The sequence below is a fragment of the Ambystoma mexicanum genome, chromosome 5p (genome assembly GCF_040938575.1).
Source record: "Ambystoma mexicanum isolate Mex_15411 chromosome 5p, UKY_AmexF1_1, whole genome shotgun sequence".
In the NCBI taxonomy this organism is placed as follows: Eukaryota; Metazoa; Chordata; class Amphibia; order Caudata; family Ambystomatidae; genus Ambystoma; species Ambystoma mexicanum.
In genome coordinates this window covers 900,861,383-901,005,561 of record NC_090930.1, presented here as the reverse complement: position 1 = coordinate 901,005,561, position 144,179 = coordinate 900,861,383, and the positions used below count along the sequence as shown (strand labels likewise).

The 144,179-nt window shown below is 44.2% G+C and overlaps 1 long non-coding RNA gene across 1 annotated transcript; it reads left to right on the top strand.

Moving 5' to 3' along the window:
* Window positions 1-38,581: 38,581 nt before the first annotated feature.
* Window positions 38,582-140,082, top strand: LOC138481721 (uncharacterized). The gene is made up of 3 exons (XR_011274356.1): window positions 38,582-38,701; window positions 128,426-128,809; window positions 138,546-140,082. It is a non-coding gene; the product is annotated as an uncharacterized lncRNA (long non-coding RNA).
* Window positions 140,083-144,179: the final 4,097 nt, after the last annotated feature.

Below are 144,179 nucleotides of genomic sequence, written 5' to 3'. Positions count from 1 at the left end.
ATAAATAGTTCAGGGCCCTGTGCATTTTTTAGAAGTCTGCGGACATCTAAAATCTATGCAGTGCTGCCCTGCTACAACCATTGCACTTTTCTCTGGGAGGAAGTGGTGGCTCTGAAAAACTTCAAATTGTCAACACCTACTGCAAAATGGATTGCTCTAATTCCAAAAAAGGTTTCAATGCATTTTGTATATTTCGCAGAAAAATCAAATTGCCGGCATAAGTAAGATGTACTACATCTCTGCGAAAAACGTGCCTGCCACAAAACATAATGTTTTCATTCTGAAAAGAGGATATACCAACATCTCTCAAAAAGGCACAAACAGCCTTGTTAACATTGCCCCTTGCTTTCTCCATTTGTGGACCAAATGAAAAAGAACCCAGCCACATTTGTCTCTGCGCAATACGGGAAAAAATTACTATGGAGTTCGGATACATGTCCATAACATTCCCAAGTCCTTCTTTCATTGCAAATTGCAAAGAGATTCCAGACACATGTCCCAAACTGTTGCCTCCACAATGAATAATAATAATATCTGGATGATGCTGTGTCACCAAAGAAGCACAGAGAGGTACCAAATCAACCCACCTCATTCCATGCACTCCATGCCAGTGCACTGCCACATCATGCATGCAAGATGTGCAGCCACTCCACAGCAATCTGCATGCACCTCCAACAAATGTATCCATGAATCTCCCAAAATCCAAACAATCTGCTTTCTGAAACACACAGCCATAGCTATTTGCTCTTCTATCAGGAAAAAGACCTACTGACAAACTATCTCCTTACACAACACACCCAGTAAACCTTATTGACAAATCACTTGATCTGCTCAGTTTCATGTGCATGCCACTCAACCCCAAAAGCCCCATATATAATACGCGCCGTCCGCGGACAACCTTGCTGTCCGCGAGCACATCGAAAAATCTGAGCGTGAGGGATGAAAAATTAAATAGTGTGCCCCATTTCCCCTTTGAGGTTGGCTCTGAAAAGAGCCTTTTTTGTTTTTTTTTTGCAGATGCTTCACAAGCACCTTTTATTTTCTATTTTTTTAGTTTTTTTTCCTTATTTTCCACCAAAAATCTTCACATTAGCTTCTCCAAAGCAACCCTTACGTTCCAAAACAGCAGAGCATTTCCCATAAAAGATCAAGAATTGTCATCTTCCTTAATGTAATCAACATTACCAGACTCAATGTTGTCATTGTTTCAAAACAACATGCCCAATATAGTCATAAAACCAAACATGCCTCGGTTGACTAAGCACCCAGCAACATTTTGCTGAGGACAAAAAACAGAACTATTGTCCCAAATTGCCCTAGGTGTCAACCCAGAAAAAATAACCTTGGCATTTGGAAGGACTTGTATGATTGCCTGAACCATATTTTGCAGATCTTGCAACAAAGTAGGACCACTAACATAGCCAAAATGCACAGCACTACAGTGTAGGACAACTACACGTGGACTATGAAACCTAGCCACATCCTGACAAACTACTAGAAATGTCTGCACATTCTAATCAGGCACAGTGCTCTACATCACATCCACTACTTTTGTGTCAAAATGGTTAGCCACATTTCTAGATTTTGCATACTGCTCCAAACCATTCACAAACATATCTCCAACCACCAGCACCCTGACTTTCGGCACCTCAGCGATCTTCACTACACACACCCTCTCTCAATACGAAGCAGAACCTCAACACCTGATTGGCTAATCCTCAAAATACACTCCCACTTTATGCTCTGAAACCCTGGATATAGCATGTCCTGTCTGCGAACAGCCACGCTGTCCACGGAGCGCGTAAGTAACACTGAAGGCAGCCCTTCTTTTTTTCCCACTGCACTCTCTGCACCATGTCCTCATTGGCTACTGTTAAGCAGTCACACAATCATCCACCAATCACATCCAAGAACTCTACATCTAACTTTGTCATCACAAATCAGCACTTTAGATGTACTATTAATCACTCTCAGTACAATTTGGCTCTCACTGCAAAGGACCTACAGCAACAACTACTATAAAAGTTCCCAAGATTTTGACTTGCAGATTCAAGCACATCCACATGCAAGATCACAGACTACAGGCATGAATATTTCCTACAAAGTACATGTACATCTCTCCTAGAAATACAATACATCCGGGAAGCAAAGCTCAGCGGCAACGTGCGTGCCTTCAAAGCAAGATGACATGAAGCAACACAGATTCGACAGAATAATTACATAACTAAAAAACAAACGATTCCTGTATCAGCGCTTCGATGCCCACGGGCTGTGTAAGCGCTTTAAAAATGTAAAACAAAATAAATAAAAATATGAACAGAGTAAATGCCACTGACCGTGTATAAACTGTAAAATGAACTTACTGTCATTTCTCCCATCTGCTATGATGAAGTGTCACTTCCGAAGCTTTCAGCTCTCCAGATGTTTGTTTACACACACACCTATCTATAAAAATATTGTTTCTAGCAGTCAGCCACTTCCGACAGTCAATGATCAGTCACTGAGTTTCACTTACGTCACTGCAGCATTGAGTAGAGAAACGTGTTTCGTATTATAAGATGTGAAAAATAACACTATAATTATAAAAAAAAGACTCTCCAGTGTGTTATCAAATTACACGCAGCCAGGATGAGTACCTACATCTTTATTCAAGCACACACACAGACAATATCATTAGAAAGGCTCCCAGATCAAAGAACATCACTGCCTCTATGTCAAATCTTTCTGCTGTATTACCCACATCTTCACATAGGCATACATGGAATGCTTTTATGTACAATATCTGCCATTTACCCTGTAAAAATAGCACAAAATGCATATGAATATTTCTTCTATTTCGTAACATCCATTAACATAACATTAAAAAAACAAGTGTGCTCTATACGTTTACTAATATACTCATTTGTAAAACATATTCAACTGACAGATTCTAAATATAATATACAGGATGCACATAGGCAAAGAAAAGTGCAAAACAATGTCTACATTAACAAAAGTGCTATAAACACACATATGTACTAACTTCTTTCTTTTACACTTTCAGTGAACACCAGTCTCCTGAAAAGCAGCAGCGTCTGAAGTACAAACAAGGACTCAGAAGAAACCTACTCTTTCCATATAAAAAAGTAAGTACACAACTAACATAATGTTCTAACTGTTACTCAAACACACTAGCATTTTAGTGTTGTAGAAGAAACAAATATATTAACCCTTTACCATTAGATGTAGTAGTAGTGCTTCCCCTTGCCAGCTACGTACTTTATATTGTCATCTGGAGCCCAGTATAGCAACACACAAATACAAGAATAGCCTTCAAATTTGATGGACCTGCCCATTGCACAATCACACACCTCCACAATCATACTTACCATCATACTCAGACACTCATCCACAAGCACGCATACACTGCACAACAGCCCAACCCATACTTTCTTTTTTTCCTCCAACAGACCCCAAAGAATGCCTACCAAAAAGCAACTCCGTAGAAAGCAACGCAGAATCAAATCAAAATAAAAGAGTCCAAAATAAGCATCCATATCTGGCAGATTTTCTACAAAAAATTCAAACAAAACAGCTAATACAGTCATTAAGTGAAACAAAACAAGCTTCCAATACAGAAACTTTCCCTCCTCTATCAAAATGTAAAACCAAACAGAAAGTGATTAACACGACTTCAACTACCGCTACTGCTAACACTGAACCTATACATCTTGATGTAGTGGCAAGTAAGCATACCAAAAATGAGTTTTACAAAAAATGTTCCATTACAGAGTCCTTCACATACTTTTAAAAACAGAAAAGAAATCATGCACAACCCTTAAAACCTACCTAGAAAATTAATCCTAGAAGCTCTCGTAGACAGAGCAATCCTTCTCAAAAGGAAGTTATTTATTTTAGTTTTAAACATGATGAAACCACTGACAAAACTAACTACTAAACTACAAAAAAGACTTCTCAACAAACAGAATGTCACCAAAAATAGTTTCTTAAACATGTGTGGAGGTGAATGGGGTCACACCACAACCACAGAACCATATTTTAATGAAGAAGCATATAAACAAAAGCAAATAAAAACAATTGCCATACATAGCAGTGAACTTAATAACACCATTATGCAACAAGAAACTCTGCTCATAAAAATATCCCCAGAAAAATTAGGATCACCTCCCCAATCAATGAACCAAAACATCCAGTCTACAAATGGCCGTGCACATCAATGTGTAACATTGCCAAAAAATCTTTCAAATCTTTATGCCAATCCTCAATCAGTATGTAAAGAGCAAAGACAAATTCAAACTGAAACTACTACAAAATATGGATGCCTTTTCAGTGAGCAAATACACAGGACTACAAGGACATTCATTAGCCTGCATTTCAGGACCTATTTGCAAAAGCACCTTCCATCATATCAAAATGATATCAACACATCAGTCAACTAAAAGAAATCTAGTCCAAAAACTCTACTATGCTAAAAGTCCTGCTTTAGCACTAGCCAACTTAAACAACAATCTTCTACATGGTACAGCCAAACAACTACTCGAAGAAATAGACCATATCCAGAGAAAATATTTTGGTATTGAAAGCCACTTACAAAATGAAATAGATGTACAACAAACTAGCAACTACTGTACAAACAGCAACCTTCTATTCAACACATACAAAAAAGAAATACTAAAGTTTAAAAGTACCTCCGCTGAAGTACCAAACCATGTATGCATGTGTTGCCGCAGGACTTTCTATAAAAGTACCACAGAAACTATAGACATAACATACAAAATATGAAGATTCCAAATGGTTCCAATGAGCTCTCTACCTTATAGCAGAAAACAAATATGACATTACTGACACCTTGATACTTTGCAATTACTGCACTGCAAAACTTGACAACAACCAAATACCTTCACGTGCTATCACAAATAACTTGGAATTATTCACACTACCAAAACCCTTGCAACAACTAAATTTATATGAGAGCATCATAATTCAAACAGTGCATCCATTTCAAGCAATAATACGCCTCCAACCAAAAACAGCAGAATGACCTCCCTATGAATTAGTCAAAGGCATTGTGGTACAGTCGTTTATTTACCATTAGATCTCACAGAAAATGTACACCCTCTAGGAGTGTAAGGACCAATAGATCCATCTTTAATTGTCTTAGTAAATGGCGTACCTAGAAAAGACAAAAAAAATTGGCAACAACTTGTGGACTTACATAAAGTAAGACAAGCTCTGCAATATCTCAAAAACAACAATGAATACTACCAAGAAATTATTATTGAAGAAAACTTGAGAGAAACTATTGAAATAATTCAAGAGTCACCAGAAACTGGTCAATTTGAACTTCTAAATCCTGCTACAGAATCCAATATTTTAGACCATTATACAATTCATCCTCTCTCAAACACTCTAAAGACGCTATAGATGATGCACTTGAAACGTACCAAATGCGACAAGCCAAAGGATCTCCAATCAGGATATGGGAAAAAAGTATAGAAGAACGGGCCTTTCCGCTACTCTTTCCTACTGGAAAAGGAGGAAGGTACGATGATAGACCCACACAGATAACAGCATCAGAATATCGCTCTCTACGAATGTATTCTGATGGCCCCAGATTCAGACTAAACGTGGAATACATATGAAAGTGAACTAGCAACTATATTTATACGGAGATGCAAACACATTAAAATCAGGTACCCATTTTCAAAATATGTCAGCTATGCAATTATTACAAAAAGTGCAAGAAAAAGTCAAGTATTACGAATCTTTTAGCAAACATGCGTGGTACAAAAGAATACTGGTTCTGACCTCATGGAGATGTACGTTGTATGATAAGAAACCTTGGCACACCCACTTTGTTTGTATCATTAAGTTGTGCAGAATATGCATGGGAAGATTTACACAATTTCCTACGTATAGCAAACAAAAATAAAACAAACATAGATATATAAACACCAGGAGAACTCTGCTCTCTAGGTCCTGTAAATGTATCAAGATATTTCCATCATTGCTTCATTGCTATGCTACACTTTATTTGTAATAAGACTGTTCCTCCCCTCTGAGAAGTTCAACACTTCTTTTGGACGAAAGCATACCAAGCCAGAGGAGCACCACACATCCACATGCTATTGTGGATTAAAGATGCTCCAAAATTTGGTCAGGACAGTGATGCCACTGTTTTGCAGTTCATCCTAAATTATGTCACTTGTGAAATCCCTTCACAAACAACACATAGTGACCTTCATGCACAACTTTTACAATTTCAAAGACACAAATGTGGGAAATATTGCCATTGCAATAAAAAAAATGCAAATATAAAAAAAAGGGAAATACTACACCAAATGGTGCTTTGGTTTCCCTAAACCAGTTTCAGCCACATGTCAAGTAAACAACTTCATGTCTTCAGTCAGACATAGGGCCTCATCAGAAGGTTGGTGCTAAAAATCTTGCCTAACCGGCATGGCGGTAATAACATGTCCGGCATGGCACCAACCCGCACATAGTAGACGATCAAGAGTGGGTGGGCGCGCGCATCCCTGCATGCCGGTTACGGCCATACCGGCATGCCGGTAACGACCCCCAAACCCCCACACAGCGGCATCGACCAATACGCACAGAACGGCTCTGCCCTCGGCTACCCCTAAATACCGTTACCGTTATTAACATAGTGCAAATAACGAGTGCGTCAATACCGGACCCGGAAGTAACGTCATCGCGCCGGAACGGGAAATGCCATGGCGGCCATCTTTAAAAACACAATCCATTGCCATCCTCCACCTACAGGACCCTCTACACCCCAATTCCCAGGCCACCATTGACAACATGTCGAAGACCACCCAGAGAGGCACGGCCCGCCTGTGCAAACCACGTTTTACAGATGATGAGCTGATCATGTTGGCCGTCACCCTTGTGGCAAATGCAGAAGTGGTGTTCTGCCACGACCTCAGGCGTCCAGCCCAGCCCAGGAAAAAGGCCATCTGGGAAGAAGTTGCCCAGAAAGTAAGTGCAGTCGGCACCACCGCACGCACAGTGCGTGATTGCAAAAAACGTTAGGACGACCTCAGGCTGAGAGCCCGGCACATATTGTCAGCTAATCGGAGCCAGGGGCTGGCAACAGGAGGAGGACCACACTCCCCACTGAAATTGGCCAGATGGGAGGAGACCTGCAGCTCCATAATAGACGTGGAGTCCATCGAAGGAGTCGGTGAAGCAGAGTTTGGCATGCCAACATCGGCAGATGAAGGTGAGTGTCCCTACTGAAACAGTAAAAATAATCATAATCACCCTCCCCCAATTGTGGCTGTTACACCAGCCAACAAATGGGCCATCATGCACACCTACACATATCAATGTACGCATTCTGGGTCTACCACCATCCCATCCCAATGCATGTTGCGGTCATACACGAATACACCCACAAGACACATATCATGGGCATGCGCCACCCAGGACGACCCTCCCAAAACACATCAATGTGCAACTGCGCCCAACAATGTGTACATGTGGACACGACTACGCTATCAGAATCCACTCTTCAACATTGCATGTACACAGTCCCCTACAAATGCATGAATGCAACTGATCAGATGGCGCCACATGTCCAATGACTAATGCATACACAATGCAAGCGGAAAAATCACTGATATCCTGCCACTCTCTGTCCCCAACAGGTACGGATAATGACAGTGATGAAGCGCAAGGGAGTGCACAATGCACAACACCAGCCAAAATGCCTAGGAGGCTATCTGATGGCACAGGTCCATCAACCTCAAGTGGACCAAGGATGGGCCATGCGGGAAGCGGGCCAAGAACCGGTGCAAAAAAAGCACCACAGACAAGTACCCAGGAAGAGCTGACACCTGCACCTGCATCCGTGGTCACACCATCCACACTGGCTGAGGACACAGCAGGCATGGAGGATGGCACACATTCTGCTGCTGCCAGCACAATTGGGGAGATGGCTGCATCGGCTGATCATAGGGTTTATTGAGGTAGCTGGGCCGAACAATGAGGGCGATGCAGGACTTGTCCAGTCAGAGCCTGTAGTGCACACACCAAGCCCGCAGGCCACCCCACAGGACACACCTCAGCGGGACACATCCGACCAGGGCAGCCATGGACAGTGGTCTCTGGCCGTGCACAGCCCCATGATCCATGCTGTGCCACCACATCACCCACCAACCACACCACACACTGCCATACGGGACCGTGAGGGACGTCTCTCCAGGATGGAGGCCCGGCAGGAGGTGATGCAAGGCTATGTGCAGCAGTACCTTGCTGAAGGGGAGACAACACGCCGTATTATCCAGGACAGCACTGCGTCCGTTATCCAGGCCATTAACTCAAATGCACAGCAAGTTCGTGATGGCTTCAATGCCTTGGCTCAGATCCTCACCAGGATTGCTGACCACATGGACCAATGGCAAACCCAGCCCCTTGGATCACAACCATCTGGGTCATCCGCATCGTCCACGCCATCGGGCTTGAGGCAGACCAGCCCTGTGCGCATGTCCCTGCGGAGTTCGCGCCGCACAGAGATCCAACCCCCAACTCCCAATGGGGCTCAACAGTAGCAGGGCCACCCTGCATAATCCCTTTGGGCATACATGCAGACACATGTCATGCCATAGTTGACTTTGGGTGTTAGGGGGTGGGTGGAGGGGTGGTGGTGGGTGTAGTGTGTAGTACTGGGGTGTTTGGGGGAATGGGAGTAGGTTGAGGGTGGGTGGAGGGGTGGTGGTGGGTGTAGTGTGTAGAACTGGGGTGTTTGGGGGAATGGGAGTAGGTTGGGGGTGTGTGGAGGGGTGGTGTGGGCGTGGATTGTTGTATCATGTTGTACTTAATTCCTCACAAATACACCAGTTGTGTAACAAACATCACATGTGTGGACATTGCTGATTTATTGCATGTCAATTTATTGCTTCATGGTGATTCGCGCACATGTGCCCACACATCCAGTGCCCACAGTTCACAACACATGGTACCCTCTGCATCAAAGTACATCAGAATGATTGGTCTATGACCATTTGGCGAACTGCGCGACCCTCACGAGTTTCACGTCCTGGCCTATGTCCTACTTCTACTCCTTCCTCTCCTTCTACTTCACCAGGTGGTGGCAGCTCCACGTCAGGTGGCAGGGGTATGTTCCGCCAGATGCACATGTTATGTAGCATTACACATGCCGTGATGATCTTGCCCACCTTCTCAGGCCCGTATATGAGTGCCCCTCCCGACCTGCTAATGCAGCGAAACGGTGCCTTCAAAAGGCCAAACGTCTGCTCAATGACCACACGTGTACGTGTATGTGCACGATTGAAGTCCACCTCGTGCCCGTTCTGCGGGTTTCTGACAGGGGTGAGTAGCCACGGCTTCAGGGGATATCCAGCATCACCTACATGGGAGCAGAAGGAGGTATGTGTGAGGATGAGGCTCAGTTGACAGGTGTGCTCAGCCTGTACATCATTCAAGGTCATATGCATCTCGTCATTGGCAGCCACATCCACATGACTGTCAGCCCTGTACAGTGAATGCCAATCCATAGAGGGAGCCTTGTGTGACATATATGACCTAGGGTCCTAGGATTTTAAAGCACCAGGGAATGTATGTCTTGGCTAGGGGCATTTTGCATGCATATGTGAGGGCTGTGTGTCGGCGGATGACTTAAGAAACACCATTCCCCCACTCCATCTGCCCCCATGGCCCAGAGGGCATTCCCCTAGCATATGCATGTACCTCCCCCCCAATCCATCTGCCCCCATGGCCCAGAGGGCATTCCCCTAGCATATGCATGTACCTCCCCCCATCCATCTGCCCCCACGGCCCAGAGGGCAGACTCACCCAAAAGCCAGCCACTTCGTACAACGTCTCCTTCCATGTAGCGGGGTAGTGAGGAGTTCCGCAGCACCATGGCATCATGCGTGGATCCTGGGTATCTGGCACAGCAGTGTGTTATTATCTGGCTGGCATCACACACCATCTGCACATTGATGGAATGGTATAGCTTCCGATTGCGATAGACCGCCTCCACGGCATGTGGGACTACCAACTCTACATGGGTACAGTCGAGGGCACCAATTACATAGGGCATGCCTGCCAGTGCATGGAATGCTATTTTGGTGGCATTTGCCTCCTGTGGTGTCCTTGGTAAGGATATGTAGGCATTTGCGTGCTTCAGTAGTGCATCCAGCACTTGGTTTAACACAACAGAGAAGCATGATTGGGACATGCCATGCGTTTGGCCCACTGTGTGTTGATAAGTGCCTGTGGCCAGGAAGTAGAGCACAGATGCCACCTTCAGCAAAGGGGGGATGGCTGTGCGGATGTTGATCAGGCTGACTAAGTCATCCTGTATTAATTCCACTATGCTGGTGATGGTGTCTCTGTCCAGGCGGTACAGGGTGTGGATCTGTGCTGGGGTTAAGTCAAATGGATTGGACCTTATACGTTGGATTGTTGGCTGTCTGCGGGGAGCGACTGCCTGCAGTGCTGGTATTTGCTGGGCATGTCTCACCCTCCTTCTCCTCTGGCGTCTCCTCTGTGTTTCCTGTTGTACTGCCTGCTCAAGGAGTAGCAGTGCAGGCATGTCCTCCAAGCCCAGTATGGCAAGTACAAGTGGTAGCATTTTGTCTTGGAGGGGGGTGTGGTGTGTGGGTGTGCTCCTTTTGTTCTGACCCTGACTCCATTGCCTCCACCTGTGCTGATTGAGTGCACTTGTGGCACTTGGTTACACAGCAGTTTGCTGTTTACGGGTGGTCTGCGATGCCAGTATTGCCAGCATCATGGTGGCCCTTCTTACAGGCATCTCGATGCCGGTATGTACTTGTACGTGTGACTCATGGTCTCCCCTTCTTTGCAGCATGCCGGTATTAAGGCCTCCCCATATGCGCGCGTGCCCGCGTGTCGGTACGGTGGTGCACGGCCACAGCGGGTCCTTGGCAATGCCAGTAGCAACGGCATCTAGAGTCATGATACACCGGCCCGGTAATGGACACAGAGTTCTCAAACAAATGAAAATTCTGCTAATAGTTGAGGTGAGCATGGACTCCAACCTAATGTTGGCTTTGATTCACCTCAGATTACAAGAGGTCCTCAAAACAGACTACCACCAGCTCTTTGGAGGAAAACACAGTATTGTTTTCGGAGTTCTTCTTCAATTGGAGAACCATCTCCGGTTCCGGAAGCACCTCCAAACCTTCCTCTTTGCCTCAGCTTTCTCTCCCCCTCTCCCCTGCTAATATTACTGAAACTGCACTGAATCTGCAATCTGCAACTGGGCCACTCACCGTTCTCGGTCCTTCGCCCAGCAACTCTCCCCTGCACTACCTCCCCGGCAATCCCTGCACTGCGGGACTGTGTCTGTATCCCTACAGCCCCCCTTCTCAGCACTTGTCTGCACTTACCTTGCACTTGCCACCAGCTGGCCCTTGTTATTTATTCTGTATGCTGTATGCTAATAACCCTGTACTGCACTTTCCCCGCTCCCTTTCCTCCATTCACTTTCCCCTTCCCCTCAATCCTTGCACTGGCACGATCTGAATGACACCTGGCCTAGTAGGATCATTGTCTGTCTCCCCTTGTTCCCCCCGCCTCTTCGCGCCTTGAAACACTTGTGTATAGGCGCGTTACAAATGCCATATCATATCATATCAATTGACACCAGTGGAAGCTGAACCTATTTTTAAAACCTTAGGGCACAAACTGTGCCGTCAAACTCTTGGCAGCATCGGAAATGTCAACCTTTGGCAACATTTCCAATACTGAGAATTAACTGAAACCATGCACCAGTCTGCAGACCTCACATATGCCAACATTTTAAAAAGTATTAGAGTTGGTGTACTAGCTCAAGAAGCACAATCAATATTAAAAACCAGGCACATCCATGCACTCTATGGCCATAACTCATGTGCTACTGATGTCATGCAACAATTATCACACAAAAATATCAATTGTCTGTCCTTGATGCCAACTCTTGCAAGCTTTTCCAAATTCAATGAAACAATGTTGAAAAATGAAATGCAGCCAATAATTGAAATTCGCTCCACAGATAAACTGGACATACATGGTATGACACTACCCATGTGTCAACAAGCCACAACAAGACAAAATACCCTAGAAAACTCTATCTCCAACACAGCTGGTTTGGAGAAAATATTAAAATTATCTTTAAACTGTAGAGTAATGCTTAAACGTAACCTTGACGTGGAGCAAGGACTAGTTAATGGATCACTTGGTTCAGTTGTTGGCTTTCAAACATACCCACATGACAACATTCTATTTGTCAATATTCTCTTTGACAAACTATCAGAAGTTAAAAGGATAGGACGCTCAACAGCCCGCTTCCTTCTTTTCAAAGACATGTATGTACGCAGAGAACAATTTTCAGTAACTCTAGCATACGCAGTGACCATTCACAAATCACAAGGTTTTACCCTAGATAAACCATTAATAGATATTGGTAGCACAGTCTTTAAAGAAGGTATAAACTATGTAGCACTATCACGCTTACGTACACTTGACAGGCTATTTATAATCATCTTTGATGCAAGTAAAGTAAAAGCTGATATTCCTTGCATCCTAGAAGACAATAGGCTGTGTTCACTCCACACCCCATCTGAAAACCTATCCTTTTCCACAACAAGCAAAACGTTGTAAAAGAAAACTACTTCAAACTGAAACAACACAGGATATCACTACAATTCCTCCAAAGGAAAAAAATAAACTAATACTTCATAAAGTACCACAATCAAACAAGAATCTAGTGGTCAAAGTTACTCAACTACTTCTTCAAAGAAGCAACACACACTCCAAACAAAACAGAACTATCAGGTCCATTCACATTTTCAAATTTAACAGCTGTAAATTGCTATGCAAATGTAGCAATAAATATTCTATTCCAATTGCCATCAATTATTGACAACATTTACTTACACAGTACAGACCAATTGTGTTTACAAATGTTAGTCCTTCATAGAAATGCAACCAACAATCCTGACAACACTTCAGTGTTCATGGAATAAGACAAGAATTGGACTACTGTGCTGGAATTGTCAAATTCACTATAAACTCACAAGAAGGTCCACAAGACTTTCTAATGTACTCACTACAAGTACTGGAAAACAACAACATACCTATAAATGTAATCTTTCAGATTTCATACATGTGGAAACATACATGCACTCTCTGCAACCATGTGGCACAGGAAGAAGTCCCTAATGGAGGCTTTGTGTATGTATCCATACCTAACTGTGAATGCAGCAACCTGTAAAAAATGCAAACCATGGCAGATTATGTACTACCTGCAAATCAGATGATCGCTCCACCTTACAAATACAGACTCATAGTAAATACATAATAGCAATGATTTTACATTACAATGCAGATGGTACCAAAAACAACTGTATGCTGACTGGATTCACACATGGTCAAGTATCACTTGGTAAGAAAACCTTCACAACAATAGGTATAATCCACCACGCAGAAGCCACAACCAATGCAGTTCACTACACTGTATATATAAAAAAGAATTGTGGATGGTTCGAATGTAATGATAGTACCATTACTCTAAAGCAGAGATTGACAGCAAATCTTGTAAAGGCTTACTTAATATTCTTAAAACCAAAATTTAATACATAATCTGTGTATGAACATAGGCAAAACTTCAACTTCAAGACTGTGCACAGAGTACACCAACATGTATCTAACTGCCCCAAAAATCTGCAACAAGCAAACAGATAAATAAATACTACTAAAATCAAACAAGAAATATACAGTTAGAATACGCCAACAGGTATCTAATTGCCCCAAAACTCTGCAACAAGCCAACAGATAGAAGATTAGCAAGAAACAAGAAATAAACAGTAAAACAATGAAAAAAATATATTGTACCACAACATAGAAGTTTTTTTTTTAATCCAGCATGGATTTTTTTTCCCACAGACCCAATGATTTAGAAAATAAACACAGAAACTGAGCAAATTGCGCAGTACACTGGTTTGAACTACAGTATTGTAAAGTAGTAAGGGGGTAATTCATAGAATTCAGCGCACAAGTGCGCACGCGGCTGGCACACAGTGTGCCATGCGAATCTCTGCGCCAGTCGCGTGCGCTAAAATCCATTTCCGCGCACAGTGTATTCATGGGTTTTAGCTACCAAAACCAGCCGTGGCGCACAGTGGTGTAGTGACCCTGCAGCAGTGCCAGTTACGTCCCCAAGAATGCCCCTTGCCAAGGAAAAGCCATCAAAATCCCCAATCCAGCGCAAAGGGCTGCGCTAACCCTGTACCGCCACACAGCACACGGCAAGCGGGAAACGTGTATTACTGGAGTTCGCAGGAAGTCTCACACGCGATCGGCCCGGTGCGAGTGGGGTACGTGTATTCCTGGGGTGCGCTGGAGGTTTCACATGTGTAAATCGGGGGTGCGCGGGAAGGTCCACACGCGATTGACCCAGTGCGAGTGGGGTACGTGTATTCTGGGGGTGCGTGGGAGGTTTCACACGCGATTGGAGTGGGGTACGTGTAAATCGGGGGTGCGCGGAAGTTCCACACGCGATTGGCCCTGTGCGAGTGGGGTACGTGTATTCCTGGGGTGCGCGGGAGGCTTCACACGAGATAGGCCCTGTGCGAGTGGGGTATGTGTATTCCTGGGATGCATGGGATGTTTCACACGCGATAGGCCATGTGCGAGTGGGGTACGTGTAATTCAGGGTGTGCGGGAAGTTTCACACGCGATTTTGCAGTCAAAGCGGGGTGCGTGAATTTCGGGGGTGCGTGGGGAGTCCACCCGTGAATTGGCAGTGTGGGTCCTCCCAGGTGTTCTCTCTACACCCTCCACGGCCCCTGCAGCCCACACCACAGGGGACTACCCTGCACCCCTGGTCATGTCCCGCAGGCAGCCCATCCACCATGGGCATGACCCCCAGCCAAGCCACATGTCACCTTGCACTACTGATCACCAACTCATGTCCCCCAGCACCCCTATCCCCCAGCAGTCAGGGTCACCTGCCAGCAGGCCCCCACTCATGTACCACACATGTCCCCCAGCACCCCCACCCCCCAGCAGTCAGGGGCACCTGCCAGCAGGCTCCCACACAGGTCCCCCAGCGCCCCCACCCCCCAGAAGTCAGGGGCACCTGCCCGCAGGCCCCACTCATGTCCCACAAATGTCCCCCAGCACCCACACCCCCCAGTAGTCAGGGTCACATGCCAGAAGGCCCCCACTCATGTCCCCCAGCACCCACCCTCCCCAGCAGTCAGGGTCACCTGCCAGCAGGCCCCCACTCATGTCCCCCAGCACCCCCACCCCCCAGCAGTCAGGGTCACCTGCCAGCAGGCCCCCACTCATGTCCCACACATGTCCCCCAGCACCCCCACCCCCCAGCAGTCAGGGTCACCTGCCAGCAGGCCCCCACTCATGTCCTACTCATGTCCCCCAGCACCCCCACCCCCTAGCAGTCAGGGTCACCTGCCAGCAGGCCCCCACTCATGGCCCACACAAGTCCCCCAGCACCCCCACCGCCCAGCAGTCAGGGTCACCTGCCAGCAGGCCCCCACTCATGTCCCACACATGTCCCCCAGCACCCCACCCCCAGCAGTCAGGGTCACCTGCCAGCAGACCCCCACTCATGTCCCACTCATTTCCCCCAGCACCCCCGCCCCCCAGCAGTCAGGGTCACCTGCCAGCAGGCCCCACTCATGTCCCACACATGTCCCCCAGCACCCTCACCCCCCAGCAGTCAGGGTCACCTGCCAGCAGGCCCTCACTCATGTCCCACACATGTCCCCCAGCACCCCCACCCCCCAGCAGTCAGGGGCACCTGCCAGAAAGCCCCCACTCATGTCCCACTGCCCCCACGTCATGACGATCCTCAATCATGGGCCTAATGGCCAGCCACATCACACCCCATGCCACCCCAGCCCAAAGACCCAACCAAGTATTGCATCCACCCATATAGAAATGCCCATTACATGATACAACCCGAAAGGCAAGTATGTAAATGAACACATGTCCGTCACACACACACAATGGGTGCAAGTGAATGTGAAAACCCACATCATGACATGCATGAAATCAATGAGAGAATACCACACACGGAAGTATGAAACAAAAATGTATTGAATCCAAAATGAATGTAATGAAAAGAAAACACACAATAATGTGAAGAAGAAATAAAACGCAGCATGTCCAGTAAATAATCAAAAATATGAAATCAGAATCCAAAGAAATCAAATAGAAAATGTGTCCAAAGTCTCAGTCCAACAAAGCAAATCCAAGGGAAAAAAATAAGTGAAATCCATTGCTCCATGGTGAAATGAAAAGAAAAAAAAGAAAATCCACTGTTCAACTATATACAAATCACCAATCCAGGGTCCATGAGCCCAACAAATGAAATGATACCTACAAAATAGACTACCTAATAAAGAACTATATACAAAAATGTGGTGCATTGTCCAATCGCCGCAAAATAAACAAAAACAGAAAGGAAACTTAACACTATCTAACTATTTACAATAGCAGCGGGCTAGTCCGACAGCTCACTTATTGAAATCCCGGGCCAGGGCATCATCGAACTCCCGCTCAATGTCCTGGAGGCGGTCCTCTTCCATGGACCCGAGGGTTCGCAGGGATGACATGTTCACCTCCTACTCCCTGTGAATTGCTTCGAGGCACTCGGCCCGCCTCAGGGCCCTCCGCATGGAATTCTCCGCCGTGACCATTGTGAGCCATGCCTCTTCCGGCCGCTCCTGCAGCGCATCTACGGCCTGGCCCAAACGCCGCCACGCGGAAGACACTTGAAATCCGGGGTCCTTTTGCCCTATAGCCGATGCCTCCCCTCCGATGTTGAAGGCCCCGAGCCATCATTGCTCCCACCATGTTGCTGCTGCTGTGCCTGTGCCTGTGCCCTGGCTCTTGCTGCCTGCACGTCCTCCTCCGGCTAGGGTGCAGTTGTCGTGGTAGCCACCCCTGCTGGACGTCCGGCTCCCGACTGTGGCAGGGATGTGTCCTCCATCAGCCTGACCGCTGGGTCAGGGGCAGCTCCACAGGGTGCCCAGGTGACACATGGGTGGGAAGATGGCTTGGAGGACGACTGGCGCGTAGGGGGTAGAGGTGAGGAGGGGGTCGCAAGAAGGTCCAGCACATGGAGGAAACCAGAATCTGTGACCCGTCCCAGTAGGTCAACGTGGTCAAAGAGGCATGCGAGACGACGTGCAGTCTCTCCACGAAAAGACTGCAGGTCACCTTGCATGCCCTGTTGACGCAACGCTATCCCACTCAGGATAGGCTCAACAAGGTCCCGTATAGCCACGTCTGCAGGGAGAGGAAGGCCAGTTGTTGTGCGCTCATCCCCTCCCTGAAAACGGGTCTGGACATAGGCATTCCTGCTGGTGCCAGATGATGCAGTGACAGGATCAGGGACAGGATTACACACAGGCACCTCCGAGGTGGCCTGTGCTGCCTCCTGTCCCTGCCCCTGCCCTGCACCACGAGCACCAGTGGAATCCCCACCTCCAGACCCCGTGTGTGTCTCTTCCGCGATACTCCTCCTCCACCAAACCCCCCACCAACCTGGATGACTCCGTGCCATCTTCCTCCGTTGGACCCTGTGGGGTCTCAGCTGCCCCTTCTGCTGCCGAGGAGTCCACAGCATGAACAGCCGAAGGTGAGCCTGACATCACATGAAACATAGGGAGTGCACTAGACACGCACACACGCCACCACACTTACATGCATGTTTACATTTCCTCCAACTGTCGCAGTGATGCAATCGCCATACATGTCACAGCTGGCATTCAGCCTTCTACATATCAGTGTCACGTGCATCCATGTTGCATCACAGTTGCACACTTGTCAAATACACACATGTATACAGTGCCGATACATGCAGCAGGAACCACCATCCATGTGTGACACCACAACCATGCCAACGTACATACATAGAAATTCAAACATATGTGCTACCACACCTGCATTTGCACAGCATGCTTACCAACACATACACCATCGATGTGTCTCACACCTAAGAGGACTCACATGTGGGAGCCTTACGCCCCTGTTCATACACAGCTCCTACATGGCCCTACGAAAACACATGTGCAACCTTCACACTACTGGCACACCACCACATGCACAGCGTCCAATCAGTATGCATGTACACTTACCGCTCGACTCCAGATGGGTCTGCCTCTCAAGGGCCTGGACAAGGAGCGCTGGGCATATGTGTTCCAGGACCCTTATCTGGTGGTCAGACAGGTGACCCCGGCGCCCCTTGGCATCTGCTGCCTTCAAGAGGCGCCGGGCTTTGTTGAGGGTCCTGGACCTGAAGTCCTCCAGCGCTTCTTGACATGGTGTAAATCACGGACTGCCACCCCCTCCGCGTTGATGGCAGTCACAATGTCCATCCAGATCCTGGTCCGTCCTTCATTGTCGGCGCGCAAACTTCCAAAGAGGGCATCATACTGCCCCAGGACTTGCTCCACCAGGACACCAACTTCCCTGGCACTGAAGCTGGTGGCCTTCTGCCTCTCTGGCTGGGGGTTGCCAGTGGTGCCAGATGTTGTGGTGCCCGACATGGCAACCACAGAGGCAGGAGTGGGTGGGCAACTGGGCCCTGGGGCTGGGCTGTGGAGCGATGGTATCCCAGTCGGGAGTCTTCGGTTCCAGCAGGGGTGGTCACAGCAACTGCACCCCTGGCTGACGTGCAGGCAGCAAATAGCAGGGCACGCGGGCAGCAGGCAGTCAGGCAGCAGCAGATGGCAGGTGGGAGCATGCTCAGGGTACTGGGGGGCAGTAATTCAGCCTTCTGGGCAGGAGCGTGGTCTTCCGTGTGTTGTTGCGTGGCCAGCTTGATACGGAGTGATTTGGCACGTGAAAATCTTGGATGTCAGTGTGTAATTTGAGGAAAGGCCCTTCGCGCGTAAGCGCGTCAGCACACGTACATGGTTTCATTGGACCAAAGGCCCTTAGCGCGTAAGCGCTTCTGTGACGAGACTCACATGGGCGTTTCCCTCGTGACGTGGCAGCGCGTGTGGAAAAACTGCACGTCCGCGTGTGGATGCGTGTAATCTGAGGAAAGGGCCTACGCGCGTAAGTGATGTGATGCGCGCAGGCGTTTCCATCAACACGGGTGCATGTGCATCGTACACGTCCAAAAACTGCACGTCCGAGTGTCAGCTCGTGTAATTGGAGGAAAGGGCCTTAGCTCGTACATGCGTAAGTGACGCTGTACATGTGGGCCGCTTTAAAAGGTACGTTTAGGACCCCATTCCCTTGTACGTGCTTTTCGTGGAGAGCGAGTGGGTGAATTCTGTACTTCTTGTCGGTTCACACGCGATTGCTTCGCAGCGTTTCAAGTTCGTACTCCCTGTTACCTCTGACAGCGTTCTTTATTCTTTTTGGGCCTGTTTCCTCAAACAACGTTCACTTCTTCTTTTGTCCTGTCTCCTTAGATAGCGTACAATTTTTCTTTTGGCGGGGGTGTTAACAACGCGCACACGCGTGTCTTTTTCACGTTCTTTTTCCAGGCAGACGGTGAGTCGCACACGTATTTACCAACTGTGCTTGCCCCGTGTGTCGCATACCCCTTCAGAGGTCATTGTAGGCTGCGTGTATTACGCGTACGCTTATTTTTGTGTTTCTGGGTGCCACAGCGTAGTGCGGGTTCATGCACGTGGTCTACGAGGTGTTGCGTGCACGTTATTTTTTGATTTTGGGCTGCCTGCGCGTTGCGTGACCCGTCATCTTCCCCCAGGGGTCACAGACAGCCTTGTTAGAGCACTAGGGTACGAATTCCATCTAGTACCCTACCCCTTTCACCCCCAATTGCCCAGGACAATAGTTTACTGCTACTCCCATACGCACAACAACATCAGTGCCATGGTTGGGAGGCGACCAAGCGGTAAGAAAGGCAAAGATGGCCGACCTTCAAAAGATGGGCGTGGTGGGTGCGGTAGGGGACATGGGCAGGATTTGCAGGGTGCCCCTAGACCCCCATGTGTGGAGGACCAATCAGGGACACCCATGCCCCCCCCCATGGTTGAGGGAAACGTGGATGACACCATCCCAGCTCAGCTGTTGTTGGACCAGCCCATTGTGGCACCTGACCTGGCACAGGATGACTCCCAGGCTAACTTCCAGGTCAGCAAGTCTAGGCCATGTGTGGCGGTGCAAGTTGGTGTCACCAAGCCACATGGATCTGCGGCAGCTATGTCACCTGCTGCCCCAAGTAAGCAAGGTGGGGAGGCTGCAGAGGCAGCTGCAGCTCCATCCACCCCAGCTCTGAGTCTCCCAGCCAGGACAGTGTCGGTCCAGGTCCATCAAACTGACGTTCCCCCTGACAAAATCACACTTCTGTCAATGCCTTTACCAAGGCCTACGGTCATAGTGCATTCGCACACTCCTACTTCCCAGTCCACCGGTGCTTCTGCCCCTACTGACCAGAGCGGCATAAGCCACTCAGGCTCCACTCCACTTTTGAAAAGAGGAAGAAGGGTGCTCTGGCACAACAGGCTGAGACCCCAGACACGGCTACACACTCCGGTACGTCAAGGAAGCCTTGCTTTAATGACCCGGAACTTGATGCACTTGTGACCTATGTGTCGGCACATAGCCACGAAATGTTGGTGACTGCAGGGTGCAAGACCACACCTGGTCAACATAGGGCACACTGGCAGACCATCGTGGACCACATAAGTGCCCTTGGATTTGTGAGGCCCACAGCTGATGATTGCTACAAGCGGTGGAATGACCTGAAACGCAGAGCAAAGAACAAAATGGCCTCATATCATGCCGCTACTCTGGTGACTGGCGGTGGGTCTTCACAAGAGGACAACAAACTCACTGAACATGAGTCTGTTGCTGGGACCTTGGTCACAGAGGAACAGATCCAATGTGTGGGAGAACTACCTGATTACGAGGCATTGTCCGGTGAGTGCCCATGCGTGTGTGTGTAATCCATGTGTATGTTGTTTGGGTGACGGGTTCTGATTGAGTTCCAGGTGAGGGTGTGTACTCCTCAGTGTTATGGATCACCCATTTGCGTCCTCCCATACATTCACGTGCCTTGGATTTGGGAATGACTGTATCCCTTCTGCCCACAGTTGCCAATTACACCCAGATTAGTGCACTTTACCTTGAACTGTCATCTTGCAACTACATTGGTCAGATTTTGTAAGTGTTCATTCAGGCTGATTGTTTCCACTTCCCATTTTTAGTACACATTATTCTGCCCTATTGCAACATATGTGATATGCTTTGGTCATTGTTTACAGCCCACACTGGGCCACTACTTTTACCTGGTTATGTTAATGATTACACCATTCAGGCCGATGGAGTATTGGGCTGCAGACATTTTTTATTACGGCCTGTTTGCATGTGGAAGATGACAGGTGTTTCCTGTAATGTTAAAGTGACCAACCATTGATCAGCCCACAATGACTATGTTATTGGACACTGGATGTGTTTCAGTGTGTGGCACATGCATATTTTGCAACACTATTCAGCATCAATCTTCGCATCATGTCGATGTGACATGGATGTGTGACAGTACTCATTTACTGACATATTGCTGTAGTTTTGTAATTTACCGTGGCTATGCTACATGACATCTGTGTGGTGGCATGTGTCATGTATATGTATTTGACATGCCACTCACAGCATGATGTGTGATGCCAGTGCTACCCAACATGCTGCAAATGTGTTGCATATCCATCTTGCTCTCCCCAGTGTCTGCCTTTTTGACTCCACTTCCAAATCTTTGAGAATGCATGCATGGCAGGCTTATAGTCATGTGGGACATGTGTAATTCATGTACTGGATCTCTGGCTTGTCACGGCCTATGTGTGTGCTATGGTGCTCATGCCTGTTTCCATTTGTTGTCGTTCATGTTTTTTCAGGTGATGACGCACTTGGTGCTGTTGAGGTTGAGGAGATTGTGCAGATCCAGGAGGAATCTCAGGCACGACCGGGTACCAGTGGGGGACGTGGAGTGGTGGTGGGTGAAAACCCAATCTTACTGCAGACCATACTGTCCAGGGGTGCCTCTGGGTGCACCTCCCCCGACCTCTATTCAGGTGCTGAGTCGGATGATGAGACTTATGTGCAGTCGCAGATAAGTGTTTCTGGCAGGGATTCTGTTCTGTCGAACCCACCTGGACCAGGGGCAGAACCCTCTATGGGGATGTCAGTGTTGGTAGGTCCGCCTTTGGTGGTTAAAGAAGCAGGGTCACACTCCACAGCATCTGATCCTGTTCCTGGGCCAGCAGATCAGGGGGGGAATGCAGTCCTGCAGCCCCAGGCAGTGCCAGCACAGCAAGGTGCAGATCGCCTTGCCGCAAACAGGTGTGGTGCCCGTCGATGCGGTGGCCGTGCGCCACCTGGCAATACTGTATGGGAAAACTCCCTTTACAGTATGGTAACCCAACAGGCAGAATCAGTAGAAATGATGGCTCAGGCAATGGAGAGTCTGGCCACTTCCATTATCCCCCCTGAAAGGCAATAGAGCAACAACAGCAGGCAACAGACTCCATTTGCCAATCACACAGGGAAGACATGTTGGCGTCCAACAGGGACCGCCGGGCGGCACTGGAGACTCTGCGCGAATCCAGATCAATAGAGTCCCAGGGCCACAGGGAAGCCCTGAGGGTAGAACCTCAGGCAGAGTCTGCTTGAACTTGAGGCTTCCTGAAATGTTAGGGCAGAACAGCAGCTGGAGCAGCTCACACATTCGCTCTCAGCTGAGCTGCATACAACACGTGAGGAGATCCGGGCATCACGCGAGGCCATGCGTGCAGAAATGCAGGCAACCCATGATGTGCTGCATGGGGATCTCCGCACTTTAATCCTCCAGAATCAGACCTTCATGCATGTGCAGTGGCATTTATACTCACCAAGCAGCCATGTATCGCCATGCCGCCCAGCTTCTATGTCCCGGTTTAGGGTTGACTTTCTGTAAATGAAACTGTCATGGGTGGACCCTGGATAGTTGGCATATACTGAGGTGATGATTCCCTTGGCATCACATACTACCTGCACATTGATGGAATGCCAGTGCTTGCGGTTTCTATAGATGTGCTCAGATGCCCTGAGGGGACGTAGAGCCACATGGGTGCAGTCAATGGCACCTAGCACTTTGGGGGATTGTGCCACCCCATAGAAATCCTTGACGGCAGCCTGCCTTTCTGCAGGTGTTCTGGGTAGGTATATGTGCCTGTGGACTGATGGGCGTGCAATCATGATGGCCAACACCTGTTGTAGGCAGCGTAACTGCGTGGCCTGTGACACACCCCCCCACTATAGCACTTGTCCGCTGAAATGATCCAGTAGTCAAGAAGTGCAGTACATTGAGGACCTTCTCCAGGGGGCTGAGTTCTTGGGAGCACAGGGTGGGTGATGTGAGGTCATCCTCCCACTCACTCACCAGGTCGAGTATAATGTGAGGTGGAAACCTGTACCTCCCATACACCTGGTCATCAGGCATCCCAAAAAGGCTGGTTCTGGGTGTAAAAATTCTGGGCCTGACTATCCTCCTCCTCCTCCTGTGGTATCCCACGACCACTGCTGCTAGGAATGGTATATTCATCTTGGCGTCTGTGCTTTTTTGTTGTTTGCGCTCACTTTTATGCTTCGCGGGTCCACGTTTGCCTGCTTCCTGCTGGCATACGTGTTTCCAAATTAGCGCGTCTTTTTTGGCGCACGCATTAGCCCCGTTCGATTCCATGAATGCGTGTTGTAGACGCACATGTGGGCGTTCCGCGCATTTCCCTCCTGTACTTCCCCGTGACGCCCACATTTTCATGCGTTGACCCCATTCCGCGTGTTACGCCCCCTGTTCCGCCTACTTTTGTTGTGTGCGCTGCGCTATGTGCGCTTTCGCTGTGCGCTTAGCGCATGCTGTTTGGAGACGTGTGCGCCAGCGTGCGCCACGCAGAAATTTAGCGCACATCCAGGGATTTACACGCACACAGACTTCCATGAATCGCTGTGCGCGGGTTTCACTGCGATTTTCGCACTTGCACTGCGATTCGCACGCTTTCGCATGCCTGCACCGAAAATTTCAGCGCACATTAATTCCATGAATCGGCCTGTAATTATGAGGGTAAAAAAATACAGAAATGTCTATTATGCAATGCAATAACTCATTATGAACTACCTGCTCTAACATATGACCTTTTCTTTTATCACAGAGATCGAAAAAGTATATCTGGTCCAGTTACCCATGTCATAAAAAAACTGCATACAACCACAACAAACTCAACCAGTAAGTATCCAATAAATAAACTAAGAAACACTGCACTCCTTGTTACAAACTCTACAATCTTAACTGCATAACCTATGCCAAAACCTCACATACAAACTCTTCAAATGAAACAGTACACAAACTTTTGGGTTGTGCATATTTGATGGGTGTTTGATTCTATGGGTGTGTTATGCTGCAGTGGTTGTGGCCAGGGCCTAGAGTCTTGGGTGCATGGCCTACGGCCTTCGGCCATGCACCCAAGACTCTAGACCCTGGCCACAACCACCGCAGCATAACAAACCTATACTGCCAAACATGTTGACTGTGGTATGATGGCTACTTATATATCATATTAATAATAATCAATGCTGTACTAACAACCCAAAACCAATATCATACTAAAGCAAAATAGCTAGTAGTGCATTCATTATGTCTGCGGACAGCCGCTATGACCACAGGCATGGCGAACACATCAAGCGCACCTGCCACCTAAGCAAATACAGTATTTGACCCATCTCTTACACCTCAACCCTCCCCAAGCACTCCTGCACACTAACAAACTCCCCAAAATTGCATTGTGCCTCTGTTCAACGCCGTGCTGTCGGCAGATCCAAGATGGTAGGCACATCGAAACAATGTGACGCACAGCCCGCCTCACCCCACCCAATCGGTGAACACGTTGCATGTCCGCGGACACGATGCAAGCCAATTAGCCAATTGGTGTCCTGTCCACTGAGCAAACAGGGAAGTGTGTCCGCAGAGCGGACATGGATATCACTAATTTGTTGCCTTAAGTTTTGGCTATTTAACAAAAAAACTACTGGATGGATCTACACCAAATTAACAAAAGCACGCTTTCGGGACTAAGCCGCTGCTCCTGCTGCAAATTTGGTGGCAATCCGTCCAGCGGTTTGAGCTGTAGGCATACGCAAAGTTTTTCCCCATTATGTCTAAGGGAAAAAAATAAATTTTGGGAGCCCCCTATAACTTTGGCCACCCTGAACCAAACCTCACTAAAATGTACTAATATACATTATTTGCAAAGTTTGGTGAGGATTCGTCCAGGGGGAGCAAAGTTATAAGCCGCCCAAAAAGCATATGTATATTTCTGTTTACATAATTATTTATAGCCACAGATAGAGCACACAGATAGAGCACCACCCAATAAGATGCAGGTGTACACAGGAACGGCTAAGGTGAGCAACGACTTTAGTGATTATATCCAGAGCTACAAGTTCATCCTGCAACATTATAACCACAGTTATTTTAGTCACTCAAACTGCATAAAATATATTCCTAAAGATATTGTAATATATTTTTGCAGTATGTGCTCAATTTCATCTATTTTTGTTACTTTGAGGGAGCCCAAAAAGGGCAGTTTTAGGGGAAGAATTGAGGGGGGATGGAACAGGAAAGGAAAACACATGAGGATGAAACATATATAACAAAGGGAATTCAAATTAAAAAGGAACATAGATTGTTTGGTATTTTTTGTTTTTAATTTTTGAAAGTTATTTCTCAAAAAAAGGTGGGAAGAAATTGCCACTTAAAATAAACATAAGAATTACAGTTAATCTGGTGTTGAGATAGTTGTGGCACCTCCCACGGCTATGCTTTGGTGGCATAGTTCACACATCATTCTCATAACTGATAAGTTGGGAGCTGGTAAATTGGAACAGGTGGAGTTGAGTCTGTTGCATAAATTGAGGGTTCATTTGTCTTTTATGTCCCACTGGTAGATGCAGGTGCTGGAGGTGGTGCTGATTTTCATGCAAGTAATTTATGAGCCTCATGCATTTTAAGTTTGTTTTGTTCATGCGATTGCCGATATGTGTCGTCCACATCATCCCAATGCACTCTCACCAGATGATTGATCATCACAGATGTTCCAAGGCTTTGCGGTTGCACATTTAATGGTCCATGTCTTAGAGACTTCATGCAAAATGTGCATTGTACATCCTCCGACTACTTTTTAGAGAACTGTTCTTTGACATTGAAATATCTCCAACTGGCTCCAAGGGTTTTTATTCAAGTGGCTTTCTTCCTAGGTGGCAATGGATTGGGAACAAAGATCAGATGACATTTTCATTGCTGCTGCTGTTGTAATGGTTCGACATGTTGAAATGTCCAGCTGGGGAGGAACATGTAAAATCACAAAAATGACAGCACAAAAAAGACAATGCCACAAAAATGAAAACATTTTTAACAAAAGAAGAAAAAATGTTTTTATAAAATAGACAAACTGAACAAATGACAAGACAAGGGAAAAGATGATTAGGTTAAAAATGGCTAAAAGGATAAACAATTAAAGGGTTAAAGTGCTAAAAGTTCTTGCAGTTACTAGATAAACCTTTCACTAACAAGCACTAGTAGCAATGATCAATATAAAATATTTGTTTTGTGGGTGGGATGATTATTCACAGCTACGCTCTGCCGCGTGCAATGATTTCATCATACAGCATGGGCGTAGCTGCGTCAATACAACACAAAGTATGATTGGACCGTTGACATGGATAGGAATCACATGTAGATGCACAGCCGCAGCGCGTGATATGATTGGCTGGTGCATCAGGTGCAAAAATGCGTAGCCATGATGATGACGCATGACATCCGATTTGGTGATTTTGCATGCACGGATTTTCTTACACGGCATGGGCGTAGCCGTGTAAATACATCACAGCGTGTGATTGTTCTGTTTGCTGACACAGCCAGGAGTCATGTGTAGGTGTGCTATTATTGTTGTGCATCATATGAATTGCTGGCACCACAGGCTCGATCACAGCTAGCTGCAATGATGAAGCTGAACGTCCCATTGGGTAATTTTTCATGTGCGGATTTCGCCGTACGGCATGCGTGTATCCACGTCAATGTACTGCAGTATGTGATTGGGAAATCGGTGCAATGCCACATAGTTGTGTGAACACAGATTTTAAAGGAATTTGGCCTTCTCTTGACACAGCTATGCCCACATGCAGGCTCGTCTCCTCGTTCACTCAGGCGATTGGTCAATAATTTTGGCCCAAACACATTATTGCGCTTGGGCGTACCCACACGTATGCAAAACACATTCTGGTTCACTATATGGTATAACCACAGCTATACCCTATCCTAAGCAACTCTTTCCTGTTTTCTGTCATTGCTTTTCGTCTCTTGTTGGGTGAACTTCTTTGTAACCCTTCAGGAATTATTAATAGCAGGACCTTGATGTATCCATTCCGTTTTTAACTTTCTTCTTCCTATAACATTGTTCTTTTGTATTGCACTTTGTAGTTACTCATTTTATTTTTATTTTAGCTTGTCATTTTTTTAAAGCTTTTTGATATTAAGTGGCAGAGTCCTTACACTATTTACTTTTCCTCCAGGGTCCTGCATTTTAAAATGACTATGACCAGCAGTGATGATCAGGTGGTTTAGGTGGCTCCTGCTTTATCACCACGGAAGAAGTAATGTGCACACAAAAGAAATTCGGACAGTTGCCAATTTTTCTGAGTAAAGGACCAACACAGCAAAAAAGAGATTGGGGAGGTCATGTGCAATTTCTGTTGTAAGGTTTTGCGGAGGGGACCTTTGCACAAGCTGTCACAAAGCTTGGGAACATCCACGTTAATCTAACATCTTGTCCGCATTCATTGGGATGAAGTGGATGATTCAAATAGGAAGGCTTATGCGAAACATACGGCCAAAGCACATGGAGCAAGATCAGCACAGCAGAATTTATCATCTGCTCCACAGACTTCCAATATGATTACTAGCTATTTTCCAACAACTAAACACCAACCTCAGTCCATCGTGCCTGCACTTGATCTTTCTAACATCATCATGATGGGCAAAACCTGTCATCACTTGATCAAGGTGGGAGGTGGCACACTAGACGCTTTGGGCAAGGCTCTTTCAGAATATACAGCCAATTGCCAAAGCTAGGCATATTTTTAAGTGTCCATTTTTATTTACCCTATTCTTTAGAAGATAAAAACACCAAACAATGTACTACATATAAATACCTGTTGTTTTATGTATGAATCCTAGTGTTTTTCCCTTCCCAATTCCTACCTCTTTTCTCCCAAAACAGAGCTTTTCAGGGGCAAATTTTCAGTTAGAAAAATTGAAAGTAAAAGCACATAGGGCCTCATTATGACATTGGGGGTAGCCATGCCCCGCAATTTGTGGCATGGCTACCCCCATTCTGGGTACAGGGTCCGGGTTCCCTGAATGAGGAAATACCGGGCCATTCCGACCTTGGAGGGCTGGGTATTTTCCCATTCAGGGAACCTGGACCCGGTACATCCCCATTCCCATTTGAGCCTCCATAGGGCTCAATGGAAATGGTGAGCATGCTAACAATGGGCCTGTTAATGATGGGCCCCTTGTTAGCATGCTGGACCACTCGCGGGACCCGCTAAGGACGTCTGGAAAAACCAGACGTCCTTAGCGGGTCCCGCGAGCAGACCGCGCAATGAGACGGTAGGGGGTTAACTGGGCCGGCAGCTCTACCAGCCCTGTAAACCCCCTCCCACCTTCCTTGTAATGAGGCCCACACTGTATATGTGGATCAAAGACTCACAAAAGTCTTATTGACCGGCATGGCCGTCCTATAGTTTCTTCTATGGGTAGTCTTCTTGAAAATACTTCTAAATTTCTTGATTACATTTTTCAACCCTTTGTTGTTAGCCTCAGTTCCTACATATGGGACACCTCAGATCTTCTGACTAAACTTGAAAACGTCAATTGGGAACCCGAATATATTCGGGTTTCACTTGACGTTGTCTCGTTATACACCTTGATAAAGCATAAAGCAGGGGTTAAAGCATGTAGATTTTTTTTGGAATCCAGATCTATTAGCCACCACCAGCATAATTAAATGCTGTTAGAAATGCTTCTATTTTGTTTGGAACACAACTACTTTTTGCACAAGTCCTCTATTTACAAGCAAACACAAGGGACGGCGATGGGGTCTTGCATGGCCTCAACCTACGTCAACCTCTATATGGGGTGGTGGGAATCAAAAGTGGCATGGGCAGAAGAAATGGAGAAGTTTACGAAGCACATAATCATCTGGTACCGATTTATAGATGATCTATTTATAATATGGGACGGTACCAAGATACAGTTGGATAACTATGTGGAAACTTTAAATGTCAATGATTACAATCTAGAATTGACATCTGTTTCAAGTAATAAAGAACTGGTTTTCCTGGATGTTCTGTTTATGGTAGTCAACAATATACTAACATCCAAACTATTCAGGAAACAAACCAGCTTCAATTCTACACTGCATGCCCAAAGCCACCACCCCACCTCATTGAAAAATGTGATCCCCTATGGTGAGTTTTTGGGAGCAAAAAGGGCCTGTAGTATAGAAACGGACTACCAAATAGAAGCTTAACACATAGGTCGGTGATTTGTAGAACGAGGTTACAACAAGAAAGTGGTATCAGACTGCTTTGATAAAGCTGAAGGTATCAATAGATCTGAATTATTTAAAACCTGTAAAAATACAAAAAGCTGAAAAGATGAGATTCATTACAGTTTATAACCATCAAGCTCAAAACATCAAACGCATTATGAAAAAGCATTGGAATGTTCTTTTAACTGATCCTGATATGAAAAAAGTGCTAGGTAATACCCCAAATGTAACATACCACAAAGCCCCAACTCTTAAGAATTTGCTTTATCCGAGTATAGCCATCACAGATACCAAATCCCCTAGCTCATTTCTGAAATGAAATGTGGTAGGTTTTCGCAAATGTGCAAATTGCAAAATGTGTGACTTTGTATCAAAACTACCTTTTACTGGTCACAACAGGATGGGATGGAAGTACAAACATAAAATGACATGCATCAATAAATTTGTGGTGTACGCCATCACATGTACTTGTGGCCTCCATTATATTGGCTCAACTGTAGGGCCTCTAAAGCTACGCATCCTGCAGCAGTATAGAGCGATTAAAAATGGGGATGTCACGAATCCATTGACAGGACATTTCTTGGAGAAGCATGGAGGAAATGTAAATGAAATGACATTTGTGGGTCTTGCTCATGTTCCAATACACAAGCGACTGGCCAATAGAGAGCTGAAGTTGAGACAACTGGAGGCGTCTCTGATTTGCAAGTTTGACACACTGAGGCCCAATGGGCTTAACATTGATCCAGAATTATATGTATTTTTGCAGTAAATCCTTCTGCCTGTCAAGAACTGCTAGAAGTGGATCCACGTAAGAAGCGAGTGGCAACCACGTGGTCTACTTAGTCTAGCACAATGGCCCCTAAGACCCAGGCACTACTGCAACAATAGTAATGATTGTGATGATTGAGACCCAGATATTTTAATCTTGATATTTTTTTAAAATCTGATATTTTTTTTTTAAATTGTGTATTTTTGATATTAGGTATCTTGTCTAGAGATGTAAAACAAAAGTAGTAATTCTTCGCCGTACATGGAGCACCAACTTTCGATTTACCGTATGATTTTGGTGACAAGAAAACACCACTTTTTGACTTCCTGCTGCCACATCCCAATCCAGCCTAATTAACGCTCACCTTCCAAAACAGTATTTCATAAGGGAAACAAGTGAAGTGGTGTCTTGTTTTATATGTGTTACCGGAGATGTCTGCGTACACCAAAACACGAACGAAATCTGGCGGGTGCAGCGAAAGAATCTGACGAACTTCACGCTGTTCCACAACCAATCACTGAAGGCGGTACATGTCCGCGGACATAACGCTATGGATTAGCCAATCAATTTCTTGTCCATGGAGCGAACAGGGAAGTTTAACCACGGAGCAGACATAGATATCACTAATTTTTAGAGACATACTTTTTGTCTCAAATTTACAAAAGCCCGCTTTCGGGACCAAGATCCTGCCCCTGCCGCAAATTTGCTGAAAATCCATCCAGCGGCTTGGCCTGTAGGCGTGCGCACATGTTTTCCCCCATTCAGTCTATGGGAAAAAAGACGTTTTGGGAACCCCCCTTATAGCCTCCCCCCCCCCCGGACCAAACATCACCAAACTTTGCAGAAAAATTCAGAGTGGTCCATATACTTTCAAAGTTTGGTGAGGATTCGTCCAGGGGAGCAGAGTTATAAGCCGCCCAAAAAGTGCTCTTCCTATGGAAACAGCAACTTAACCATAACTACATGGCCACTACCGTGGCCGTGTAATATATATATATATATATATATATATATATATATATTTCCCACATATTTCCCACATATGTCCCACATATTTCCCACATTATGAAATGTATATTTTTGATTAAAATGTGTTTTTATTTTTTATAGATAAGAAGACTTCCATTTCCCACATGATTTTATTAACCTACACATGTAAAACTTAGACTGTGTTTGTTTTTTCAATCCACCTTGGATTTTTTTTTCCAATGACTCAATGATTGCTACATGTGAAAACAACAACAGTTTACCATACAAAAATGTTGTGCATACAATGTACTACTTATGAGGGTCACACAAATTAAACATGTATTCAACAGTAACTAATTGTATTTCATAAAGGATATTCTCTAAGTATTTTTACAGACCAAAAGAAGCAAAGTATACTCTTCTCAACACATCCATAAAAGTGTCCAACATCACCCCCAACCATAGACCCTACCCACACCCACTCTACCCCTACCAACCTACCCTGACACTCTAGACTCCTACCCACCCGACCCCTACTAACTCTATTCATGCTTCTGCACCATGCACCCTCCCTCTCTTTCCCAATCTACCTACCCTACCCTCACCCTCCTTACCCCAGCTTAACTACCCTACTCTACCTTCCCTATCCCTGCTCAGCCGATTTGGCGTTGTTATTCCGCGGTGGAAATGTTCAAAGGAGAAACGACCGAAGATTATTTGTTCAAAATAATCTTCAGTCGTTTCTCCGCTGGGCATTCCCCGCGTGCCCAAACCCCTACTCACACCCCCACCCACAAGCCTACCCACACCCATGCCACACCCCCACTCCCCACCCCCTTACTTACCTTCAATTCTGTCTCGCCGTGTCCCTGCAATGCCTGTTCCCTTTCACTTCTGTGATCGGGAACCGGCACTGCATGGGTCCTTTTCTTTTATTTCTTTTATTTAATGTCTTTTGTCGGGTCAGCTGCAGGGGTGTACCCGCAACCCCCGCTCACTATACTTTATAGTATAGTGAGCGGGGTATTGCGGGTACACCCCTGCAGCCCCCACAGCCTTTTTTGTATTTTGTGGACAGTGGGACAGCTGTGGGGGACACTCCCGCAACCCCCGCTCACAGTATAGTAAGCAGGGGCTGGGGGACACCCCGCAGCCCCCGCAGCCCTAAACTGAATCCAAATGAACTACCCAACCAAAACTCAACCTTTTAGAAGGTCGAACATTTGGTGGTACCTTCTTTCAGACTTTTGGTTGGTTAGGTCATTTAGATTCGGTCATTTTGGCTGAAACCGCTCACCCAGCCAATACCCATCCTCTCTACCTCCACCCACTATACCCCTCTCTCTGTACCCTTGCCCATCCACCTTATCCCCACCTTCTCTACCCCTGATGAAGGAAATGCTGTGTTCCTTGATAACATCTATGGTTCACGCTTAAAACAGTATTTGTGGTTTTACTCAAAATAAATTGTTCCCAACAATATACTTATTTTATTCTAACAATGTGTCAAACTCTGCATATGTATTTAACTTATAAAAATAGTTCACAATTATATAAGTTGTTGAGACTACCTATCATACACATATATAAATATGTAAATACTATTTTATTTTTTAAACATAATTTCATTCTTTGGCTACCGTAGCATCCAACGTGATGACGAGCTTTGGAGGTTCGGGTATGGCTGCATTAATAAAACATGTGATGGTATTGGTCGAAACACATGCACGGATACTCAAATTATTTTCACAAACTGAAAAACATGTATATCTGGACCTATACCTGCTCAAACAAACTTCGGCTAGAGGTGAGAAGGATGTATACATACTATATTTGTGATTTTGAAGTCTAAGATCCAGGAAACAAAGGATTTATCTCAGGGAAATTAACTGCTATTTGCATCTATACGTATATGTGTATACCCGTGGCTACAAAAAAAACAAAAAAAAATAATAATAATCAAATGCACTTCACCAACACAGGCTGCAAAAGATATATCACATAAGACATACTGATTTATTATTGCAGTCTGTGTTTTCATTCGTCGATTTTTATAACTTAGAGTTTTGGCGTAGTGGAAAGGAGGAGGGTGTAACTGGGAAGGGAATGCCATTAACGATCAAACACATACCAAAGGCTTAAAAAAAAGAAAATATATGTTTGGGGATTTTGTTGTTTTCTCAGTTGATATTATTTTGAAAAAAAAGGGGAACATAAATTGCCACATTAAAATCAATGCAGAGTGGTGGCAGTTGATCTGGTGTTTCTTACCCATTCCAGCTGGGATGACATCTTCCACCAGGACTAAATTGTGATATATTCAGCACATAACTTGATACAGCAACAGATTGTGGGTTGATAGCAGTGGAGGAGGTTGAGTACTGCTGCTTGATGATGGGGTAGTAGCTGAGGGTGCACTTGTAGCTGGTGATGATGTAGCTCTAGGTGCAGCAGATGTTGAAGAGACAGAGGTGGAGTCCTAATGAACAGAAGATCTTAATGTGGCAGAGGAGGAGTTCTCTCAAGTCGCCATAACGACTGGGCTCCATGGGGCTTCATTTTTTGTTTAAAATGAGCTTGCCGGTATGGCTCATCCTCATCACAGAGGACTCTCACTAGGTGTTGAATTGGCGCCAATGTCCCAAGAATGTTCCAACGCTGCTGCCCTTCAGATTATTTATCGGCACAAAGTGCACATGACATCCTCTAACACCATGGCCTCCTGCCCATGGTGTTTTTGCATCATAAAATATCTCCAGCTGTCTCAATGTATTTTCCTCCTGCACTGCTTTTTGCATGGAGGGGGAACAGTTGAGACCAAACTACCTCCTTGTCACTGCTGTGTTCAGACGAAATTTCAATTAGGGAGAAATATGAGATAACTCAATATAACACACCACAAAAAGAGCCTTTGCCACTTAAAATGAAAAATCTTTAAAAAATATATATTAAACGTGGACAAACCACAAAACACAGGACGAAAGAAAGAGGCATAGGTGCAAGGGAGGGTTAATAAGGTTTTCAACTATTTGGATAGTTCTTGGAGGCTTCCACAGAAGTGTCAGAACCAAGATCCAAAGAGCAATGAACAAAAGGAAATGGTTTCCTGAGTAAATAGTGGGTATCCGCGGATACAAATCAACTAATCAATGAGCAGATTTCATTGCTGAGGTTATGACATTATTCTGTGTGAGTGACATCGCCCAATCAAAGTGCACACTGTGCTTACTCGGGTACATATGACAAATAGCCGCATCAACAGCCTCAACCAATGAGAGCGTGACCTGTGTATGTCCCGACACAAACCAACTCCCTATGACAAAATCCATGCATGCAGCAGTGACCAATCAGAGCGCACACTGTGATTATGTAAGTATATATAACATAAAGCTCCGCCAACAGCCTCACCCAATAAGAGCACAACCTGTGTACAGGTGGCTACACCAATGACCTATGATGAAATCCGTGCGGCAGTGACCAATCAGAGCACATGTGTGCTTGCGCCAGTACACATGACATATAACTACATCAACAGCCACACCCAATGAGAGTGTGACCTGCATACGCAAGGCTACACCAACCCCATTTGACAAAATCTGTGCATCCTGCAATGCCCAATCAGAGATCACGCAGCGCTTACGCGGGTGCATATGACATATAGCTGCATCAACAGCCTCATACAAGTGGAGTGTGAGTTACGTAGACGCAGCTATGGGTTTCATAGACACAGCAACAATTCATGTTGCCCGAAGGGCTTATATTGTAGCCGCGAATATTAATCAGCAAACCATGGCAAAGTACTTCATATAGTCCTTGGCAGTGTACAGGTGATCTGTTATACTGCAAGTACTTTTTGCCACTTGAAATGTATTTTCCCATCCTTTAAAACCCATTGTGTTACCAAAACTCTATCCTTTGTCTTGTTATTTGTTGTCTTCGTCAATTCTTTGATTACATTTTTATTTTTACATTTTCAATTTTGTGGCAATATCTTGTTTGTTTTGTCATTTTTCTAATTTAACTTTTTCCTCCATTGCCAGACTATTACTATCATGTCTGGCAGAAGTGAGAGCAGCGATGAGGACATCATGTGGGTGCCAACACCATCCCTGCCACAGAAGAAGCTCTGTGCCAAGATGCTTGCTCACTTTTAGCAGTAATATTGACCTTGCTCTTCATTATAATGTTCTCACAGGCATTGGCTGTGGCAGTTGGAGTCAGGGCACTGCCTATTTCCTGCATATCTGCACTGTGTGCTGTGTATCCTGGCTCATAATGCTCCTCTGCATTGTGCATCATGTCTCCTAGCTCACCATGCTCTGGTACGCTTTGGTTTGTGTCTTCTGGCTCATCGGTAGAGGCAATCTGTTCTTTGTTCTCTTCTCTCCCAGTGATTGTAAGCTAAACCACACCTGCATCTGCAATACCTACAACTCTAGTATCTGCTGTGCACCAGGTGCTGCTGAATACCTTCAATTTTCCACACATAATACTGAGCTCCCAGGTGCAGAAAGCAGCTGTAGTGGCTAATGTTACACACCCACAACCTGCCGGACTCCCCTAAATATATTACATGTTCAGCTACACTACCCGTGTAGGCATTCAGGGTGGTTATGCTGTAATCTCCACCTTTCTCAAAAGGAATTGATGACTTTTCTATGCAATTAATTCATATATGGACTAGCAAAAAAATGATTGCACACTAAATTGCCATCACTGAATATAATCCACTTATGGATGGTTAAATCTTCAAATTCATTTACCATTACTGCATGCAGTAAATACTGAGTAACATACATGATTCCAAGTCTTCCCATTTCAGAGTCCCATAGGACTACATGGTGTATGGTATTTAAAAGAAGTTATAATGCTGAATATGGCAATGTTTTTGTGATGAGGTAGTTGTCTCCACAAGAAAGCAGGCAATAAACCATCCATTTCAGTAAAGAAACTCATATTACGGTGATGCAGTAAAATGTCTGGTAGTAGTAATTACTGGACAACTTTGCAAGAAACAAGTATGTGGTTTGTCCACAGAACTCTGGCACACTGAGTTAGCGATACTGAATATAACCCTTTCCTGCCTCAAACGTCTTTTCTATGAAAGCGTAAAGGAGGGGCACTTGGCTATTCCCTGATCTCCCCAGGTGAAACAGAACTTTATAACAAATGATCAGGACGAGCCCGGTTATTCAAAAAAGACCCAAAAACGATGTAATGATAATTATAACATAAACCTATTAAAATAAATTTCATACATGACAGTGATTACCACAGGTAAGTGAACCCAACACATTCCCAACATAAAACATTCATCAAGCATACATGTATATTTTTCAAGGTCCCAGACCTTCTGGGGCCTGGGGCCTAAATACCTTCAGCTCTCTTTTCCTAAATATCTTCCTTCCCGAGCCCTTCGCTCATCCTTCTCCAAATCCCTCAGGGTCAGCCGCTTCGCGAAGCAACGAGCTGGGGGTAGATCTCTCTCCGCGGCAGGAGCCTCCCTCTGGAACAGCCTTCCTGCCTCCCTGAAACTTGAGGAAAACATCCCCGGTTCCGGAAGCACCTCAAAACCTTCCTCTTTGCTTCTGCTTTCTCTCTCCCTCTCCCCTGCTAAATTCTTCACTGAAACTGCACTGAATCTGCAACTGGGCCACTCTCTCCGACCTCGGTCCTTGGCCCAGCCACTCTCTACTTGCACTGCCTCCCTGGCAACCCCTGCACTGCGGCACTGTCTCTGTATCCCTACAGCCCCCCCTCCCCAGCACTTGTCTGCTCTTACCTTGCTCTTGCCACCAGCTGGCCCTATTATTAATTTTTTATTCTACTTACCCTGTACTGCAATTCCCCCCTCCCCTTCCCCTTGCACTTTTCCCTCCCCACTACCCCTGCACTTGCGCGATCTAAATGACACCTGGCCTAGTAGGATCGTTGTCTGTCTTCCCCTTGTTCCCCCTCCCTGCCTCGTTGTGCCTTGAAACACTTGTGTATAGGCGCGTTACAAATGCCATATCATATCATATCAAATGCAGCGGGACTATGTGACCTATGTGACACACATCCCCAGTTGTCATACACATATGGGGCCATGTGGGTCAATGAGATGCACTATCTCGGTATGAATTGATTATGCAATTGTTCCTTTTGAAAATGATTGGAGTGTGCAATGCATATTTTTCAAATGCAGCAGGTCTATGTGACGCACATCCCCAGTTGTCATACACAAATGGGGCCATGTGGCTCCATTAGATGCACTTGGCACCACAGGATTATATCTACATGTTGAGTGTTCCTCGCAGTCAAACACCATGGGTTTAAGCACTGAGTTTTAGGTCGATCAGATGCAGTCTGACTGTGTGTAGGGATGAGCACGAACACAGCTTGTAGTGCACTTTTCGGCTCATATACCGATTTGTATTAATCCCCCAAAATCGGTCGATTTAAGAGCATACACAATGTGATACGTACGATCTGTTTTTCACACACTGATTTTTCCATGCATTTAAACTTCTGATATCAAAATCTTTTTTCCCGTATTTGAATTTCGGTCCAATGAAGATTCATATATAAATGCAGGTATTCATATGCAGGTCCTTATCAGATGGACTACCCCTGCACCACAGTGACAGTCCATTAAGTACTAACTGTAGCAGTCCACTGCAAGATGGCCACCCGCGAAATTCATTCATAGACCACACTGAACATAGGCGTCTGGTTACCATGACATCCGACGAGAAAGTTACAAACATGGCTACTGGCGTGTAGCAGCCACAGTTACAGCACGAACATTCGGGTCATGGTCTTCCTGATTTCCACGAAGAGAGGTCCATTCATGCACCGCAGCCACAGTAGGGTGCATGGCATGCCTTTAATCTATGTGGCAATTCTCACGGTTGGACTAAAATAGTCACCCACACACGCCACTCTAGAACCTATGTTTGAGTAGGTGATTATTGCAGCACAGTATTTAGATGCTGACTCACCTCTTGAATTATCCTTCTGACAGACTCGCCAAATAGAATAAGATACAGGGACCACAAGAGGACCCTCAGAAACGGGACATTGGCACTATACCAAGTGCATGGGAGATCACCCACAAGCGGGGTATGTTTGTCTACATCTTCCCCTCAATTTAGATGCCTCAATAGGAAAAGGGTGTTATTCACGTGGGCAAGGGCCCTTTAGTCACGGCCTGTTTTCTCACCTACAGGTCTCGACCTAGGACAACTAGAGTCTGATTACGCATCTACCCATCGTGGATCACCATGGCCACAGCTAGAGGCGTGGAATAATCATTGAATTTACGTCCTACATGAATTGAGGAACGGTAAGTCTCCCCTTATGGCGACACTGTTCTAGCTACCAGTGGAGCGTTATATATGTTTATCTCGTACAAGGACCCGCACTTAGCACTGTATATTTGTTTTTATAGAATTCCACCACCGGAGAGTTTGTCTGAGCCCAGACCACAATTCCTTGTCAGGATGAAGGCTGTCTTACCTACAGCCATGTCAACTTTTTGTAATGCAAAGTGTCTGTCAAACACACTGGGCGCTTATTATTGTTTGATGTTTAAATCAATACCAATAGTAGACCCCTCTCAAGTATAACAGGATGTACTGTTGAGTCATATGACATTTCAAAGATGTACTAATGGTAATTGTGATTAGAAATTTTTATGCATGCTTTATGTTGGGAATGTGTTGGGTTCACTTACCTGTGGAAATCACTGACATGTAAGAAATGTATTTTACAAGGTTTATGTATACGTATCATTAAATCATTTGTGGGTCTTTATTGTATAACCGGGCTCACCCTGATCATTTGTTATAATTTTCTATGAAAGCTACAAATATGCCTAAAAAGATTATCAAGACTTTTAATTCACATAAAATGCAAATGTTATATGCAACTTCACATATAACAATTATTTCTTCTGGCTACAGAAATATCCCACAGTCACTTGCAACCACTAAATATAATTAAGACTTGCGGTTTTATGCTATTTGTTTTTCTGTCATTTCCTTCTGTATTTATCCTTTTTTTTCTGTATTTATCCACATGTATTTGTTGTCATACAAAAAGATAATTCCCAACCAGTATTTTGCTGGATTTATTCTAATAAAAAATGAATTTATTAAAGCACACGTGCATCCATATAGGAAAGAAATGCTAGCTCAATTGTTTCCATTACAACAAACAGTTGTTCCTGTAACCACTGCTGCCTTAAGATATATGCAGTCATCAACTTGAAGAACTTTAATGCTAGTATTATACAACTTGTAAACTCTCTATGCTGCAAATCTGCAATGTGGTTAGCCTGCAATGCATGAGTGACATCATAGAGAACCAGGCAGAAAGACCTGTGTTTCTATTTTTTTCCCATTTTTATAAATAAATACAGACAGAAAGCTGATTGATTTCTGTCTGTATTCATGTGTAAAAATCAGTAAAAACGGAAAACTGGATGTCTTAAATATAATCTGCTGCCTGCCTCATGTGACAGGATGTCATCTGCTGGATGTGTAAACCCTGGCTCTTTTTCATTTTATTTCATATAAAATGATGCAGGTATTCTGTTTCTGAAAGGGAGGTCTGCTTTCAGACTCCACTTTCAAAATACACCAGACCAAAATTATAATCCACACAGGTGATGAGATATAACCACTTGACAAGGGTTTGAATCAATAGACTGGGTAGATGTGGGGATGAGCTGTCGCCGCCCACGTTCACGCCAGAATCCAGGAGAACCGCGTAGTTTGCGCACACCAAAATGGTCACCTAATCTGCCACCCACCAGTGCAAAGAAAGATGGTTCTGTTCAAAATCCGTTTTTATTGATGTCAAAAAGTTGCTAAAATCATGGGCACAAGACCACTCTAAAGATACAACCTTCTTGTGGGGGGGTTCCACATCCCCACTCTACTGTAAGGATGCCATCAAAACAATGTTAAGCAAGGATCCTATACTATCAAGCAAAAGACCACTATATTTAAATGCATTAATTCAAGACAGATCCCAAAAATGGGTGCAGTACCAGCTTTGTCCACAAACCGGCGCTAGCAGTCTAAACTCTGACAGGAGAACTGCTACTTCAGAAGCTAATCAGCCTCCTGAGAAAGCTGGAAACCTTCAAAGGCCCGCTGGTTAATTAAAACTCTTAACCACCTGCTGTTCCCAGAGACAATCTGATTGCATTAACAGGCCAAGAGGCTGGGAAACCTTCTCACCTCAGAGACCCACACAACAGCCCGGGAGATCACATGGACATGCTAACCAAATGCAGAGTGGCCCCCTGGCCTGCTGACCTCAGCGGACACAATAGACTCTCTCCCTTGAATGGAGTATGTTGATTTTCAGTGTGGACTGTAAACAGAGCCCTGCCTGGGAGAGGAGAGACATGTGGTACTTCAAAGTTTCTGGGGGAAGGGACCCAGACACTTTTGTGGAATCATATTGCAGCAAATATATGTTTAAGTTAAATGCTACTAAAATATTGTATTAAGCTTACAAAAATGTGCAATTTGGAGAACCTCAATCTAAGAAATGTACCCACAATTCAAGACTTGATTCAACTTTGTACCATGTTCTGAGACAAAACCCTGCTGTTTATTGATATTACAGACACTGCGTTTATGCTAGAAACCTAGTAAATTACTGGAATGTGTGTAGAAGGAGGGTGTACATTGGTGTAATTTGTGATACAGATTTAACATTGGTAAACCAATTAAAAACAAAATTAAGTTGTCATTTTTTAATGCAAGCCCCCAGGAAGATCAGAGTCGGCCAAGCATGACCATAAGGAATCTGTAATATGTACATGTAATTTCAACAAATTGTGTATCTGGGAAATATGTATTTGGATCAGAAATAGATTTGTGTGCACATTGACAAGGGGAGTGTCTTTCTGTAAGCCATAAAGATGACACACAACCCAGCTCCCCAATCAAGGGAGAGAGGAGGACGTGGCCAATGATATATTGCGAGGGGCCGGCTCAGTTATGTCCATGCACACACCCACTTGTAGAACACATAAAAAGAGACTGCTGGGACAGGTAGAGACACTCAATTCCCATTTTCTGCAGAGCACGCTGATGGACAAATTCACTTCCAGAACTCCAGAGACCTAGACTGACTCCAGCTAGACAGAGATCAGAACTTAGAACTCTGACTCCACAATTTAAAGCAAAGGCCTAAACCACAAGCTGAGTTCTCTTCACCAGGCCTCAAAACCAACCAAACTATTCAACAGCCGGGCAAGCTGTTTGAATTCTTTGCCAAGAACTTTTGCAAGAACCTGTAGCAGTATCCATAAAGCAGTGCTGTATCCGGAACCAGAGAGAACCACAGACCAGACCTTTGTGAGCAGAACCGGTGCCTGACAGACCCAGAGAGCAGAGCTGACCCAGATAGCCGGGACTTCAGAACCACCCGCCGGAAGTCCCGTCCAACCTGACCAGACCTTGACGGCTTATTCCAAAAATATAGTGTGGGTACTTACTGTGCCAAAACCAATCTCCTAGTTTAAAATAATCTAATCCAAACTATTTTAACCTATTTAGAACTGCCTCCTAGAATCGTGTCATTCTGTCATCTTTAAACCTGAAAACTGTCACCTGTCATTCTGAGCATTTCAAATTTCAAATCCGAAAAACTACCTTTACTAAATCGGCCGTATCTCCGGAACCGTTTGTGATAGAAGCGAGATTTTAGCTAAGATTCTAAGCTTTCCAGCGAACCTAAAACCGACTTGCTACTCCTTAAACTCCCTCCGTAATTGCGCTCGACGCACGCGACTACATTTGCTGCGATTTGACATTTTGCTTCATTTCAGCCACGTGTAAAAAGATTTGTCCTTGCTTTCCTTTGCTGAAATTCATTTGCAACCTGACAATCATTCATAGAGCATTGCTAAAGTGATCCTGAACTAATACAAAGTAGCTATCACCTAACATGATCCTTCTATAGGGAATTAAAAGCAATTTTAGCACATTTCTCACTTCATTGTCATCACATTCAAAGCATTTTGGGCCTGTGTTTAAAACTTCTACCTGTTTTCCTCTAAGCTTGCTAGGGGGGGGACTGAATTATATTTGATTGCATTCCTGAGAACTGCGTGCTTTTCTTCCATCTCTTTACCTTGCATAAAGGGGGGGGGGTGAATTGTCAAAGAAAAGTGATTACATTGTCTTTTGTTGAAGTCATATCAAGTTTATTTTCTGTACTGCATTTTCATTCATCATTGCATTGTCCTTGAAGCCATAAAAGCATTCTCAGCTACTTCATCCTCTCTATATCACTTCTAAGTCATCAAAAAAAGTTTACCACTGTAACATTATCCATTGTTGATCACTATCATCTTCACAAGTGTGCTATCAAATATGAATTTACTATAAAAGTGTGATAGATATATATTGTTTAATTTTCAAATAAACCTTTTAATTTGCAAAACAAACCTACTTCTTGGCTCAGTGGGGTCAGGGGGATTCTAAGAGAGGGGTGTTATATAAGGGTTGTCATCCAGAGTAAACGAACTGGACATAAAAATATATCAATAAGGGTTTCTCTCAGCATCCCAGACTAGGCATTGACTTAGCTGTAGTGTTGAATTGAATCCGCTTACACACATGACATATCTATTCACATGACAGCAACAGCTAAGCAGTGGCACAGAGCAGGTTCAAACTGCACCAGTGCATTCATTCCTGGAATGCAAAGTTACTTCAGACAGAGGTAGCCATTTAACTTCTGTACCTCTGATATAAAGTATAATACTTGGTGTAATCAATCTGGTGGCAAGAAAATCTCTAACTATAAGCCATGTCCCGTTGTGACATGGTGACTGATAAGAGCAAACAGCTGTAAATCTGTGAACGCTACAGCAATATGAAACTGCACCAGTGTTGGTGAATTGAGCAGGTCTAAGAATACGATTATCTGCATTTACGTGGACTATCTCCACAGCTGCCTTGTGGTGCAATAGCCAGGATGCTGCCACCTTTGATTCTCCAGTATTAAGGGACACTTTCCTCAGGAGATGCCCTATGAGGTCTACTGGAAACAGTGCATCAGAGGCAGCACTGACATTACACAACCAGCCTCAAAACACGTTGCTGATTATTAGAATGTTGTTGAAACCAGAAGGCATATGAAACAGGCGGTATTCGATTAGCCAGAGAGGGAGGGTAGGTTTGGAGTGGAGTTCCCCCATCTTGCTTTCTGCTAGACCTCTCTTCCTTTTTCCTGCCCCCTCCATTTCCTGAAATCAAAGCACTTCAGGTGTGATGTCATGAGGTATAACCCCTAATTCATTGATTCACTCCCAGACAATAAGAAGAACACGAAGAATAGACCTTTGAGCATCATTCGGAAATGCAGTCCATTCCAAATTCCGCTACAAGGAAGGTGATGACAGAAAGAATCCAATCAGAGCAAATCTCTGTCCTCTTATTGCCCACTAGGAACAGTGGGAGTGACTGCTGTTGGGCCACTGCAGCTGACTGGATACAGGTCCCTGCAATGGAGGTGAAGGACCCGTTATAGGTGCCAGCAAAGCTCCCTGGCTTGGGAGTGCAAAAGAAAGACCTTCCTTGACCTGGAGGCCCTGCAATGGGGCTCCGCGCAATGACAGAAGCAAGGAAACAATCCCTGGTTCTCTCTGCATATCTGATCCACCTCCATGCCAGTTTGAGTACTTTTTAGATATCCAAGCTGCCGCTAAGGAACGTGAGGAGTGATCGAGTCATCCTGAATCCTGACGTTTAATTGCCTCCGTACCTACCAGTACGCTTGACACTGAATCTCCATTGTCTCTACATCGGAGACCCAGCAATTATTACAGCATTCCTAACTCAACACCGCTGCATGATGTGTCCAGATTCCTGGTTTGATGCCACAAAGCCTAGCTCAACTCTATTCAGCATACAGAAACAAAGAAATAAGGCACTGTGAAGAGGCTCTGTCACCCTGGTCCACTTTTGAGGCCATAATGACTTTGAATCCGTCATTCTCTGACATTATTTTACAAGACATTTTCTTGTACACTGACATTGTGCCAAGTGCCTTAACTCCCCTGCTTAATATACCCTGAGTGCAAAAGTGTGCATTTTCTCTTTTTCTTTAAAGGGGTGGGACTTCACTTTTGATGTTAGTTAGACATTTTCCTTTTATGGAACATTAATTGGTAATTCTTTTATTTTGGAGTATTTTGCTATGTGTTTGTGTTGCTATTGTTATCACCTCATCCCCTCCTGAAGCCTGCCCTTGGCCACATTACCAAAAGTGGAGAATGAGGCATACGGTCAGCCTGTGTCTGTTTTGCCTTTATGATTTGTCCCACTGATACTTTAGTAGTAGTGTCTAGCTGAATTGGCAGTTTACCCACTACTCATCTCTGTAAACCTGCAAGCAGTAGTCATTTTGTCACACTGCTTCCTACAAAATATTCTCACATGCTCTTCTGTTCAAACTCACAAGCAATGGCACACTTCTTTTTATCATGTGGTAATCACGATGAAAATTGGTCTGCCCTATTTCAATTTTACAACTTCCCCTTGAATACATTTTTTTTTTGTTTTCTACCTCTTCCTCCACTAGATCCAATCAATGTTCCACCTATCTCTCAACTAAGTAATATTCCATCACCTAGTCTGCAACTTCATGCCTCTCCCTATACAGGTATATTTCTGAAATCAAATCATGTATGCCCTATTTACACTGCTTAGCACAAAACACCTCAACTGTTCTACCGGAAGCACTTACAAAGATTAGAAAAGTCTGCTCTTCATAAAAACGTCAACACATGTGGTGTTCTGTAAGTAAGAACATTTTCCTGCACATTTCTACTCCATGTGTACTTAAATAATTCCTCCTAGTCTTTCCTAGGTTACCATGAAAAATAGCTTCTTTTTATAACACAGATTGAGAAAATGTCTAGAAGATTGTGTTGCATAACTCTGTACGGGTTAGTTAAGTGCCATCCCAGGGAAATGTGAAAGTGAGCGGCCCTCAAAAAGGCATTTACAACTCCCCAGTAAGAGTCAATGATGGACACAACCCCGATGGGAATGAGACCAAGACCAAGTGCGGGTTAAGTCAAAAAGTAAATGTTTATCCAAACCAACATAGGGCAAGCAGAGAACTCTGCAAACTCTGAGAGCGCTCTGCCAAACATCAGCAAACATTCACATTTTATTACAAAACCACGTCACCTATGACGTAGGAGCCAAGGGATACATGAATCGATGAGATTCGGCAGTGGGGAAGGGCACATTTAGATGGATAGGGGCGAACAATCATGATTGGCAAGGCTCCTTGAGGTGTCATGGTGATGCTTGCAGGCCAGCTGGACTCATCAGGTTTGTGCTCTGGTCAGATGATGGTTGATTGATACATCTTGACTGCACTAACATTTGCCCTTGTGGCCACACATACCCATTGAGTGTTAATTGTAATTCATGATGCCCTGTAAATCCTACAAATCGTTATTCTCACATCACAAGAAGTATAACACATAACTCTAGGTGTGAGTATTTCATCATTCTAAAGAAAATACTATACACGGGGTGAGCAGTAGGTGAGAAGCTTTCATGGGTTTAGGTGGCTTATCAGGGGGCACAGGCAGGGATACATCTATCATTACTCTTTGTTAGATCTAGTGGGGGACACCTTTGTAGTATGTTAGTACAAGAAAAATATATGGCTTCTATGGTCAGTCGGGGTTAGGGTGAACTGGGATACTATCGGGTCAGAGGGCACTTAATCAGTATATCAAGAGGAGGTGGGAAGAGAGGCTTGTTGCCCATATTTCTTTCAGTCCGAGTCTGGGGGCTTAGGAGGGTGCTCAATGGGTGCAGACACAAGGGAAGGGCGAGGGGTTACAATTATAGTACCACATCATCCTTAGGGCCAGGGCTTGACATCTCAACCTGGTCAGAGGGGGAGAGAAGATGGGGGCTGGGCACACGGTGTTACATGAGAGGGGAGAAAAGACCCTGTAGCGTGCTGGTCCGCATATTGTTTATGTTGCGGGGGCACACATGGAGCATGCATACAAATGAGGTAGAAATAGGTTAGTGTGTGTATTGGTACATTAAAAAGTGTGCAAAGTTCTGCTTACAATATGGGTGCATGACTCAATGCTAGGGGGTCATACATATGCTACAAAGGACACTCTTTTATACAGTTGACACACATCATTATAACCCATCCATATTGCAATACTAATTGAATATATTTGAAATCGTACATTCGTAGAAAATCATTGAGTATATCTTGATAACATACATTGCTTAGTGTATTCTGTAACAACCAATAATCCTTGCTCGGTAATGAAAAGGTTTAAACATACAATTCATGGCTCTGTGTGTGGTCGGGGATGGGCGAGGGTCACCTAATTTCAAGTTATACAATCAATCTTGTGGCATACAACAACGGAAGTGAATTTATAGTTCCTTCAGAGGGATTATCTGTATGGGTGAAACAGGGTGGCGCACAGGCTATGGATGCGCATCTGGCACTTCAAAGGGGGAACAGGGTTGGGGGGTTATCCAGCCGTCCTTAGCGGGAGCCGCTAAGGGACCAGGGAGCTAATAACGGGCCTGTATTTAGCTCCTTCCCCATTCCAATTGAGCACTATGGGAGCTCGAATGGGAATGGGGAATGGGGAATGGTTTTCAGAATGGGGACTTACCGGGTCCTCCAAGGTTGGAATGACCCGGTAAATCCATATTCTGAGAACCCAGACCCGGACACGAGTTTGGAGGCAGCCGTGGTGCTAACAGCGCCCTGGCTACCTCCAAACTCGTAATGACCCCCATAGTCTGTATGCCGGGGAGAATGAAGGTGAGGGGTTTTTTGAAGACCTTTCCTTCCATACAAATGTCTAGAAGATTCTGTAGCAAATGAATATTGTTTAGAGGCGTGGAATATAAAATTAAATATTTAAATATATCCGTGGGACACTGGTATGGAACAAGGATCGCAACACAAATTAGCATAACTCTCTGTAGATATAATAATGCGTGTCTCATGTGACCATGAATTTGCTGATCATATTTTGATGCCATGACTATTTCAAGGAAACTGCTTTGGCACACATTCAATAGATTGTTGACCGCTGTTTTTAGTTTGCTTTTGTTGCTAGCATATTATGATTACATATATACGAAGCCAGACAGATCATTCTGTTCTGTGATAACTCGACAGATATCAAACGTTATGATAGGTTAATGATTACTCGACCATGAGAAACGGAGGCAATCCCAAGTGGAATACACTGAATTCCTTTATGACTGCATGGCTGCCATTATCCATGCATTCCAATCGCTAATCCCTTTTAATTTGGCAGTGTTCTTGACATTGGAGTTTACGATTTGTAACTGTCATGACATCTGCTAGCTACTTCCTTGTACTTTTTAGTTTGACAATGTTCATATGAAACCTACATTTCAAAAGTGCAACGTGTTTATTTTCAGTATTCGTTAGCTTCAATTCAGCCTGAATATTCTGCAGCTCATTTTCGATTTACCGTAAATTGGCAGTGGCGACACATTACGTTTACACTTTAATAAAAGCGGATCCCGTCGCCAAATTTTGGTAATTTGCACTGCAGGGTGCAAATGTAAAGTGCAAAAGACTGCGTACAATATGTATACTGCCTTTTGACCTTCTCATTTGCACTCTGCAGTGCAAAAGGAGTAAAGGCTGCCTGGCAGCATTTACATTTGATTGTGAGCGCCACTTGCCATGTTCAAATGTCAGCTGTCAGCATTTAATTTTCATTGTGAACATTGCTTGTCAATGCACGCATGATAAGCAGTGTTCACAATTAAAAATGAATGCTGACAAACATGCAAGCATGTCGGACAGCATTTATTTGTAATTGTAAATGCCTCCTGCCATGTGAACATGGCAGGCAGCATTTATAACGGATCCCTGTGGGGTCTGCCTGCTTTATGCAGGTGCAGAAAGATGGCGGATTCCATAGGGATCTCTAACATTTGCGCTGGCATGAAAACCCATACCGGCGCAAATACTATACCATTTGCATGGCAGAGAGGAAGCAAGGCAGAGGAAACGCTCCTCCCCTCCTCTACGCCATCCAATGAATGAAATGGCGGTAACGTAACGAACATGCGTAAAGGCCTTTACTCAAGACTTTCACACATTTTCCCTATGTTTCACCCCCACGAAGTTGAGCCCCTCTGTGTTTACGTCTACCGTCATCAACATAGAATATGTAATTAAACACATACGGTTCATATGACGAACACTTCTAGACCCTCTTGAGAGTTACGATACAGCTACCTACGCAACAGAGCTCAAACCATAGCACAGGTCAACCAAAAATTCAACGTCCTAGGATTCAATTGATTGACAGCAATCTCTGTCAGCTTCTGGAAAAGCCTCATTCTGGAATCTGATGTCTGCCAGGGAAAAAGTCAAACCACCAATGGGTTTTGCCAAAAGCGCATGGACGCAATACGTCATGCAGTGATCCATGCTCAAATAAATAACCCCACATATTCGTGTTTAACTACCCACGCATGTCTTGCATAGAGCATATGTACGCCCTTTTGAAGGATTTGTGCTTAATGCATGAGACAAAGTGTAAGGGGAGTTAAAAAGATAAGGAAATGGCTTACTTTTCAGGTCTCTACAGACAATTAAGTGGGTTGTGTCATACAGATGTGCTCGGATTTCTGAATCAAAATTCATAATGTAATACACCTGCGAGACCAAAGACCTAAGATACAAAATATTAAAATAGTGTTGACAAACATTCATTATTATTTGTTTGAGGGTTTAAGTGTGAAAAGTAGGGAAATTAAAATAAACAGATCTGTAGTCGTTTGATATGATATGTTATTTATAACACGCTTAATATCCAGAGGTTTTTAAGCGCAGACCCAGGAATCGAACCTGTGTTGCTCTGTGTTGTCTTGTTTCCAAGGTGAGCACGTTGCAGCTGAGCTATCCTCCCGAGAGTTTCATAGTAATAGTCAATGGATTATTCATTCAAATAATTTCCAGCAGGTACAGGGGAGGATCCAAACAGTAAAAACATCTCCTAAGTAGTGGTCTTTACTGGAACTAGACTAGAAAGACATGGCTTTAAGATGCATGGATGGTATGAGGAAAGAAAGCCATGGCTGATCACATGCGATATCCAAAGTCGGTTCCCGGCCCTTATATCAGACCAAGGTCCTTCTGACAAGTTGGCAAGTATCAAGGGAGTAGGTTAAGGCGTGGGGTGTGCCACTGCAGGGTACCGTGGGATCTGCATCCATGTGCTAGGTTCTCACGTGTTGGCCATACTGAAACACATGCCTCAGAGGCCCAGAATGCGCGCCTTTTCAAGGACATAGTTAAAATGGAAAGACTGACCCAGAAGCTTGTATTGGCTTATTGTGCATCCATGGAAATCATTATTTGTAGAACTAAAATACCTCACTGTGCTATTGCTGAGTTTTCCTCGCACAATGCCAGATTCCTGGGATTTTAATGCCTGTGGTTTGTCATACTTGCTGCCGCACTGTTGACACAGTATTCTGTCAAACTCTTTCTCCAAAGGGCAGCTATGTGTGGGTCACTTAATGCGAAGGGCTATGTCAAGATGCAACTGTGTGCAAACATAAGTGCTGGAGGCCTTCTGTAGCTCCTTCCCTGAGTCTCCATATGAGAAGCTGTTGGGTGAGCTGGTCACTACAATGCCACTTGTTGTCTCAGAGGGTCTATTGGCACAACTACTGGGCTATAACCCTACGGTTGTTATGGCACTTAATATCACTTGTAAGTGTAATGGGTCTCAACTGTAAGAAGGGGTGGTGCCAAAAAACTGGCCAAACCAGTCTTGCAAGTAATTTGGAATCTGGCAGGAATACAAGAACGATAACCGTTTGGGCACGATCGGAAGATGTGGCAATGTAAAGGGCGGGTCACAGCCGTGCATTGTTTAGCAAAATACGTTTTTTGTTAAATATTTCAAACCCTTAACTGACCTACAATGACTGAGAAGGATAGGTATACCCTCTAGCAGTGTGATATGGGGAACACGTGTTACTAAACTGCTGGACTCGCAAATCTCAAGCAACACAGTCTGTGTTTATAAATTGCTATAGATAGCACTGCTGGTTGACTGCCCAACGGCTTAACTGGGCTCCCAATGAGTGTACTCGAAACTCGTCCTGCAGTGCAATGTCAAAGCAGAAGAGAAGCCATCTGGCCACTCTGGGCTCACAGACTGATCGCTCTGCTCTAAAGGGCACACACCCACGTTAATCCTGCCTACTTAAGAAGCAATGACTCACGATTACTGTCTACTTAAGGTGCACCTACTCACCTGATTACTGGAGAAGTTCCCAAAACGTCACACCCACATTGGTTACATGTCTCCACCCTCACAGGTAAGCACCCAGCTAAATATTCATTGCTTGCCAAATGGGTCTATTTTCTATTCTCAACAAAGCCCCATGCTGGTAAAACAGTAGAAACAAGCAAACATACATGCATTTAATCCAAGATTCCACTGCGTAATGTGATTTTTTAAGATGTATTTTTACCACCGGTTCGACTTTAGAGTGTTACCACCGGAGTCCTAAATTGAAACCTGGATTGCCCATGTTAGCCAGTTTCAGAATGAAACATTTGTGTATGTATGTATACATTGTTTTTTTTTTTTATTTCCGATGAGTCCTTTACACAGTACAGCATGTTCATCACATTTTATTTTTATTTTATAACCACAACTGCATTAAGAAAATGCATAGGTCAAAGCAACCAATATTTATTAAAAAAATAAATAAAATTAAAAAAAACATGTCTGTATGTTATGTCCTGACTTATACATTCCATTAAAATACATTAATGAAAAATGATAATTCATAACAAATAATAAGTCTAATGAAAATGGCTGAAAAATATGATTCTGTAATCCCTACTTATGACATATATACAGAGAATACAAACATGTTATGAACATACTAACAGTCATACGATTATATAACTATAACGGTGGCAATCATATATCAGAGGCAAGAAGAGATGCGTTGAATTCTAACAATCAGACAATATTTGTAGATGAAGTATTCGATGGCACTAACTATTTTATCATGTAAGCCTAACGCTTAAGTGATATGTGAAATGTGCTATTATTAGTAGCGTATGCAGCTGTTATCTCCTATGTATGATTGTAATGCTTTAGCTTTCAGGACTGGTTTCAGCAAACACTCCTAGTATTGGGTTTATTATCATCAAACACACATTGGCAAAGACAATAGGTCTGGCTTTTATAAACGTTCAGGGTTAGAATCTTCTATAAACACCAACAGGAAAAAATAAGGCAGGCCCTGTAGATTTAAAAAGGGTTTTCCCACACGTTTTGCAAGTGCTTATTTTTGAAGATTTTCCTTTTTTGGTTCTGTTGTCTTTTTATTTTCTAATTCCCCGAACACCTATCACGCATGCTCCAGAACACGGCAAGGTTGATTTGCATGCACATGCCTCCCTGTTGATTGGAATAGACACTGATGGTGTGTCAGAGCGGCCAAGCATGCCTTTGAAGACATGGTTTTTAACTAGAAGAAAATAGGCATTTTGAAGTACACTTATTTACTTTATCTATTTGAACATTTCTAATTTAAAATGTGGATTGCATCTTAGTAAAGATGTGATATTTTTCTGAAGCCAATTTGCAATGCTAAATTGCCTAATATGGGTTACAAAGGAGTGCTTGAGACTCATGTTCAAGATAAATCATCATTAATAATATGACCCAGAAGCCTAGAATGACCCACTGGCAAATAGCTATCTACATTTTTATAATCGGCTTTTATCAATGCAAATAAATGCACATTTCAAGTTACAGACTGAGGAGACAGCCGGGAAGGTTAAGTGACAGCAAGCAGTTCTGTGCAGTGGTGGGTGAGGATGAGGGGTAATCACCACACTGGTAGAAAGTCTTCCACACAGTGTTGGGTGTCATAATCAAAATAGGACACATGTCATTTGCTTTCCCAATATCAAAAGGCATCTCTGCCATTCACTCTCCACTGCATGTTGCTTTAATCTCTCTACGTGTCTTCCCAACAGTAGCCCAGGATGTATAGATTGCTCAAGATCACAAGGCTACAGTGTAATGCATCCCATCCCTCCAACGTCACTACTGACTGCAACATACGAGACTGAATACACTGTTAGTCAAAAATCACAAGGCCCCAAATGAACCCCTGTATCTCCTTGTGCCAATTCATTTTCTTTCCTTCGCATGTAAAACAAGACCTCATAACATACTGCTTAACCATGATCACAAGGATGTACTGTGGTGACACGTGTACTTCTCCTAGTGATTCTTCTTTCCTACCCGTTGAACACAAGAATAAGACGGGTATATTGCAATGAGTGCCTCTGTCACCCAGTCCTGGTATTTTCAGGGCCGCATTTATAGTTGGGCTACAATGGTAAAATTGGTGATACTTTCAAAATACCATTGTGTTTATCATCTGCACGATTCAAAGAACTGCCTTCCAAACCCACTGATGGATAAAAATAAAAGTCCAACATTGTTATCCCCAAAGGCACACTGTAGAAGGCAGAAATAAAACCCCATTTAGATTGGAACATTCACCCAAAAGACAGGCAAAAGCCCTCAAATAAATACATCCATCAAAAAAGGGAGGTGGTAAGTTCCGCCACTGCACAAGAAAATGCAAAAAAACATGCCAGATTTCATCACTGCCACACCAACATGTGGCAACCATGAAATGAGTGATTCAGCAACACTACAAGGGGGCACCTGGGATGCCCACCACCAAGACATAGATGGATACATAGACAATAACACAGGATAGACCCTGCAAAGTGAAAGTCACAAGGCCACAGGAGGAGCAAGACAAGCACGCATATGACTGAGATATTCCTAGAGCATCCACACATAGAGGGCGCAATGCAGAGTGAAGGAGTGCAGCAGGAAATGCACACAAAGCCCAGGGAAAATGTGATGTGTGAACACAAGTCCCGAGGACAACACACACACCCAGTTTCCCCCATGCACCATTTACAGACTCAGACACCATATGGGGGGCATTATCAAGTACACGTTTGAGCATACAGGTCAGTGGCAAGCTGTCTGGTACAACCTCTAAAGAGGGTCCTAACCAAGACTGCCTCCAAAGGATCCGGGAGACAAGAGATTCCCAGAATGACTTGTAATGGATGGATGGGACACCTAATGTGCTGTATAACTGTGTGTAAACCTCAGTGGGTGCCATAAACAACAAGAGACAGACACTCATCCAATGTCATACCCAAAATACTGGCATGGCTAGACAGTAACATCACATCAAGGTAGGGACGCCACAATTTAAATATGAAACCATTTCTACTTTCCAGACCATGCAAAATCCATCCTGCTCATCCCTTAGCCCAACAACCCAGAGAAATTGCCGCTATCCGCATTGAACTATACACCCCAGAGATGAAACTCATCTACACAGGTCACCTGTTCCAGCACCACCTTAGCCCAACACACCAGAGAAACAGACCCCTCTACCCAAGTGACCTCACTAGCCCAAAACCCCAAATACAGACATCATATGCGCAGTGATCTGTCACGTCATAGGTCTCTTCTTTGGAACCTCCCCGGATGGAGTGTGCTCGAGGCCAGCAGCCATAGACGAATGATGGTGTTGATTATGAAAGGCAGGGGATCATGAATTAGTTGTGGTATTAGAATTGGAGTTGCCCAGGGGGGTGCACCTCTGTCCCAGGGCCACAAATCACTCAATGCACTCTAGTTTTCCAGAGGGAGATCCAAAAATGTGACCATGTTGTCCTACGTCTTGCTTGTAGACATGATGAGAACAGTAGTGGCTGCAAAGTTATCAGTCTGCATGTGGCATGATTGGCTATAGGGTGTAGCCATTTCCTTTCCATTACTGAAAAGGGTCCTGTGGATATCTAACTGCTACTACATTCCTGACCATTGGCACCCTGCTGTTACTCCATATCACTCTGGCATGCAAGGATTTTGCACTTCAACAATGCATGGTGTTTGCTGGCCCTTCAGGTAGTCCTCCTGGAGATCGAGGCTGTCGGGCATTGGGAACAGGGAACACTTGTCAAGAGACCATCCAAAGTGTCACGTTATATTAGGTGGTCACACTCAACTCAGGGAGCACTTTCCCCTCCAAGCAAGGTGGCATGCACCCAAAGTGCTTGTACAGATTCAACTTTAGTGAGGCCTCCAACCCATCTTGCACCACCCCAGCAAATACCCTCTATGGCCTCAATGAGCTAGGAACCAGGCCGGTGTACAGTAAGACTATGGGCCTCATTCTGATTAGGGCGGTAAGGGATACCGGGCACCAGTAAGGAGACCGATGCCAGTAATCCCTTACCACCCTGCTATGAGGCCCCATAGGGGGTCCCTTCCTTAACATCTGGTCTGACCGGCCTTTTATTTGCACCCTCCCCATTCCCATTGAGCCCTATGAGGGCTCAATGGGAATGGGGAATGGTTTGGTAAATGGGGACTTACCGGTCTCGCCAAGGTCTGACTAGACCGGTAAGTCTCCATTGCACCAAACCGGATACGGTACCGTTACTGGTGGCAGTCATGGCGCAAATAGCGCCATGACTAACACCAACCTCGGAATAAGGGCCAATATATTTGTATTTTAAGTTTGACAAAGAAGACTAACAACCAACATCAACCATCAATGCTGTGGCACTACACAATATCACAACTCCAAATTACATTTTGAAATATACAGTCACAACTTACATCAGATTTAATTGCTAATTAACCAATAGAGAACATTCACAATGCAATGGAAAAAATCGTTTTGGCCTTATTTATGAGAAAGGCAATGTTTGGAGAAGGAAATCACATGGGGGAAATTGTTGTTTAGGCTTTTATTTGAAAGTCAAGGTTGGGAAAAAAAAGGAACTCAATGGGAACATCGTTTTTCAACACACCTACAAATGAGATGTGCTTCTTTGTAATTCTAACTTTGAAATCACTGGGAATAAATGGGAAAATTAGTTTTGCACAATGTGCTCCAAGGGAATGCACGGTTTGGAGATTCTGGGTTTGGATGCAAGGGAATCAATGGGAAATTTCATTTTAATTGACTTAAAAAGGTAGCGTTTTAGGATTACTTCTTTTGGGATTCAGGCCCTTCCCCCTTCTAGGCGGAAGTTAGGGGTTTCAGAAGGACAGTCTCCCAAGTCTTTATTGTCTATACTGGCTCTAAAACACTGGGCATGCACTTTGTTAGTTTCGAACTCTAACAACATTCGTCCTGTGATTTTCTATAGGGGAATTAATTGATTTAACTTCAATGTGCTCGGGATCTACACAGCTTCTCCCTTCCCCACAATTTAATGGACAGGATTAAGGCAGGTAGTCCCCAACTTAAAGTGAATTTAAATTCACTTTAAATGGATAGGGTGATTTTCTATAGTAGAATTTATTTGGATCGGCCAATGTCCTACCCAGTTTCACCACCCTACCCACTAATTGAAAGGGATAAAGTCAGATAGCTCCCCACACAATTGATGGCTTTTGGATTAATCTACTTACATGGGAGGCCTTGATTATGGGGCATCGAGGGAAACAGCAGGGCTCCTTTGAAGACGGCACAGATCTGGTCAGAGGCTTCAGTGAATAGTTCTCTCCTGCGCCCAGACTTCCTCCAACTCCTCTGATGGGTTCCCAGCTAGCTTCTAGATTTCCTTGTCACTGTCTCCAATGCAAGGATTGAGGCCTCTCTGAGAGTTGTTCCTTGCAAGAGTCTGGCAGCAGATTACCTCCAGGAATAAGGTGAAAAAACACTGTTCTGATGCAAAGTTGACCTCTTATAAGGCTGATGACACTCCTAGATTATCATAAGTCCCACAGTAAGGATTGGCTGGCTCTCTCCCTTCACCTCCCACCAAGACACCCACTTGCTGCTGTTAGGACCAGAAATGGGGAGGTATGGGTTATGGAACCTGAAGGAGGAGGGAAAATACATCATCCAAAAATGACAGTTGGATTTTACCTTTTTAATGGCAGATATGGTAGTTTTTATGATAACTACTAATATATCTATATATTTTCTACTTCTACATTTTATGGCAAGTCGGAAAATACAGGGAACGTAAAGGGGAAGTCCTGCACTTATATTCCTGATCCTTCAGGTGTAGTGTACTAATATCCAAGGTTGGATCAGTAGAATGGGATGACACTCTTTTAATACATAATTCAAATTTTATTCAATACATTCATCACACGAAAAAATCATCTAACTACCATAACAATTGATAAAAAGCACAATTTCATACTAACAATCATAGCCAAATACAAAACTCATTCAGACATTCACACAATAAGAACCCAAGGTGTTTCATGCATCAATAGGTATTGGAAATATAGTATTTCCCTTCATTTAATACATTAAACAATGACCCAGTCCCTAACATTAGGTGTCGTGGTATATCCGATGCCGAATTAAGGTCAGATATCTTTCACAGAAAAGTGTCGACACGTGTTTCGGTCAGAGACCTTCTTCAGGACGTAGGGCAAAAAAAACGTTGCCCTGTTCATAACAATTATGGGCCCGTAACCAATCTAAAAACAATAATAAAAACAAAGTGTCATCCCTATTTCTTCAAAAAAGTGACTAATATTGTCGCACTGTGTACCAAATCTCTTAACACACCAGCCCCTACTCACCCCCAGGTTCCAAGTCGAGGGTATGTGAACGGGATAATGACATTAATCCTCCACTGGAAACAGTGTAAGTACTGTGCCTGTGGAACCAACATAAACACATGTTTCAGTGTCCATGCCAATATTTGTATCACTGCAAGTAATACCGTGAAATTTAAAAACAATAAAAAACACTTACAGGCACCCGTGGTGCAGCTCAAGAGTTTTCACTGAGATATCGTGACCAATGGTCAATCACAGACCAGCGTAGAACTTGCTGGCTCAATAGACCCTTCACAGTGCTATAGAGAAAACACATAGTAAGACCCATGTTATAGACTGGATGTCTTCTTCATATATACCCCCAGTTAAAAAGGGTGGAAAAAACACTCCCCTAATGCCAGTAAAACCACATTTTCCATAGCCCATTTTACTGTGTCCGCATAACCATGCGTGTGTCCCAGTGTGTGCAAAACCATGCAAAATGCGAAGTGAAACTTCTCAAACAAAATCGTGAAGTGAAACCTCTTGTAAAAAGTACTCAACAGAAAGGGGCCACCCTTCCTTCTTTTTATATTTATTTTGGTACCCGTAACACCTATCCATCAATGCTGCACTCAAAATTCAAGCTGCGTGCCTGTCCTCTGATTAAAAACGTCTTTGCATGAAGACGAAAATGGAAATGACACGCCGTTAAATACACGGCGCTCGTTTCATTCTATAGTTAATCGGACACACAACCGACTATTCGCGTGGTGCTCAGGTCTGCGTGGTGCTAGGTCTGCTATGGAGGGCTACAAACAGCCGACAAAGCTTAAACAAGGGTCAAGCTGCATCGTACAGGTAGCTAAACGAAACACCGGCTGCTCGCGAGATACTCGGACATGCTATCGTGGGCAGGCTATTTACCTTTAGTGCGCACAAGAATTTTAAAAACGCCCGCAATGCATCATTCGGCTCAAACAAACAAGTAAACTAAACATAGGTAAAGGACTACCAACTATAAGGAGTGCTCCAGACACTAAAAAGGGACCAACACGCCATCTGCATTAGCCCGGGTACTCCGAACCAGAAAACGTTCGTACCTGTGTATCTCGAAATAACTTATTACACGGCCAAGAGGCCTGTGTGCCATATGTTCGAGCCTCATATTGGTGATCGACACCAAAGATAGAGCAAATGTTTACCTGACTCACTCATTTAAGGAACTGGGTCCATTTTTTAATATGAACATGTGGGTAATTGCACCAGAAAAGTTTTTGCGTGCACTTGATTACCATGATCTTTAGGATACCACGAGAATGGCTCATTATATTCACATTATCGCATTTTTTTGGAAACATTTCTAAATGTAATCATGTGGGTGATTACAGTCCATGGCTTTTTACATAAACACAAGATCTATTGTGTATCTAGGACCCCTTTATATATTACATACAACACTTGAACCCCATGAGTCTTAAGATGTCAATAAATTGGCTCATTGTATACACAATACCATAATCTATTCCTAACAGGATAATATACTCCAATTTACACCGTATACTTGAAAATAAGTGTACATAATGGTCAAGGGCCAAATGGTTCAAGGCAGTCTATCATATACAGTAAATTCAGTAAATACATCTATTGTTCGTATTAATTACTCATTTAGCTATCAATTTTTTGTGATCAAGTTGTTCCACTCTACCGAAACGTTCAGACCCTTATGGACTGTATTCAGGGTATGGATCAATTTTTCTTCAATAAGATGCAGTGTTATACCAATGTCACCTCCTCTCATGTTAGTCTTAATATGTCGCAGTACAAACCTCCTCATATCTGTATCTTTGTGTTGCATCTTAGCAAAGTGTTTAACTAGCGGTTTATCTGTGACTCTGTTTCGGATACAACTCCTGTGTTCAGATATGCACTGTCTGATTTCACGTGTAGTCTTCCCCACATATAGCAATTGACATGGACAACTAATGATGTACACTACATTTTTGGTCAGGCAGTTAGTGTGGCAATTCATCTTCCAGGACCTCTGACCGTATCGAAACTCACGTTTCATCTCAGTCAGAGGGCACGCAACACATCCACCGCACTTAAAATGTCCAACAATGGGTGGCAATCCACATTGGTCATTGATATTAGGTTCTCTTGTTGTCTCTCTATACGTGTGGACCAATTTTTGTCTAGGATTTTGATTGCGTTTGAACGCAAACATAGGTTTTTTCACCAAAGACCCAGGTTGTTTGATTAAATTCCAATGTTTACCAATAATTCTTTTGACATCCCCACTAACTGGATTAAATGTTGTGACACATACCAGACGGCCATTCTTATTTTTCTCTCGTTTGGTGAGGCAAATATCCCGGTTAGTGTTTTCAGCCCTTTTCATTTGATCTTTTATTAACCTTCTCGGGTACCCCCTATTGGTCAATCATTCTTTAAGTTGTTCTGCATGCACTTTAAACTCCTCCCTCTCGGAACAGTTTCTCTTGATACGTAAAAACTGCCCATAGGGTAAGTTTTGGCGTAAACTTGTAGGGTGATAACTGTAAAAATGCAACAGGGTATTCTTGATCAAAAGATTGAGGAAGCTAACCTGACGGTGGTTGTATTCAATAGTGAATTTTATATTTATGTCACTTTGGTTCAACCATTCATGAAACTCAATAAGGGATGCAATGGAGCCCCTCCAAACTAGAAAAACTAGTGTGTCTTTAGAGTGGGGTGAACCTTGAGCAGATTATGTTGCCCTAATATGAACTTATCTTGATAGTCTGCCATTTATAGATTTGCAATTTCGGGGGCAAATGTTGCCCCCATACTAGCCCCTTTCTCCTGTTTGTAAAGCTGTTTTTTAAACAGGAAGACATTTTTTGGTCATCGCTAACCTAATACACTCTTGAATAAACTCTGTTGGGGGCAAATGTGGTCTGATTCTTCTGTCTAGGTAAAGACCCAACACATGCAAACATTCCATCTGGGGTATCGCCGTGTACAGTGATTCGACATCCATCGTTACAAGGATATCACCTTCTTCAATTAGAATGCCACTGATGATATGAATCATATGAGTCAAGTCTTTCACATATGATGGCATCTCCTGTACAAACGGTTTTAGGAAAAACTCAGCATATAAAGACAATGGTTCTAGCAGTGAGTCAATCGCTAAAACAATGGGTCTCCCCGGGGGCTGAGTAGGGTTTTTGTGGACTTTTGGGAGTGTGTAGAAGGCTGCCCTCTTAGGTCCAGTTTTATTCAGAAAAAGGCCTTCCTCGTCGCTAATCCACTTTTCATTCATGGCATGGTCAGTCAAACTCTTTATTTCCTCTTGTAATCGTATTGTGGGATCCCTCTCAAGTTTTTTGTAGGATTTCTTATCATCCAACAAACGCCTACATTCTGCTTCATAAATGAGTGTATCTTGTATAACAATTCCAGCCCCCTTATCAGCGGGTTTTATGGTAATATATTCATCATTACACAATTTAGTAAGGCTAAGTCGGAAAATACTCATTTTATTTCGGCACAGCCTTCTTTGGCGGAGCCACCATTTTTTTCACTTTGTGGCTGTGCCGTAATAGTTACAACTCTAACACTACACACTTCCAACATTAATTTCACTGTCTATCACTCTATCAATATTTCTAGTTAATCAGCTGTATGAAAATATCAGAATCATAATCTTGATCATAACTTAAGTCATGTACATAACATCATCCAGACAGGCTCTTTATACCCTTTACAATGAATCTGGGCTGGACTGACTGGGACACACAATGTTCTTTTTATTTAGGAAAATGTGTTCAATGTTAAACATAAGGCTACGATATAAACAGAAATAAGCTCACTCTTGGTATTCTTCACACAAATAGGCTAAAGTTACACAATGAACGAGTGTTCAAAAACACACCAAATGAAATAGGCCCTTCTCTATAAAGGTTGTCATTTTATGTGCTGAAATGTAGTCTCTTTATTCCTGATGAATGCAATGTCATGCGACTTTGGGGGTAATTCATAGAATTCAGCGCACAAGTGGCGCACGCGACTGGCGCACAGTGTGCGCGTGCGACAGTTTGCGCCAGCCGCATGCGCCAAAATCCATTTCCACGCACAGCGTGTTCATGGATTTCAACATCCATTACCAGCCGTGGCGCAGAGTGGAGCAGCGACCGTGCAGCAGTGCCAGTTATCCCCCCAACTCCTCCCCGTGCGCCATGTATAGCGGTCAAATCCCATACATGGTGCACAGGCCCCCAACAATGAAAACGCCTGTAAAACTCCCCGCGCACCCCTCCGAATGCACGTACCCAGCTGCGCGGGAAGTTTCACACGCAATTGGCCCTGTGCTAGCAGTGAACGTGAATTTCGGGGGTGCGCGGGAAGTTTCACATGTGATTGGCCCTGTGCGAGTGGGGTACATGTATTACTGGGGTGCGCACAAAATTTCACACGCGATTGGTCCTGTGTGAGCGGGGTACGTGTATTACGGGGGTTCGCTTGAAGTTTCACACGCGATTGGCCCTGTGCGAGCGGGGTAGATGTATTTCGAGGGTGCGTGGGAAGTTTCACACACGATCGGCCCTGTGCGAGCGGGGTACGTGTATTTCAGGGGTGCGCGTGAAGTTTCACACGCGATCAGCCCTGTGCGAGTGGGGTACGTGTATTACTGGGGTGCACAGGAAGTTTCACACACGATCAGCCCTGTACAAGCGGGGTACATGTATTACTGGGGCGCGCGGGAAGTTTCACACGCGATCGGCCCTGTGCGAGCGGGGTTCGTGTATTACTGGGGTGCACGGGAAGTTTCACACGTGATAGGCACTGTGCGAGTGGGGTAAGTGTATTACTGGGGTGCGCGTGAAGTTTCACACACGATCGGCCCTGTGCGAGCGGGGTCCATGTATTACTGTATTACTGGGGTTCGCAGGAAGATTCACACGCGATTGGGCCTGTGCGAGTGGGGTATGTATATTTCGGGGGTGCGTGGGAAGTTTCACACGCAATTGGGCCTGTGCGAGGGGGGTACGTGTATTTCAGGGGTGCGTGGGAAGATTCACACGTGATCAAGCCTGTGCGAGCGGGGTACGTGTATTACTGGGGTGCGCGGGAAGTTACACACACGATCAGCCCTGTGCAAGCAGGGTACTTCTATTTCTGTGGTACGTGGGAAGTATCACACGCGATTTCGCTGTCAGAGCAGGTACGTGTATCCAGTGGGGTGCGCGGGGAGTCCCACACGTGAATTGGCAGTGTGGGTCCTCTCAGGTGTTCCCTCTACCCCCTCCACGGCCCTTGCAGGTAACCTGCACCACAGGGGACACCCTGTACCCCTGGTCATGTCCCGCACGCAGCCCATCCACCATGGGCATGCCCCGCAGCCAGCCCACATGTCACCTTCCACTAGTGATCACCAACCCATGTCCCCCAGCACCCCCACCCCTAGCAGTGAGCCTCAGGCCCCGACTCATGTCCCCCAGCACCCCCACCCCCCAGCAGTGATGGGCACCTGCCAGCAGGCCCTGACTCATGTCCCCCAGCACCCTCACCCCCCAGCAGTGAGCCTCAGGCCACGACTCATGTCCCCCAGCACCCCCACCCCCAAGCAGTGATGGGCACCTGCCACCAGGCCCCGACTCATGTCACCCAGCACCCCCACCCCCCAGCAGTGAGCCTCAGGCCCCGACTCATGTCTCCCAGCACCCCCACCCCCCAGCAGTGATGGGCACCTGCCAGCAGGCCCCGACTCATGTCCCCCAGCACCCCCACCCCCCAGCAGTGATGGGCACCTGCCAGCAGGCCCCGACTCATGTCCCCCAGCTCCCCCATCCCCAGCAGTGATGGGCACATGCCAGCAGGCCCCGACTCATGTCCCCCAGCACCCCCACCACTCAGCAGTGAGCCTCAGGCCCCGACTCATGTCCCCCAGCACCCCCACCCCAGCAGTGAGCCTCAGGCCCAGACTTATGTCCCAACAAACCACATGTCCTGACAAAATAGACCCATGTCTCGAAAGCCAACCCTAATCCCCATTGCCCCCCAATCCAAGCATGCAACCATCCACAGAACCCACTCCCAAATTACCCATGCCATGATAGATGAAATGAACCACCATGCCCATGCAGGAATGCACAACGTAGCCACACAGTGGCAACACGTGACTGAGGAAATGTTCAATGAGACATGCACAAAACCAATTACAGAACACAATACCAATTCTGAAGTAAAAAAAAATGTATTAAAAACATAAAGAACTGACTTTGATGACTAGTGAACTGAAAATCAATGCACACTGAGCGAAGTAGAAAAAAATATTGTAAATCCAATGAAGTTAAAAAAAAGAAAAATCACGTAGAATAAAAAAGTGGTCCATTGCCAATGTCCATAATAAAAACATAATCCAAATTAAAAAAAAACATTGATCCATAGGAATATAGAAAAAGAAAGTATGTACAAGTCTGCAACTATATACAATGTAAGTCCAAATGGTCCATGATCCACAAACAAAAGGAAACCTACAAAAAAGTCCTAGGAAGAGAAAACTATATACACACGAAGTGGAGCAATGTCCATTAACTCCAAATTAAAAGAAGAACAAAGGAGACCTAACGCTATCTAACTGTATACAATGGCGGCGGGCAAGTCCTGCGGCTCACTCTGTGATGTCCCGGGCCAGGGCATCATCGAACTCCATGTCGATGTCCCGGAGGCGGGCCTCTGCCCTGGCAGCCAGGTCTCGCAGGGATGCACTCATGGCTTGTTCCAACTCCCTGCGAGTTGCCTCGAGGCACTCTGCCCGCCTCAACTCCCGACGCATGGAGAACTCCGCCCTGACCAATCGGGAGCCACGCCTCTTCCGCCCGCCGCGGCTCCACATCTATGCACTGGACCAACTGCAGTCACACGGAAGACACACCTATTCCAGGGTTCTCCTGCACTCTGGCCGATGCCTGCCCCTCTGATGTCGATGGCCCCGAGCCATCATTGCTCCCATCTAGAGCCTGCTGCTGTTGCTGCTGTCCATGTGCCCTTTCTGATGCCTGCACATCCTCCATTTGCTGGACTCCAGTTGTTGGGGTGTCCACCCCTGCTGGACTGCCGACTCCTGACTGTGGCAGGGATGGGATCTCCACCAAGCTGGCTGTGTTGGTCAGGCCAGGTCCACAGGGGGCCCTGGTGGAATCTGGCCCAGAAGACGGCAGGGAGAACGACTGGCACATAGTCTCCACAGAGGAGGAGAGGTCCGCCAGAGTGTGCATCACATGTAGGAACCCACCGACCAGGGCCCCTCCCAACAGTGCCACGTCGCGATGCTGCTGTTTGTGATGGTGTGCGTGCTCCACCCAGGAAGCACGCACATCATCACGAATGTCACACGTGCGCAACGTGACACCAACCAGGACGGAGCCCATACGGTCGCGGGACCCCTCGTCCGCAGGTAGTGGAGAGGCAGATGACGTGGCACTGCCCCCTACCTGGTGGTGCAGTCACAGGGTCAAGGACAGCGACATGCACAGGCCCCTCCGCGGTGACCTGTGCTGCCTCCTGACCCTGGCCCTGGACTGCACCACTTGCACCAGTGGTACTACCCCCACCAGGCCCCATGTGCGGCTCAGTAGCGGGCTCCTCCTCCTCTGTGGAGACCACCAACCTTCATGTCTCCACACCGTCTCCCGCCATTGCAAGCCCCTGTGGGGGCTCACCCGGTCATTCTGCTACAGCCGTAGTGGCAGACGTAGCACCAGCTTCCTCGCTCCCAGATGTTGGCAATTCCTGGGAGGGTGGCTGGGCCTTGCGTCACCGCCCGGTGGAGGCATCCCCGCCGCTTGGCTCCACAGCGCCGACCCCGCCCTCTTCTTCACTTGACGCTGCATAGAGGCAGACATAGAACACAAGCATCAGGGTACAGTACAATATTCCCCTAGACAGGAAGCAATAACACATGAGTGGCACTGTCAAATGTCAATCCCATCCTGTCCCTCGACAAAACATGGGTGAATTCAGGCAACACACATGCAGAAACAGTCCTGGCGCCTACAATCAACATCAGCATCCATGTACAAGGGCCTCTGTTAACCAAAATGTTGACTTCAAACTCACATGCATCATGGCTCACACTGGTCCCATGCACACACATCACCGGAGGGTCATGCATCATGGCTTGTATACCACAGACACAGTGGATGGACACAGTGGATACAACGGTGACCGCACTGCATGAGTGATTCTACACATCATCACGGACATGTGTCATGATATGATATGATATGGCATTAATAACACGCCTATACACAAGTGTTTCAAGGTGCGACGAGGCAAGGGGGGAACAAAGGGAGGACAGATAACGATCTTACTAGGCCAGGTGTCTTTCAGATCATGCAAGTGCATGGAAAGGGGGGACAGGAAGAGTGCAAGGGGGGAAGGGGACTGAAGGGATACAGAAACAGTCCCCAAGTGCAGGGGTTGCCAGGGAGGCAGTGCAGGTGGGCAGTTGACAGGGCCTGGCCCAGAGTTCAGAGGGGCGGTCAGGTAACCAGTGCAATTTCATTCAGGAGTTCAGCAAGGGAGGGGGGGAGAGAAAGCAGAAGCAAAGTGGAAGGTTTTGAGGTGTTCCCGGAACCGGGGGTGGTTCTCCTCGAGTTTCAGGGAGGCAGGAAGGCTGTTCCAGAGAGAGGCCCCTGCCAAAGAGAGTGATCTGCCACCAACTCGTGTGACCTGCCACCATGGCGTTTCAAAGTCACACACACACACTTCTCAGACACACACACATGTGCACCATACATGTACATGACAGCAGCACCCATCCCTCACCCCCCCTCCATGTCCAAGAACAGAGACTGGCATGCATTCATGTGTGTATTCCGCATACAGCTCCCAATGTTGCATTGGAACACATGCACCATCCATGTGGTTCACACATTACTGGTCTGACATGCATGACCATGATGTCCCTGCACACACACATCCATACATGGCCTATGTCACATATACAGGCAAGTATCAGACTACCAGCACACTGCAACATTCCCTGTCTCACTACATCAATGCTTTCCCACTTACCGCTCAACTCCAGACGGATCTGCCTCTGAAGGATCTGGGCTGGAGCGCTGTGGCTATATGTTCCAGGAGCCTCATCTGGATGTTACTCATGCGCCCCAGCCCCCATCCGTGAGGCGCCGGGCCTTGTAGAGGGTCCTGGACCTCAGGTCCTCCCAGTGCTTCTTGACGTGCTTGATGTCGCGGGTTGCCACCTCCTCCGCGTTGATGGCAACCACTGCGTCCTCCCAGATCTTCAACCGTCCTTCCTGGTTGGCGCGTGATGTTCCGAAGTGTGCATCATAATGCCACAGGACATGCTCCACCAGGACACCAACTGAAGCTCTCTGCCTCTATGACTGGGGGTCACCAGTGGTCTCAGATGGTGTTTGCCTCGACATGGCGACCCCCGAGGCAGGCGTGGGTGGGCAACTGTGTCGTGGGACTGGGCTGTGGAGCGATGTTATCCCAGTCGGGAGTCTTCTGTTCCAGCAGGGGTGGACACAGCAACTGGACCCCTGCAGATGGCTGACGTGCAGGCACCAAATAGCAGGGCACGTGGTCAGTAGGCAGACAGCAGCAGATGGCTGGTGGGAGCGTGCTCTGGGCTCTTGGGGGAAGGAAAATGCCCTTTTAGGCAGGAGCGTGGTCTTCTGTGTGCATTCGCGTGGCCAGCTTGATACGGAGTGATTTGGCATGTGAAAAAATTGCACGTCAGCGTGTAATCCGAGGAAAGGCCCTTAGCGCGTAAGCATGTCAGTGACGTTATGTGCGCAGGCATTGCCCACAACACGGGTGCATAGTGATTCAGCACGTGAGAAAACTGCACGTCACCGCGCTATTGGAGGAAAGGGCCTTAGCGTGTAAGCGCGTAAGTGACGTTTCACGTGTAGGCTCTCTTAAAAGGTACGAGTATCACGCTATTTCCTTGTATGTGCTTTTTGTGGAGACTGAGCGGGTGTATCTTGTACTTCTTGTCGGTTCACATGCAATTACTTCACAACGTTTCCAGTTCGTACTCCCTGTTTCCTCAGACTGCGTTCTTTTCTTCTTTTGGCAGGGGTGTTGCCTATGCACACATGAGTGTCTTTTTCACGTTCTTCTTCAAGGCAGACGGTGAGTCGCGCACGTATTTCCCAACTGTGGATGCCCCCGTGTGTCACGTACCCCTTCAGTGGTCGATGTAAGCTGTGTGTAACACGTGTACGCTTATTTTTTTGTTTCTGGGTGCCACAGCGTAGTGTAGGTTTATTTTTCCACGCACGTGGTCTACCATGGGTTGCGTGCATGTGTGCTTTTGTTTTTGGGGTGCCTGTGCGTTCGCGTGACCCGTCATCTTACCCCAGGGGTCACATACAGCCTTGCCAGAGAACTAGGGTACGAATTCCATCTAGTACCCTACCCCTTTCACCCCAATTGCCCAGGACAATTGTTTACTGCAACTCCCATATGCACAACAACATCAGTGTCATGGTTGGGAGGCGACCAAGCAGTAAGGGAGGCAAAGGTGGCCGACCTACAAAAGAAGGGCGTGGTGGGTGTGGTAGGGGACGTGGCAAGGATTTGCAGGGTGCCCCTAGACCCCCGTGTGTGGAGGACCAATCAGGGACACCCATACCCCCCTGCATGGTTGTGGGAAACGTAGCTGACACGATCCCAGCTCAGCCCTTGTTGGACCGGCCCATTTTGGCACCTGAACCGGCACAGGATGACTCCCAGGCTGACTTCCAGGTCAGTAAGTCTAAGCCACGTGTGGTGGTGCAAGTTGCTGTCACCAGGCCACGTGGAACTGGGGCAGCAATGTCATATGCTGGCCCAAGTAGGCCGGGTGGGGAGGCTGCAGCTCTATCCACCCCAGCTCTGAGTCTCCCAGCCGGGACAGTGTCGGTCCAGGTCCATCAAACCGATGTTGGCCTTGCAAACATCACTCTGCAACCAATGCCTGCACCAAGACCTATGGTCATTGTGCCTTCATACATTTCTAGTACCCAGTCCACCTGCGCTTCTGCCCCTACTGACCAGAGCGGCGTAAGCCACTCAGGATCCGCACCACCCTTGAAAAAGAAGAAGAAGGGTGCTCTGGCACTACAGGCTGAGACCCCAGACACAGCTACACACTCTGGCACGTCAAGGAAGACTAGCTTTAATGATGCCGAATTTGATGCACTTGTGGCCTATGTGTCGGCACATAGCCGTGAAATGGTGGTGACTGCAGGGTGCAAGACCACACCTGGTCAACGTAGGGCACACTGGCAGAACATCGCGGACCACATTAGTGCCCTTGGATTTGTGAGGCGCACAGCTGATGATTGCTACAAGCGGTGGAATGACCTGAAACGCAGAGCAAAGAACAAGCTGGCCTAAAATCATGCCTCTACTCTGGTGACTGGCGGTGGGTCTCCACCAGAGGACAACCAACTCACTGAACATGAGTCTGTTCCTGGAACCTTCATCACAGAGGAACAGAACCAAGGCGTGAGAGACCTACCAGATTACGACGCATTGTCCGGTGAGTGCCCAGGCATGTGTGTGTGTAATCCATGTGTATGTTGTTAGACAAGTTCTGATTGAGTTCCAGGTGAGAGTGTGTACTCCTGAGTGGTATGGGTCACCCATGTGCTTCCTCCAAAACATTCAGAGGCCTTGGATTTGGGCATGACAGTATCCCTTCTGCCCACAGTAGCCAATTGGCGCCACATTACTGCAGTTGCCCTTGAACTGTCATCTTGCAACAACATTGTTCTGAGTTTTTCAGTGTTCATTCAGGCTGATTGTTTCAATTCTCCCATTTTTGCAACGCATTTTTCAGCCCTAATGCCACATATGTGACATGCTTCTGTCATTGATTACACCCCACATTGGCCCACATTTGTTACCTTGTTATGTGAATGATTAGACCTTCAGGCTGTTTGAGTATTGGCCTGCTCACATTAATTTTGGGGCCTGTTTGAATGTGGAACATGATAGTTGTTTCCTGTCATGTTGAAGTGACCAACCATTGATGTGTACATCTGCCTGCAATCACTGCATTATTGTACACTGGATGTGTTGCAGTGTGTGGCACATGCGTCTTTTGTCACACTATTTTGCATTTTTCATCTCATCATGTCCATCTCACATGGATGGGTGACAGTACTCATTCACTGACATATGGCTGTACTTGTCAAATGTACCATGGCTAGGCTACATGCCATCTGTGTGCTGGCATGTGCCATGTATGTGTATTGGACATGCCACTCACAGGCTAATGTTTGATGCCAGTGCTACCCAGCATGCAGCAAATGTGTTGCTTTTCCATCTTGGTGTCCTCAGTGTATGCTTTTTGCCTCCCCTTCCAACTCATTGACAGTGCATGCATGTCATGGTTATTGTCATGTGGGACATGTGTAAATCATGTACTGGATCTCTGGCTTGTAAAGCCTATGTGTGTGCTATGGTGCTCATGCCTGTTTCCATTTGTTGTCTTTCATGTTTTTGCAGGTGATGACGCACTTGATGCTGTAGAGGTGGAGGAGATGGTGCAGAACCAGGAGGAATCTCAGGCACGACCGGGCACCAGTGGAGGATGTGGTGTGGTGGTGGGTGAAAACCCAATCTTATTGCAGACCATACTGTCCAGGGGTGTCTCTGTTTGCACCTCCCCAGACCTCCCCAGACCTCTATGATTCAGGTGCTGAATCGGATGATGAGACTAATGTGCTGTCGCAGGTGAGTGTTTTCTGACAGGGATTCTGTTCTGTCCAAACCACCTGCACCAGGGGTAGAACCCTCTATGGGGATGTCAATGTTGGTAACTCCACCTTTGGTGGTTACGGATGCAGGGTCACACTCCACAACATCTGATCCTGTTCTTGGGCCAGCAGATCAGAGGGGGAATGCAGTCCTGCAGCCTCAGGCAGTGCCGGCACAGCAAGGTGCAGATCGCCTTGCCCCAAACAGGAAAAATCCATGTACGGCATTGCAGCACAACAGGGAGCATCAGTTGAAATGATGGCTCAGGCAATGGAGAGGGTGGCCACTTCCATTCTCCCCCCTGAAAGGCAGATGGAGCAACAACAGCAGGCAACAGACTCCATTTGCCAATCACACAGCAAAGACATGTTGGCGTCCAAGAGGGACCGACGGGCGGCACTGGAGGCTCTGCAGGAAGCCATTTCTGTGGAGTCACAGGGCCACAGGGAAGACTCTAAGTGAACTTGAGGCTTCCCAAAATTTAAGCTCAGAACAGCAGCTGGAGCAGCTCAAACGTTCGCTCTCAGCTGAGCTGCAGGCAACTCGGGAGGAGATCCGGGCATCACGCGAGGCCATGCGTGCAGAAATGCGTGCAGAAATGCAGGCAGCTGCATGGGAATCTCCGCACTATCATCCTCCAGAATCAGACCTTCAACACCCGCATGCTTGCTGCCATGGAGGACCATACCAGGGCTTTGCATGGGCTGCCTCCCATAGCACCACCACCTCCTGATGCAGAAGCAGATGGCGAAGAGAGTGACAACAGCAGTTCTCCCACAATAGCGTAGCTGTGCAGGCCATGAGCCCATGGAGGTATTTCTTTTTCGCAACATCCACGCAGGTGGGTGTTGTTGTCTACCCTTTCCTCGGACCTCCTGCGTGCCCCCCCACCTGGCCCCCACAAGGCCATTTTTGATTTTATTTTATTTTTATTTTTTTTTACAGTGTGTTGCCTTGTGTGGCTCCCGTGGGCATCCACTGTGCATTCCAGCTGGGCACATGCAGGCTTGTCCTGTGTTTGGGTTAGATGCTTGGGTTCCTGACACACACACCCCTCCTGCTTCCCTTTCCATGGGCTTGCAAAGGGTGTGACCAAGTGACAGTGACTTACACAGTGACATTGGGCTCCCATGAACTGTGTGGGCAGTCTGTAGTCAAAACTGTGTGTACATCCCTAGTGGGGATTGTTGTTGTATTGAACACTGCATGGTGTATTGATATGTGCTTGTGCATCCATGTCTTCCTCCTTATTCACAGGTACCTTCTTCATGTCTTCCCAAGGCCATCTCCTTTGCCGATGCAGTTCATGTTGTATGCAGTACACTGACACATTTGCCTGACGTCAACACTCTGCAGTTGGAAGGGATGTATGTGCTGGCTTATTCAGGTTGTAAAACGTGCACTACATTCATTTGGTACTATGGCCACTCGGCTGATACTCTATATATAAGCTTACCAAACTCTTATCATTTGCAAGAAAGAAAACATCAAACTGTCGATATAGTGTCTTCCAAATACAGTGAACATTGACAAAACACAGATGCCAACTCTACACAGTAATATTCCTTTTGAAGCAGTAGTTTACCGTGTAATGTGATTCCAGTCAATAAACGATGCCAACACACTCTATGTCATATTTTGGCAATGTTTCATCCTGTGTTGCTGTATTGTGTTGCTGGTAATTATTTGGTCATGTGTGCTGTTGTTATTGATTACTGGGAGCATATTGTCTGTGGCCTGTTTCCTTTTGGGACAGTGCAGTTTGTAACACTTGTGTCATGTGTTGTGCATTCCTTTGTTTGCTTTCACATTGCATGACATGCCATGGTATGTTGGGTAGCAGAGATGGGGAGGGGTTGGGTGACATGGCGCTGTTTTCATGTTATATTTTGCAAGGGGGTGGTCATTCATGCAGCATAAATGTGTGTCTTTTTGTGACACAGCATTGGTTGTCTTTGGGTAGGTAGGGATGCACACAATGTAACACTTCCATGTGACCAATCTCAGGCTGGTATAGTTGTGACAGTTGACTGTCCCTTATGTCATCATCATTGATTGTCAGCCGGTATGTACCAGGGCTGTGTGCACTTCACAGGGGTGTGATTTTAGGTGAAGTAATTAGCTACCAGCTGCGAACGGGCTGCCTCACCATGTGTCCTTTCCCCTCCCATGCGCGGCAGCCGTGCTTGTGGTTGGGGATGTGGGGGCACCACCATGTCCACCGCCAGGCCCCGGCGGGTTGCAACTTTGTGCAGGACACAGGCTGCCACTATGATCCTGCACACTACTGGGGGCGCGTATAGCAGCTGCCCACCTGAGCGGTCAAGGGAGCGAAAGCGTGACTTGAGCACTCTGAATGTGCGCTCCACTATGCCCCGGGTTGCAAAATGGGCTGTGTTGTGTCTTACCTCGGGTGGTGTGGTGGGGTATCGCATGCCGCCCAGCTTCTAGGTCCCGGTGTAGGGTTGCCATTCTGTAAATGAAACTGTCATAGGTGGACCCTGGATCATTGGCATATACTGAGGTGATGAATCCCTTGGCATCACATACTACCTGCACGTTGATGGAATGCCAGTGCTTGCGGTTTCTATAGATGTGCTCAGTTGCCCTGGGAGGACATAAAGCCACATGGGTGCAATCAATAGCACCTAGCACTTTGGGTAAGTGTGCCACCCGTAAAAATCCTGGACGGCAGGCTGCCTTTCTGCAGGTGTTCTGGGCAGGTATATGTGCCTGCGGACTGATGGGCCGGCAGTCATGATGGCCAACACCTGGTGTAGGCAACGTAACTGCGTGGCCTGTGACACCCCCCCACTATGGCACTTGTCTGCTGAAATGAACCAGTGGCCAAAAAGTGCAGGACATTGAGCACCTTTTCCAAGGGGCTCAGTGCTTTGGAGCACAGGGTGGGTGATGTGAGGTCATCCTCCCACTCACTCACCAAGTGGAGTATAATGTGAGGTGGAAACCTGTACCTCCCATACACCTGGTCATCCGGCATCCCAAAAAGGCTGGTCCTGGGTGTAAAAATTCTGGCCCTGACTATCCCCCTCCTCCTGCGGTATCCCACGACCACTGCTGGGAGGAACGGTATATTCATCGTAGCGTCTGAGCTTGTTTGTTGTTTGCGTGCACTTTTATGCTACGCTGGTCCACTTACGCCTGCTTCCTGATGGCGTATGTGTTTCCGGATTAGCGCGTTTTTTTTGGCGCATGCGTTTCCCCTGATCGATTCCATGAATACGTGTTGCAGGCTCGCGTGTGGGCGTTCAGTGCATTTGCCTCCTGTACTTCCCCCGTAACGCCCACATTTTCACACGTTGTTCCCCATTCTGTGTGTTACGCCCCGTGTTCCTCCTACTTTTGTTGTGTGCGCCGCGCTATGTGCACTTTCGCTGTGCGCGTAGCGCACGCCATTTGATGACGTGTTCTCCCGCGTGCACCACGCAGGATTTTAGCACACATCCCAGTATTTATACGTGGACGGACTTCCATGAACCGATGTGCATGGCTTTTGCACGCCTGCACTGTGATTTTCGCACTTGCGCTGCGATTTGAACGCTTTCGCACAGCTTGCGCTGAGATTTTCGGCGCACATGAATTCCATGAATCGGCCTGTTTATTTCTTAAATGTAAAGCATCATTCCTCGTTTTTAGCTGCCAAATGCACAGTATTTAAAATGTATTTATTTCCTTCCATGTGCACTTCCGTAGCCTTAAATCTGTCAGATGTGCCTTTACACGAAGTCAGCATCTGCAGCACACATGTCTTTTTGGAATCCATTGGAAATGTTAGTAAGATTACAGTTTTGAGTCACATTGTTCTTCAGCTGAGTGCCTGTACATTCTAACAAAATGGAAGAAGGCCCATTCTCGCTCATTCACTCGGCCTCATGTTGGAAAACATATGCTTTTGACTGACAACCATATTCCAATGGGTGCTGCACAAAACAGCTTTGCTCTCCTCGTATGGCCTCTCTATCCTGACATTCTGGGGTTCTCTTTTTATCCCACAAGTCCCCCTGCTGGGTCTTTGACTCGGTTGACCCATAAAAAAGAGCAAGGGAGAGTGGGGTTTTTGTTTTGTTTTTGCTTTGGCTCATTCCATGAATTTCCTCGTTTGAGCACATCCGCTCTTTTCCTGTCCTGAGGGAGTGGCGCTCTGTTCTGCACTCCACTCTTTTTGGATTTTGGAGTTTGGTCCTTTATTCCTCCCTTTCTGGGATCTCCTACCTCCAAACTGTGAAGGTAAGAAGTTATTGAATCTGCCGAGTGTATAAGAGAGATTAGGTATTTTATACAGTACTTCTGTCCCTGGTGAATAGGTATGCAAATTGACAACAAACAACAGTTTATACATTGCAACCAAATGTTAGCCTTGATTTCACTTGACGTACACAATTCGACAACATTATCTTTATCTAATTTTGGTAAATTCCTTATAAGTATGAATTGTTTTACTACCTGAAAATGTATGATATTCCCCATCATTGCACATATTTGCACAACCTTTGTATCCATAGAGTTATAAGTACACAGCTATAACATTTGGAGGGAAACAGCTTTGCTTCACAAGCTCCAAATGGGGTATAACAATAGGCCAGATCTATTCTCAAGTAGAATGATGATTTGAAATGAACACTTAGAGAAGATGGATTTGATCATAAGGACATGTGCATCTAAAGGTTGGACATTGAATTTTAAGAAATCTAAAATATCCAATAGAGAATTCATATTTCTGGGTTTTTCACTATCTGATGAGGGAAGAGTACTTGTACCTCAATTCCTGGAGAAATGTGCACCCTTGTAGAGCCCACGTACATTTAAACAGCTACAGGCAATACTCTGCCTTTGGATTTTGTGCATTCATACAATGCAGATTATGCAGCATTAGTGAAACCACTATATGACCTGTTGAAGCCCAACTTCCATGTAACAGACTGGAAGGAGAGCACACATCCATTTTGTACCATGTTTACCAGCAAATGACTCAAGGTAGTCCCCTTCAGGAAATAAACACAGAGAAAAACTCAGAAGTGACATTGTTCCCTGGTCTGAATGCTTTTACATATGTAGTTTGTAACCATGGAGAGAAAAAAACCATGACATACCATTCACATGTCTAAACAAAGAGCAGACATTTGCTCCAGAGGAGAATATTCTGGCTGCATTTCAAATAATAGTGCAGAAGGAACGCACACTAGTTGTAAGAATACAATTATGCACATAAACACACTGTTAGTGCAGTTAGAAGCAACTATATGCCATAGTATTGTAAATGTGAAGGCACTGTACTCCAGACAGCTACAATGGGCCTCAACACAGACAGCACCAGATATAAGATATCATTAAAAAACATATTTTTACAAATGCATGAATTGGAATGGTCTTTACAAACAGAGGCAAATGCAGCAGTAGCAGACATTCCACTTTGAATGTTTGCAAATGTTATATACTGTGACAGGAGTGATGTTCCAGCAGTTGGGACAAACTCTAAATATGCTGCTGCCTTTGCTGTTGGAAAAGGGTGTTTCAAGCATAAGAATAGGTATGAGCACCAGTATACACAAACACAGCATGTAGGTGCTATGTCAGCTCAGGTTGGTGAGTTACAAGGTTTCCTCCTTGTACTGTGACAAGTTGCCCCACATAAGCCCACTCTCATGTTGCCTGATTCAAAATATGTAGTAAGAGGTTATCATTTTGACCTACAAAGGTGGCAAAACAAATTAATTCAGAGATACAAAGGCAAACAAATATTGACAAAGCAATTTTGGCAATAAGTATGGGACATCAAGGAGTCTAGACCTCTCATATGGGTTATGCATACAAAAGCACACAGAAATAGTTCTGTGCACAGTGCAGGCAATGTGCTTGCTGATCGGTCTGCAAGGCAGGGGACTGTATGAATGGTAGTGGCAGCATTAATAATCTCTGCTACATATATAGATGAGTACATACAAACATGTTTGAATGTGAATAGTCCTAACCCACCAGGGTTCCCCACTACGTATTACCTACACTGTAAAAGTGACTACAGTAATGGTCAGTATACCTTAGTTAAAGGGAGGCCCTGTTGGCAAGGTACTAGCATATAAGCAAGATAGATAGAAACTAATATCTGCAGAATATGCAAGTGAATCCACAACCCACTTTGGTATGCTGGCTACTACGTGATGCTTGGAAGATAGATATGTGTGGCCAGGGTTTAGTAAAACAGTGTGACAGTACATAGTGAATTTCTCCATATGTTTGCAAACAACAGTGGGCTATTGCAGAAAACCTCCAGAGAGAACACTAATAAGTGTGACAGTGCCATTTGAAAGCATGCATATGGAACACATAGGTCCTCTGGCACCAGTCAACAAGTATACATTTGTGTTGGTCATGGTGGACTTGTGCACACGAATTACCTGGCTAATTCTCCGTAAGAAAGTTGATTGTAATGAGGTCATGAAGCGATGTCTGTCCTTAGTAGCTATTACCACACCAAAATTATTCCAAGCTGACAATGGGCCAGACTTTTCTGGCAAAGCCTTAAGAGAGGCCCTTCCAAGCTTGGGTTGTACTCTGCACTTCTCACTGACATTTTGAACACAGTCCGATGGAGTTGTTGAGAGAGCCAATGGATAATAAAGCAATCCTTGACTAAATGCATCCTCTCTTCTGGAGGCAATTGGGTAAATCATGTAACTTTAGTGCAGCGTAGCATAACTAACTTACCTAAACTTTCTCAATGTGAGGGTAAATGTCATATGAGTTGCTTTTTGGTGCTCCCATGGATATTCCTGACTTACACAATCCTTGTAGTTCTCTCACCAGGCCAGACCAGCTGCTTCTCCTAAGTCTCCCGAGAGACTCCATCAATGGTGAAGAGGTCTTTCCACAGCACCAAGCTAAAGACAAATCACAGAGCACCTTGAAGTATGGGGACTATGTCCTGCAAAAGATCAATTAAATTAAGCACTTGGACTGTGCTACATAACTCCTGTGAAGATACTGAAACTCATTGGCCCAAGAACTGCCACCCTGCCAGGTCTGCCTCCTAAAAAAGGTTTGCATCAAGTGTCAGTAGACCGCCTTAAGTCAGCTCCAGATGGTTACACCCTGTTCCCGAGGGAGGAGACTGTCTATCTTGAATAACCTGACAAGCAGGCAAAAGTAGATGAACTCATAATGTTAACAATCAATACAGAAACCTCTTCAACCTCTGGGATAATTTTAGTTTTTCCTGGAAAAGGTGAGCCAGAAACAAGTCTAGAAGTAGAGCCAAGCACAAAGTCCACCCTGAAGATACAGATATTTGACCACCCAAAGTGCACCAAGAACTGTAAAATGTTAATTGGAGCAGTAATCCTGTTCTACACTTGGCTGTGGATAAGTCTTCTCACATGTTTTGTCCTATTGACCACAGGACATTTTGTAATCTCAATGGAGATCGCAATGACCAGCCGATAGTTGAACATGTCACCTTTAGCATTATCATATACAAGACACAAGCGGGAGGTGCAGGCTTCAGATGCAGGTGGAATCTGGACACAAATAATCGTATACCCACTACAGTTAGTGCAATTCTGGACATACAAGTATAAAACCTACAGTAGCCCTAATATGCAACAACAGGTACATACACTATCAATAATAGATGAATCTAGGCTAGCGTCCCCTAAGATGCATGTCTGTCACAACTATAGGAACATGTTGAGGGCCAAGATAGAAGTCTATGCTCAAAGGGCACAATAGATCCTGAAGACGATCTCGAAATGTTAGATGGCATGGCAGATCATGTATGTTTTGTGAAATATTTTGACACCTTTTTTACAAACAAAGACCACTGCAGGGGCTGAACAAGACCCACTGGGAGCACTGTACTGTTTATTTTTTGATCTCACCACTGGGATTTAAGGCACACATCCCATACATACCACAACTCCAGTTCAATTAAGAGTTTGTAGAGCTGAACAGCTATATATTACCCCCACCACTTACAAATGGCCAGCGTGTTGTGTCCACACATTCTCTGGTGTATGATTCCACATTCTATGCCACAATGACAGAGAAAACATGGCAAGAATCAGTCCCTCTTAACACGACATGGCTGGTGAATCCTGGCAAGTAAATGGAAAAGTCACACTAGATTTAACTTGTAGAAATCCACTTTTAATGTACGTCCTCATTTCCACTATTATTGCAGTCATTTGTAGCTCATATTATCTATCCACATATCCAGAAGCCAAAGAGGGTACATTTTTGAGGACAACTAAGCAGTTCAGCAAAGTGATGCAACAAAACAGATATGATTATATTACACATGTCTGAGGCACTCCAGTACGCTGAAATCTTAGTACCAATGAGTAAGACACAAAGGCATATGCGTAGGTCTACATACGGCTAAAGCTTCAAGAAACAATTCACAGACGTATCCCATTTCCATAGGCAAAACATGTCAATTAATGGCAAGGCAAAGGTCATTAGCGAGATAGACACATGTGGAAATTCTGGTAATTGATCATCAATACTAGACAGGATAGGTCAAGTGGAAAGGGCTAGGACCAAAAGACAGATGAAAAGTGCAGAAACCTTCTGGAAAAAAGCTGTACTGGCAATTCAAAGACTGTAAGGACATTCCATAGAGAAGAGCTCTAATTTTGCTGATGACAACTTCATTTCATTGCAGCAGGGAATCTACAAGCTGAGCGATATTGTAGTAGATATGGTGCATATCATACAGAAGGATATGGAAATCCAAGCTGAACAACAAGCAGCAGTGACATCTTCATGGGAGGGCAAAAGAGGCACTTGCCCATGGCCCCCACTTTGGAGGGGGGCCCCACACGGCTATCTGACTCAAAGAAGCCACTTAACACTGTTTACCAAACTTAAAAAGCACATGTGAGGCTATTTTATGGTGTTCTGCTGAAGCTCTACATATTTTGACTGTCTGTTGTTGACAAGTACATTCTGCTTTGATCATTTCATCCTTTAATGATTTCCGTGTTCACTGTGGTGTTCCTTGTTTGTGTGTTCACTACGACAGAACTCCTGTAGCATTCTTAGCTTTCTGGGGGATTATATTTATCATTTACAATAGCCAAAGTTGAAATGCATATTGATTCATTTGAGTGCTTTGATGGTTAAGAAGCTAGCTCAGTGTGTTAGGCACTCATTGCAGAGATATGTGTTTGTATGCAAGATGACAATACTATATTTATGCATGGTGGACTCAGCCTTTCTTATGTCTCAAGTTGATAAATCTGCATATATTTGTACTTGCTTTTATAGCACAGCATGTGCTATTATCAGCAAAGCACCTGCACCACACAGTAGTTGCTATACACACTAACATAGCTTCAGTATGGTGATGGTCTAGACATTGGTTTCTTCACATTGGGACTTGAAAAACGTAGGCAGTGACCTCCAATGATGAGCATAACGTGATAGTCCAAGGGGTAATTGTGGACAATACAGTGATCCTGGACAAATCATCTAACATTAGCCAAATTACTGTGTTATATTCTGTGAAAAGGTTTGACTTCTCACATGTTGCTGGCATTATTGAGCCCATTGCTGGATTGAGTAGAAGGGGTTCTACACAGAATGATAATGATAATGATGTGTTATTTATATAGCGCCTTAATCCAAAGCTCTTTGCAGAGCACATATTTACATTCAATATCGCCCAACTGAAATTGGTACTCATTTATCAACCTCGTAAGAATGAAAGGCTGAGTTGGCCTTGCCAAGATTCAAACCTGCGACCTACAGATAAGGCTCAGATCGCAGCAGCGAGCACTCAACCCGTTGAGACGGATCAGATATCACAGATCTCTGGCGAACATACTTTAAGGTCTGCTCATTTGATTCAGAGGTCTTTCGGCACAATTATAAAAACTATTTCACATGCCTGTGTTGTGGGCAGATTTGAAGCTTTAAATTCAAAAGAGAAAGATAGCCATATGAAAGCTTTGAAGATAACATACCATAAGAAAGCTTTTAATATTCATACCACCAGGGGGCGTGGAAGCAACGGTTGCCTGATCCGGCTTCTCCTCCATTCAGGCTGATTCAAACAGCAAGAGATCAATTTATATTACAATTTCCAAATTTAAGTCTGCGCGTTCCTGCCCCTAAACATACCGGGCACCTCTGGATGCAGTCTCCTTGAAAACCGCAGACCCTTTCTGTGTGAGCTCAGCTCGCGGCTTCCGGCCACGTGTGTGCCAGCATGGCGCTCCCAGTGAATCTCTCCTAAAACCAGTCTTCCCGTTCCAGCCGCCAAAGACGGGTGACGCAGCCCACAGCCTGTATCGGACCTCACAAAGCGAAGAGCATATGGGAGACACTGCTCAATAGGCCCCGGGGGGCATGGGCCTGATCTAGGAGCTGCCTGCGATCCCGGAGTGGGCGAGCCGCCTGTCCCCAAGGAACTTTTTAAAATACTGAAGGAGCAGGAATGCACCAACTGCAACAATGAAGACCTAGTTAACAAGGACAGTGCCTGGTGTAATACCTTGCAAAAAGCTATGCAAGACAAACGTGATAACATCCTAAAAGACATAGCCATTACAAAACTTAATCTAGATGATAAGATCACAGGAACCCAGGAGTCCTAAATAAGATGTCCAGACATCCCTGTCTTCGATTTTTCACCAATCACCACAACTGAATTGGCTAGCATAATTAATCACCTCAAACTACTAAATGCAAAAGTAATATTCATACAGCCATGATGATTAAAACATGTCCACCCACATTGCTTCTGCGATTTGCATGTTTATTAATGCTTCTTTGGATACCAGGAGTGTTCCTCAGGAATTGAAAGATGCCTGGGTTATGCCGATCCTGAAAAAACATGGCCTTGATGTGAAGCTTGGAAACAATTACAGGCCAATTACTAACACCAGCTTTCTTTTGAAAATTCTGGATCGTGTAGCCTATGAACAAATAGCTAAGTAGCTTGATAAATATTCAGTCCTACATGACCATCAGTCGGGTTTCCGTGTGGGCTTCGGCACAGAGACAGCTCTCTTAGAACTTAAATCCAAGCTCCTAGCACGTTTGGACAAACCGGAATTCTCCCTACTGATGCTGCTCGACCTTTTGGCCCCCTTCGACCTGGTGGACCATTCCATCATGTCCACCAGGTTGAGGGATGTAGCTAACTTCTCCCCCCTTGCGGTCCAATGGATCTCATCTTTTCATAGCAACCGAGAAAGTAGTGTATTATGCAATGAAGCTGAATCAGACCCCATCAACATTGCCATGGGTGTACCAGAGGGCGCATGTACATCGCCATGTTTATATAACATATTTACCACTCCCTTATTTGCCAAGCTGACCCATGATGGGGTGATATTTACAAATTATGCTGATGACACGCAATGGGCCTCATTACGAGTATGGAGGTAGCCATGCCGCTTTTAGGGGCATGGCTACCCCATACCGGGTACCGGGTCCGGGTTCTTGGAATGGGGAATTACCGGGCCATTCCGACCTTGGAGGGCCCGGTAATTCCTTTTCCCAGGACCCAGACCCGGTACATCCCCATTCCCATTTGAGCCTCCATAGAGCTCAATGGGAATGGGGAGGAGGCTAACAACGGGCCCGTTAATGACGGGTCTGTTGTTAGCATACTGGTCTGCTAGCGGGTCCCGCAAAGGACACCTGGTTTTACCAGACGTCCTTAGCGGGACCCGCGAGCAGACCTCATAATGCAGCGGTTGAGGGTTAACGGCTCCGGCAGCTCTACCAGCGCTGTTAACCCTCTACCGCCTGAGTCATAATGAGGCCCAATGTGTCATCCCTCTAACTGGCAACTATGATGCAGACACTCTTGTGATTAATAAGATCTATTCCCTAGTGGAGTCTTGGATGATCTCTAATAAGCTAGCACTTAACAGAGAGAAAACCAAATTATTGGTCATTGGCTCCCCTCATACTCTACAGAAACTAGGCCCCAATTTAGTGAACTTTGCATTAGGAGATATAAAAATTGCCCCCCTGAAAGAAGTCAAAACTTTGGGAGTAGTGTTTGATCAGAATCTCACCATGAAACACATGTAATCAGTCTGATATCATCATGTACCTACTACATAAAACTACTTGCCCATTCATATTGCAAAAGAATGCAGAAACAATTGCACGAGCGATCATAGGTGCAACAACTGATTATTGTTCTAGCCTTCTGATAGGCATTGATAAAGCCACATACAATAAACTGCAAGTAGTCCAAAATGGTGCGGTAAGAGTGCTAAAGAGGCTTGACCGGAGAGATCACATCACTGATGCAAGGCGGACCCTGCATTGGTTACCTATTCAATCACGAATCCTCTTTCGTATCCTCTCCATCACGCAGAAATGTTTTCAGGGAAAAATGCTGCTTTATCTGTGAGAATGTCTAATCAATAAAACCCAATCTAGACCACTTAGACCCAGTCAGCAGAACTATCTCACTATTCCAAGATGTAGGACGGTGAAGGTCGCCAATGCTGCCTTCTGTGCTATTGCACTGAAGGCCTGGAATTACCTTTCTCTATAAATACGCTGCATTGATTCCCTCAACATATTCAAAAGGAAGCTTAAGACTTACTTGTTTACATAGTTTCTTGCATCAGCGAACTCTCTTTCTTCACATGTCATTCATGCCTATCTGTTACATGTTGTCTCTGTTTTTGTTGGAACCGTAAGCCCAAGGGTCAATGGCTGCGCAATATAAATTAAAAAAAGTAAAGTAAAGTAAAGCAAAGAGTGGAACGTTGTGAGCACCATCATCTGATAGCAAAGGAAGGCTGATCGGCTACTGACTCCCTCTGTGGATCGCTCTCCCGCGGCCCCTAGATGAAGCAGCGCACATCAGGTCAATACTGAGGAGGGCGCTGACAGCTTCTCCACTGCTAAGAGTGACGCCTGTCCCGAGGATCGGAACCGCGTAAGCACCATCAGGGCTGGTAAGCAAAGGAAGGCTGTTCAGCTACAGACTCCCTCGGCGGATCCTTCCCCCGCGGCCTGCCTGACGAAGCAGCGCACACTGGGTTGACACTGAGGTGTGCACAGTCACCATGACAGCTGCCAAGAGCGACGTAGGAGATCTACATATAATTTAACCTCCTGATCTGACTCAGCGCGTTCCTGCCTACAAACCTACCAGTCACCTCTGGTCAATGTTTCCTTAGAAATCACAGACCTTCCCATAAGAACGCAGCTCATGAATTCCAGCAGCACCAATTTCGCGCTCCCAGCGAAACTATCCTAAGGTCCTTCTTCCTGCCCCAGTTACCTCCTCCAGCCTGTGCTTCCTCTCTGTCTTATCTGATGGTGACCCTCTGCCAGCAGCCTCTCTAGACAACACCAATCTGTCACACTGAGACTTTTCATCAGCCCGATGCAAGTCACCCCTGCACTGAGCTTACTGGTCTGCCCAGCAGTGTCATTTCTTCTGCACCTCTGTCGCGGCATCCTCCTGATTGCAGCATCTACAGCAGTCGCCAGTCAGGTTTAACTGGATCTGTCTCCATCCCGACGCAAGACATTCTCACCCGAGGTTGTCGGATTACACACCTGCGCCATGACCATCGCACCTACTGCTGCGGCGACCTCCGGCCAGCACCTCCTCAACCGTTGCCAGAAAGGGCTTTCCTGGATCTGTCACTGCATACCTCCTACACTCTCACCACACTCTCACCCAATGAGTGCACGGAGCTACTAACGTCTAGTTGTCACACAATCAGTGGTCTTCAACCCAGTATCAACCTCCAGCACACTCACTAAGCCCTCACCCAATGTTTACATGGAGCCACAACCATTTTGCCATCACTCACCCAAGACTCTCTACTTGAGTAAGCAACAGCCATTACCAACTTATTGGAACCCTCAGCCTGTTACACCTCTCCCGCCAGCCCAGTGAGAAACCTCCTGCACACGTCACTCACTCCCACCCCACTGTGAACAGTGAACCACTTACTAAGACACAGTAGCCCACTGCCATTCCGCTCCCTTCACATCATCAGGTATGCGCAACTCCAACTACCTTTTCCCTCCACTCTCTCTTCCCACACCCAACTTAATTACCTGGCCTTCCCTCAAAACCTTCTGCTTTATCATTATGACTATTTCCACACTTAACTTCCCCTCACCACCTCACCCCCGCATGTTCCAATGCCCAGCCATGCCAATTCAACACTACAACCTCCTCTATCACCCCATTGTTGAAACCTCCAGTGTCATTGACATCGCCTTATGGAATGCAATATCACTCTGTAACAAGACAAAAGGCTGCTTTTCTGGATTTGTTCTCCACTTCCTATGCATCACTGAAACTTGGCTCCCCCCCTTCAACTCAACTGTCCCCACATCTCTCACTTCCTCCTCCTCTTCGTTCACTCACGTACCCCGCTCCTCTGTTCATGGAGGCGGCATTGGTTTTCTTTCTCACCCCAAGTGCCTATCGACTCCCTGTCCTTCACCTCTTCCAGTCTTCCCCTCTTTCGAATATTTGTAAACAATCTTCATCTCCCCGCACGCTATTTCCTTTCTTATCATTTACCATCCACTTTGCCCACTTGCATCCTTCTACAATGACATTGACCACCTCCTTAGCCTCATCTCTCCCAGCCCACACCCCTAATCATACTTGGCGACTTTAACCTCCATCTCTCCACCACTCATCAAACCTCACCCTCTTATCTATACTTGACTCTTACCCTCTTACCCTTCTCCCTACTTCACCCACTTACTCTTCCGGCTCCACTCTTGACCTTATCTTCATCTCTTCCTTCTCTGCATCCTCTGTTTCTAAGCTCCCTAACTATTTATCTGACCACTCTCTACTCTCTGTTTCTCTTACTCACCCTTTATCTCCTTCTCCTCCTCCCTCACCCCTCATCTCTTTCTCCCGACGCGACCTCCGTAACTTCACCCCCTCTAATTTGAAATATCTCTGTGCCTTCTCCCTCCCATATCTCACTCACTTTTCTTCTCTCTCTGCAAATGATGCCTTGTTCTCACTATCCTCATCCCTCTCCTCCAGTCTAGACCAACTATACCCTCTCACCACCTTCCGCCCCTCACGCAAACCTGCCCAACCCTGACTTTCCTCACATCTCTCATCCATGCGCCCCCTTCTCTGTCGCCTCGAAAGGCGCTGGTTTAAGCACTGTTCACCAGCTAACCAAGCCTCCTACTTCTCCTATCACACCCTCTATGACAACTGCATCAACTCCGCTAAACTTCTCTAACCTCCTCCACTCTCAATCCTCCCACCCTCGCCGAATCTTTCAAATTCTGACTCGCCTTCTCTCCCCTCCTACCCATATTCACTCCATTGCCTCCCATCTATCGCCCACTGACTTTGCAAACTTCTTCTCCTCTAAGGTGCTCACCTTATGGCAAAATATTCTTCAATCTCCCTTTCACTCTCCCTCTTCCCCATCTCCCACTTCTCTGCCATCTACCATGTCTAACTTCACACCAGTCTCTCACTCTGACGTTTCCATCCTGCCAAAAACTCAACCTAATGCTGCCCCATCTGACCCTCTCCCCACCTCTCTTATCCCCAAAGTCTCCTTATAGCCTAACTTACCTCCTTTTTCAACATCTGTCTCACTACCGCAACCTTTCCCTCAACCCTCAAGCACACAACTATCATCCCAGTCCTTAAAAAGCCCTCGGCTTCCAACTTTTGTCCCATCTCTCTCTTACCCTTCCTCTCTAAGCTCCTTGAATCCCTTGTCTACTCACAACTCTCAGCATTTGTCTCCAACCTCTCTCTCCTTCCCCTTAATCAATCTGTATTTTGCCCCAACCACTCTACTAAAACTACTCTCACCTCTGTTCTTAACTCCCTCCTCACCGCACATTACTCTAAACACTCTTCTGTCCTCATTCTTCTTGCCCTCTCAGCCGCCTTTGGCACTGTTGATTGCCCCTTACTTCTACACACTCTTTCCTCCTTTGGTATCAATGGCTCTGTCCTCAACTGGTTCTCCTCCTACCTATCCAATCACATCTTTGCAGTCTCCTGGGACAGCCGCATCTCCCCTACCTACTCCCTCAACTTCGGCATCCATCAAGGTTCTGTGTTCGGGCCTTTTCTCTTCTCACTATATACCTCCCTCCTAGCTCCAATCATCTCTTCCTTTGGTGTCTCTCACCACTTCTACACCGATGAAACCCAACCCTTCCACTCCTTCTCTTTTTTCACCCCCGACATCCACCTTAAACTCTCTTCCTGTTTCACTGCTATCAAATCCTGAATGTCCTCCCACTTTCTCAACCTACAAACTGACAAAACTGAAGTTGTATTCCTTCCTGCCTACACCCTCCCTCCCGTTTGCCCCCTCCTTCCATTCACTTTCCCCCCTCACAGGTCCCCATCTCCACTTCTGCCCTCAACCTTGGCCTCCACCCTGATTCTAATTTCTCCTTTACTCACCATATCTCTCTTACCTCCCGTGCCCGTCGCTTCCACCTCTATAACATTCTCAAAATCTGATTCTTCCTTACCTTTCATGCCACTAAAACTTTAATATATTCTCTAACCTTTTCTCAACTCTTCTACTGCTCAACTCTCCTCTTTGGCATCCCTGCCTCACATCTAGCCCCCCCTTAAATCCCTCTACCATTCTGCCATCCGTTCTCTCTGCCTTCTCTCTCCCCATGATTCTATTTCATCTTCTCTTGCCTCTCTAGGCTAGCTGTCATTTCACTCTCAATTAAAATTCAACTTCCTCTGTCTCATCTTTAAATCTCTTTATGATCTTGCCCCACCCTACCTTTCCTCCCTCCTCTCGTTCTACTATCCCTCTCGCTCACTCCGTTCAGCTGATCACTTCCTACTCACTGTTCCGCCTGCACCCTGCGCACCATCCCGCTTTCGTTCCTTCCAGCTCCTTCCCCCACACCACTGGAACTCTCTCCCTCTCTTCATCCGCTCCATCACCTCATATTCATCTTTCCGCACCTCTTTAAAATCCCACCTACTCCAATCTCCTACCTGACAGCTCTCTGCTATTTCCTCTAACCGTTCTGTCCTACCCACGTTTATTCTATGATCCTGCAAATTGTTCTGCATATTGTTCTCGGTTATTTGACTCATGACTTGTATTAACTTGCATTTTATGTATTACCTGTAGTTCCATGTAAAGCGCTTTGGCTTAAAGCACTATATAAAATTAAATAAATACAAATACAAATAACATCAGTTAGTATGCTGATACTTACTATACTTCCCTTAATGGTGGAGGCAATGAAGGTATAATTCACATTTGGTATAATACACTTCTAAAATATTTTGTTTTTAAAAATTGTCATAGTAGGTTACGTGATTTTTGTGCTTTCCAAGTCAAATCTATAACACGGGATCATTTTAGTTCATGGTGAGTACTAGAAAAGAAAGTGCTAAAGTAGAGAAATTGCTAAGTGTGCACACATCTCAGCTTCACCTCTGAACCAATGTGTGATCCTGGGCTTCTCATTTAATATTGTATTGCCTAACCTGTCAAAATTGCCAGTCCTTAAACCTTTCAAAATTGTCGCCCTTCAACGTGATTTCTTTCTCAGGATATGATTTTCAAAAAAGCTCCATTCATCGTTTCACTGGCTATAGTGTTGCATACTCTATAATAATGGTGGGAATTGATATAATTCACACCACAGTCACTTGTTTCTTTTCTCTCTAATGGCAACATTACATAAAAACCATGTGCCTCTTTGAATCTCAATCTGTCTGGGTACGGCCACCTTTCTGGTAGCTTAATCTTCATCCACTATCTATGCTATTGTATGTGTAGCTTTACCTTTGCTTCACATTGGTCTCCGGTATCCATGCTTGAGCACTATTGCATTCTGGGAGGCAGCTAATCTGAGTCGTCTGTCTATTTTACATTATGGGCCTCATTACACAGAATGTGGTAAGGGTTTACCAGTACCAGTAAGGGCACCGGTACCGGTAAACCCTTACCGCCTTACTACGAGGTCCCTTTGCGGGACCCGACCTCAACGGCTGGTTTTACCAGCCGTTAAGGAACTGGCCCGCAAAGGGACCTTGGTGCTAATTACAGTACCGCAATTTGCGGTACCGTAGTTAGCTCCTTCCCCATTCCCATTGAGCCCTATGAGGGCAAATATGGGAATGGGGAAGTACCTTGGTGAATGGGGAATTACCGCCCCAGCTCACCTTGGAGTAGGGCGGTAATTCCATTACGAGGAAGGAGGTAACCATTCCCCCATTCTGGGTACCGGGTCCGGGTTCCCTGAATGGGGAAATACCAGGCCATTCCGACCTTAGAGGGCCTGGTATTTCCCCATTCAAGGAACCCAGACCTGGTACAGCCCCATTTCCATTTGAGCCCCCATAAGGCTCAATGGCAATGGGGAGCATGCTAACAACCGGCCCGTTAATGATGGGCCCGTTGTTAGCATGTTCGACCGCTCGCGGGACCCTCTAAGGGCGTCTGGTAAAACCAGGGGCTCTTAGCGGGTCCCCCCAGTGGACCTCGTAATGAGGTGGTCGGGGCCGGCCCTGTTAACCCCCTACCACCTTCCTCATAATGAGACTCAGTATCCTTATCATGGACTGCTAATGTTGGCCTTGCAATGCTTCTTGTTTATCGTTTTAATTAAAGCAGGAGGGTAAGGGGACTGGCAGGGAGTACTCCTGCCTATTTCGATTGCTGTAAGGCAACACATCAAGCTAAGTTTTGTGATCCTGACGAAGGGCGCGTGACCAGATATTGTGGATCCCTTTATTTCTTTGTTCGGTGGAGGAAGTCCCAAAGCTGTCTGTGCCCTGTGCCCCCAAAGTGATTAAAATGGCTCTGACAAGCAGCAGTCTAACTTTTGAAGTTCACAGACTTCCTGGGCACACTGTACACAGAAGTTACAGATTGGTATACCATAACATGGCCAGCACATCTGGTGGAAATATACTTGCCAAAACAGGCTCAGAGACAGACCACTGTAGACTCTACCTGCTGAGTGTCTTCAGAAATACTGTTTATGGAGTATCAGCATGGGTAGTAGACCTCATGTAATATACAATTCACGGGATCCTGAACATTAATGTGCCAACAAGGCATCTTCTGTTGTGTGAGTAATTGCAGTCTTGGGGCACCATGCAACAAGAGTAAGTTCAGTGCGCACTACACCAATGCTTGTCTGACGCATGGGGACTCTACAATTCATCAGTATACCGTGAAAGATTGTGTGGGAACACTCCATGTAAGATGCCAGGAAATGTCTAAGATCAGCCCATGTGAGCAAAATTCGAACTCCACCAAATGTACGCTAAGTGCAGTTTACTACTACCTAATAGATGCTACATCATGCATATTAACACTTCATAATGTGGTCTGCCTCTGGGATTTACCAGCCTTGTCACTGTCTCAGAGGTGGTATACTGTTGCAAGCCAAATGAAGAGGCTGCTGGAGTACGATCTGCACAGTAAGGGAGCCATTGCCCAGATACAACTTGGAAAAAATGCATGGCATTAACTTATAACCAATCTGTGCACCACAGTATTTGTTGCAGCAAGTGGGTACTACACCATTAGTACAAACCAAAGTTTATTTTTGTCATGGTCAAAATACTTCGCAAACATTTTAAATTGACAGGTTCTCCTAATACAGGAGTAAGTATTGTACAAAATACTCATTTTTATTGTTGTTCATTTTTCAAAACAAATAAAAACCAGCATTTCTTCCAATGCACCTGTGAACACCTACACCATTCTGAACAATTAAATCACTAACCAGTAGCACTTCATAAACAAACATTTATACATTTAACCCTTTAAGTGCCATGGGTATTTCCCCACAGTGCCAAGCCCTTATTTGGTGAATTCGGTATGTGGCCATTTAATGCCTTGTAACATATTTATTACATGAGATATCTTGGCCATATTTGGCCCCATCCTTTCCCACATGTAGGCAGTTGTAACACCACCCAGGAATCCTCGTTTGCTGTTGAGGGGGTGAGAAAAAATAAACAAAAAGGGCAAAAACGTTGTGTTTTTTCAAACAATGGAAATAAAATGATGTACAAAGAAGCCTCTGGTTTTTTCCTTGTAAGAGCTAGGAACAAATGGTTTGCTGTGCTGAATTCCCAAATTTCCCGGCTTTCAAGAACAGGTTGAGTGGAAACAAAAAAATATATATTTTGTTGTTGTTATCAACCATTTTGTGAGAGGTAGGCGATTTTGGCCATTTTTGCCAAATGGGCATGCAATGCCAAGTCTTTCGGCACAGCATCATTTCAGGAATTCTGCTCATGCGCACACCCTACAGATTTGGGCCTAGGGTGTCCAAGCCACCAAGGAAAACAGGGAACCCCATGCATTTCTGAAAAGAGAACACCCGTGTGAATCCACAGAGGTCTGACTTGCGCAAATCAGCCCAGAAAGTATTACCCAGAAACCCCAGCAAAGTCCGAAATTTGGCAAAAAAAACACATTTTCCGAATATTTCGCTTGGCTCACCCACCGAAACACGCCGCCAACAACACATGGCCTACCATCCCGCATTCTCACAGGTGTCCCATTGAAAACGGTACCTCACATGTGTGGGTGCACCTACCTGGGCACCAAGGGGAAAGCCTAAAACACCGGTAACCCCAAGTCTTTCGGCACAGCAACACTTCAGGAATTCTGCTCATGCGCACACCCTACAGATTTGGGCCTAGGGTGTCCAAGCCACCAAGGAAAACAGGAAACCCCATGCATTTCTGAAAAGAGGACACCTGTGGGAATCCGCTGATGTCTGACTTGTGCAAATCAGCCCAGAATGTATTACCCAGAAACCCCAACAAGTCTGAAATGTGGCAAAATAAATGCATTTTCCGCACATTTCACTCGGCTCACCCGCCGAAACGAGCAGCCAACAACACATGGCCTACCGTCCTGCGTTACACAGGTGTCCCGATGAAAACGGTACCTCACATGTGTGGGTGCACCTACGTGGGCACCAAGGGGAAAGCTTAAAACACGGGTAACCCCAAGTCTTTCAGCGCAGCATCATTTCAGGAATTCTGCTCATGCACACACCCTACAGATTTGGGCCTAGGGTGTCCAAGACCCAAAGGAAAACAGGGAACTCCATGCATTTCCAAAACCGTGGGAATATGCAGAGGTCTGACTTGAGCAAATCTGCCCAGAATGTATTACCCAGAAACCCCAGCAAAGTCAGAAATGTGGCGAAACAAACCCAATTTTTCCGCATATTTCACTCGGCTCACCCACTGAAACACACCGCCAACAACACATGGCCTACTATCCCACGTTCCCACAGGTGTCCCGATGAAAATGGTACCTCACATGTGTGGGTGCACCTACCTGGGCACCAAGCGGAAAGCCTAAAACACAGATAACCCCAAGTCTTTTGGCACAGCATCATTTCAGGAATTCTGCTCATGTGCACACCCTACAGATTTGGGCCTAGCGTGTCTAAGCCACCAAAGAAAACAGGGAACTGCATGCATTTCTAAAAAGAGGACACCCGTGGGAATCCGCAGAGGTCTGACTTGCGCAAATCGGGCCAGAATGTATTACCCAGAAACCCTGGCAAAGTACAAAATGTGTCAAACAAATTGCACAGCTCACCCACCAAAACACGGCGCCAACAACACATGGCCTACCATCCAATCCAGGTGTCCTGATGGAAACGGCCCCTGATAAGCTGTATCTGTACAAATCCAATATCTCTCCTCTCCTACAACATACAACTGTTGAACACATATACCCTCCATCCTCAGCCATCAACCTGTAGCCACTGCATCTTCCCCCAGTGGCCGTCTACGTCACAGAAAGTCTCTAAATGGCTCCCATATATCAACAGTTCTTGAACAGACCGGGCGAGTCGACGCAGTATGGTCTCTGTATCATTACAGCAGGTACAATCCACCACTTATTCACTACAGGTGGTTCACAACTGTTCAGGGACATTAAAACACACCTTATCAAGAATAGTAACCTAAAAGAAAGGAATTTCCTTGTGCTCTTACCCAGTATCAGAAACCATCCAAACATGCAGCACACTGGCTCTCTAGGGATTACAACTTGCAGCATCTGTTCTGTAATATCTAGCACTTGATTCCAATACTCTGACAGCCTGGGACACAGCCACATTATATGTAGAAATCCTGCCTCCAGCTCTTGAGAGAACTACCATCCACAGACTCATTAAACCTGCTCTGGTGAAAAGGGGTTATATATACATGATGCAATACTTTATACTGTGTCCGTTTAAATCTAGGGTTCAAGGCAACGTTGCGGGTCTCCACATATTATCATCCAACTCTGGACCTACTTCATCTGCCCATTTCTTTGTGCAATGAAGATCCTCGCTGGGCGCTGCTTCCTGCCCCTGATGATAAATACTGGGCACTATGCCACTTGTCCCAGCTGAGTTCACTACATATTTCAGAAGTGGAGTTGTAACAGTTTCCACTGGAAAATCTGAGTATCCATCTCCAAAATGCAGCCCTCATACGGAAGTACTGGATGGCGACCTTGAAGTCAATGCCCATTTTATTCTTGGACCAGTTGCCTAGTTACAAACTGTCCCTCCGGGTAAAAGACATACATATAATTCACAATAATTCACACCTTTTCCAGATCATGAGGATTTAATAGTAGCATCGCAGGAAGGGGACACATCCTGGATATCCAAAACCCTCAACTCAGGCGCATATGAAGACTGGACATGCAACCTTTTCATCAGCCGCCCTAAGCCACAGCGGTACATGCAACCAGATCAAACCGGCAGCTCTCATCCATCCTCATTTTAACCAACGACCATTGTAGGGAATAGGGATAGCTTCTCTTTTTTCCACCCAAACCTGAGGGCACAATGGAGAGCCCGGCATCTGATATGATGTAAATGATACCTGTGCAGAAATAATATATAATTCCAGATCAGGCACATTCAGCCCGCCATGTTCAAACGTTCTGGTCAAAGTGTCCCACTTATTATTGGGCTGTTTAGGATACCAAGTGAGTTTTATCAACAATGATCTTACCGTCTTAAAGAATGATGCTCCAGACCATATGGGGCATTCAGAAACTAATACAGGAATTTAGGCAGAATAACCATTTTCATCATAGCTATACGATCTAGTAACGTAAACGGTAGGGTTAACCATCAATCAATTTCCTTGCCAAGATGTCCAAATATGCTATATGGTAAAATGACGGATGATCCCTGCTAAAGATCCCCCTCAAATATCGAAGCATTGGTGGCTCCCATCTGTACTCTTCCAGACCACTGGGTCTGCAGGTACGCTCTATTAACAGAAATAGTACAGACTTAGTCCAATTGATTCTCAAACCAGAGTCTCCCAAAATGTTCAATCTCTTTTGTAAGGGGAGGTAAATTAATTGCTGGAACCTTGGTGTAAATAATAATATCATCAGCATACAACAATAGCTCACGTGCTCCCCCCAACACGATACTCCGCTGTCGATCAGGCAAACTACCAGCGGTTCCCCTGCAAGCACAAAAAGAAATTGCAACGGCGGACACCTCTGCCTCATTCCCAGCCACAGCTGAACTACTGCTGATCAACGGTCCAACCAATCCTTGTTGTGACATCCATATATACTAACCATACACACTGTAAAAAGTATTGCAGAGGTCCCACTATTTCCAATACCACAAACAAATAGTCCCATGATACCGAATGAAAGGCCTTTGCCATATCTAGCAGAGCCCATACAACCTGCACCTTTGGATCTATGTGTGCAAGAATTGCAAGAAGTAATTGCAAGTTAAGTGCAGTAGAAAGCCCCATAATAAACCCCAACTGATCCAGATGAGCCAGAGCTATCAAAACGGGAAGAGGACTATCTGCAAGAATTTTAGAAAAGATCTGGCTATCCAAAATTATCAATGATATTGGCCTGTATGACACAAATTCTGAAGAGTCCATGTCCAGTTTTAAGATCAAAGATATGTGATAAATCCGATGGAGTCATCAATGTTTCCCCAGCAGTGGCCTCATCCCATGGGATGGCAGCCGCTACCTGATCCTTACCTTGGGGGCGGCTATATGAGAGAGGATCACATGGGGGGAGACAACCGCTCGGGAGATATCATGACTCCATCGGGTGAGACATGGTATGCCCTTTTCCCCTCTGAGGATGAACCTCCCATCACCAATACCCTAATGGCATGTTGTCAGACCTTCCCTCATCAACCTACAATGAGTATTAATAACCTTTTGCCAAGGCCCATAGGCCAATCTTCAAAATGTAATCTTCCTTGTAAAACTGCTAGAAACCCCTTCCCAGACTCCACACACCAATTCTCCAAGACAGACTTGCCATCTAAAACCATTAAGAACATTCACCCGGGTTTGCGTGCAAGTTATCAATGAACTACCATTCCCATAACCACCAAGATACTGGGACGAAAAAGAGGAGCATAGGAATGTAGAGAAAGGGAAGCCATGGACACAACCAGTGCTCTAGTTGCTGGGATCGCACACCTCTGGCAGGGACATTTAAATCACAGAAGCAGAATGCTAAAGAACACTGCTGGTAAGAGAGAGCTAAGCCTCTCCATGCGAACCTGGAATGTGACCAGCTGAAAGTCGCTTGACAGAGCCAACCGGATTCAGAATGGAAGGAAGGAAAGCTGCTTCAGGCAGAAGACACAATGCAGGAATGCCAGAAGTAAGCAGAGGACTCCTGGGTGTTTCCAGGTGTTGGGAGGCAGCATTTCACTTACCTGAGTCGCGTAAGAAGCAGACAAGCCCAGCTGAAGCTGTGAGGAGCAGGAACGCCAAAGGAAAACAATTGCAATAGAGAAAGCAGCAGGCTGACAGCAGTAGAAACAAGGAAAGCCTTCAAGTGCCTGTGAATCCCTCCAGAGACGGGGGAAACACTCAGGTGTATTTGCGGCCACGCCAAATTCAAATAATTGTGAATAACGTAAATGAGAGAGAAAGGGAGAAATAGTATTCTGTACAGCCTGCAAGAGAATGGATACAAGACCATTTTTCAAAAATGGACAGTGAACCAAGAAGGAGATGCTTTCAAAGTTGCCAATGCAGGCAGTATATGAATATAATGAACCCCAACAAGACAATATATATATCAAGCAGAACATATTAGCCAATAAGGCAAACATACAGGACTATCAAGTGTGAGCAAAAGCTCCCCAGTGAAAAGCCCTAGCAGCTGAGTATACCCGACAGTTACAAGTGTGTATTTACCAGACACCCTGGCAGGAGAGTATACCAGGCAGTTACAAGTGTGTGTTTACAGAAAAGATGTGGCAAGAAAGTGTGCCAGGCAGTTGAAAGTGTGTGAAGGAAGTCCTGTTAAAGAATTATGCCAGGCAAGAACAAGCTGAATAGCACACATAAATTAAGAAATGTTCCTAAGAAGGATATATCAGGAATAGACAAAAAGGATAAATGAACCCTGAGAATAACAAGTTAAAACCTGGCAGGAGAGTACACTAGGTATGCTGACAAGATAAAAGCAATAAACAGTCTTGTGAATTACTTTTGTCGCTGACTACAGAAGTATGAAAGAAAGGGGTCCTGAAAAGAATGTATCTGGACTGTCCAAAAGCTGTGTTAATATAGAGAAAATGAGTTAACCCTTGGAAGGGGAGTGTATCAGATATCCTGATAAGGAAGTGCAGAGAAATCCAGGAGAAAGGAACCACCCACTGAAACAAGGATCTTGACCCAGGAGAAACCTTTTGTGTTGAAAGTATTTTTAGTTGTTGGATAATAACATTTAAGGAAACTGTTGCTTGTGAATAAACAAGACCATGAAGAAGAATCCAGGAGAAGGGAAACATCCTCTGGGACAAGGATCCCTCTTCTTGAAAGACTTTTTGTTGGAATTATACATTTTTCCTTTGAACATTTCCAAAACACTTAAGGCCAAAGGCATTACCCTTTTCACCTTAAAATATATATTTTTTTTATATAATGTGAGGGTCAGTATTGTACTTTGGACACAAGCCAGTTATGTTTTGGACATTCTGACACTGACAGATTCTTCATTTTGGTTTTAGGTAGGAAAACACATATAAAGTAGGGACCGTTAGAGATGTTCCCACCCCTTCTTCTTTTAAATAAAAGTCTTCAGCCAAAGCCATGTCTAGCATTTGTCTGTGTTTCATTTCTGACTCCTTACAGATATTATGCCACAAATAATTTGCCAAATTTGGGCCGAATTCCTTACAAACTTAGCCATATTCCCATTCAAACTCAGAGCCTTAGAGGGGGGCATGTCCTTAACAGCAGCCATAATATCATCAAGTGTAATTGGTGCTTCGAGACTCCTCATCCAGCACCCTTAAAGTGGTCTTGCTGACAAAAGCACAGAGCGTTGCTTGTTCCTTCTCAACTCTTTCCCATTCAATGATTCATAAAACTTGCTGAATACCCCCAGGATAAGCTCTGCGTCCAATACCAACTGCCCTGTATCGTCTCTAATGACAGCAATGTCCACAGAGTTCTGTGAAACTCTTAACACAATCGCCAAATGAAGCCCAGGCTTACCTTCTTCCCCATATTGTCGAGTCCTTCAAGGAAATGACAATCATTGCACTTACCTCCACCTTAAACAAATCCAAGATAATACTAATAGAGGCCCCAATCTCATTCTGACTCTCATGATCCGTATTAGTTTACAGACCATTCAACTCCCTTTCAAGGACATCCAGCCTGCCCCTGATCGCCTTGAGCATGTCGTTTTCATGGGCTGTACACCGGCCCTGTTGGTTAATCTTGAAAGTCTCCAAAATAGTACCTATAGATGAGACTGATCCTAAATTATTTGTAAAGAACTCATTAATCATGTCCAAAAATGACCTCCTGAATGCAGCATCATGTCATGCTTTTGTATTAAAATGCCAAAATGGCCACTGCAAAGTCTTACCCCGCAAAGACTACTGCCATACCATCGGAGATAAATTCAAAAGGGTCGGGGTAGCAAATAACTATCCATTGTCATGTTCACCAACGAGGAGATCGTCAGAATATAGTGTTTACACAATCTCATATCGTGCAAAGAGGAGTAGAAAGTGTAATCTAGCGTTTCAAGGTGTAATGTACATCAAACATCATGCAGCCCCAAATTAGATATACCATTCAAGATTTCTCATGCAGTCAGAGAGTTTTGTTTCACACAATGCCCAGTTTTATCCAACACTGGGTCCAGAACCATGTTCAGGTCTCCTGCCAGTATGAACTGAGCATGGGAGTACTGGTGGCACTTATCAATAATGGTCTGGTAGATCCCCGGATCATCCACATTCAGACCATACATATCAATGAAGGTCAGAAGTATGCAACCCAATTCCCCAGAGACAATAACAGAATGTCACTCTCCTGCTTCAACATCCTGAATCCAAGGGATCTATGAACGAGAATGCACTTGCTTCTAGAGAATATGGAATAAGATGTATAGGCCCGCAGTCCCCCAAGATCTCACCAATGCTTTGTTTGGTGCAACAACGTTTGTTTCCTGAAAAATAAGTACATTTGTTTACTGTCATTCACAATATGTAACCACTCCCTGCATTATAGCATGGGTATTTCAACCCTGTACATTCCAGCTAACTATTGTACAAGCAGCAATCCCCTTTACTTCGTTCCTGTACCTTATCATGTCAAGATCAGAAATATTGTCTCCCAAACATGATCCGTACTACTCGACACACTTTTCTCAAACCTCACCCAATGTGAACCAATTTTAAACAATTATACCCACCACCCAACACCCATGCCCACACCCCCACTGCCATCCTCAAACTCTCAGTGAAATCCCCATCGAACAAACCCACACCTGTCCCAAAGCAACAAAAGTGGGAAATATCCCAAGGATGCCAGGACCCGCGCTCCACCCACCCAAACCGTGCAAAGAGGAGGTGCCAGCCCACTTCTGATCAATGTCAACACAAGGACTTTACTAATTCATCACATCCTTACATTCTATTTAACATGCCACCCCCGTACCAATGACTCTGCATGAAGAACAACGAGTTCAATTCCACAGAAACAAGTTACCCTGCAAAACACATACCATAGCAAGAACATTATGAACATATCGCTGTAGTTGTTCATCGTTTGGGAAGAGACTATAAAAAGGATCGCACCTCTGCCGGATCCTTGAAAAAATGTGTTTAATTGTCCTGAACAACCTGCAGCCGAGAGGAATACAGTATGGTGTATTGTAACCCTCATTCACATAACTGGCACTTCACTACAACACAGTGCATGCACGCCCTCTGCAAAGATGGCATAAAAACAGGGGAAATCAAAATCCTGGATGCCTGGTAATGCAGGTCATCCAACTCTCTTGCTTTGTTTAAAATAATTTCTCTGTCCCTTTAATTCAGGAGCCAGACAATCACAGGTCTAGGATTCTGGCCTGGTTTCGGGATCTGCAAAGACACTCTATGTGCTCTTTCTACTAGGAATTGTTGAGAAAGGGGTGGGTCAGCCAGAACCTCCTTAATAAGGGTTTTAACAAACTCCTCCATATTTTGCAGCTTGAGGCATTCCGGAATCCCCAATTTTCAGACATTATTGCAACATGATTGGGCTTCTAGATCTTCATTCTTGGCCTTAGACCCAGGCACCTCCTGCTGCTAATACCAAATGGCCGGACACCTCTCTGAGCTTGTGTCCTCCAGTGTTCCAATCCTATATAAGCCGCAGAGATCCTCCCAGGCTAGTTCTCAATTCTCTGCTGCATCTGATCCACCTTCAAGACCATGTTGTCCAACTTCCCAGTCACTGAATCCACCGCCGACTTCATCTGTTCTAGGGGGACCGTCATGTAAACATGAGCCTGTGGAGCAGCACGGCTCGGTCCACCAGACCTGCCACCTCATCCCTATTGTCATCCTGGAGGGTGGGGGAAATCAATGAATTGCTGGGTTTGGTTTTACTAAGTTCATCCATAATTACAAATGGGAGCTTCACTTGTCCCCCCCCCCCCCACCATTGGCACTACTGAACCATTCAATCAGACCAGCCAAGCAAAGTCCACAACTGTGTACTCAAGCTGCTCTAAAGGGGGATGCACAATGAGCTACTACAAGTCTGTGCTGTCTCCAGATCAACTCAGCTGATTTATCACCAAATCACAGTCAGTAGGTCTTCACTCACTGGATCCTCTCAACTTCAGGCTAGGACATCCGCCTGGTGCTTTCACCACAGCCGAACCCACCACATTAAAGCTCAGGCCTCCATTTTGTCTGTGTACTACCTGTGCTGATTCCAATGTATTTCCAGTCTGCAGCATGCCCTGAACCTCCAGTGCTCTGCACTCAGGTAGCTCCAGGCTATTTCAGGCAAACAGCAGCACCCCTGCTGCCAAACACCCACCTGCTGGGCCGACGTTGCTCCAGTGTCCTCAGTGGCCCTCACTGCCAGGCCGCAGCCCACAAAAGATCTGCTCTGAGCCACACTCGCTCCCTCCCATAGCTCTCTACATTCCGGGCTCTGATCCTTCACCTTGCACAGATATGCCCAGCACACCACATCGAGAAACTCCATGCTGCATCACTGCAAATCACACTGCTGGATTCGGAGGCCACAGCAACAGTCTCCCACTTCTTGCTAAATTCACAGGCCCAGTGCACCAACTGTCAGGGTGCCGATCGCATGGGACAAACAGCCATCAAACTTCACCCAGTGATGCCGTCTGCACTCTGGTTCAAAGCCTGAGATACAAGAGGAGTATATTCCAGTCAGAGCACCAATGGGCTTGCCCAGCACCTCCACATCAGACAGAGCTCAAGATGGTGCAGCCATCTTGGTGAAGCGCCACCTAACATCCCCACATCTCACAATGCCTGACTCTTGGCACCAGCCTGTAGTTCAAGAGTTCGTAATAAGGGAGTATTGCAAGGGCAGAGTTCATCGGATCTCTGAAAGTGCTCCACTCAAACGGATCCCTATGCGTTGGCAATGGGCCAGTCAAATTGTGAAATGTCCTTGAACTACACAGTTTGCTGTAATTATAATGAAGTGTATAGAAAGATTTCGTTGTAGTGGTTCGTTTATTACAGAGGAATGCCACAGGTATAATATCCCCAATACCACAATTCCACTCCTTAATCTGGGACAAGAAACTGTCTGTTTTAATCTGAATATTTTCATTTTATTGAAAATAGAAACATGGGAAAGTGTAGGTTGTCCAGTAACTCAGAATGCTTTGGAAGTTACCTCAAAAAACTACACATAAATTCATAGCGGAATGATAATGAATACACTATGGCCTGCCTGCATTGGCCTCACTAACATTTTCATTTAACATAAAACATCCATTTTACTTTACATATTCACTCCAACATCCATAAATTAATAAGGAGAAATGTATGCTGAGATATTTTACTATGAAATGTATGAGTGGAATATTCAATTGGGCTCTGTATTAGTTATTCTATCTTGACATCATTGTACTGCAATTAAATAATAACTCACATTTCACACAGTTTCAGTTTCCTGTGTTAGGAACAGAATGATTTTGTTTGAAATGCATGTAGTCAGAAATTCAAAGGTTGTTTTTGCAGTTGTGAATAAAAGAATGGGAAAATTTCAAATGGGTTCCCTTCTTTTTAAAAAGGCAAGAAAAGCTTGCAGGGAATGAAACCCATTTCATACCGGGTTTTGGAAATTGAATTTCAAAATAAAGCCCACCACCCATATTTTCTATTGATTGGGAATAATTCCACTTCATGGAATGTAATTGTATAAGGGCAGTAGCTTACAACAGGCCATTTGAATTTCTTTGTCAAATCAATGAAATAAGATCAAGAAAACAAATATACCAAGAGAACCTGCACTTTTCAGAAATATATCTAGAGAATTAATTGTTTTACTTTATTGACTTTTTTATACTGTACTGTGATCATTATAAGTAACATTTTCTTGATCACTTATAATTATGATCAGTATGATGCTGATGATGATGATGATGATGATTATTATTATTATTATTATTATTATTATTATTATTATTATTATTAATACAATATTATGATTAACATTTGTATGCTTATTGAACGTAATATTGACAGAGAAACACATCGCCCATTTTCAGGATTATATTGCTAAAGGAATTATATTTAAAAAGTTTTCAAGAGTGGGATTGGTTTGGTAAATTACATGGCCTGGTGAAGCATGAACCTATGGAAGGCCTCAGGTCACCTCTTTGGTTGGTGCTGCCCACCAAATCCAATACTAAAGAGACTGGGCATCCAGGTCATCTGATTGCCCCCAGCCTCTTTAGATACAGTAAGAATGTATTCTCCAGTTCTGGTCCCTTTCTTGCTTAGATAGAAAATCCTTTTTTGGTGCAGTTCTCTGCTGCAAATTGTGGTACGAATTCCTTTCAGTCAAATCGTATGTATGTTGGCAGGTTATGAAAAAAAATAATACTCTCGGTTTTTCCTCATAGGCACTTCCCTTTTAATAATGGAACATGTGTAATTTCTTTATGGCACATAATGCTGTCTAATGCCAAGGGTTAATGGATCTCTATAGGACTCTATTTCTGGAAAACACTTAGCTTGTACTTTAAATCTTGAATCGTTTCCTGGATACTATCTTACAAGTACAACACTGTTCTCTAACAGGGATGTTGATTCATAATGCTTGCATGTTCATGTTATTTTTGATGTGTGTACAAGCTGCATGCTCAGTGACTATAATCATTGTCCCGTTGCCGCACCACCAGCTCTATTTCGCACCCATATGCCTTTGAACCAGAGTTTATTCCCTTCAACCTCCCCCTCCCCTTGGTCATTTCCATGGGCCTTTCCTTGGCCCTCCCTGCCCAAGAACACTTCCTAACGACCAATGCACCAAAATCTACAAAGCATTATTCTATCACTGCAATTGCACTCAAACCACGCCGACCACGCCGACCACGGCCTATTGTAAATGTGGCAGTGCACCTTCGACCATGAGCCAATCTATATGTTGTTTATACACCTCTAGCATGCTCTGTCCGCCTGTGTTATTGAACTGCGCCTATCACTCTATGTCTATTGTACGCTGTTTAAACATTACACACACATTACTACTGCAAACTGGCAGTGTGCTTTTGCTTTGGAGCTTTGCCACATTCTTTTGACATTCCTCAGCCATGCGTTGTGATGCACCCAATCTACCTATACCTACTGGATTGACATTTTGCAGCCATATGCTTGCAATCTTACCTGCCTGCATCTCGATTACATGTACTCCTGGTGTAGCCCTCATACCATGAGGCACGGCTTTTCCAGATTGTGCACTCTAACCATTTGTGTCTGCCATGCTTGCCTGTACACCAGATGTAGCCCCCTGTATCATGAGGTGTGGCGTTTCAAGATTGTGCAAATTTACCACGAGGTGAGGCTTTCCCAAATTGTGCACCCTCTCCAATGTTGCATTTTCCTACTTGTACCTGTATATTTGATGTAGCCCCCTGCACAATGAGGTGAGGCTTTCCCGTTTTTTGCACCCTCTCTAATTTTTTTTCGTCATTTACAGCCTTGTGATGTGTTTGAACCTATTCACTTTGCACTTAATGTAACCTTCACTTCCTTCCCTCCTAGCATTAGCAGCTTCCTCCCTGACCTGCACTTCCCCTCCTCCCACTCTCCCATGCATTTTTGTTACAGCACTTGCATGATCCGAATGTCTCAAGGCCTAGTATGAACGTTTCTGTTTTGTTTTCTACATCCCGGTCCCACCCCACGCCCCTCTTTTGACTTCAAGCGCATTGAAACACCATTTGCTGTATAGGCGCATTATAAATACCCAATAACTAAAATAAAATTAATGACACATTCATTTTAAACACACAGCTGTTCTACTTATCTTCGATTAATTGATCTAATTGATGGGCTAATGGTTGTATGGTGAGAGGTGACCTCGTGGGGTTGTTTCACACATATATACGTTTTAGTTCAGTTGAAGTTCACATCTTCTAATCTTTCTGTCACTTTTAAAAACAGAAATGCTCAATCTCAAATCTTCTGACTTCAAACTGTAATCAAATAATACGTTGCCCTTAAAATTGACACATTTAATTCTGTTGTGATTTGTTTGTGTCCTTTGCAATAGAACTAAATAAGTAATGGCCCGCTCTTGAGGTTGCATCGTCAATGGCATCAACATGTAGTTGGCAACAAGAGATGTTCCTGTGCAGTGGGCCAGGTGACCCTGGTATGTAGCCAGCCTATGGCTGCTTTGTCATAGAGGAAGGCATTCATCATGTTGAATTATGCACTCATGGTCCTCCATGTAAGTTATCTGAGGCTAACACTGATTGTTGAGGTAGACGCTACTGAAGTTACTGGCCTTGCACTGGCATAAATGCGAAGTGCTACTATGTGCACTACACAACGTTCTAGTTGTATAGATGCCCTTAACGCAACTGCCAGTACTTGAATTATCCTTTCAGAGGTTACCTGGTCTCTTGACCCCCACAAGAAACTCAAGCAACAGTTTCACACTAGTGGTCAATGATCAGGTTATCATACGGAGCATCAATGTCCCTGTGCTTGCATACGTTCTCACTAGAGTTTTTACAAAAGTTGTGTATACCAAACATGTAGCTTCGGATTGGGTTTGACATCTAATGACATGTCAATCCTTAGCAGGTTCCCGCAAGCAGACTCGTAATGGGGCGGTAAGGGGTTGACGACTCCGGCTCCTGTACCGGCACCATTAACCCCTTACCGCCAAGATCATAATAACCACCATAGTCTACTTAGTCACACAGAGCCATGTAAAAACAAGTCTGTAGGCCCTATATATGCTTAGTTCAAAAGGCTGGAAATGTCAATTCCCTGGTGAGTGAAAAAGATTAAGCCTCCTCTCTGAAATGCACAAATGGCTGTTCTACATGTTCTATCTGTCCAGGAACTGAAATACCATGTTCCTCTTCCTGACTTCATGGCTGGCTTCCTTAAAACAGGAGAGGGAATTCATGCATCTCCTACTTTCACAACAGGTCTACCGTATGTATGCCAGACTTTTCTCTGAAAGAGTTCCTCACCTTGTTTACCTTTGCAAAACCATAGTGTTATAATGAAATAGATACTGAGAACAATTTACAGCACATTGTAAAACAGAATGGAAGAAAGGAGAGGTCTGGGAATGCATAATTCTACGAAGATGCTGGGCCTGGTTGTTAGTGAAACTTCCTAATGACTATTGGGCAGTCCTGTGTGATATGCCACATTCAAAATTTTAACTTGCAGCATAGTGGTCGTATAAAGATAGTTTGTTGGCAAGTTGGGGTACTTAAATTGAAACAGATAGATGACTGTTTGATGGATGTGTTTTTCTGCTTGGTGTTTTTTGCTCCACAGTTTGGTTGGACCCCTCTGTCAATCTGCCTATATTTCAGAATGATTATGAAGATTTCAGGGAAATAAGCTCCCATTTCTTTCTATCAGCAAGGAGCGAGGTGTAACCTGAAACCTTGCCTTGGAATGCAATAAGCTGACAGAGTCCCCTGTTTCCCATTCCTGCACGGAACATAGAGCACTCAATACCGTCACCAAGATAGATGCCCAACACATCCTCCAAGATGGTGAACTTTTGTTAGAGTCAGCACAGTTTTTGAGCACTTTTGATTTGGCATCTTTTAGACATATGGATGTGATGCATGTGCCAAGAATTAGGAATATTTCTCCACCAAGATAACTTGTACCAGTTTAAGAGTATGTGTCCTGGTCTAAAGAATGCTTCAATCATGTTTGAGAGGTTGATGAGGTATGTTCTCATTGTGTTGAGCATGTTTGGTGAAACCTATCTGAATAACATATTATTCTTTGGTACCAGCTAATAGGAGCAGAACTTGACCAATTCAGAAAGGCGTTGTAGGTTGGCTAGCAGTCCAAACCTATAATCCAATCATCACATAATTTCAATGTGGCTCACAGCATTAACCTTTATCGTGATCCCGCCACCATCATGTATTATATGTCACAATGCTCATGATGCCTGGAGGTGTTGGGCATGCTGCCAATAGTTTCAGCTTCCAGTTGTGGGCATCCAACCGGATGTGAGGGAAATTAGATCATGTGAAGCTGGACACATTTAGGAGGTCAATCACCTTCTTTCTCAGGATTAGCCTCTCCACTGGACAGTGCTTGTGGGTATATGAGGTTGATTTGGTGAATGAATGCCAGTATTCCTATATTTTGTAAGATGTATGTGTTAATAGTTTGGCCTTTTCTCTAATTGAGCATTACTGATTTAACACCCTCTGATACACAGTCCTTTCACAAAATTCTGTGACAAGAAACAGACTGTTTTTTTAAGGTTAAAATCTAAAATGTATTCAAACAAAATTGAATCAAAAGGTGGCTCTCGTTCTTTATGCTGGGGAAGTCACTACAATTGATCAATTCAATATGAGCAATTATATACACAACTAGAGTAGGCCTGCCTCTGACAATCTCACTAGAATTTGGCAGACACACAGTCACTCCTTTAATCAATTACACATATATTTCTAGAGATGTAAGTTAACGTTGCTGCTTCTCGGCTAGTGTATTCAAGTATTATCTTCAAAACAAACATTGCATTTCACTTAGTATTTCGTAACAACATATTCAAACACTTTAACTGGCATTGATATTACCATTTATAAATAAATGATACCCTTCATGTGTGATTAGGGGGTTACGGGTTTCTATCCTATGTGCATGTGATTTAAATACAGACTAAAATTAATTGCATCAGAATTCTTCAGATTTGTGTCTGAAAAGATTTGCTATAAATTTAGAACACACAGAATGTCCATCCACCCACCTAATGGAGGCTCCCACCTGTGGGGCTAAACACTTCAGGGTCATCTTCGACTCCACACTCTCCTTCTTTCCTCACATCTCTGACGTCTCTAAGAAGTCAAACTACCAGCTGCACCTCCTCAGAGATATTCTTCCTTTCCTCCCCTTCCCACAGAAGCTCACTGTCTCCAGAGCTCTGGTTCTCTCTAGGCCGGACTATTGCAACAGCCTCTTTCTAAATCTGCCTGCTTATACTCTCTGCCCTCTGCAACTCATCCAGAACAGGACTGCAAGACTTGTCCTTGGCCTCAAGCCCAAGGATCACATTTCTCCAGGATTGAAATCTCTGCACTGGCTCCCAGCGGCTGCGAGGATTAAGCTCAAAACCCTCTGCATTGTCCACAAGGCCTTCTGGGGCTTGGGGCCTTAATACCTTCAACTCTCTCTTCCTAAATATCTCCCTTCTCGAGCTCTTCGCTCACCCGCCTCCAGCTCCCTCATTGTCAGTTCCTTCTCCAAGCAACAAGTTGGTGGTAGATCTCTTTCTTCGGCTGGGGCCTCCCTCTGGACCAGCCTCCCTGCCTCCCTGAAACTTGAGGAGAATCATCTCCGGTTCCTGAAGCACCTCAAAACCTTTCTCTTTGCTTCTGCTTTTTCTCCTCCTCTCACCTGCTGACTTCCCGGCTGAAAGTGAAACTGCACTGGTTACCTGCCCACCCTCTGATCTCGGGCCCAGGTCCCCTCTCCCCCAGCCGCACACCTGCACTGCCTTCCTGGCAACCCCCACACTTGGGGACTGTTTACTGTATCCCCACAGTCCCACTACCAGCACTTGCCACATGATGCCTGCACTTACCCTTGCACTTGCCACTTGCTGGCCGTACTTTTACTTATTGTTATTTATTCTATTATCCCATGTACTGCTCTGTCACCTCTCCCTTCCCCCTCCCATGCACTTGTGCGATCTGAATGACACCTGGCCTAGTGGGATCGTTGTCTGTCTTCCCTCTCTTCCCCCTCCCTTACCTCATTGCACCTTGAAACACTTGTATATAGGCACATTATGAATGCCATATAATATAATATCACATCATAAGATAGGAACATGGTGTTGTGATGTTTTAATACAAGGATGATTACACCTCCCACTTCACTTTATGAATCTGGCAACATTGGTCTGAAGCCATTTCGCAAATGTGAAACGTCAAGAGAGAGGAGAGGATATTTTTTCGATTGGCCATTAAAGGAAGAAGAACAAGAAATGTGAAATAAAAATGTAAACACTGTCAGTAAAATGAAAAAAGGTGATGCCTTGTGATGCTTAATTTTAAACACATACCAACATTGTTGATTTATGTTATTACTGGTAAATTCATAGACCAAATGTGAGTTTGCTGAGATCTTCACCTTCCCTTTGTTGGGGTGAGGAGTGGGCACCCTCCTCTTCTCTCTCACAATATTGGAGGTTGAAAGGAAGATCCAATAGCCTAAGGCTGATTAAGTATGATAGCATAATGGATTTTTTAAATGTTTCATATTCCCTTATGCATGCCATTTCGTCCTCTAATCTCTATGTCAAGGCACCCTAAACATGTTTTTAAGCATTCCACCAGCATTCATCCTTTCATCTAATTTTCGGTGTTTACCATTTTAAGCAGATTTCTTTTTGCTCAGATGACTTGTCTTTGGGATTCATATAGAGGTAAACTTGATCACCCAACTCATATGCCTTCTTTGAGGTCTTCATGTCGTAGTGCAACTTCATACTTGCCACAGCCTTTTCTAATGTCCTCTGTGAATGGGAAAAATCATGTTTCTATCATAAGTTCAAAAATAAACATTTCTGTAGCAGAAGTAGGGTTAGACCTCAAATTAAGCAGGACCAGTGGTAATCACAAGTCCCAACTAAGTCCAGAATCCACCATGAAATTCTTTAGAATTTCTACAATATTTGTATAGTAACACTACACGCCTCTGCTATATGAAGAGTGGTAGGTGATATGCAACTTTCTATTGGGGTATAAATGTTCCACTTTTTTGTCAATACCTGACTGGTGAAATGGCCATCCTGGTCAGACTCAATCCTGTCAAAAGATGTGGTTGATCAATAGAATAGCTGCAGTTGCTGCATTGCAATTCAGGGTGAGCAGGCATTCTGTCTGCTTGGTAGGAGCATGTAACTGTCAATATATTTTCATTGCCATGTGCATAATCAATCACTGGACCAATAAAATTGATCTTAATATCAGACCATAGTAATGACATCCCTCTTTGTTGTAGATGAACCTGTTGAGTAGGGGACCTTAGTTGGAACTGAACACACTCCAGATATGCTTTTCAATATTTATTCTGGTCCTATCCCCCATGTGTGGCCAATAAGCAATCTCATGTAGGATGTACATTGTTTTTGGAAATACCTGATGACCAGTAGTTGCTGCATCATTGGCACAATTTAACATTTTGCTACAAAAACGGATTGTTGTTTTCTAACCAAAAGTCAATTTTGAATGTTGAATTTTCCTAAACATTCATTAAGACTTGTTGATCTTCATTTACCTGACAGTCTTGTTCAGGCAACATTTTTTTATGGATCTTCTAGATATGTGTAGAATATTCTATAATTGGTTCTCCATTAATTAAATCTTGATATAGAGCATCTCTACTTTCTTGTAAAATAGAAATGTTGCTTTTATTTTGAGATTGTGATTGAGATACAACTGTCATTTGTGTTTCTACAAGGAGATGTTCAATATCAATGTATTTGCCTTGATCTGCTCCAATATTTACTTTTTGATCCCCAAACTATGGTTTTGACGTAACCTGCAAAATACTTGAAGTTAGTGTTAAGGTTGGATTTGTAGTGGTATGGATTCAGTGTTCATACTTCAGAGTTTATGGTAGAATTTGTAGTTGAATTTGTAGTGGTAACTAGTGAGTGTTTGTACCTTAACTATGTTATTCCCACTCTTGTAGACTTTAATTGTTAGTGAGATTAAATGTCACTCTGTATTTTAAAAGGATCGTATATCTAATTTCTTGTTTTTTTCTCCTAGAGTATGGGGTGCAGTGTATGAGTGTTTGCTGCATAAGTGTCTGTTGTATTATTGCTGTGTGAGTATATTAGAGTATCAGTGTGTGGCGTATAAGCCAGACGATTTGCATTTCATACATTTGTGCAATTTACATCTTTCATGCATATGAAAATTTGCATCAAAGTTAGTCTTCACTATCATGTCAGTTTGTATATGTAGAGTAGTGTAAATGTAGGCAATGTACATTTCATACACATACATTTCAACTTTGTGTAGAACATGCCCATTAATTTAGCACATTTCATCTACAGGTAGGTGGCATAAGTATGTGTCTTAAATGTGTGTGTCGTAAGAGTGTGCTTCTTATAAGTGTAAGGTGTATGAGTGTTTGGTGTGTAAGTGCATGGTGTATAAACATTTTATAGTTTGTACATGTACACAATTTACATCTCAATATATTTCAGGAATTATTGAAAAAGTGTGTTGTAAGAGCTTGTGTCATATGTGGGTGTGCCCTAAGTGTGTGTATTACCACTGTGTGTGTTGTGTGAGCATGTGTCATATGAACGTGTGTTGTAAGAGCAGGTTCCTACATGTTGTGTGTCTTAAATGTGCAAGTGTGCCATGAGGCCATAAGAGTGTGTGTCATAAGTGCATGTGTCATAAATGCTTTCGTTATAAGTGTGCATGTCATTTGTGCGTGTTTCATAAGAGTGTGTGTTGTAAGAATGTGTGTTGTAAGAATATGTGGCATAACTGTAGGTTTCTTAAAAACGTGTGGCAAATGTCTGAGTGTCGTAAATTAAGGTTCCATAATTGCGTGTGTCATAACAGTGTCTCATGTAAGGTATGTGAGTGTAGGGCATTTAGCTAGCAGTTGGTCAGATAGCATAGCAAGTACAGCGCTTGCTTTGACATCCGTGCAGAGCCTGACTATGCAGGTTCTAATCCCGGCAGGGCCAAATTTCACCTTTCATCTATCTGAGATTGATAAATGAACTCCACACATCGTGGGTAATAATAAGCAGCGCTCAGATGCTGAAGGCTTCGTAGCACTATATAAATGCAAATTATTATTATTTTTATATTAGTGTTTGGTATAACATCATGAAATGTACAAATTATGTTTGCCTGCAGTAAGTATGACAACTCACATTGAAGTCAGGTTTGACTTTGATATGAATTTGTATTTGTATACAATGCTTATTAGAGTTGTGCAGCCCATAAATGTACACAATTTACATCGCCTAAAAACCAACACCAAAGTCAGTCCTGACTTTCATGTGTTTTCAGACATACATTAGTGTGCATGTACAAAATGACCATCTCCCAAATGTATGTGTATAGTTCATAGATAAAATAAAGATTCCTTCTGCACTGTATTAAACACCTTTGATACAAGCAGACCCTTCACCGCTACCATCCACCCACCTCCCATCCCCTCCTCCCACCCCCTACTATCATCATACCTGCTTCCCCCACTCCCCTGACTAACGCCGAGCCTAAACTCCCAAGCTCACTCTTCACCGCTACCATCCACCCACCATTCCCTTCATTAACACCCACCATTTTCCCACTACGACCCCACTTCTTCCCCTCCCTAAAAGTTGCATGCCTTGCCCTGGCAAGAACAGTACCCGCGTCACTTTACTCCAATATCAACTGACCAATTTCTCAAACTTCTCTCTGCCTGCAAACCATCCGGCTCCCCACTCGACCCATGCCCAGCCACAACCCTCAAAGAAATGTTTGCATCTACCCGCACATGAGAACACGCAAGTTCCATCATAAACAAATCCCTCTCCTCAGGAATTGTTCCAGACGTGTTCAAATCTGCTCATGTTAAGCCTCTTCTAAAAACCCATCCCTTGACCCTCTCGCGCCCAAAACTATCGCCCCAGCTCATACACCAAGTTCCTCGCCAAACTCATTGACCGGACCACCTACTCTCAAATGCATGCCTTTGTCGAAGCCAACAATCTCCTAGACCCTGCGCAATCAGGCTCCAGAGCTTGACATGGAACCGAAACCACCCTAACCTCTATCTGGGATGACCTTAAAAACACTGCTGATTCTGAGGGATGCGCCGCACTAATCCTCCTTGACCTATCCGCCGCCTTTGACACAATCAACCCCTCAATCCTCCTTGACCACCTCCACTCCCTGGGAATCAGTGGAAACACTCTCAAATGGATAGCATCCTTCCTCGACAATAGGAACCAAATAACCGTACTCTCCACCTATGCTTCCCACGCCCACCCAGTCAAGACTAGAGTTCCACAAGGAGCAAGCCTTTCAGCCCTCTTGTTTAACCTCTATATGTCCACCCTCCCATGAATAATCCGCTCGCACAATATCCTGTGCTATAACTACGCCGATGACACACAACTAATCCTAAAACTCCTGAAGTCAAAACCCAACTGCCAACCCGACCTCGCTTCCTGCATCCTCGATATAGATCACTGCATGACCACAACCCACCTCTTGCTAACCCCCTCCAAAACTGAAATCATTGTATATGGCAACACCGAACTTCTTCCGCATCCACTACCCTGGCCATCTGTCATGGGCAATTCCCCGACACCATCAAATTCAGTAAAAAACCTTGGATGCACCCTAGACTCAGACCTAACCCACTCGCTCCAAGTCAACAACGTCTCCAAATCCTGCCACTACACCTTAAAACTCTTAGGCACATTGTACATACCCCTCCTTTCCCAACAGACTCTCTGAAGTCCAATCAATTGTTATGTCAAGACTGGACTATGCTAACCCCCCTCTACCTTGGAGTCCACGCATACCAACTGACTAAACTACAAAGAGCACAAAGCGCTGCAGCCAAACTGCTACTAGCACTTGGCCCAAGAGATCACATCTCCCCAGCCCTCGAAACTGTGCACTGGCTTCCGGTTGCCCGAAGGGTGACTTTCAAAACCTTATGCATCTCTCACAAGCAATGCATAAAACCAGACCTCAATATCTTCAAGACAAACTTAAACCCTAGTATCCTCCATGCACTCTAAGTTCAAGCTCTGCCAGCCTCCTAGTCATACCAAAAACCAACTCAGTCAGGTTAGGTGGATCATCATTCTCAGCCCTGGCCCCCACTCTGTGGAACACACTTCCACCCCACATCTGACACACTGAGGACCTCATGTCTTTCTGCAAATTACTGAAAACATGGCTCTTGCCCTAAAATTGACTCTTAACTCAAACTGGATAACAGCACTCAATGACCTTAGCTCAAAGCTGCTATATCATAAATAACAATCCAGCATCATGATCCGAGCGAGAAATTGAAAACTAATAACCGCTAATGTAAATTAAAACAGATAAACTGAATAGAACGAGTGAAGTGGATGAAATTAGTAAAGTGGATGAATGGAATAAACTGGATGAAAGCAGTCAAATGGATGAAACTAAGGAAATGGATGAAATCAATTAAATGGAAGTGAGGAACGAAGTGGACGAGAGGAATGAAGTGGACGAGAGGATAGAAAGGATGAATGCATGATACGGATGGTGTGCACGGAATAGATAGAGTACATGGAATGGATAGATGGCATGGAATGATAGAGCGCATGGAATGAACGGAACAAATGGAATAGATGGATCAAGTGCTTGGGACGGATGGAGTGCATGGGACGGATGGAGTGCATGGGACGGAGTGCATGGCACAGACAGAGTGCATGGGATGGATGGGGTGCATGGCATGGACGGAGTGCATGGGACGGACGGAGCGCATGGGACGACTGGAGCGCATGGGACGGACGGAGCGCATGGGCCGGACGGAGCGCATGGGCCGGATGGAGTGAATGGGCCGGATGGAGTGCATGGGATGGATGGAGTGCGTGCGACGGCTGACGTAGGTAGAACGGACAAAGTGGGTAGAACGGACAAAGTGGGTGGAACGGACGAAGAGTGTGGAGCAGATGAAGAGGGCAGAGCGGACGAAGAGTGTGGAGTGGATGAAGAGTGTGGAGCAGATGAAGAGTGTGGAGCGGATGAAGAGTGTGGAGCGAATGAATAGTGTGGAGCGGTTGAAGAGTGTGGAGCGGTTGAAGAGTGTGGAGCGGTTGAAGAGTGTGGAGCGGTTGAAGAGTGTGGAGCGGATGAAGAGTGTGGAGCTGGTGGAATGCATGGATCAGACGAAGTGCATGGATCAGTAGGTCATCGGAATGCATGGTACTGATTGAACAGATGGAGTGCATAGACCTGAGGGAGTACATACGAACAATAGAATTATTGAACAGTTAGGGGGCATAGAATTGACATTGTACAAGAATGGTTGGAGTGCATGAAATGGTTGGAGTGCCTGGAATCGGTTGGAGTGCATGGAATCGGTTGGAGTACATGTAACGGTTGGAGTGCATGGAACAGTCGGAGTGCAGGGAACTGTCAAATTGCATGGAATGGTTGGAGTACAAGGAACGGTTGGACTGCAAGGAATGTCTAGAGTGCATGGAATGGTTGGAGTGCATGGAATGGTTGGAGTGCATGGTATGGTTGGAGTGCATGGAATGGTTGGAGTGCATGGAATGGTTGGAGTGCATGGAATGGTTGGAGTGCATGGAACAGATGGAGCGCATGGAACGTTTGGAGTGCATGGAGTGTTTGGAGTGCATGGAGTGTTTGGAGTGCATGGAATGTTTAGAGTGCATGGAATGTTTAGAGTGCATGGAATGTTTAGAGAGCATGGAACGTTTGGAGTGCATGGAACGTTTGGAGTGCATGGAACGGTCGATGAGCATGGAACGGTCGACAAGCATGGAACGGTCGACGATCATGGAACTATTGATGAGCATGGAACTGTTGATGAGCATGGAACTGTTGATGAGCATGGAACGGTTGACGTGCATAGAACGGTTGACGTGCATGGAACGGTTGATGTGCATGGAACGGTTAGAGTGCATGGAATGGTTGGTAGGCATGCAATGCACCGAGCATGAAGGCGCTCAATCTGAAGCACCTACTGTAAACCACCATATCACACCACCACACTTACTCTCATCTATACACCACCACTCAACTAGAACACAGCGATATTATGACACATTTGGTATAGCTGTTCTCATACCAACACCTGCCACATACTCCCCATCATCCTAACTAAACACAGCTGGCAGCACATCCGCCAGCCTAGGCGTTCTCCTCAGGCCTAACGCAGCCAGAATCAGTCTGGCATCACCCTGCCAGAACGAACACATACTCCTGATCTCTCCACCACCACACCTACCGCTAAGAAGCAGCTATCATATGAGCGCCACACCTGCTGCACACATATCCGGTGCACACACGCACCTTATGACTCTCTCTCTCTCTTTACTGATCAGAGGGTGTTCAACCTACCAGCACCTTCAGATCATACCAATGGTACATAAGGCGCTATATAAATGCAAAATGACATAACATATAAAAGCCACATTAAAGTGAGTTCTAAATTTAATGTGACATTTCAATATGTACAATCTATAGGTACATGACATTTCCTTGAAAATAGCTTCGGCAATAAATTGCCCTGCGAGTATTCGTAAACTTCCCTGTTTAGTACTAGCATATGCTGACGACTTAGTGATATTCGATCACACTATAAGTGGCCTACGTCGATCAGCCATAGCTCTCTGGGAATATTCTGAAAATAATGGGCTCACTATTAATGTAGAGAAAACACATGTGATAAGATATACAAGTAAAGGATCTTCTCATGTTATGCTCTGCATTGATAGTGATGAAATTACATATGTCCCCAAAGGCGATTATACTACATGCAAACGCAGCAGAGTGATAAGAGTGATAAGAGCTGCGCAAATCACTCTACAACTAAACAGGGAGGCTTTACCTTATGGGGAACTCACCATTTATATATACAAGTCTTCTCTCCTATGATGATATATGGATTAGAATCATTGATTCAAATGGAGCTAAATGGGCTACAACTTTTAGAGGGCAAATATTGGAGGAAGATATTGGGACTTCCATCATGTATCCCAATGGCCCTGCTAAGACTCGAGTTGGGACTTATATCCTTAAAAGCTCTGGTATTGAAAAAGAGAGCCAGGCTTTATCTAAAAATGATAAATGGTACTGGAAATGCCCTATTAACGACAGTTGCTCTGGAATGCAACAAAGAAAGCTCCCTGAGCGAATTTAAAATTCAAATGGAACGATTGCTTAAAGACATTTGCTGGACACACCGAGATGGGTCCTATACGGAGGCAATGCAGGCTGTAATGGGGAGACGGATAGAGCTATGGGATGGCTTGAAAATTACGAACATCTTAGCAAGCTAAAAAGTTATAATTTTGTGCAAACTAGGCTATATAACTTTAAAAAACCAAAGCAATATTTGCTAATATGTCCATCCCATAGGCTCAGGAGATTTATACTTTTATTAAGAATAGAATATCTTCCCATTAGGATGACCACGGGGGTGACAGAAAACATACCTAAAGAACAACGCTATTGTCGCCTATGTAAGAAACAGGAATTATTTGAGACAGCTAAGCATGTCCTCACAGAATGCCAGGTAATGATGGATGATATAAGATTACATCTAGGAAAATATGTATACAATTGGAAGACCATAGGGGAGATGCTGTTCTGGAATTATTGTGTTAACACTAAAAGTATGCATTTGTTAACAGCACTTTATACTATCTGGATGAAGGTGGAAGCCAAATTGGGTATATCTATATGAACCTTGCCAAGATCTTCTTGGGCCCAGCCTTCTATATGGAAATGAGATTTAAGGAAGGAGGTTTTATAAATTGAAATTTGAAATATAACACATTTTAACTAAGAGTCAGGACGATCTGCATTTGTTATATTGATAGTACAAAGAGATAATTAATTATATTTTATCCTCTGAATCTAAGCATATTGTACTGTATTGTTTTTATATGAAGATATATATATTTTATTGTAACTTTCTTTTTATCTGTCATATGATTTTACTGATAAAATGTATATGTGTAAAGTTTATAATTTAAACTAAATCACATTAAAGATATTATTATTATTATTATTACTATGTACAAGAAGCATATATGAGTTTTACATTTTGTAAATGTACATAATTTGTATTTCTTTGAAAACAGACAACAGAATCATTGAATAGCTATGGGAAGCACCAGATAACTTTACAATCATAGGGAGAAAAACACAGCAAGGAATGCATAGAAAAAGGAGCAGGGAGCTAACAGGGAGAGTGAGGGTGGAAAATTTGCAGCAAGGGCTCTACAAGCAACCAGGGTGGATAGTGGGTATCAGATCACCAAGTCTCATGTAGGGTAGGGAGTGCATGGTGTGTGTGGCCTAGATGTTAAGGAGGTGCCATTCCTTGAAGAGGAATGTCTTGCGCTTTTTCCAGAACTGTAGAACTGTAGAAATGATGGGGCAAGTCTGATGTTGATGGGGAGGAATTTCCAGAGTCTTGGAGCGTTAACAAGGAAGGTCTGTCTTCTGGTTATTTCCTTTGCACACTTTTGTCATTCAAGTCTGCACATTGCCTTAATTTGGGTGGAGTGCAGGCCTCTGCAGATGCTGAGTTCTTAGTGAGGTAGCAATGGGGACTTCGGGATGATAACCTTGTAGATATTGAAACAGTATGTAAAGATGATACAGGCTTGCAGTGGAAGCCAGTGCAGTTCAATGGGAGTCAGTGTGATTTGGTCCAATTTTCAGAGTCCTTTAATGAGTCTTGCTGCAGCATGCAGGAAACATTTCAGGGGTGCAGATGTGTCACCAGAAGGCACTCCAAAAGGGCATTACCACCATCTAGGTGGGAGAGAATCAATGCTTGGATAGCAGATCTGAAGTTGTATTTTGTGATGAAGAGATATATTTTCCAAAGAAGAGAAAGTTGGTACCAGGCTTTGTGTGTCTTCCTTGATATGTGCTGTTTGAACGTGAGGTGTCAGTCAATGTTGAACCCAAGGGTCAGCTGAGGTGTGAATCCCTCGAAGTTCATAGCTGTAAGCGATATTCAATCAACACTACAGCTAAGTCAATGCCTAGTCTGGGATGCTGAGGAAAACCCTTATTGATGTATTTTATATCCAGTTCAGTACTCTGGATGACAACCCTTGTATAACACCCCCCTCTTAGAATCCCCCTGACCCCACTGAGCCAAGAAGTAGGTTTGTTTTGCAAATTAAAAGGTTTATTTGAAAAATTAAACAATATATATATATCACACTTTTAGAATAAATTAATACCTGATAGTACACTTAGACATATGATGTTGATCAACAATGGGTAATCTGGCACTAGCACACTTCTTTACAATCAATGAGGAGTTAGTATAGGATGGATAAAGTAGCAAAAATACTTTTATGGTTTCAAGGGAAAAGCAATGAGGAATAAAATGCAGTACAGAAATACTTGATATGATTTTAGCAAAAGATAAGATAATCACTTTTTCTCTGGCAATTCACCCCCCTCCCCTATGCAATGTAAGAAATGGAAGGAGATGGAAAGAGGAGCACACAGTTCTCAGGAATGCAATGAAATACAATACGAAATTCAGTTCCCCCCCAGCAAGCTTAAAACAGGTGGGAGTTTGAAACACAGGCCCAAAATGCTTTTTAAATGTGATGGCAATGGATGGGAAAATGTGCCAACTGATTTTAATTCCCTCTAGAGATTCAGGGTGAGTGGGAGATGTGTGTTGGTATTAGTTCAGGCTCACTTTAGCGATGCTCTATGAGTTATTACCAAGTTGCAAACGGATTTTAACAAAAGAAAGAATGGAGCTGCTATTTTGACAAGTGGAGAAATTGAGCCCAAATTGCGGTAAATTTCGCGAGTGCGTAAATCGTGATTGCGGAAAAAGTATAAGGAGTAGGAAGTCTAGAGTCGTTGGAAAGCCTAGATTCTAAGCTTTCAGATGAAAGTTAAATTCCGTTCCTAGCCCAAACGGTTCCAGATATACGGACGATTAAATATAGGTCGTTTTTCGGATTTAAAGTAAACTCAAAATGACAGGTGACAGCTTGCAGCTGCAGAATTGACAGGTGACAGTTGTGCAGCTTTAAAAATGACAGATGACACGATTTCTAGGAGGCTGTTCTACTTAGGTTAAAATAGTTTGGATTAGATTATTTTAACTAAGAGATTGGTTCTGCACAGTTCTGATAGGTACTCACAATATAAATTTGAACTAGGCCTCGTCACGGATCTGGTCAACACGTCCGGCTGCGGTTCTGTCTGCTCGGACACCGGTTCTGCTCACAGCGATCTGGGTCAGCTCTGCTCTGCTGGTCTAGCCTCTCTGGATTATGGATGTAACACTGCTTTCTGGGTACTGCTACAGGTTCTTGCAAAAATTCTCGGCAAAACTTCAAACAGCTCGCCCCGGCTGTTGAATAGTTTGGTTAGTTTTGAGGCATGCTGAAGAGGATTCAGCTGGTGGATTCAGGCCTCTCTGCTACAAATTCTGGAGTTAATTTCTGCTACAGGTTCTGGAGATTGATGGTTCTGAAGTCTGGATCTCTGGATGTGAAGTCGTCGGTCAGCATGCTCCGCAGCAAATGGAATTGAATGTCTCTACCTGTCCCAGCAGTCTCTTTTTATGTGTTTTGGAAAGTGGGTGTGTGCGTTGGTCATAACTAAACCTGCCCCTCTCACTTATCATTGGCCAATTCCTCCTCTCTCCCTTGATTGGGGGAAGGAAATGTGAGTCAGAGTGATGCTCCAGGTTTTATGGTCAGAGGATCCTCCTCTTGTCGGATTGCACACAAATCTATTTCTGACCCAAATACATATTTATCTATGTACCATTTTTCTAATATTATAGGTCCAGTTAACATATTTTCTGTAGCACCAAATCATCCGATCCCTGTCTTTGTACGATGTCGTGTTCACTGATGACAGAATTCTCCCCTTTTCATCCAGATAACGACCTCTAAACCTTTCCAGATTTTACACAAATGTGCACCAGAGATATGGGTTACAGATGATAAAGTGTCAGATTTTTAACATGCATACATTTGGAGTAACAACCTTTTTTCCGCTACTATCCCCAGGAACATACCCCAGGGTCCTAACACCTCTTAAAATGTGCACAGAAAAATCACAAGAATAATGGTATTATTCATATAATTTTGACCAGTCTGCACTATGAGTTATCTATCTTTTTAAAATTATGCCCTGGTCAAAATGGGTTGTGGCTTCCCACATCACAGGGTGGCATAACTGGTTTATCCACTTCTCCCAAGCTCAGCTGGCTTGCAGAGGCACTGCCCCCCCCAGTTTCCCCTAAGAGGAAACCACTTTATGGCCCCCCACAATATAACATTTGCCTGAGTCTAGGACAGGCCTTTGTTCAACTCCCTGTAGTCCCCAGCTGCCACTCCCCTTTCAATCAACAGGGCCATGTGACCTCAGGAAGCAGCCAGGCCTGGCAGCCAGGCCTGGGAACACAGCTGTTGATCCAGTTTCAACTCCTGTCGGGGGTAGTTGTCAGGCAGAATTCAGTTTCATTAAGCCAGGTTTCAGCTAAATGTCACTTTTTGTTCCCAGTTTTCTACATTCAAATCAAACTGACAATTTTTACATATACATTAAATAATTACTTCCTTCAAGTCATTTCAGAATATAGTTTTACATTGTATCGACCTCTTAGCAAGTCTTTCCTTGGCCTGGTTTTGTTTCATTTGTTCAGTTTTACACAAAAGTCTGGTGGTTTAAAACGCCGGCTTTCTGATAGTGGTGAGTACCGGTACTGCCTCCATCTTTGGGATTAAGAAAATGAATTCCCCACAGTACTGAGTTGCTTTTTGGCAATCAGCATTGCCATTCCCAATGGTTTCAGGCTACTGTGTGTGTAGCCCAATGGTGGTTTTAGGCAGGGCCCTCCTGTGCTCACAACATAGGCAAAAATGGGTGGCAGCCTATTCTTCATGTTTTCCCTGTGCACTCTCTGGGGAGTTCTGGCCATCATGATGTTTTCCATGCCAGTACTGCACAGTTTTATGGTAGGGCTTGGATGTATGGATAAAAAACATCCCACATAGCAGAGAGCTAGGTCTGAATGTCAGGTTGTTCTGTATAGTTAGTCAACAGTAGGAATTCAGTCTTGGAGGCGTTGAGCTTCAGGTAAGCACTGGATATCCAAGACTGGATAAATGTGAGGCAGACCTTGAACCTATGGATATCTTCGATGGAGGATATCTTGAGGTAGATCTGTGTGTCATCTGCGTATTGGCCAATGTGTGGAGCGCGAAGGGTTCTGAGTGGCTCAATGTAAAGATTGGACATCGCAGGGTACATGATGGATCTTTGAGGGACTCGACAGATTATGGGAATTGTGATGGGTAGATTTGGTGAGCTGTAAGAATCCATTGTTATGATCTGTTGGTGATTTACAAGGTAGGATTTAAACCAGCTGAGGACGATCTCCCTGATCCCCATGCGGCGATGTAGATTGTTGCTGAGTGTCTGGTGGTCTAAATAAAATGTAACTCATTCTGCTTCTTGTGTTAAACACCTCTTATACAAATATAAGCTCACACTAAAGTGACTGCTATCTTTCGTATGAGTTTTCATTAAGTGTAAGTGATGTATTGGAATTGTACAATTACATTTATGCAATTAGGTCTCCTACACATCTTAGATACATTTGAAACTGATATATATGTCAGTCCTAACTTTGATATCATAAATGTACAAAATGTGCATCTCTTACACAAACATGAACTGTTCAATTAAAAGACGCACATTAATTTTGCTTATTGTCATATATAGATACATCTTTAAATGAGAACATCTCAACATTGTGTGGGTTGGTTGTAAAGGTGCACTCATAAATTACTAAACAGAATTAGAGAAATTAGCTAATTAACTCAAAATTCTGGGTGCTCCCTATTAGATATGTGCTACCAGATCAAATGTGTATGCGAAAAAGAAGTGGTACCTCAACAAACATTGAGATACAAATGACCATTACAGCCCAAAGGTTGCAAATATAATTCTCGGAACCATACATTTGAGAGAAGTCACTTATTTTCAACAAAGTATATTTCCAAAATTAGAATACAAATTCAGAGTAAACAGGGTGATACAGCAGTTTGGTAATTTCAAATACATAGATTTTAAGTAATCAAAGAGATACCATACATATTCTCAGCCATCCTGGTTGTTACAGAGTCAATTGGTAGTATCCGTTACACTCACATGGATTCCAAATACTCATAGGGATACATTAGTTGGTAGTTTCAATTACAAAAATTCAAAATGATCAGAGAAGATTCATCAATGTTCTCAACCATCACAGTAATTATCATTAACAGTTGTTCTTATGTTGTTTAGTGGCCATTCAATACTGTTATTTGTGATATGTAAAATTGGAGTGAAATTGGAAGAAATAACGATAAAATGCAAAGGCATATGTATATGAGACTCTTGTTTATGATTAATAATTGAATTACATGCTCCTTGAATGGCCACTAAACAACATCATTACAACTGTTAATGACAATTACTGTGATGGTTGAGAACATTGATGATTCTTTGATCATTTTGAATTTTTGTTATTGAAACTACCAACTAATGTATCCCTGTAAACAGAAAGCATCCAACACAGGACAGCTCTGCCCCCAAACCATCCCCTGGGAACAATGAGGTTGATGTTATGTCTACTAAGGCCTCAGCTCCTGCCTGCCAGGACCCTGACACTAGAGGTGAAGGAACCCCTGTATGTCCCAGCCAAGCTACCTGGAATGAAAGAGCAACAGACGGAATCACCTTTTCCTGGAGTCCCTGTATTGATATTCAACGGCAACTGTAGAACTATGAAGGGACCCATGGTTCTGCCTGCACTTCTGAGCCATATAAATGCCATCCAAGCTGCTGCAAGGGACCCACTGAAGTCATCCTTGACCTCGACACTGAAACGCCTCTGCTTCACTATGTTCACTCAATACCAATGCAGAAGCTCTGCTATCTTCATAGCTGAGACCTCCTCTTGAGTCTGCCAACATACCCAATTCAACACCGCCTCCTGATCACCAGCTACTTGGATCTCCAAACTGACACAGCTGCAAAGAGTCAACACTGTTTTGTGCCAGCCATGCCCATGTTCCCCCAAAGGCAAGTCTCTGCTTCTCCATGCTCGAGGTTACAGAGTCTTCCATCACCACCAACCCAACACTGCACACCATTCTGAGCGTCTTCAACCCGCATGCCGATTCCCATGCTGAACAGCACCACATCGTTGGGACCTTTTGCTGCTGCTCCACAACTCGACCATGGCACAGGACAGAAAGCATCCCGATTCCTGGCTGAACATTGACAAGCATGGTTCAATGCTGTTGTGCAGATAAGAAAGAAATATGGGACCGTGAAAAGGTCATATCCCCAGTCCACTTTTGTGAACTATAGTGAGTTTTATGTTTCACAAGAGATTTCCTTGAACACCGACATTGTGTATTTGTATTTTATTTTTTTATATAGAGCGCCAAGCCCGGGGGGCATCTGGGCGCATTTCTTAACAGGATACAGTTACATATATTTACACAATGTTACATATGCATTACATATTACATATTCAGTTACATTTTACATATACAGTTAAATACAGTTAGATACAGTTAAATATTTACAGATGCATTCCAAAGGTGCACAGCAAAGGTTTGTTAGGCATGAGCGAGGTACCTGGAGCTAGGGCTAATAGTCCTGGGCTACAAGCCAGGTTTTGGCTTTACTTCTGAAGGAATGGAAGAAGGGCTAATTTCTAATAGGGCTGTGTAAAGAGTTCCAGAGCCTTGCGGCAAGCACCAGGAAAATGCTGCCCCGGCCGTCTGAAGCTTGAACCTTGGTAAAAGGAGGCAGTGTGCTTGGGCCACTCTATGGGGGCGATCAGAAGTGTTGAGCGTGAATAGATTAGACAGATATTTCGGTTCCTGTTTGGAAGGCATTTATGCGTGAGTGACAGTGATTTGAAGGCGATTCTTTGGGTGACAAGTACCCAGTTTAGGCTGCGTCTGGTATCGGAAATATGTGTTCTAGGAATATTCAGTGTTGGCCTGATGGCATTGTTTTGTATTACTTGTAGTTTGTTTATATTCCGTTGTCTAGTCCCTAGATAGAGCGCATTGCAATAGTCTAGTTTCAACAGGACAAGGGTTCTAGCTAAAGAAGTGAAATTAGCGGTAGGGAGGAAAGGTCATAGAATGCCGGAATACCTGGGCTCATCGCTCAGAGTGCTAGTCTACAACAGCTTGCATTTGATATTTCATTACAGACTGGATTTTTGCTTGTGTATTAGGTACTTATTGGCATTTTATTGTTTCATTAAAAGTCTCCAGTTTTATTGAACCTTGATTGTGAATTCTTGTATTTTGAACTATGTTACTTAAGATCTTTGGGGTGCTACTGATCCCTCATGAAGATATAATGCTTGCCACCGGCCTGCGCTATCACACAAGCAGAGGCGTTGCTAGGGGGGGGGGCAAGGGGGTTATAGCCCCTGGTCTTTTGGTTGTAGCCCAGGATAGAATCTCAGGAGCTACAGCCAAAAGGCTAGCTAGCCCCCGGTTCCAGCAGTTCTGACATGAGCGTAGCCCTAGGTCTTTTCCAGACCTAGCAACACCCCTGCACTCAAGGCAAACGAGTAATACGTTTCGGCTGTGCCTGTTTCATCTTTATGATTGGCACCACCCCTGGGTTAGTAGTAGTGCGGGACTGACCAGGCAGTTTTAGCACTACTCAGCCCTACACCCTTTCAAAGCACAAGTCATTTCGTCAGAGCCCCCCTTCCTTGCTCCCGCCTCTGCCCCACTCCACTGCAGACTCCTATTTGTCCACACTTGTGCTGTCTCCACGCCTTAGTTCTCTGCACCTGTCAGGCCGCCTGCTTAAAGTGCTCCCGCTTTTCAACGGCACTGCTACCTGCTGGCAAAGATGCCTATTCCTTCTATCCGTTTTCTTTTTCATTCTATTGTGCAGGACGCTGCTTTGGGGAGTGCCTACCTCACGCCCTTTGGCTTCTGTGCACCCAGTTGCCGTTACTGTGTTCCTCATCCCCCACCCCCGGAAGTGCCAATGAAATTGACATGCTATCTCATCAACCTGGTTGATGGAGTATCATGGTGCTATGATTTATAATCTCTAGACATTTGGGGATTGCATCATGTATCAGAGGCCAACATTTTGGGAACGAGGGGGCGGATAACAATTCTTTATCAATTACACTAAACTGTTTGTATTTTAGATGAGCCTGCGTTTGCCTGTCCATTCGACCTTCAGTTTCCCTGCAACTTCCTTCCCGCTAGCATAACCAAGAAGAAAACCTGCATATGCCTGCATAGAGTTCACGCATGTGATTGTAATTGGCTATGTACAAGGTACTAATTTAATAATAATTCATGATGTGATGACATGTCCTATTCAGGAACACATATTAAAACAGTTACAACAGAGACGGATATACGATGATCCAAAATACTCAATGGTTGCCTTCCGTGCCTTTATCGTTTTGATTATTTTACGTTCTCCTAAGTGCAGACAGGAGGTCTAGAAACCTTATCGCTGATCGTGTATTTCCTGACGCCCCGGGCACCTTCTAGCAATAAAAACATGTTTAATGGTGAGGCATGGATTAAGAGGGCTTAATCGTTTATCGTGCACCTCATTGCCGAAGCTTTCTTCAAAGGAGGCAGGGTGTCTCAGCAACGGGGCCATGGATGATGACAAAGGATGTCATGGATCAGATAGGGAACGGCAAGAGTTGAAGGGTTTAGGGTTAACATAACAGTTTGGATGGCTCCTCGCCGCCTGCCAGCAGAAGGTTTATTTCAAGTGAGCCAGGGATGCCTTTGATCCTCGCAAACCACATCCTTCCCGTGAGCTTCCAAAAATAGATGAAAGCCACGCAATTGAATTTATAGCAAATATTTTAGGACTCGTTTAACTAATGTGAACTGCGCATTCCACGCTAGACGATTAAATAGCAATAAGAGACATCTTTCGCAAGAGCGCCTGTCAACGTTCTGCTTAACAGGAGGCCCGCTGCCTTAGGGTTGCATGTACCGCTGTATACTTCTCCATTTAGCATGGCATGCATTCCGTGGAGGCGCCTCAATTTTCAATGGAAAACCATGCATACAGACCTACTGTTTTGGCTTCTTATATTACAGCATATTCAAAAATAAAGCGTAGAGAAAGGAACATTAGACAGTGTGACATTAGAACAGTCTTGTCATGTTCTCCAATCACACCTAATGCATAAGGGGAAATGAAAGTATCTACACCTGGTCATAAAGACAGGACAACGCTCCACTTTTCTCAATTCAGTAACACAGTGAATGTAATATTTGTTTAAATCGAATTTATAAAACCAGGACCTATCTACCATTGTTTCCCTCGCTGTACAACATTTCCAAATGAATAGACGTTAACATGGTTAATTGATGAATATCTGCTTTCCAGCAGTGGTGTGCATGGCAGTCAGGACGCTATGGCAGATCATAAAAGAAGAACAGCATGTTAACAACTCAAAACATAATACAAAACAGCATCACTCTTTCTATATTTAGTTAACTCAAATGATTTACATCTATACATCCTAAAATTCCTAAAACAAGATCCATGAACTAAACTAGCACATTACTGTTCGACACAAAGAACTGCAAAAGAAATAACATCATATTTCCATCAAACAGTTTAAAAACACAGTTTAAATAAAAAGTTAAAGAGAATCGAAATCCAAGAGCAATTAATACTTGGTTCCTAGTTTCCTAAACACGTTTGTGCAGTCTTACATGCAGAGTGCGGTGTCACAGCAATGGCAATTGATTCCACTCTGTAAATGGAATTCCAAAATTGGCCTGTTTCAATCCCTTCTATGGCTGTGGTAAGTTTGTCATACCCCGTTACATATAGATGCATTCATCTATTGCATTTAGTTAGGATGTGACGATAAGTTTCAAGTTCTAACTTACATAGCCGACGCAGTATCAATTCATTATGAATATCGCGCCAAGCTCCATAATATTTCCATGTAGGTAAGATGTTAAAGTGCAAATACGATATGAATCTTTTCAGGGATTGATCACAGTGTTTGGTTAAATAGGTAGGCAGGGCTTTGGGTAGGAAACTCTGGGTTGAATAAACCTGGTATCTTTTCATTTTAGCCAGGTTATTAATGTTTTCTATTTTATCCAACTCTCTCGATTTCTTCTTTAAAATCTGCTCAATATTAGGCATTTCAAATTCTTTGGCTCAAGATATACCCAGGGCTGACAGTAAAATCCTGATAGATTCCTCCAGCTCAAGAATACAACTGTTATCCTTGCCAAGTTTATCTTTGATGCCCAACATCTGCACCAAATTATTACCATTGCTCTGGGGTGAATGCAATTTCAGGAACAAGAGTGTCCATTGTACTAACCGCAACTTAACCAATGAACAAGTGCCAAATTCCATTCACACCGCCTCAAACTGTACTGCACTGGGCAAATTCATAACAGACCGTAAGATTTTGGCATCAAATCCCTAAAGCCAAGTGACATATTTATGTGCAAGTGCCTGGAGACTGTACAGCATTGGTGGAATGATGCTAGTTTTATATATCAGTATAAGCCCTTCGATATTGTTGCCATCCACAACGCTGATGTAGCATTTGATAGTAAGCACATTATTCCAGAACGTACTAGAAGAAATATCCCCATGAAACTGGGTAGTTAGATTTAAACACAATGAAAATCGAAGCTATACGTAACTTGCAACTACTTCCAGGCTGTCTTTGCCAAGTTTCCAAATATAACGTGATTTTTTGGGACAAATAGCCCAAGCACATGATTTTGGTCATTTTTGTGTTAATCTTCATACAATGTTCATGTGCGAAAACGTCAATCAACCGCTGGAGGCCCAATGGCATCTGATCAAATAGCACTGTATCATTTGGCATAGGCTAGGTTTGATATAGCCACACCATTGATCTTAGGTGGAAAGTTCCTGACTTTTGCTAAAGTGAACCCCTGCTTTAATCCAATATTAGCAGAAATGGATGAGCGCAATTCATCCTCTTGATTTAGCCTAACCCTGACTTTAGTTTCTGCATATAGACTATGAATAAAATACAATAACTGCAGATCTATGCTCCAGTGTAAACGTTTGGTCCACAGCAATTCCTGTCACGTACCTCGCCCAAAACCCCCTCTGGCAAACCCATTGGCCAGGTGGAGTCAGGACTCGGGCCTCTGGAGTCTGGCATCTTCTTCAAAAGCCCTCATGGGGCCAGTCCTGGCGCCTATGGCACCAGGCTCATACACCATGAACAACAATGTGCTTGGGAACTACTTTATTGTATTGTCAGCCAACATGGAGGAATCCACATAGCTTGGTTCCTAAGAACCAAGCTATGCGGTCTACTGTTTTGGGTGTGGCAGGCCTGGAACTACTTTCCCTGGTACTACTTTACCTGGGCTATATAAACCACACCCTGACTGCAGAACATGCTTCGTGTTACTTTGCAGCTTGCAACGTGACGCTCACCTTGTTCAGCTATTCCCTCGAACCTTGGAGGAGCAGAACCTGCAAGGAGACAAAAGGAACATCATTAGCAGCAGCATCTTACCTGCAGTCTTCATCTTTAAACACTCGCAGCTACTGAGAACAGCTTCCTCGATTCTGCACGCCTCCCGGACAGAACGACCTGAAGCAGGAAGATAGAGGCAACATTAAAGAAAGCTGTAGAGACATTTACAAATTACGAACTGCTCAAAAGGCTTACCTGGCTGGTCACCTCTCGGCTGGCACCACTCCGGACATTCCACTTGCGCTGAAGAACACTGCGACCTACAAGGAAGGAAAACACAGGTTAGCAAAGGCAAGACTTTGCAGCGCTGCGCATAGTGCTTACTTACCGCATCATAGCGCTCTTAATGCGCCATCATTTACCAGTGGGGCTCAACCAAGCCAGTTCGCCACGCTGAAGCTCTGCATACCTAAGGGAGAAAAAAGAGACATTTTAAACAAAGAAAGCCATGCAGGATAGCAACAAAACTAAAGAACAGCAATAAGACCTACCTGAAGAATATCAAACGGGCCGGCGTCAGTGAAGTAACTGGACCACACTCGCCCATGAAAGACAACGCGCCCCTGCAAAGAAGGCAGGACCACATCAGGGCAAAGCTGAGAAGCATACCAGCGAGTAACCCAGCTGGGTGGCGTCCCTGTGGATACCAGGTGAGCGTAACATTCCTGTGATACTAGGTTAAAGGTTTTGAAGTAGTCCACCAGTCAACAATCTAGATTTGGGTATGCCCTGTGCTTTGCTTCAGCCATTAAGGACTGTATTGTGCATATGGTATCCAGTTTATAATGATCCTTCCTGAATCCAGTTTGAAAGGTCTTCAACAAACCATGTTCATGCACTGTAGTAATATATGTAGCACTTTATAATATTTATGGCGCTTTAGAATATATAGCTCTTCACTAAATGTGATGGGACATTTTTTTGTTGCCAGCAATAATGTGGCACACACATATAGTTATTTTATGTTGCCAGTATAACATGTGAATATATTGCTGGTGCCATGCAAGGTACAGAATTCATAATACAGCAAAAGCCTGATGTGAAACTGCAGAGAGTAAAGTACACCATTTTTTTCTTCTCTTGAATATTTCATACATAGAAGACTACATTATCATTATTTATGAGTAACTAACTTTAATTAACATTTACTAAAGCATTAATTCTAACTTTCTTAACATTATAATGTAGTCTTATGTACAAAATGAGGTGAAAAGATAAAATGTGTTTTTAAAAATGCACTGGCATTTCTTTTTCTCTCTCTTCTGTGTTCAGTTTGCAGAAAGCAGAAAGTATGCATAGCAGGAAATAAGAATGGATACAGTTGCTCGGTGAGCAAGGATTCCTTTGTCAGAAAATTAAAGAGTGCTGTTGAAAAAATCCTTTTTAATATGATTGGAGGAAAGTGTCGGCAGATGAAACTACGTAAAAAGGGGCTGGAAAAAAAGTCTCTTGATGACAAGGGAGGAAAAAGAAAGTTAGTTCGGGATGACTGGGCTCTGAAGACAGATGTGCCTGGTATCACTGAGTGCTGGCTGGAGAATTTCCCGCCGCGCATTCCAAACACCCAAGATTACAGGAGCAGTTGGTTGACTGGGACTGTTTTTCAGAGGCGAGCAAAGTAAGATCATGTGGGGGAGCTTCAAACAGATACTTCTGGTAAGCAGATAGTTAAGTGAGGTCACTGTGTGCAGTCGGATGGATGACTTAATTAAAATGTCATGTAGGCAGGATAACAGGATAGCAAAGGAAATCCCGTGCATTTTACTTTGTCATGTTTATAATGTTAAAAAGTAACTCATGTTTTTAAAAAGGCTTGTTTGCTCTGTTTCTGTTTTTTTTTCTTTTGTTACAGATAATGGTGAAATGTTCATGGTAAGCATTGAATTGTGAATTGTACTTGTATACAATATAATCAGAATATAAAAGTGAATTGTTTAGAGTCATTATTGCATTTGGGATTTTATATGTGGAAACAGGGGAGATTCATTCTCTTTGGTAATACATTTGTCAATTTGCCCATGCAGATAGAATAACAACCAGAATAAGCAGTGATAAAATAGGTGTGTGTGTGTGTGTCCTCCTTGCATGTTGTTTGGAGGGAATCTAATATAACATATAGATTATTGGAGGTCTATGAGCCAGTAATGCCTATGGGCGCATAGATCACTGGTGTAGATAAGCCAGTGATACTGGCCACAGACTGTAGGTGGCACTCTATATAAAAGTGTTGGGTTTTCTTGTGTGTATAGGTCCAAGGCTCTCTATAGATCACTAGGAGGTATTCTAATAGAAAGGAAGGTTTTGTTTATGATGGGGTTATGATTTAGGGAAGGACACTATGCTCATCACTAAATACCGCAAACAACATACTACCACAAAATATCGCAAGTAATACATATTACTAGATTCTCCAATATAATATAACAAGGTATGGTCACTAAAATGATATGAGGCCAACCCCAATCTAAATGCAAGGATAATTTACCACCAAACTACCGCTCACAGTTTGACAGTAAGAAAAGTACCTCCCAAACCCACATTTACACAAAATATCCTAGATAAATGGTGCGTCGGCCGGGAAAGTGGCTACTGAGCACCTACTGGGTGTGGCAATTGTGTCTCACACTACCATACGTGCATTAGAGAGAACCCATTTTATGAGAGCAGTGTGACACTGGAAGTGAATTTCAGAATGTCTCAAATGGAGGCCACCTTTCCAGAGCTAGTGCAATATCTGGAGGCAAAGCTATATGCACATGGGACATGGTCATCAAATAATGCCACAGAATAGGAGTGATCACATCTATGGTGAAGTACAGAAAGAACCATTAGACAGCATTTTTGCAGAAGGCAGCATAATTCATGTCTGCTTTTTGAGACGATTAAATGCAGTTGATAAACATGCAGAGAAAGATTGTCTGATACGGCTATGTGCCAAGACATGGTTTATCCTAAATAGGTCCCTGTGAATGCAAGAAAATGATACCAAGCTGATTAGCAAGTTAAGAGCTGATCTGGATGTAGCAAGTGAAAAAGAGGTAAAGTTAAGAGCAGAATTGGAGGTATGTCAAAAGGACATGCAGTCAAAATATACAGATCTCGACACTAAATTGTCTCAGAGTAAGAAGCAGTTTGAGGATAGTGAACAAGAATTGAAACATTTGAAAGCGTTGGTAGATCATATTAGACAAGATAAAGATGAGGTTGTTTTGGAAATACAGGTGTTGCAAAAAGAGCATTTTGAGAAAGAAAGCGATCTACAAAATGCTGAACATGAAATGGTTAAAATGTTTCAAGAAAGAGATAAGAGAAACAAAGAATTCAATGAATGCCAAATGCAAATGGGTGATATGCAAGAGGTAAGTAATAAGATGGGTGATGAAAACAACTATTTGCGTAAGGAGGCAGATAGGCTCCTTAAAAAGTGCAAGGATTTGGAACAGCAAATATGTATTTCCAGGTCACAAGACAGATGACAGGACACCACATTCAATGGAGTTGAGGTAAATTATATTTCTACACAGAGAACTAGTGCCCCAATGGCTGGGCCAGTGAGTGAACTTGGTTGCAGTGCCCTTGGGGGATTTGATGCACCCATTGGGGGCTGCCACCAATCTTGTACACCTGAAACCAGGGTTGAATCACAAAGTAGTGCAATTCCATGGATAGCAGCACGTAGCCCCATAAAAATAATGAAATCAATTAAGGCTCTGATCAAACCATTTAAAAAAGGAGGGGAGTGCTGTATAGAGGACCACTTAGAAGCGGTGCATGATATATTGAAAGCCCTCCAGATACCAAGGAACAATCCAGGCAATACTTTCACTTAACTCTGGATGCTCCCACAGCCAGTATCATTAGAGGGTTAAATGAACAGCAGAGCAAGATATGGGCAGAGTTTGAAAAAGAGATTAGACATCAATTTTCTCCTTTCCAATCATTACAAGAGGCAAAAAAGGTTGCATACACGATTACGGCTGGGCCAAATACGTGCAAGACTTAAAAAGAGCTTTTTCTCGCTTTGATGTATCTTTTGACCCCAATTCCAATGAGTTTAAAACGGATTACTTCTATGGGCTACAGAAAGACATAATATCACAGTTAGCCCGTGAATTTGACTGTAACAAGTCCCTTGAATGGATTGTACACCAAACCACAAAACTATATGAAGTACTCTATTGTCAGGGTAGAGAGAGTGATACAATGAAAGACACTAGACCAAAATCTAAAGAACCCTCAGCAACAGTGATGGAGATCAGGTCAGCCAAAATGTCTCTTGAGCCCGCTCAAAGTCCAGGTAAAACATTTTTTACACCTGAACAAAGGGGTAATCAACAGAGATCGTCACTCCCTGCACCAATGTTTCAATCACATGATACTAGTAATAGGGAGAGCCGCATTAGCCCTAGGTACGTAGGAGACAGACCCCAAGCAGGATATCAGCCTGATATGTCAGGTATGAATAATAATCAGAGACAAAGTCAGGATCAAAGAAATAATGGCCCTTCCAGACACAGAGCAGATTTGACCCTAACACCATGATATATGGTAATCAGGATAGACCCTGATATGTGGATCGATTTACTGAAAATGGGAATCAACATAGGGGACAATACTCGCAAAATGAGAGTCAGGACATGAGGCAGAATATGAATTATGCTCCGCGTCAATACAAGGAATCACCACCACCAGGGGACTACAACCAAAGGATGGGTGCACCCTGCTCCCCTCCACATATGAATCAAGAGTTCAGAAGCAATCCCAATAGAAATCATTCTCCTGAGAGATATCAGAGCAGAGTAGATTCAATCAGGGGTAAAACAACCAATATCGACCTATGCCACAGAGAGAAGATTCTAAGGAGATGGAAAGATTCCAGTGTCTCGAGGCCCAAGTGAAAATGTTGGCTGAGCAATTAGGAAAACTCAGTACAGCACAACAACAGTCATCAAAGGAGGGGGCAGAAGGCCATAGCAATGACCGGGAGGTTTCCGACAATAAGTGCCTAAATATCAATGATACCTGCAATGCTAAGAAAACAGATTGTCCTGATTTGGTTTTGCATAATGATTCTGAGATGCTTAATGATTTAAAAAGGAAAATACAGACACATGAACATGTGACAGAAATTGCAAATACATCTAATAAGAAGTTCAATTTAATCTAGAGTTAAATTAAACATTGGAGATTTGCACAAATGAAAAAGGAAAACATGAGATTCCAAAAGAACAAAGGGACAGATTTAAGAAAGACACATGCATGGGGAATACAAGTGAGTGAACAGGGAGTGAGCGGGGATGCTAGAACCCCTTCCTGGACAATCAAAACAATAACCAAACACAGGCAGAAAGAATAAATACTCCAAAGGAGGGGTACAGATCAATCACCTGAAGAGTTCTTTGAGGCACAGATTTTTGAAGAAGTTAAAAAGACTGGTGCCTTAAAAAATAACCACAAATGCACAGAATTAGAAAATGGCAAATTACCAAGTCATGTTTTTACACATGTTCAGTTGGAGGATTGTAGTGTGACCTCTGATGATACCCGGATGGATGGGCGAACAGTGGCCACACTCCAAAAGACCTGTGAATATGGGGAAATGAATGAAATCTCTCACACAGAAATGGACAGAAAGGAGGGAAAAATGTCTTTCTATTTACCAATGTGCTTAGCCAAAAGTGAAAAAGGCCTGAGAAAGGTGAGCCCTGAAGTCAGTAAGAATTCACACTTTTATGTGTATTAGAGGAAGTTGAAGACAGGTATTATGCTCCCATCACTGTGGAAGAGAAATGCAATACATTTGCGATGATTGACACCGGCGCACTGGCCACAATTATGTCCAAAGAATTGGAAAAAAGTATCAATGAAGGGAGATCTCCACAAAATCAGATCACAGTGAGGCAAAGTGAAGGTCCAGTGCATAATTTTAACGGTGAGGAGGTGCCTATTATAGGTGTTACCGAAGTTGACATAAAGATAGGAAAACACAGAATGAAACAGGAAGTATTGATCACATCTATTTGTGAAATTCCATTTTTGAGGGGGACAGATTGCCTGAAAAGATTGTCTCCTCTCATAGATTGGGTGAATGGAGTACTGTGGTCCTTAACCAAAAAACCATTGAGACCTAAGAAAATAAAATCACAAAACATCAGTATAAATGAATGCCACACCGTTGCCAAAATGAATGATGCAGTGGAGGTATACCTCCAGAATAGCTGTGTACCTAGCGTTACTGTCATTTTGATGTGTCAAGATAAAATGCAAAGTGAAAAAGAAAAACAATCTGTGCAGATTTATTTAGATCCTAGGAAGAAATGGCAAACTGAAATAGATGAGCACACATTGTGCTTCTATTTAAAAGAGAAGAAATGTAAACAGAATACTACTCCTAAAACAGACACAGAAAAACACATTTCCACTCTTGATGAGCAACCATGGGTTCACATTCGTATAAATGACCATTGTAAAGTGATAAAAGCTACCTTAGCGCTTGAAAAGGAAAGGAGTTTTATTAATGAGAGATTACTGCAAAAAATAATGGAGAGGGAGGACATTCCAAAATTTAGAATTAAAAAACAATATATCTCTGGTTTGGACAATCCAGACTTTGAAAACTGAATTGCAGGGAGGTGCATTCTGAAGATGAATATTGGGCAAAAAACAATTTACCATAATGTGTGGATAGTGAGTGGAACACACAATGATTTTTTCATGGGCAATGATATCATGCACAGAATGTGTATGGTGTTAGATTTCCTTAATCAAAAAATATGGTCATGGCTAGGTGGGCCTTCACCTGAATTTGAAGACAAAAGTAAAGCTTACCATTGCCCACAACTGGTCCCATATGCAATTGAATTACAGGTGAGGAAGGATACTACTACTACTATTCCTGCATTCACCAAGCAGGTTGCAATAACGCTAAAGCGCAAGAATGGGCAGCAAATGAAAGATTCTGATGCATTTGTGTGTTTAAATGAGTCCATGAAGCAACACGGCCTGGATTATTAATACACCCCATTGATAGATGTTGGAGAAGGATCTGTCAAAATTATGGTTAATAATAAAGGACATCAGGATATTCATTTAGAGGAAAATTCGTTGTTAGGAATGGCCATAAAAAATCCCATTATACTGCAGATTTCAATTACATGGTAATTGGAAATCTTCCTGAGATATATTGTAGAGGCACAGGGTGTGTTGCCAGAATATCTGGATTCTCAGCCCAAAGGGATCTTTAAAATTCAATCTGTGTACCCTTATGATTCAAATGAGACAGTGTGCTGTCACCAAGAGAATCGTATAGTATTTGACTTAAATGAAAATGAAATAGAAAATCAGCACATTCAAATGGAGGCTAATATGCCAAAATATTTAGGAGTGGCAGCTATACAGAGAGACACATGCAAACAGTTGGAGGAAAGCACAGAGATTCCTCCACTGGAGGATTTTCCAGAATTTTCAAAAATTGTGGAGGAGCAGATTTTATTAGCAGATGCATGTGATAGCGATGAGGATAAAAATGAATTGAGAAAAATATTTATTGAATTTAAAGATATTTTTGCTAAAGATGCATATGATTGCGGTCTAACTAATTTACATGTTGCCACACTATCGGAAGGGTGTAGTAGAAATCCAGTATTTGTGCGCCAATATAGATTACCACTGGCATGTTTAGAGTCACTGCCAGAAACAATTAAAAACTTGGAGTCTCTGGGAATTATCAGGCCCATTCATAGCACATCCAACACTCCTATTTTGGGTGTGTTAAAGCCAAATGGTCAATGGCATCTGTGTGCAGATTTGAGAGAATTAAATAAAAGAGTGCCAGTGTCCAGATGGCCACTGCCATTCATTGATCAAGGCCTTGCTCAGGTGCATGGCTCAAAGGTATTTACGACATTAGATCTCACATCTGGATATTGGTGTGGGCCATTGGCAGAGGATATTCAGAATTTGTTTTCATTTTCATTTGATAAGACGCAATACGCATGGGTTAGAACACCATTCGGGTACGTCAATAGTAGGTGTGAATTTGGCATATTTTTGAGAAAGGCTATTCCTGATGCAGCGGAAAGAGTAACTATAGTTTATGTGGATGATGTCCTGATAAAACTGAAAGCTTAAAAAGCCATTTTGATGGAATTAGACATGTTCTTGGCCAATTGCAAAAGGCGGGTGCCAAAGTATCTTTACAGAAAGCACAATGTTGCAAGAAAAAGGTGAATTTTCTAGGCCATGAAGTGACTGGACATGGAATAAATCCACAAAAGAAAAAGGTGGAGGCCATACAGAAATTAAAAGACCCTAGAAATGTGAAAGGTTTAAAAAGTTTATTAGGAATGACGTGATATAACAGGAAATGTATTGAAAATTATGCTGAAATTACTCAACCATTGACTAAACTACTGAAGTTGAATATACCCTGGAAATGGGAAAAAGAGCAATCTGAGGCAGTGGCTAAATTAAAGGAATGTCTTATAAAGGCACCATGTTTAGCATACTCTATAAAGAACAGGGATTTCTTTATAGAAATAGGTTTCTCTGAACATTGTATGTCAGCAGTGTTATCTCAAAGGCATTTTCTCAAGTTGAAATTAAATTCAGTGAATCTGAAACGGCCCTTTTGACCATTGTGCAGGTATTACAGCATTTCCGCCCCATTGTTCCGGGATGAAAAGGTAATCATTGAAACAAATCATCAACCATTGCAATTTTTAGAGAGTAAAAGGATTAGGTCAGGCAACCTAGCACAGTCCAGAATTACTTCATGGACACTGGCATTGCAAGGCTTTCCTGTAGAAGTGAGATATGCCCAAAATAAAAAGAGCCCAGTTGCTCCCCACACAAGGCTTTTGATGAAAAGACTTGCAAGGGTTTGCCAACTGTATATGTTGACGGTTGTGCCTTTCACATTGAAAATGACATTAATAAACAATTGGTATCAGGAATAGGAAATGTCTGGTTGAAATGTGAAGACATTCCCAGCATAGGGATGAGAATTGGGGCTAGTAGTAGTCAGTTAGCGTAATTGGCAGCCATTTATAAAGCAATTACTACTGCCGTTGATAATACATTTAGTGAAATTGCCCTGGTGACTGATTCTGATTATGCACAAAATAGCGTTGTGGAATATTTGCCTGGCTGGAAAGCAAGCGGCATGATTACGTACAATAAAAAGCCCCTCAAACATGGACAAATTACACAGGCCATAGACATATCGGGGTCAGAGAATGATTTAACAATATATTAGAGGAACATTTGTGGACATTTAAAAACTCCCGGAGAAGATAAGGAGGGAAATGATAAATCAGATCATTTAGCCAAAATTGGGGCTGTGATGGGAGAGTTACTTATTGAACACTTAATTGGTGAAATACAGATTGATGCAGTTACACGCTCTAAGGCTCCAAAAGAGGTAGAACAACCAATAGTGCAATGGAGTTATGCTACACCAGATCAAGATCTGATTAAGGCACAAAAGGATGATCCAATTTTGGGAATCTATTATAATCATTTGATAGACCCCGAACAAAATCCTTTAACTGAAAATGATTGTGCAGGAAAAGAAGAGTTGATGGTGCTATTAAACAATAAAAAATGAATCAGATTACAGGATGGACTCATGATTAGAGAATCCATAACAAGACAAATACAATGGGTGGTACCCCTTTCATTCAGAGGGCTAATTCTACACCATGCATATGATGCAAAAACTGCAGGACACAGTGTTCACAAAAGACATTAGAGATACTGAAAGATTATGCTTACTGGCCAAATATGTCCCAACACGTAGAATTCTATACTAGGGGTTGTCTAGTATGTGCCCAATTTAAACCCGCTTCACCAATGCATAGAGCTCCACTGATGAAAAGAGGATTAACTCTTCCATGGTCCGATTTGCAAATAGACTATGTAGGGCCTGTAAAAAGGTTGAGCAGGTGAAACCGTTATATTTTGAGCGTGGTTTGTTTGATGTCAAAATGGATAGAGTGTATTCCTGCACCAGATTGTAGTGCACAAACAGCAGCCACATTACTAGTAAATCATACATTTTCAAGATTTGGGTTACCACAAAGAATAGAATCAGAAAGAGGAAGTCATTTTACAAGCGCTTTAATGAGTAAAGTGTGGCAGATACTGGGGGTGAAAAGAAAACTGCACATTGCATACAGACCCGCTTCTTCTGGGTGTATTAAACGTTGCCAGAGGTCTGTTGTGGACATATTAAAGAAGTTTGTAGCAGAGGCAGGTTCCAGCTGGGATTTATGATTACCCTAGTTTTGATGGCAATCAGATCAACACCTGCCAAAGCAACAGGTATCAGCCCTCATGAGTTATTGACAGGTAGGAAAATGGTATTGCTACAACATTTGTTATACAGGACACGTGAACAGACACTTGTAAGCGCATCTAAAGTTCACGAATATATGGAAGAACTGAGGAAACATTTACAACATGCATTTTCTTTTGTACAGCGGAATTTGGAAAGGGCTGCTGACAGTGCAAAGTCATATTATAATAAAAAGACATCTGTGAAAGAGTATAATGTAGGGGGTCAGGTATATAAATTTCATTTTGGAAAAGGTAAACAGAAAAATTCTAAATTTCTGGTGGCCTGGCAGGGGCCTTTTCAAATTGTAGATAAGGGGCCTCATTCGAAGTTTGGAGGTAATCATGGCGCTATTAGTGCCATGACTACCTCCAATACCAGTACCGAGTCCGCCCTCGTTTAATGGTGACTTACCGGTCAATTCCGACCTTTGCGGGACTGGTATTAGCTCTAAGGTCCCTTAACGGGTCCCATCCTTAACGCCTAGTAATACCAGGCGTTAAGGATGGGACCCACTAAGGGAACTTGGAATACGGGTCAAAGGGATTACCGGCACTGGTGTCCTTACCGGTGCCCGGTATCCCTTTGCACCCAACTCGTAATGAGGCCCAAGTTGTCTCCAGTGGTATACAAAATATTGAAGACAGAGGGTGAAACGTTAATAGAGCAGTATCTTCATGTTAACCAAATTAAGCCCTGTCATCCCAAACATGAAATCAGGATACTTGAGCAAGTAGAAACAGCTTAACTATCCTGGAAACATGCACGGGAAGACACATAGTACCCCACATCCCAAAAAATAAATAAATAAATACAAATAAATAAATAATAGGGGACTGAAACAGATTGAAGTATTTTAATACAATGTTCAAATATATTTAATGTATAATGATGTTTTGTGTATATGTTTGTTTCTCTCTAACATGTGCTTAATTTCAGAAACCAGAAGAAAAAGGATGAGATGTTGTGGACTATATATATATTTTATTTTTGGTAAAAAGGGTGAAATTGGTATTGTGCTATGTACTTAATCTGTCTCTTTTCTGTTTAATTTAGAACGACTAACTATATTTTGAGGTCGCAGGTCGCAGGACTGGAGGACACGAGAGATGATGGAGTCCTGGAGTCCATGGGATGAAGATCAGGTAATGGCCCTGGACCGAAATATGGAGGTGAAGACAAAGTAACCGGGACGCCAAAAGAGATGACTTCGCTGGAAAACCATCCAAGAGTGACAGAATGAAAGAATTGCACCGAATGAACCAAATGATAAAAGCCAATGATCAGGACATCTTGACTCTGCGGCGTTATGAGTGGAGAAGATCATCCCCTATGTGACTGGAAATATGGGCAAGGGAGTCCCACAACTTTATTATTGTATTTAATTATTTTAATTAATTGATTTAGCCTAACCCTGACTTTAGTTTCTGCATATAGGCTATGAATAAAATACAATAACTGCAGATCTATGTCCCACTGTAAACGCTTGGTCCACAGCAATTCCTGTGATACTAGGTTAAAGGCTTTGCTGTAGTCCACCAGGCAACAATATAGATGTGGGCATGCCCTGTGCTTTGCTTCAGCCATTAAGGACTGTATTGTGCATATAGTATCCAATTTATAATGATCCTTCCTGAATCCAGTTTGAAAGGTCTTCAACAAACCATGTTCATGCACCCACTCATTTAACCTCTTCAGCAAAACTATGGAAAAAAATGGCTTGAATCCATCATAGTGAGGAGTCTATAGTTAAGGGCATCATCGCTGGGTCCCTTCTTATGTACTGGCACTAGTATAGCTCTCCAGCTGTCTGGAAGATCTCCAGTATGCTCAATATGTCTAATTTCCCCAGTACAGCTGCACAGAATTCTGGGCTTTTCTTGCTATGCTGTCTGGGCCAGGGGCACATGATGACCGGAGTTTTCAATGTATGAATTCTATGTTCTCCCCCTCAAAGTTAGAGGAAAATGTGTGCTTTCCTGTATATAACTACACACATTTTTTTGCACTTTTCTATACTCTGCATACAATTGTTTCACATGTGCGACCCCTTTAGATTCCGAAACAGCATTCACCACAGCAGAGGATGACGCAGCAAGGTAGTCCCTAAAGCAAGAACAACATTTCTTTCTGTTGTTTGTCTTTAATATTCGAAATACAATTAACCAGTTAGTGTTATTCAGGGAATACCTATGCTGGGACAACCAATTTTTGTAGTGGGTCATTAGTTGGATAGTTTTTAATTTTTGTTTGTTTGATGTCAGCCAACCAGATTTTCTGAGCTCTGCCTTATCCACCCTAAGGCGCTTCTTACTTAACATATTGGCAGGGTGGAATCTGGCATGGTTTGCCTTATTATGCCCATGGTTATACTTTTGTCTCTGGGCATCAATAGCCCCTGCCGTTCTATTGACCATCCACTCGATGTTCCAATCATGAGAGGCCAACAAGAATTCGAGGTGATCTTTATTATTTACAATCTTGTTACTGATGTCAATCGTCTTTTTGGGAGACCACATGATGACATTTTTTGTGTTGTTAAATGTATTTATTTTTGTTTTTATTTATTTTGTATTGATGGTTGGCATTAAAAAAAAAACAACTTTGACCAGTTGCAATCGTTGTCTTCAGCATGCACTATGCGTACAATACAAATATTAACAAAGAAAGTTTTAAAATCATTAAACGTTCTATGAAGGTTGCAGGCTTTCAATTCGTTAAATGTAAGAACAATAGGCATTCAACTAGTCATATACTTGCATGTCATTTGAGTGGTCCAAGAAAGAATGGCATGGTCACTGAGCCCATTGGGCCTCATTACGACCCAGGCGTTAAGGGTTAACGCCGTCGTTAACCCTTAACGCCTATTCTGATTTTAACGGCTGCTTCTAGCAGCCGTTAAAATCCATGGCGCTAACCTGCCATGATGCTAATTACGCCACCGTAATTTACGGTGGTGTAATTAGCGCCTTCCCCACTCCCATTATGCCCTATGGGGCAAAAATGGGAATGGGGCAGGGAAAATGGGAAATGGGGATTTACCGCCCCACTCACCTTGGAATGGGGCGGTAAATCCGCCATCCACCATGGTGTAAACGTAGTTTACACCATGGTGGTAAAGTTGGCGCAATTAGCGCCTGGGTTATAATGACCCCCATTGTGTGTTATGCTTAAAGGGCCACATTTAACATTGAATTTCCAATTTGCCATCACATAATCTAGATGTGATTTAAAGTGGCCATTAGTCCAAGTGGAGTTGAGCTCAGAGGTCACAACGTTTTTCTGGTTAGGCAAATTAGATCATTTTCATTCCAAATTTTCGACCAGCCACAATCAGAAGCTCCCTTTCTACAACATTTGTGCGACTGCTAGGATTCCGCATCTATATCTGAATACAAATTGATGGTTCCAATTGTTCAATTTATATCACCAGCAATCAACACATTACTAATCGGGAATTTGCTATATCACCCCAATAAAATGTTGGTTTAGTAGTGACCTTGCCATCAGGGGATCATACACATTGAACAACAATGTCCTTTCATTCGTCCTAGGAATAGACAGAGATGCCAACATGATGGAGGGAGAGACAAATTCCAGATAAATATGCTCTAAGGTGTTCTTTCCACGGGCACCTATTGCAAGGCATCCACTGGGACATCCCCTAAGAGGGCAAGCAGCTGGACAGGAAAGCACATTATAACCATCAATACTAACATTTTCTGTAAGCCATGTTTCCTGTAATAGGAAGATGGCAGATGCCATTGGACAGAGTGGTCCATCTTTTTGTCTCAATAATGTGTTATGACCTCTAGTGTTCCATGACAGCCAAGTTAGTACAGAAGACAAAACTTTTTGTCAAAACATACTTGACTATAGTGCTTTGGAAATCCATTTCTTAGACAGATTTTTTTCTGCACCATTCAAGACTGGATTTGTATTAAATGCGAATAAAGATTTGCATTCCAATCCATGCCTTGCAGCGTTTTGTGGCCTTTGTGTTTCTCCCTTTAAAAGCAAGGCCTCTAGATGTTTCAGGAGTTCCACCATCCAAGGGGACCATATTCGATAATCACCCAATTTGTATGGCTATCATACTTTGGCAAATCAATCAGGGTGATATCAGACAAATTGATCATGTTTAGTTGGTTTATCTGAGAGGAGATCTCCATCCTGATCTTCAAGTTTAGGAAAGGGCTATGATCAGTTGGAGAGATTTCCTCTATCTTCGCCCTATTTCCAAATGTATTGATATTTTCCTCCATTAAGTTTCCCTCTGGGTGCTTCTTTTATCTCCTATTGTATCCTAGGCCGAATAGCCAAGGGCTTCGGAATGCCTTGGCCCCCTTCAACAGTAGATGGTTCTAGAACAACGTTCCAGCTTACATTTCTTTTTCCCCCCTGTATTGTTTTTTTTGTGTCAAAAGCAGCTCTGGTTGGCCGAGTGCATGGCTTCAGTAACATGTGGGGCTAAATGCGTAAACCAGTGCTCAAGTGGGCCCCTTTGTAATTGGGCTCTCCTAATCGATCCGTCAGCCAATGCATGTATCACAGTTATCTTAGGTGGCATATCGGGCTTTTGGGGTTTGCAATGACAAGCCTATTCTGGTGAAACATTACTATCATTCTTTGTAGGCTTATCAGTCTTTTCCATTGTACTCTGCAATTTACCTTTGCCCTTTTTCCCTTTTCGGGCTGAACCAAAAGACAGATATGTCTTCCTTTTTGAGATAATAGAAGTGGCAGGAATCATAATTAACTCATAGTCCCTATCCACATCCTCAAGCGCGTGTACAGTGATACAGTCAGCCTCCTATTGGTCAAGCTGGTCATTATGTCTTTTCTTATGTTGATTTGGAGATGTGCACTCTTCAATTTCATGATGTGCAGGGATTTCCTTTTTTTCCCTGATATTGGGGGGTTCCCTTTTGCATGTATGCAAAACATTCCAAAATTAAATCAAATACCATCGGGATAGTCTGTTTGGAGTCTTTACTGCTGGGTAATAGAGGAGCATAGGATCATCAAGGCTTCTATGCTAGAGGCAATAGTATTTAATCTTGATGTCATTTCAGTTTTATCCTCGACACTGCGATTGCCACAAACACTGATATATTCCATCTCACTTACACTATCCCAATTACTAGTTGTGGTTTCCAAGGTATCAGAAGATGAAGCATTTTTTCTCAAATCCAGTGAAGCCAAACGATTTGTCCCAATTTGCTTAGCCGAATCGACCGCAGGTGCTTCAAGTTGTTCCCCTGCCCCCATTCAATCAGGGCGAAGGCCGAAGCTCAACTTCAAAATTATTGTCAATGTTGGGCAAAAAGCACTCTGTCTGTATGGGTTGACCAATGCATTGCCCAATGGGTTTTCCACTACTGCAGATGGTTGCACTGCATTTAAAAAGGCTTTTATTGGAGGTTGTGTTTCAGCAGTTTTGTCTGGCCTTCCTTTTTTCTAATTTTTATTTTTGCCTCCAAACTTCTGGGTCGTTTAGTGGCGCGAATGGAGACACTTTGTAGACCATATTTTCTGGAAGCATCATGCTTCATTTTCGTGGGGGCAAGCGTGCAAGGCGTTACACAGTGAACATGTTCTTCATAGAACTTACAGGTGTAAACAGGGTTAAGCCACTATCATTCGAGTACTCCCAGCAGCTCGGTATAGAAATACTTCCCCCAGAAGTAGAGCTATAGCTATTTGAGCTCTTGCCTTTTCATGAGCCAAGTGTCTTTCACAATATGCTCAGCTGCCGCTCTCGCCTCTCACCAAGCACCTTACATATTTGCTTACACTGATGCTATTTAGGAGTGCGGGAGCTAATTAACACGTTCCCCTCTGAAGTTAGTGTCTAATCACCTGGATGACAGACCAGACAAATACCAATTATTGTCAGGCAGTAATGTCTATGGGAAAAACCATGCCAATTCATCAATAGTGGATATTTCTGATCAATAGAGTAAAGTTCAAAGGGGCCTCCCCAATCAAGGGAGGGCCCTACAGTCACTGTGTACATTGAAACAGTAGTCCTGGAGGAAGCAGTGTTTACTTTGCCTCATTTACACTGCTGTTCTCCCTGCTACCTTGCCCACCACAGTGCCTGGAGTCTTATCCTTTTTAGTCTCTGTGTCTCTAAATGACTCTTGCTACCGTAGGGTTGACTGAAGTGACCCCTTCCACCACAAACCATGGACACATCTAGGCCAGAGGAAGAAAGGAAAGAGGCAGCAACAACCGAGCCAAGCAGCGCTGTAAACCAGAGGAAAGGACTTTACTACATCACAGACGCTGTGCGCTACAGTACATGAAACGTCAAGCCTCCACAGTCTCCTTCAATCACCAAAACTGGCTGCTTCCGACAATCTACCCGACACAGACTTTTTCCCCCAAGTTTTGTGTCTAACCAGGAGATTAGACACTAACGTCGGAGGGGAAAGCACTCTATGACATGAACAATCTGGGCTGAAATCCACTGATTTGCCAGTAAGCTACATGTCAGGCAATGTGTGCATGTACAGTGTCAATACATGTGTACACAAAATAGTAGCTGAGTAAAAGTTTTGAAGAAACGATCCTGTTCTCCTAAAAATCACTATATTTAGATGAAACAATGGTTGAAATTGGCGGAAAAACATGCACAACACAATTGAGAAATGAACAAAATATCAAAACCGTGTGCAATATTAA